Genomic DNA, 144,179 nt, shown 5'->3' on the forward strand with positions numbered 1-144,179 from the left:
CAGGAACTCTGAGGTGAATCTGGTCAGTGGAGGGGGCCTCTAGGCCTCAGCAGATCCTACCTGCCTGTAAAATTTGCACATTTCTGTAAATGGCCTCTTTAACAGGCTGGCATATGCGTTACCAAGTTACCTACAGTGTCCCAGCTGTTTCACAGCTTCTTTTTTATTTGTTGATATATTTTCCCCCTTTCTTCAAAGCGAGGAACGGTTGGACATCATTCCTGACGTTCAGGCCAATTTGCAGAACACAACAGAGCTATTTAGATCCCTGGAACAATGTCTCTCAGGTCCACACCCCCTCTCTTCCCTGCCTTACGTCTCGCTATATTTTAAAGATCCCATTCTACAGCAGATGAAGCTCCAGCATCCTGGGATCAGTGGACCTCCTTGGAGTGAAGAGACAATCAAAGATTGAAGACAATTCGCCCCTACTCCTCTCTGGGGAGACCTCACCTGCATCTCTGCATTCAGTTCTGGAGCCCTCAACACAGGGATCCGAGGGCTGGAGCCCTTCTGCTATGAGGCCAGGCTGAGAGAGTTGGGGTTGTTCAGCCTGGAGAAGAGAAGGCTCCATGGAGACCTTAGAGCAGCTTCCAGTGCTGAAAGGGGCTCTAGCAAAGCCAGGGAGGGGGTCTTGATCAGGGAGTGGAGGGATAGGATGAGGGGGAATGGATTGAAGCTGCAAAAGGGGAGACTGGGATGAGATCTGATGAAGAAATATTTTGCTGTTAGGATGGGGAGACCCTGCCCCACGTTTCCCAGAGCAGTGGTGGCTGCCCCATCCCTGGAGGGGTTCAAAGCCAGGTTGGATGGGGCTTGGAGCCCCTGATCCAGTGGGAGGTGTCCCTGTCTGTGGATCTGGCTGGGCTTTGAGGTCCCTTCCAACCCAAAACATTCAATGATTCTATGATTCACAGGAATGTGCCCAAAGAACCGAGGAGCAAAGAAGCAGCATTTCCTGGAGGCTCAGGGTATCCCGAAGATGCTGAGGAATTTAGCTGCTGTAGAAATACACAGCACCCCAAAATAGAAGCACATCTTAAGGCTTCTTGAGATGTCACCTTTCCAGCTGATGATCCTTGTCCCCATTGCCATCGGTGCCAATATGTCTTCACCACAGCACGGTGTCACCCAGGAGCGCGGAGCGCTCCGGAACTGAGGGTCGAGGAGAGCTTGGATCAACAACTACCGCTCCGTAAAACCAGCAATTATCGTGCTGACAAAGAAGGAACAAGGAGAAACTCCTGCCGCAGCAGAATAGCCCATAATTGCCTATAATTACCTACGTGTGCACATATGGGATGTTTAAGCCTGATGCAGCCCACTCAAAAGCAGCCCTGGTGCTCATCCAAGGTAGCGAATCTCTTTCCCTTAGGTCAACGAGCAAAACAGAAATGACTAATATAGGACTGCAAAAGCCTAATGTCCTATCTTGAGTGTATAATGTAGCTTCACTAATGGAACAGGGCTGGAGAGGAAAAGCTCTGTGCTTTCTGTAATGTGTCAAACGCCGCTGCTCGGGAACAGCTGATTACTACTTTTTGACTTCTTTGTGGTGGGGTGGCTCGGCAGAAGGGAAGTTGAGGAGCTGGGCTGCAGCTCTGCCAGCAACTCGTGTGTACTCAAATGCCCCAGATCCCCTGCAGAAAAGGACCAGTCCTGGTTTTACGGAACTAAATTAAGACCATGCTCAGAAACCTCTACCCAGCCTGTACATGGAATCATGGAATCATAGAATCATAGAAACATAGAATCACCAGGTTGGAAGAGACCCACCGGATCATTGAGTCCAACCGTTCCCATCAAACACTAAACCATGTCCCTCAGCACCTCGTCCACCTGTCCCTTAAACCCCTCCAGGGAAGGTGACTCAACTTGAGGACTTTTCCTCTCATCTGCTCTCCCTTGTAACCTCACAGAAGAGACCAACACCCACCTCCCCACAACCTGCTTTCACGCACTCGTAGAGAGCAATGTCACCCCTCAACCTCCTCTTCTCCAGGCTAAACACCCCCAGTTCCCTTAGCTGCTTCTTTTACTACTTATTCTCCAGCCCCTTTTCCAGCTCCGTTCCCCTTCTCTGGACACGCTCCAGGCCCTCAACGGATTTCTTGATGTGAGGAGCCCAAAACTGAATAGAGGATACGAGATGCAGCCTCACCAGCACTGAATATAGGGACACAATCCCTTCCCTCCTCCTGGTTTCTGACCCAAGCCAGGATGCTGCTGGCCTTCTTGGCCACCTGGGCCACTGCTGGCTCACGTTCAGTCGCTGTCAAGCAGCCCCTGTATCTTTCTGAGATACTTTTTCCGCGCATCCTCTGCCTCGCGGCTATTTTCCCTCTCGCTGTGCCTGAAAGAAGGAGAAACGGTTGACGAATCCACCGTTGGCATGTTGAGAAATTCGCTAGTCTATCTGTAACGGCAGGCATCAGAGGCGACCGGGGAGAGGCTGGCAGAGTGTCAGAGAGGGAGATCATGAGCGTGTACGAGTGGAAACAGCGTTCAAATCCAGATAGATTGATGCAGTCGCTGTTGCATAGAGAACAGACTGGGATCTCGCAACTCTAATTTAATTTAGTATCCTTCAAAACCGAGAAGATGCCAGCTTGTCAGCCAAGCAAGTATTTGACAGCGCTACCTAGTTATAAAGCAATACGTAGTCTCCTGGACCTACATGAATCAGCCCTGGAGAAATTCAGCTGCGAAGAGCAGATAAAGGTGGAAGAATTCCCGCCTGTCTCTGGCGCTTTCATACCTGGATCGTCTCTATCCGACACATACTGATTCCAGGCACTGGGAATCCTCTCTCCCTGCTTAGAAATGATAACGTGGGGAAGGATTTACATAAATGACAGCTTCTCGATAATAGAGAGCTGAACTCCCACAGAAAGGCGCCGCACGACAGGCGTGTTACCTGTCGGTGCCAGAAGGAAATCTGAATTAAGGACGAAGCTCCTCGAAGCCCCAGAAGATGCACCAACAAAGAGCAGCCCACAAAAGTGCGTTTTATTCTACTCATTTCGAAGGAGGTGACGATAAAATAACGATTCATTTAATTGCCTGACACCCAGTCACGAAATGAATCTGCTGCGTGAAACTGCGAAGGCCAAAGGGATGAACTCGGCTGCTGGAGACGTCGCGGAAGGCTGTCACTAAAGGGACAAGGCTGTATGTGTCTGCAAGGAAAATGGAGAAAGAAAGAGGCTTCCAGGTGCTCAACAATCTCCCTAAGGCCTGGTTAATCACAAAATCGTAGAATGGTTTGGGTTGGAAGGGACCTTAATTATCATCCAGTTAAACCCTCATGCCCTGGGCAGGGACACCTCCCACTGGATCCAAGCCCCATCCAAACTGGGCTTGAACCCCTCCAGCGATGAGGCAGCCACCACTGCTCTGGGCAACCTGGGCCACGGCCTCCCCACCATCATCATGAAGAATTTCTTCATAATGTCTGATCTAAATCTTCCTCCTTCCAATTTGAGGGCATTCCCTTTCATCCTGCCACTCTTGGCCCTTGGAAAAAGTCCCCATCCAGCTTTCCTGGAGCCCTTAAGCTGCTCTAAGGTCTCCTCAGAGCCTTCTCTTCTCCAGGCTGAACAACCCCGACTCTCCCAGCCTGTCCTCAGAGCAGAGGTGTTTCAGCCCTTGGATCATCTCCATGGCCTCCTCTGGACCCACTCCAACAGTACCTGGACCTGCTGTTTGTGAACAGAGAAGGCCTTGTGGGGGATGTGGCAGTAGGAGGACACCTAGGACAAAGTGACCATGAGATGATGGGGTTTTCTGTTCTAGGTGAAGTGAAGAGGGTGGTTAGCAGGACAGTAGCATTAAATTTCCAGAGGGCAGACTTTGAACTCTTCAGAAGGCTGGTTGGCAAAGTCTCATGGGAGACAGTACTCAAGGGCAAGGGAGCCCATGAGGGCTGGGAGCTCTTCAAAAAGGAAATCCTAGCAGCTCAGGAGAAAGCCATCCCCGTGTTCCGGAAAAGGAGCCAGCAGGGGAGAAAGCCAGCTTGGCTGAACAGAGAGATCTTGAGTGATATCAAGAAGAAGAGAAAGGTTTATGGGCTCTGGAAGAGGGGATGGGCCTCTTGGGGGGACTACAGGGACCTGGGGGTGTTGGTTGACAGCGACTGAACATGAGCCAGCAGGGGCCCAGGTGGCCAAGAAGGCCAGTGGCATCTTGGCTTGGATCAGAAACGGCGTGGCCAGCAGGGCCAGGGAGGTTCTTCTCCCTCTGGACTCGGCACTGGTGAGACCGCTCCTCGAATCCTGTGTTCAGTTCTGGGCCCCTCACCACAAGAAGGATGTTGAGGCTCTGGAGAGAGTCCAGAGAAGAGCAACAAAGCTGGTGAAGGGGCAGGAGAAGAAGAGGAGCGGCTGAGAGAGCTGGGGGTGTTTAGCCTGGAGAAGAGGAGGCTGAGGGGAGACCTCATTGCTCTCTACAACTACCTGAAAGGAGGTTGTGGAGAGGAGGGAGCTGGGCTCTTCTCCCAAGGGACAGGGGACAGGACGAGAGGGAACGGCCTCAAGCTCCACCAGGGGAGGGTCAGAAAGAAATTTTTCATGGAAAGGGTCATTGGGCACTGGCAGAGGCTGCCCAGGGAGGTGGTTGATCCACCATCCCTGGAGGTATTTAAAAGATGGGTAGACGAGGTGCTCAGGGACATGGTCCCTTAGCTTTCTCGTTCAACAGGCACTTACCATACCCTTTCTTAAGGGTTGTGGCCTCAAAAATCCTGAAAAAATGAACAAACTAACTCACCCATCAGATCGTGTATTCACCCAGTGTAGATCACCTGAGATTTAGCATTATATACACTAAATTGCTATATAAAAGAACTTGTCAAATATGATACTAAAGATATAGTGCATCTTATCTACAGACATTGATACAATTGAAAATTAAAGATTGTATATTGTATTTTTAATTTGCCTTAATTTGCCCTGTGTTTAATCCATTTGAAAATGGATTATGAACTCTAGGTAAAATAACTGCAGTTATTAGTAAAACCCTTGATACATGAACCTACAATTGAATGCAGTAATATTTTAAGATAAAAAAAGAATGAAAATGAAGAATCCAAATAATCTGAATTATATTTGGCATTATTACATTATTTAATGTCATAATGGAACACCAAAGAGCTAGTCAATACCTGAAGTTCCTTATAAATTAACAAAATGAGTAAGAAAACAATTGATATAAAATACATAATCTGACTCTGTACTTTATTTTTAAAGAGAACATGAAGAAGCAGCTGGAGGTGGAGCTGTTTTATATACCATATTGAAGATATGCCTTGAAAAATATATTTTCTTTACCGTCCTTGTTAAAAGAATTACACAAAGAATCTTGTTAGGTAAACAGGAATTTATATTACCAGTTGAGATAGGTTCCAAAAGATTATGAGCACTAGAAGAAGACATAAAAAGCTAGAGCTGTTTACTGCTGTGGTGGAGGACAGAAGATGGGGAAAGATGATGACAGAGTGAATTGTTAGGTAAATCCCTTTCAAGAGTCATTTAACTTTGCTAAGTACTATAAGGTTACACTGTAGGATTTCAACATCAGTAATACGTTCTAACCAAACAATCATACCTGAATACCTGCAGACATAAACCAGGAGTTTAATAATTCAATTGCTTATGACATACACATTGCCTTCATGACTAGAGAGTTATTGCAGCCTGTTTTTTCATGCAAAAGGTGTAATGAAATCCCATAGATAGAAGTAAAAGCTAAAAGAATTTGTTTTTCTAAAGTCTAGCAGTCAATACAGCTAATTTGAAATAATTTTGTCAAAGGGTTCTGGGAATTCAACACAATCTTAAGACAAGCTACACCCTTTTCTGACATGTACACAAATTGAAATTATGGGCTGATGTGAGTTCACTGGTGAGATGATGGCCTACATTTACTAGCAAGTTTTAACTGCATTGCTTTCAGCATCCCAGGAACAGATTGCATCGCATGTCTCACTGCATATTTCAATGGGCTCATCTACTGATCTAGTCACCAAGCTTGACTGCATCCCATTGTGGTGGGTTGACCCAGGCTGGCCACCAGGTGCCCAACCAGCTGTATTTTCACTCCCCCTCCTCAGCTGGACAAGGGGAGAGAAAAATCATAGAATCACAGGATCATTAAGGTTGAAAGAGACCTCTAAGCTCATCCAGTCCAAGTGTCAGCCCAACCCCCACCGTGCCTACTAAACCATATCCCCAAGTGTCACATCTACATGGTTTTTGAACACCTCCAGGGATGGAGATGCCACAACTGCCCTGGGCAGCCTCTGCCAGCGCTTCATCACTCTTCCAGTGAAGGAATTTTTCCTAATATCTAGTCTAAACCTCCCACAGCACAACTTGAGGCCATTTCCTCTCATATTGTCACTTGTTATTTGGCAGAAGAGACCAACAGCCACCTTGCTAAAACCTCCTTTCAGGGAGCTACAGAGAACAATGAGGTATTCCCTCAGACTCCTCTTCTTCAGGCTAAAAAAACCCAGGGCCCTCAGCTGCTCTCAGAACACCTGGGCTCCAGCCCCTTCCCCAGCTCTATTGTCCTCCTCTGGACACACTGCAGCCCCTGGTATTGAGGGGCCCAAAACTAAACCCAGGATTTGAGGTGCAGCCTCACCAGTGTTGAGTATAGGGGGAGAATCCCTTTCCTGCTCCTGCTGGCCACACTGTTTCTGATCCAAGCCAAGATGCTGGTGGCCTTCTTGGCCACCTGGGCCACTGCTGGCTCATGTTCACCCGTTGTCAACCAACACCCCCAGGTCCTTCTCTGCCAGGCACTTTCCAGCCACTCTTCCCCAGTCCTGGAGCTGCATGGGGTTGTTGTGGCCCAAGTGCAGGACTCTGCACATTGCCTCGTTAATCCCCATCCTGTTGCTCTCAGCCCATTGATCCGGCTTGTCCAGGTCCCTCTGTAGAGCCTCCCTACCCTCCAGCAGATCAACGCTTCCTCCCAGTTTAGTGTCATCTGCAAACTCACTGAGGGAGCACTCGATCCCCTCATCCAGGTCATTGATAAAGATATGGAACAGGACTGAACCCAGCACCGAGCCCTGGGGACACCACTTGTGACCAGCCTCCAGCTGGATTGAACTCCATTCCCCACTAGTCTCTGAGCCCGGCCATCCAGCCAGGTTTTCACCCAGCAGAGGTTAGGCCTGTCCAGGCCAGTGGCAGCCAGTTTCTCAAGCAGAATGCTGTGGGAAATGGTGTCAAAGGCTTCACTGAAGTCCAGGCCCACTACATCCACAGCCTTTCCCTCGTCCACTAAGCAGGTCACTTTGTCACAGAAAGAGATCAGTTTAGTTTGGCAGGACCTGCCTTTCCTAGACCCGTGCTGAGTGGGCCTGATCCCGTGGGTGTCCTGTGTGTGCTGTGTGATGGAGCTCAAGATGACCTGCTCCGTGCCCTTCCCTGGCACCGAGGTCAGACTGACAGGCCTGGAATTCCCCGGATCCTCTCTCCGACCCTTCTTGTAAATGGGTGTAACATTTTCCAACCTGCAGTCAAGTGGAACTGCCCCAGTAGGCTAGGGCTGCTGGGAGATGATGGAAAGGGAGCTCAAGATGACCTGCTCCATAACCTTCCCCAGCACCAAGGTTAGGCTGACAGGCCTATAGTTCCCTGGATCTTCCTTCTGGCCCTTCTTGTAGATGGGTGTCACACCAGCAAGCCTCCAGTCATTTGGGTCCTCCCCTGTTAACCAGGACTGCTGATAAATGATGGAGAATGGCTTGGCAAGCTCCTCTGCTACTCTTGGGTGGATCCCATCCAGACTCATAGACTTGTGGTTGTCCAGGTGGCACAGCAGATCATTGACTGCTTCCTCCTGGATTATGAGGGGGTTATGCTGCTCTCTGTCCCTGTCTTCCAGCTCAGGGGGCTGAAGACCCTGGGGATAACTGGTCTATTAAAGACTGAGGCAAAGAGGGCATTAAGTACCTCAGCCTTTTCTTCATCCTCAGTAGCAATTTTCCCCTCTGTATCCAGTAAAGGATGGAGATTCTCCTTGGGTCTCTTTTTGTTGTTGATGTATTGGTAAAAACATTTTTGTTGTCTCTTAGAGCAGTGGCCAAACTGAGTTTGAGATGGGCTTTTGCCTTTTGAATTGTCTCCCTGCATGACCTAACGAGATCCCTCTACTCTTTTTGAGTTGCCTGCCCTTTCTTCCCAAAGTGGTAAACTCTCTTTCTTCTTGAGTCCCAGCCAAAGCTCCCTGTTCAGCTGGGCCAGTCTCTTCCCCGCTGGTGATCTGAACAGGCCAAAGTCTGCCCTCCGGAAGCCCATGGCAGTGGTTTTGCTGACCCTCCTTTCTTACTTCTCCAAGAATAGAGAACTTGATCATCTCTTGGGCATTAAGCCCAAGGCAGCCTCCAACCACCACATCTCCCACCAGTCTGCTCTGTTTGCAAAGAGCAGGTCCAGTGGGCACCTCTCCTCCATCAAATGGCTCATGGGTCAAGATAATGACAGAGAGATCACTCAGCCGTTACTGTCATGGGCAAAACAGACTCAACTGCAGAAATGAATTTAATTTATTGCCAACCAAAACAAAGCAGGATAATGAGAGATAAAAACATCTCCCTTATTCCTGGGCTCAACTTCAGTCCTGAATACCTCTTTCCCCCTGAGCAGCACAGGGAGATGGGGAATGGAGAGTTGCAGTCAGTTCCTAATGCTTTATCTCTGCTACTCCTTCTTCCTCACATTCTGTCCCTGCTGCAGCATGGGTCCCCCATAGGGCCACAGGTCCTGTTGGTATCTGCTCCAGCACTGTCTCTCCACAGGGTCACAGCTTCCTTCAGGGTACGTCCACCTGCTCTGGCATGAGGTCCTCCCCAGGCTGCAGCTGGACATCTGCTCCACCACAGACCTCCATGGGCTGCAGGGGATCAACCTGCCTCACCATGGTCTTCCCCACAGGCTGCAAGGGAATCTCCGCTCCTCCCCTCCTTCTTCCCTGACCTTGGGGTCTGCAGGGCTGTTCTTGCACATTCTCACTCCTCTCTCCAGCTGCTGCTGCACAGCAGTTTCTACCCCTTCTTAAGCAGGTTGTCCCAGAGGCGCTACCATTGTCACCGATGGGCTCAGCTTTGGCCAGCAGCGGGTTGTCTTGGAGATGGCTGGCATTGGCTCAATTGGCATCTTCTCACAAAAGCTATCTCTGTAGCCCCACTCCACTCCTCCCTCCCAAACCCAATACAGCCATTCACTTCAGTTATGTAAATTATGAACCCATCAGCATTGTTTCAGAGTGAGTCACTTGGTACCAATATTCCAGTCACTTTCCAGTCACTTCAGCCCTGCTTAAAAATTCCTGTGTGATTTCTAATATACTCAGGGGATGTACATTAGTACAAATACAACATACTAAGCTTTGTCATTAATATTCTATCTGAGTTGGGGAAATAAATTATTATGCTGTAATAATGTCATCATGTTAAGTACCCGTGTGATTGTTCACTCAGCTCCTGGTCAGATTTTGGCTGACCCAGCTCATGGTAAGGCCTGATGCATACTGGGAGCAGCACCATTAGGACAAAGCGAGGGCACTGTAGATAGGACAAGCAAGGGTCATTATGCAGCCATTACCCACCTGCAGATTGTCATCTCCAGAACCCATCATCTTTTATCTGAATGTTTGCTGGGGAAATGGCATAGACCAAACCTCCAAGATGGAGGTAATAAAATATCAGTTTACCCAAAAAGATTCTGAAGTGGATACAACGGCAGCTGTACTGCACAAGCCTTCCTGCTTCCCAGTGTGATGAGGGGGTGCCGGCACCATAATGGAGGAGGAAGATGAGCACTCTCACTGTCAGCTAGGGAACTGATTTCGCTCACAGGTGCATGAGTTAAGAGTTATGGGTTATGAGTTGTGAGTTATGAATTAGAGAACTTGCAAGTGAGACACCTCATGACTTGAGTGGTGAATAACTTAATATATGTGATAGACTAATCTGGGCAAAGGGGACTGAGCCCTTGTTTGTGGTGTTTGTTATATCTTTTAATGAACTCATAAAATAAAGTTTAATTTACCAAGTATGTTGTCCTGTAAATTTGAAAAATTCAAACAGACCACAACAACCTGTTCAATGGCTTGCTTAACTTATATTTTTGAATGTATCAATTTATTTGACATTGCATACATATGTTTTGGGCACTTACCTTCAAATATGTAAATCAATGAACTTGAAGCTGCTTATTTGCAGTCAACTAATTAAAAAACTTTTTTTTAATTTAGTTTAAGAGTTTAAAGGATTTGAATTAAATGAGAAGCAAGCAAACCTGAAGCATTTAGAAGAGCAAGCTCTGATTGTATAACAGTACCCAAGTTAGACATGGCTCCAAATGCTTTTTTGAGCAAGTACATTTCAGAATGAAATATGTATAGGCAAGATCATGACCATCATTGTGATAAGGAGAAAAAAATTAATATGCAAGATGACAAAATTTCCTTTTGAGATATGACCAAGTTAAAGGAAGGCACTGAAAGATGTCTTGTGTCAAGATGCAGTTCTGGGAAGAAAAATACCACTTCAGAATGTAGTTGTAAAACAGTTTGCTTTTTGTTGTTATTGGTTTTAATGTCAAATCTCTCTTTCAGTTTTTTGAATGGTCTCATTTACTGTTTAAATTTTTGAACTAAGGAATCCTTCAGCGTCTATATTTTCAAGCCACAGAATCCCCTGAAGAAGTCAACATGAATGTAAATCTGAAAGATAACTTGAGAAAACAGCAAATTAAATATGTCCTACATGTCAAGCATTCCTTGACAATCATTTTAAGGTAAAAGGACTGGCAAATGACATAGTTTCTCATTGTATACAGTACTTTATCAGAAAAACAAAATTCTATTTAGCATTTGTATTAAGTGTTGTGGGAACAAAGAGAAATAAGGGACAAACAAAAAGTATTGATATCTGTGATAATACTGCAGTAGTTATGCATTCAAATTAACCTGTATGCTGTAAAATCAGGGGAAGACTAAATTCCCCTGTATGTTTAATAGAGGAAACTTATGACTATCCATTTTGCCAAGGGGCAATACAGAAAATTGAGTAAAACTGTCAGCATAACACAAGAGTTTTATTTTCATATTTTAAATATAAATTAAGATTTGAAAAAAAAATTATACCTGAATATACAAACCCCCTTAATTTTTACTTTTATGATCCAAATTAAAGTCTGGAAAAAAAAGAATTAGTGTCACAACCCGCCCCTGAAAAACTGATTCAAAAGTAATTCATTATATGCCATCATTTATTGATATGTGTCAATAGATGTACAGTGCAATTACATGTTTTCCTGACAAATAGGCTGATTATTGAAATAACACTTCATTTTAAGCTTGCCATTAATCAGATTAATATTTGGGTGTCTTTTGGGAAGTTTCAATAGAATATATTGCTCACTTTATGCAAAACAAGGGCAAATGCCTCTGAGAAGTGCATTTTACATACATATTAATACTTTATATCATAGAATCGTGGCATAGTTTGGGTTGGAAGGGACCTCAGAGCCCATCCAGTCCCACCCCTGCCATGGGCAGGGACACCTCCCACTGGATCAGGGGCTCCAAGCCCCATCCAACCTGGCCTTGAACCCCTCCAGGGATGGGGCAGCCACCCCTGCTCTGGGCAACCTGGGCCAGGGCCTCCCCACCCTCACAGCAAAACATTTCTGCCTAAAATCTCACCTCAATCTCCCCTCTTGCAGCTGAAAACCCTTTCCATCATCCTGTCCCTGCCCTCCCTGATCAAGAGCCCCTCCCCACCTTTCCTGGAGCCCCTTTCTGTACTGGAAGCTGCTTTAAGGTCTCCCTGGAGCCTTCTCTTCTCCAGGCTGAACAACCCCAACCCTCCCAGCCCGGCCTTGTGTGGGAGGATTATTATATAATCAGTATGTTTCATTATGAGTTTTTCCAGGATAAGAAAAGCTATCAACATCTATTCTGCAAGCATTTAGTATACATAAATGCACTTATGCACACAATATTACTATTGAAATGCTTTCTTTTTCATTCAAGTACATCTTTAGATGAGATGCAAAAGTTACTTTTTCTTAAAACAAAACAGAAACCCACCATGACTTGAAAGGACAATCCTTTGCACTGTTGCAATCTGACCACAAACTTAGTAATAACATTTCACTTAAGATGCTATTACTTACTCTACTCATTTCATTTGTATATACAAATAATAATTAACTTTAACTCAAAAGTCATAGCTTAAAATCAGGCTGAGTCAATAGCATCAGATGTTTTGTTCAAGTCTTCCACTGACAGTAATGTGCTGTATTATAAGCACTGCTCCATGGAATAGGAATGGGGAGGCCTATTTGAAAGAAGACAAAACCAAAACTATCCCCTCCCATCACTGTTGTACTTATGCCTTATAGCCAACAGAAACTGCTCTCTTTTCTAATCAACTTGATCTCTACACACCTACGCTGCTGGCAACAGCTATTCCATGTCCTTCTCTTTATGGAGGTAGAAATCTAAGTCCTTATTTAAGCAGACTTTCAGAGAAGTATGCAGCAATTAATTTCTACTACAAATTTTCTTAGTAGTTATATCATGACAATGCATTTTATTTAATCATTGCAATAGAGAAGCTACCTGTGCTAGACATATATAATTGTCTAGATTGTCTATATGTGGTTAATCAACTTTTAAATATTGGATGTGAACATAAAACATTAAAATCTACATGAGCACATTTTGCCCAGAGAGCCTACTACTGTTAGTTTCATACCTTCATTTTAGAGATTTCTGTATCAAGAAATTATATAAGTTAAAGAACAGACCTTTAAACAGTTTGTATTATCACTCCATAAAAGCCAGATAAAATTAGACTAAGACCACTGCAAGATTTGCTCAAGGTCTTGAATAATTTTCATTTATTTTTAATTTACTCCTTTTTTTATTCAGATTACTGATAAACACAAGCAATGAGAATGACATTCCCTCAGTTTGATCAGACTTAGCAAGTATTAGCTCTTTCAAACAAACATACAGTCAATGTTGCACTTCTGAGAAGTAGAGCAGTTACCAGTATCATCCAATAAACATTTATTTCAGTCTAATTAAACCTCCTATGTCTACATTTATCTGTCCCCAAGCATGAAACATCTAAACTGAATTGACCTTAACTTATCCAGAGATCATTTTTGTTCAGATAAAATGAAAATCTTCCTTATTCAAGAGACTCTAGAACTTACATGTGTGAACCAGAAGAGTGCCCTATTGAGTCAGGCAAAACACAAACTGAACATGAAGTTTTCATCTTTCATCAAAAATTAGAATGCTACATCTATATTGAAACAACTTTATTAACATAGTCAAGCATTGATTAACATTCACATCTATTATGTCACATCATACAAATGTAAATACAAAATTACTACAATACAATATATTTTCTCTGCATGATCCAAAATATTTGGTGGCCCAAAAACTCTTCAAAATTCAGCAGCTTATCAAAAATTAAAACCATATTCTATTAAAAATGAAGTTCTGTTAGCAAATAGGCAGACTTCAAGAAATATCACTCAATTTAGTACAGTTGGAGGTTGCAGGAGGATATGTTTGAAGGAAACATCAGTTTTAAAGCTTTCAAGCAAAACTCATACAACCTAAGTTGTCAGCAGAAAGATTAGTCATCTTTAATTTTAAACTGTTATATACTATATCAAATTAAAAATTTAGAATTGTTTAGTGTTAGTAAGTCAGATGTACATAGCTACCTGTCTCCGCTCATGAAAACAAAAGGTTTCTCATTTGAACTAATTATCTAAAACTGGCCAACTCCAACCATTAAGTGCAAAGAGCAAGTATCAGCAGCAGACAAAAAATAGTTTCTATTGGAGAAGAATACTAAGTAGACTGATGGATGCAAGTCATTCTGGCAAATGCATAGGTGAGTGGAATACACAGCTACTGATCAAGCCTTATTTACTTAAGATGAGATTACTGTAAATATATAATATGTCAGAAATATGTATACAAACTACATAATCATCTATCTGAAATAACTGCATGATGTTTTGCAATTTACAGCAGTCATTTCACTGTTGAGCTTAATCTTTATCTAAGAAAAAGTTACTCTTTAGACCCTATATAGAAGCTTTATGCATTTTTCCTCATGAATGAGATAGTATTGAAGCAATTATTGCCGAGTTGCAACTTCTTTCCTTGACAAAATCTGAAACAAAATATTTCAAATACAATGTTACATTTAAAGCACTTTTCAAGAAATATTTCACTTGTTTGAATATGTATGCATTCTCTTCAAGGGAAGAATATTTTTGCACCTTTATCTGTTAATACATTTGATACGAATAAAATAAGTGAAGTAAAAGTCATTATTGTCCAACAGTAGAAGGTTAATTTAGAATCAGTTTAAGACAGAGGAGCTGCCCTAATATGAAGTACAAACTGACATAATTAAGACACAGTTTTATAAGCATGTTTATAAGAACAAAAATGGTACATGAGTATTCACCTGCGATAAAGCTTGTATTTGAATATTTCTAGGTAGCAATAAGTTTCGCTTGCAGAAAGCCTCTTAAAGTCTTAAAATATACATTTTGCTAATGTACAATTTATGCAGTTTAAGTAATTGAAATTGTTGCTAACATAAGAGTCCTAAAAAAAATAAGTCACAATATATCAATATTGTTAGTTACAAAATTTATGCTACTTCATAACCTTTAAAAATTATGATGATTATAAATTTTAAGCCCATTCTTCCAAAACTGATCTTTTAGGTACAAGCTTTAAGGAGCAATAAACTAAAGCATAAAAATTAGCTTATTACAATTTAAATATATACATATTCACCAATTTTGAAAATAATCAAGCTTAGGAAAAAATTTACAAAACTGATTATTTTTGCTTGTGATGCTTAAAATAACAAAATATTCTAATCTTTTTTCCTAAATGAAAAGAGATGTTTCATGAATACATAATGAAAAAAAATAGTATTGGACTTGTAATTTAACAGCAATTTAGAACTGATAAAAAGATGCATTTTATAAGGATTTTAAATATCCTTTCTGTTACCAACTTAGGTTGATCAGCAACTTTTCTTCACTCTGAATCCTTCAAAAAGGGAAATTCAAACCAGGAAAAAGGTATATATAAAAACAGTAAACACTGACCTCCTGAGATTCCTACAACAAAAATATTCAAGTAGAAAATCTACACCATTACTTAGCAGCAGCTATTTCTGTAGTTTAGTAAACTAACAGCACTTAGTGTAACAGCACTCAGTGTGTAAGGAGCAAAAGAAGCCATGCTTTTAGCGTGCCAAGAGGCAGAAATACTGGAATGTAACAAATAATTCTACCAGTCAACATTCAAGAACCGTCAAGACTACACTACAAGAATTAAAATACTTTTTATATATGTAATAACTGAATTACAACTATTAATGCCAATTCAGAACTTTTCTTACCTCAGATTAAACCCTAAATGGCTTCTATAAATCTCTGCACTATATTATGCATTAGGAATATGGTTTACTTGCTTTAAAATATGCCATGAGAGAACTTGCTGATACAAAACCCCATTTTGTCAGTACTGCTTATTTCTGCCTTAATTATTTTCCTTGCTGTTATACCAGATCAGTTCACATATGTGCAAACAGCTATTAAAATACTATGTACATAAGTGACATCCTAAGCTAATCTGAGGTGGAGCGGTTTTACTTGGTTAAAGGGGCTTTCTAAAATTTAAAGTTTAAATAAACTCAGATTCTCGCAATAATGCTACAGTATTATTTGGATAGGTTTTCTATTCTACTATTTTTTTAATGTCATTTCTCTGAAACTCTTCCCTAATGTTCGAACACACTCAAAATTAAAGGAAGTTTGTGCCTAAAATAATATTCTACTTTGTTCAATGTTAATGTTTTCTTTCTTTGTCCTCCAGAATTTGGTTGTGAAGTGTTTTTAGTGACTAAAATTATTACTAATTTACATCAGTGTTATTAGTTAAGAAGGATTTTTGTATTTGTTACCAAAGCAATGTAATTTGAAAGTAAGTTATGACATGCTATTTTGATCAATCTGAATAAATACTAGCATTAGTACTAGCATTACTGAATGTACTACATACAGTACATGCCCAAACTATTCTTCAGGTATTATCCATTCAAGATTTGCAAAGCCAAATAAGGGGGGGGGGGAACAGGACACATTTTAAATGTGCATGCTATTGTGCATAAAAAAAAATCAAACCTCTCCAAACAGCATTTATAAATCCACACTTGTATAGCTTAAACTTCAGTACAATGGCTAAATCATTTAACACTCAAAGAACAGAACCCATGCAAAGAGCAGCAAGTTCTTAAAAAAATCCCCAAACACAAACACCCCCCCCCCCAAACTGTTATCCAATATCCAATTCTGCACTGCAAAAGTGAGAAACTAAATCTATAAAAAGGCCATTATGGCTTAGTTTGGTTTTGCAGGTTAATTATGCAGCACTTGAAAAATGGAAAGGTGCAGCTTCACCTCTGACCAGCAGAGTTGAAAATCTCTCCATTTTCTTTAGCATCATGGGATACCCTTTAGGCAATCTAAATTATTAAAGACTTGCCACTTTCAGATGAACACAAGATCAAGTATACCAGTTAGGATTTCACATTCACAGTACATAAGAAAATACACATGGAAAGAAAAGTAAAGGGTTAACTTAACAAGGATTTATTCACAAAAATACATGTAAGTAGAAAGAGAAAAAAACCAACCCATGAACAGAAAAGCTAAACAAATGAAATTAAGAGGATCCAAACTACCTTTCACTCCGTAGCTTTAAACTTGCACCCCTGTGGATTTAACCACATCACAAAGGGCCATCAACATGCGCCAATATATTGTAGATACCCTGCACTACATCCATTAACTTAAACATCACTAAGATTATGCTGTGAACAAAAAGAAAGGATAAAAGGTAATATGTTGAGTGGGAATAAACACAAATATAGAAATATGTCATCAACTTCTACAGTTGTCTTTATGTGTCAACTAACATTTACAGTCTTTAACAGTTCTTACCACGTAACTCATTTTTAGAGATTCTGCCAAAAATCACTAGTATATAACCATGCATAAAGCACATCACACTGACAGCACAGAGGCAAATATTTTGCACAGTTATATCAGCTTTCCACATTGTGCAGGTTACACACAATACAATATCAAACTTAATCTTAACAGATCCTAAAAGGTATTTCAAGGCCTAATCGTTAACTACAGTACTTGATATCTATAGTCATAATAAAAATAAGATCCACAGAATCTTAGAAAAGAAATTTTAAATGCAGGGCTATACTGAATTGGTAAACTGCAACATGACTGGCGCAACATAGGTAAATATATACCAATTTCACTCTATGTGATGAAAGCATGCTACGTTCCCACTAATTTAAATTATTTCTGATTACTGTGAGCCAGAATGTATGCCTGAACCTTAAAATGCACATTAAGAATAATGCCTTACTCTAGAAATTAAATCTAACAAAGTACAATAACCAAATCATATCTGCTACTTTATTTTTTTTAAAATGTAAAAATTAAAATGTCAGTCTTTCCTTTGAAGCATCCCTCATTTGGCAGCTTGCAGATTGCTTCATTTTGTCCAAGTTAACATTTATTAATTTATGATGGAGTTTCTATCTTGTACACTGCAAGTGTACAGATAATAATACAGATACAAGTTGCATTTTAACTGTAGCAACTTAATTCTTTAGTTATGCATTAACATGCAAATTACCTAGAAATCCCATCAAGCAGGATGAAATAATGTAGAAAATCCTTATTGAAAAGAAAACCAAACCATAAAAGAAAAAAGAAAGCCTTTAACTGTTTGTGACCCCCATTCTTAGGTTTCCTTTATTGTGCGCAAAATAGTTTTCTTCTTTATGTACCCCTATGGTTCAATTATATAGTTCTTATTTTGGTAAAATTCCCCACAATAGTCCAGAATGTGCTGTTTTGTTAATAGATTTTTTTTCCTTCTTCACATCCAGTGCAGAGTTGTAATAGGAGACATTTCCACCCACAAAGGCTCCAGATGTTAAAACATTTCCCAACATCAACTTAATACAGTGATGGCAACACCTCCCTCCCACCCCTCCCAGTAGGGTTGGGATTGTACTGTATTCCCTACTGGTTTGCCCTTCCCCCCAGTAAAGGGTAACATTTTCCCTGGGTACAGAGGCTCCCTCACAGTCTCCCAGACTGAAAGACCTGTAAAAGAAAAGATAGAGGTATAGTTAAATCTTACTTTCAACCTTAAGTGACAGATCATTGCATTTTTTAGTGGTAGGTCTCAATCTTTAACTTGAAAATGAATTTATGCCTAGATTTTTCCCTTTTAAGTCTGTTTAAGAAAAGAGTCCATTTATACCAGATAAATTATTATTCATGAAACAACATTGTCTATTTTAGAGCTATACTGACAGTCCAACTATTGTGGCTAAGCTTAGATTAAAGATAAAAGCAGTCCTATATATTCTAACAAGCTTTTGCCTTTTTAGTACAAGATTATGAGTTAGTTATGACATTAAGAAAGAATATTAAATATACCTTCTATTGACCTAACAATTTCACTTTTAGGTGGATTAAACAAGATAGCCACAGTGTCATAGAATCATAGTGTCATAGAATCGCCAGGTTGGAAAAGACCCATCAGATCATCGAGTCCAACCTCAGTACAAACTGAGAACAATTGACAATTTTACCACTTTGGATTCTTATTCATCAGGATGAAAAAGCCCCACTTATTTTGGAACTAAAATACCCTTATTTACAAATATGCAAATATTTGAAATTATTTTTAAACCATTGTACAGATTAAACATGTAATTCAAAATTTCTTATGTCACTGACAAATCTTAGGCTGACTTTTAAATAGATTTTCATTCAAAAATAAAACAGAATCACATGATTCATTTCGATAATTTCAGTACAAAACTTACAGAGCAAGTATCAAATTTATATAAAGATTGAATGAATAAATTTAGCTTGCCCTCATTTTTGGGTTGTATAATAATCTCTTCACAGTATCCAACTACTTTACACACAGGAACTTTGCTTTATACAGTGTGCACAAGCAGCATACAAAACAAGGTGGAATAATAGTACAAGTATTCTAGAATGCACAGTCACTGTTCTTTGCTGAAGTTAAATCATTCCCCACACAGAACTATACTGATTCTGAATTGGTGCATAAAGTGGAATGTGGCAATAAGCAGCACATCAGCCTCTTCAAAACATGAAGTTCTACAGTTATCCATTATAGATTAGCATAACATCCTTTATTCAGTGCAAAGATTATCTAGTATGTGGTTAGGAACACACTGGACTTCTAATGGCTGAAGTATCTCAACAAGCTTGCTCTCCTATCCTAGGGAAATATTCCTGCTTAGACCACATCCACCATCGACTAATTCATAAGACATAAGTGAGTCTGTGACTTTAGTATGATGTCTTGAGGATTATAATCACCATTTTGCTTATTAAATCTGAACAGGCACTTTGTTACATCTACACTTCCAATGTTACCTTGATACACTACTGTGCATATCATACACTCACACACTCTCTCTCTAAAAATAAAAGAACATAGTCAGACAACTGCTTTTGTTACAGCTACCACCATTTAGGTACACTACAATCTTTTTTTTTTTTTTTTAATTCTTATAGTAAGGAAAGATATCTGTTCCAGTGTATCTGAAAAAAAATAGCCTAGTGAATTAATTGTGTTTCATATAATGTAAACAGGGGGGAAGTCTGTTATACAGCTCTGTTTAGCGAGGAAGATTTATGTGCTCACCTCTAATTATGGGACTGCAGCTACAGTGCATGAGGTTAAACTCCATAGTAAGCTGCAAGGCGCTCCTTTAAGGGAAGAGGAAACTGGTCAGAGAAATGCCTCCAATTCTCATCCCCAACTTGATTTTTAAATCCATGAAGAATCTACAAATGAGTGAGGGGGAAGTCAAGATAATAATTAAAGAGCATATACACAATCATTATTTACTAGCAACACATTCAGTAAGCCAAACACTGCTGGATTGTGCAAATGTCCATTTGAATTCCCTGGTTTAATATTTCAACAAAAAGCCCCACATTTCAGTTAAGGGTAACATACAGAATATCACTACTCATGCAAATTAGTATAAAATATATAAATATATATTCTATTCTATATAAATATACACATATGTATGTATATATGTATGTGTTTTTAATGACTATAGTGACTTGCAACCTAGAGTTCATCCGTTTCAGAATGTTAAAAATTTTGTCAATTTACATGATTTATATGTTAAGATTACTGTATTCATGGTTTTTTAAAACACATGATATGTTCTGGGAGGAAAGCTCAGCCAGAACCACCACCAGCATTTGACAGAATTAATGTCTGTCAATTTCTATTACAAATACAAAAGCATCCTGAGAGAGTTGTGGTTTTTCCATGGAAACTGTAGACAACTATTACTAAACTGTAGACAACTATTACTAAAAAGGAAGCTATTAAAATCTTTTGTGTTTTGAAAGAACAAGGTTCCACAGCAGTCAAAAGCTAGCATAAGAGGGGAATAGGAAAAAAAAATCTACAGGTTTCAGTCTGGAACCTCCAATGTAATAAATTAACTGAAAACTATGAAAATTGAATGATACTGTCAAAAAGGTCTTAGTATTTTAGGTTGAAATCAGTGGGTTAAAAGGCAAACATTTGAAAGAACAACAGCAGACAAAAAGACAACTCCTATCAGAAAATAATGCAGAGAGTGTCTAAAGTTTTGGGTTGTTTTTCTTTTTTAAAATCAAGGATATTCAGTTGTGGAACAGTCTATCATGAAAACATTCTCACAAAAATAGCAATGTCAAAGTTCATGGTATTGAGTTCACCCTCAACACAACTTGCTCAATCAGAGCTGTTCTTAAACAGCATGTAGCAATAATAACATCACACCATCACCAGGTAATTTACTACTTTTTTCCCTGAAATAGACCTTCCACAAGCAGATTCATTTCTCTTTCCTAGCCCAAAGAGTCTGATTAGTCAGCTACCAGGAAACCACCAAAAAAATCTAAGAATGTTCATGTACAATAAAAGGAACACTTTTTAAAAATCATCTTCCAGTACAGCAAGTGAGCTTCAACTACAGTCTTCAGATATCTTGCTTCTATAAAACACAATACAATTCTTCAAGTATGTATTGGATCTCAACACTGGCAGCTCATCTAACCATGCTTTCAGAAGGGGTATTTTCTCTCTCAGCTCTCATGCTCCAAACAAACCAACCAACCAACACACCCACCCCAAAGAAACAAACACTGGACAATCCACTAGCAAGAGAAAAATCTCATGGGACTACAAAAAGTTTTTTCTATTGTTCCTAAAAGGCACAATTATTGTTGGAAAAGGATGTAACTGGACTACAGTAATCACATATTCAGCTAGCATAAAAACTCACTCCAATGAGAAAGCAATCTAAAAAATTTGCATGCAATTACTTGAAGAAAGCCTTGTTTCCTTTCTTGCATGACAAAAAGCAAAAAAGAATACACTTCAAAAACCAAGGATGTTCTTATGCCAAGTGACCAAGAGACATTGTGTCTGATTTGAATGCATTAGATCCCACATGGATATCCTGGACAGAATCTCAAAAAGAGAAGTGTAGCTTATTGAAGCAAATAATGAAAGCTGAAGGACTAGGACAAAAACATGTACTGAAACTGCTGTGGACAATCACCACAGACAGAATCCTGAACTTTATTTTAATCATAGAATAGTTTGGGTTGGAAGGGACCTTAAAGCCCATCTAGTTCCAACGTCCTACCATGGGCAGGGACACCTCCCACTGGATCAGGGGCTCCCAGCCCCATCCAACCTGGCCTTGAACCCCTCCAGGGATGGGGCAGCCACCCCTGCTCTGGGCAACCTGGGCCAGGGGCTCCCCACTCTCATGGTGAAGAAATTCTTCCTTATGTCTAGTCTAAATCTGCCCCTCTCCAGTTTATACCTGTTCCCACTCATCTCATCACCACAAGCCTTTATGAATAGTCCCTCCCCAGCTTTCTTGTAGCCCCTTTCAGGATCTGGAAGGTCGCTATAAGATCTCCTCGGAGCCTTCTCTTCTCCAGGCTGAACAAGCCCAACTCTCTCAGCCTGAGCTCATACAGGACGTGCTCCAGCCCTCAGATCATCTTTGTAGCCTCCTCTGGACTCATTCCCACAGCTCCATTTCCTTCTTACATTGAGGATTCCAGAACTGGACACAGTGCTCCACATGAGGTCTCATGAGAGAGGAATAGAGGGGCAGAATCCCCTCCCTCGCCCTGCTGGCCACGCTTCTTTTGATGCAGCCCAGGACACAGTTGGCTTTCTGGGCTGCGAGCACACACTGTCAGCTCATGTTGAGTTTCTCAACAACCAGCACCCCAAGTCCTTCTCTGCTGGGTAGCTCTCAATCACATCACCCCTCATCATGTACTGAAATCAGGAATTGCCCTGACCCAGGTGCAGGACCTTGCACTTGGCCCTCTTGAACCTCATGAGGTTCTCACAGGCCCACTTCTCCAGCCTCTCCAGGTCCCTCTGGATGACATCCCATTCTTCTGGCATGGCAACTGCACCACTCAGCTTGGTGTCATCTGCAAACTTGCTGAGGGTGCACTTGACCTCACTGTCTCTATCATTGATGAAGATATTAAACAAGCACCGGACCCAGTATGGACCCGTGAGCAAAACCACTTGCCACAGATCTCCATCTGGACCTCGAGCCATTGACCACTACTCTCTGGATACGACCATCTACCAGTTTCTTTTCCACCGTACCGTCCACCCATCAAATCCATATCTCTCCCATTTAGAGAGGAGGATGTTGTGGGGGACCGTGTCAAAGGCTTTACAGAAGCCTAGATAGATCACATCTGTTGGTTTACCCGTGTCCACTGCTGCGGTCACCCCATCATAGAAAGCCACTAAGTTGGTCATACAGGATTTGCCCTTGGTGAAGTCACGTTGGCTGCCATTAATCACCTCCCTGTACCCCATGTGCTTTAGCAGATCTTCTAGGAGGCTCTGTTCCATGATCTCCCCAGGCACAGAGGTGAGGCTGACAGGTTGGTAGTTCCCAGGGTCGTCTTTTCTACCCTTTTTAAAAATGGGCACAATGTTACCCTTCTTCCAGTCATCAGGGACTTCTCATTGCCATGACTTTTCAAATATCATGCAGAGTGGCTTGGCAACCACATCAGCCAATTCCCTCAGGACACCAGGATGCATCTCATCAGGCCCCATAGACTTATAAATGTTCAGGTTCCTCAGGTGGTCACAAACCTGATCCTCCTCTACTGTGGGAGGGGGTTTATCCACCTGGTCACCATCTTGCTGTCCCATGACCCAGGAGGGGTGAGGAGAGCGGTTATCGGTGAAGACTGAGGGAAAATAGATTTTAAGTACCTCAGCCTTCTCTTCGTCTGTTGATACAAGTTCACCATTCCCAACCATCAGCTTGTATTTGCTGTTTCCCTCTGTTGATGATAGAATACTCACAGCCATGCATTTCCTGACCCTGATGGTCTTTGGAAGTGATACCAAAAATGCTGGCAAATAAAAGTCTTTAAGACTCGTTTGGGAGTTTTAGAGAAGCCTCACAGATAACTGGTCTCCTAACTAGGACAGCAGGATTTTTGTCTTTGCCCCTCAAAGTGCACCCTTAGCAAGTTTAGAAACATAGAATCATAGAATCACCAGGTTGGAAGAGACACACCAGATCATCGAGTCCAACCATTCCTATCAATTCCTGGCCTGATCACCCAGTTATCTTGCATGTGCTTCATGATAGCACTCAGGCCTGTAGTTCCCTGGGTCCTCCCTGCGACCCTTTTTGTAGATGGGCACAACATCAGCCAGCCTCCAGTCCAGTGGGACTTCCCCAGTCTTCCAGGACTGTTGGAAGATGATGGAAAGGGGTTTGGCCAGCACATCCGCCAGCTCCTTCAGTACCCTAGGGTGAATCCCGTCCGGCCCCATAGACTGGTGGCTGTCCAGTCGGGCTAGCAAGGCTCTGACCACCTCCTCTTGGATCACGGGAGCCTCATTATGCTCCTCTAACTCCTGGGTTTGTACACAGACAGAACAACTTTCTTTACAATTAAAGACTGAGGCAAAGAAGGCATTAAGTACCTCAGCCTTGTCGTCATCCCCTGTCACTGTTGTTCCTTCTGCATCCAATAGGGACTGAATATTCTCCCTAGTCCTCCTTTTATTGTTAATGTATTTATAGAAAGATTTTTTATTATCTTTCACAGACTTGGCCAATCTGATTTCTAGTTGGGCCTTAGCCCTCCTGATTTTTTCCCTGCACGATCTCACTTCCCTCCTGTAGTCCACCCAAGAGGCCTGTCCCTTCTACCAAAGTTCATAGACATTCCTCTTCTTTTTGATGTCTCTCAAGATCTCCCTACTCAACCAAGCTGGTTTTTCCCCCGTCAGCTCCTTTTCTGGAACATGGGGACAGCTTGCTCCTGAGCTGCTAGGATTTCCTTTTTGAGGAGCATCCAGCCCTCGTGGGCTCCCTTGCCCTTAAGGACTGTCTCCCATGGGACTTTGCCAACCAGCCTTCTGAACAGTCCAAAGTCTGCCCTCTGCAAGTTTCATGTGACTGTTCTGCTAACCCCCCTCTTCATCTCACCTAGAACTGAAAACCCTATCATTTCGTGATCGCTTTGTCCCAGGCATCCTCCAACCGTCACATCCCCCAAAAGGTCTTCTTTGTTCACAAACTGCAGGCCCAGGAGGGCATCTTCCCTTGTCAGCCCACTCACCTGGAACCTCCTATACTGCTTTGGATGACACTAAGCTGGGTGGAAGTGTGGATCTGCTGGAGGGTCGGGAGGCTCCAAAGGGATCTGAACAGGCTGGATCCATGGGCTGAGACCAATAGCAGGAAGTTTAACAAGGCCAAATGCCGGGTCCTGCACTTGGGGCACAACAACCCTATGCAGTGCTACAGACTAGGAGAAGTCTGGCTGGAAAGCTGCCTGCAGGAGAGGGACCTGGGGGTGTTGGTTGACAGCGACTGAACATGAGCCAGCAGTGGCCCAGGTGGCCAAGAAGGCCAATGGCATCTTGGCTTGGATCAGAAACGGCGTGACCAGCAGGGCCAGGGAGGTTCTTCTCCCTCTGGACTCGGCGCTGGTGAGACCGCTCCTCGAATCCCGTGTTCAGTTCTGGGCCCCTCACCACAAGAAGGATGTTGAGGCTCTGGAGCGAGTCCAGAGAAGAGCAATGAAGCTGGTGAGGGGGCTGGAGAACAGGCCTTATGAGGAGCGGCTGAGAGAGCTGGGGGTGTTTAGCCTGGAGAAGAGGAGGCTGAGGGGAGACCTCATTGCTCTCTCCAACTCCCTGAAAGGAGGTTGTGGAGACGAGGGAGCTGGGCTCTTCTCCCAAGTGACAGGGGACAGGACAAGAGGGAATGGCCTCAAGCTCTCCCAGGGGAGGTTCAGGCTGGACATTAGGAAAAAATTTTTCACAGAAAGGGTCATTGGTCCCTGTCCGAGGCTGCCCAGGGAGGGGGTTGAGTCACCTTCCCTGGAGGGGTTTAAGGTGCAGGTGGACGAGGTGCTGAGGGACATGGGTTAGTGATTGATAGGAATGGTTGGACTCGATAATCCGGTGGGTCTTTTCCAACCTGGTTGTTCTATGATTCTATGATTCAAGATGAGATTCAAAACTTCTAGATTCTGTTCCAATGTTCACATTTGGCATTACTTGAAAAGAAAGTGCCAATACTGACCCATGATCCAAGTACATACTTGGAAATACTCTGTATTTTAGCTTTAAGAGTACTATTAACTTTTGACATACATCCTTCCTAAAACCATATATTTCACTTTACGAAGGGAGCCACACTACTGAACACTAACAGCATCTGTTCATGAAAATGAAATCATTTAATTTTGTTCTGGACAAAATTAAGACACTAGTGCCAAAACACAGTTATATTACTTTCTGGGTGGGGTTTGTTTTTTTTTTTATTTTACACAAGGCAAATGGTCCTTTTGCTTAAATTCTATTGACAGTTTACCCAGAGATGCATTCTTGGCTATCACTGTACATTAGTTTTTTGAAGATTTTCTTATCCAATAGGGATTCTGAGGAGGACTAACCAATCCCAAAACCTTATTTTCAGCTGAAACAAGTTAAACAGTACAGGATACCACTGGAAGATTTTTTAATTTGCAATTTTCTAAATATTTCTCAAAAAAAAAGACATGGGGGGAAGTCTTGAACCACACAGATCTCATTTTCTAGAAAAGAAAATAAAAACAAACCCAAAACAAACACAACACCCTCCCCAAAAGAAGTCTTCTATGTGGTATAAAAAGCCCCTGTCCTTCTAAATGCAGTCAAAATGTAGTAGGTTGGATATTATGAAAAGCTCTTTGAGGATGATTATCCTTTCAAATAAGATCTCAAGTAGGCTTTTCAACACTGTTAAAAAGAATTTTGAAATAACATGAAAGCATATAAGAATATACAGGTAAAATAACTTCAGATTTTTATGATGTTTTACCTGAAAGTCTATGACTTTGAAAGAAAGCTTTCAGGACCACAAATACAGTAAGTGCTAATAGCAGAAAGAGAGAGCAAAAAAGAAACAGAGGATCCAAAGCAACCACAGTTCAGATATACTGTCATACTAGAAACATTACCTTACAGAACGTGTCTCGGAGATCATCTTTTGGGCTAATCCATGATGCAACAGCATCACAAAAAAAAATAAAGTCCTATAAGATTAAACAATCACATAGGTTAGAAGCCTCAATTTATACATCTAAAAATCATGCTAGATGTTCATTCTATGAATTATGCAGGGTATTTGATCCTAATTCGCAACTGCTTTTGGATTTATGTCTTTGTTTTGCAGTTAATTCAGACAATAATGGTAACTTATTGCATGCTTAAGTGTATGGAAATAGCTGAGTGTAGGAATAGCTTTGTTTAATCAGGTTTTTTATTAAATAAAACCATAGTTAAAAAAAACCCAAACAAACCAAACACCTCCATCCCTTCCACATCACACTTGTCTAACTAATTCTTTCAGTACACATACCAAGTTTGAGAACTAATCATCTTAATAACAAGCAACAAACTCAAGACCACATTCACAACTCAGTCTCGTATATTTCCAGTTGGGTAAAAAGATGACATATTTCTTTAAGCAGAACCAGAAGTTGTTTCTGGGATACACAAAATGTTTATCATACAGGTTCAAAACTAAAGCCACCCCAAATCCCTATGCTTAGTTCATCTGCTGTCATTAATTCCTCCTACACCATTAAAACATCAGTCTTCAACATAAGTTGATAATGCACATGTTTTTGGATAGGAACTGAGGATAACAACTACATAGGAGAAGAGCTGGGATAATGAAGAGTCCTTATTTACTTGCCCTCTTTAAGTTGTGTGAAAGAACAAATGGACAGCAGAAGAGGGATCTGCTAAGTACAGAACAAGGGATAAATGAAATGAACGGAAAAATTCAAAACAAGACAGAGCCTCAATTCTTGTGTTTCAGGGAGACATATTCCAGGCAGAGGACAGGGAAGTTCTTGATAAAAGCCTGCGGATGCTCTCTACCCGGACTTCACTAAAGCCTTTGACAGTGTTTCCCACAGCATTCTCCTTGAGAAGCTGGCAGCCCATGGATTGGGTGGGCATACTCTTTGCAGGGTAAAACACTGGCTGGATGGCCAGGCCCAAAGAGTGGTAGTAAATGGAGTTCAATCCAGTTGGCAGCCAGTCACAAGTGGTGTCCCCAGGGCTCAGTGTTGGCTCCAGTTCTTTTCAATGTCTTCATCCATGATCTGGATGAGGGCATCGAGTGCTCCCTCAGTGAGTTTGCAGATGACACCAAGTTGGGTGGAAGTGTTGATTGGCTTGAGGGTAGGGAGGCTCTGCAGAGGGATATGGGCAGGCTGGATACATGGGACCATGTAAATTGTATGAGGATAACAAGGCCAAGTGGCGGGTCCTGCACTTGGGCCACAACAACCCTGTGCAGCTCCAGGCTTGGGGAAGAGTGGCTGGAAAGCTGCCTGGAGGAGAAGGACCTGGGGGTGCTGCTCTACAGTGGCTGAACATGAGCCAGCAGTGGCCCAGGTGGCCAAGAAGGCCAATAGCATCCTGGCTTGGATCAGCCATGGTGTAGCCAGCAGAACCAGAGAAGGGATCGTCCCCCTAGACTCAGTGCTGGTGAGGCCGCACCTCAAATCCTGGGTTCAGTTCTGAGCCCCTCAGTACCAGAAAGACCTTGAGAGGCTGCAGTGTGTCCAGGAGGACAACGGAGCTGGGGAAGGGGCTGGAGAACAAGGGTTCCAAGAGTGACTGAGGGCCCTGGGTTATTTTAGCCTGAAGAAGATGAGGTTGAGGGGAGACCTCATCACTCTCAGCAGCTCCCTGAAAAGGGGTTGTAGCGAGGTGGGTCTTGGTCTCTTCTCCCAAGTAACAAGTGATAGGATGAGAGAAAATGGCATCAAGTTGTGCCAGGTGAGGTTTAGATTAGGCATCAGGAAAAAATTCTTTACTGAAAGAGTGGTGAAGCCCTGTCAGAGGCTGCCCAGGGCAGTGATGGAGTCTCCACCCATAGAGGGGTTTAAAATCTGTGTAGACATGATACTTCAGGACATGGTTCAGTAGGCACGGTGGTGTTGGGCTGACAGTTGAACTTAATGATCTTAGAGGTCTTTTTCAACCTCAATGATTCTGTGAATCTCTTATTAATTTTCCTCTTAGAAAATATTACATTGGTACAGCTTTACATTGGAGCTGCAGAGACTAATTAGCAAGTCATATTCTATTCTTGAGATGTACTATTTATTTTAGAGATGCATTCCTTGTCATACTGACTAACCAATATATCTAAAGTTGAAACAGAATCTCCACTAGCCAAGTTTTAAGAATGAAGGGGTGAATATTGGTTTTGTTCTGTTTGTTTTTTAAAAGCCTAGATCGCATATAAATAATAGGTTTTAGTATGTCAGCTTTTGCCTTTTATTTTCATATATATCCTCGACATAAAAGACTGACAAAAGTATCAAAATGCAGTTAATTTCATTATTTACATATTCTTTGTAAGTAAAGAACAAAAAAAGAATTTAAGAACACTGTCCTTTTCCCATACGCGATAACTGCTGAAGCAGAAATCCTGATTTATCATGATATGCATCATTTGAAATATAAACATTTTGTCCTCCTTGATGTCAAAAAAAAGGAGATACAGTATGTACTAGAGGGGGTCAACATCAGGCTAATCTTTTTCATAATCCATATACAGCTTTCACTAAAATTCACATGAATAAACAAAAAAAAAAAAGATCTATTTATGTATCTTACTTGGACTACTCCACTGGGGTTGACTGAGATCATGGTACATATCCCACGGAATGCTGAATCCTTTTCCTCATTGTCTCTTATGTTTCGCAGAGAGGTGCACCTAGTAAATTGAAGAGCAAAACTTAGCTACTTCTATTACTTATTCATTCAAATAAGTCAGAACTAGATGTCAGTATTTGATGGAATAAGTCACACTGATAAGATTGTCTGAAACACTATTTTGAACACTTAGAAAGATACTTGTTGCACAGTCTTTACAAGTATATTCCCATTAGGCATCATGTCCAGAATCTTGCTTTTCTGTTGCACTATATACAGTTGGAAAGTGTGACCTGTATTCCATTAAATACAAGAAAAACATGTATATGAAATATTTATAGAAACTATCATTATTAGAAGCAGAGCATATAATATTATTGCAATATGAATTATATCAGATAACACTTACAGAACAGTTATTTAACTTTTACAGCAGCAAGCAAGCTATTTTATGCATAAGTCTAGAAACATATTCCATACAGCAATTCAAGCCTCAGACTGAATTTTAAGTAAAGTAATGCACAGTTTAAATTTTACAGTATTTGCATGCATTGCATTATCATTCTGGTGGATTTTAAAATGCTCTTTCGTAGTCAAGTTTTAACACGCAAGCATGTGACAGTCTTATCCCATGCATAAATTAGTTGTTAGTCACAACACAAAGAATACATAAAAGTGCTACTAAAAACTCATAAACCTGATAGGACAAGATTAGTCACATGGTTTGCAACGATTAAGGATTGAGATTTTGTAACCAACTGAAAATATATCTAAAAGTGAAATAGAAGACTGAAAGAAAGGCAGACAGAAAGAAAGGCAAGAAAGAGTGAAGAAAAATGAATTAAAAAAAAAGATTGAATAATACACACCAGGGTCTTATAAACTGCTGTAGCATGGGGGCCACCTCTTGAGGACAAACGTAACCAAGACGACCAATTGTTATTGCTAAGGTAATGCAATCACGGTTATACACCACCAAACGTCACCCAAGACATGAGCAAATGAGGGGGAAGGAGAAAAAATAAAGAAAAAACAACAAATAACTCAGAAACAGAAGCCAACAGAATCTATGTATGATAGTAAACATAAGCTTTCACCAGTGCTGTTTATTACTACCCCCTAAATAAGAGGCAGCAACATATATGGTATAGTCTCCAGGGTAAAAGAAAAATTAAAGAAAATGAGAGAACACCCAAAAACCCCCAATTTAAAATCCAAAGGCTTTCTGATGTGAGTAGTCATTCTGTCCTCTTCTGAATCATCTCTTAGACTAAATTTACCTATCATAAACTTCAAAGTTTTTAATAAAAACTATTATGGATACTCTTGACAGAAAGGAATTAACAGCTTTCAGTTTTAGTATCAAGTAGTCCTAAACATTTTATTTTTAAATTATTTTAAATTAAAGATTTTATTAGGCCTTCTATTTATCAGTAAAAATACATTTATAAATACTTTTACACTGAATATATTATGGTCTATCCAATAAATGCTAAATAGATTATACGCTTCTCAAAGAGCACTAAATATTTGTTTTCGTCATAATCTTGTAGAGAATTTAAAGTGGTTGCTAACTCACAGCAACTGACTGCAGAAAATTAATTCTTTAGTCCCAATATTTCTTCTGTTCAGAAAAGGCTTCCTCATAAAAGTTGTATAAGAATCTGACTTCCAATAGAAAAGCATAAGGACACATGAAAAGCAAACCCACTACTTTTGATGGTTAGGTAGTATGGAAGTTTGTTCTGAGGGACAGACTGAAGAAAATGTCATCATGTAAACATGTTTTAATGGCATTTGCTCAACTCCCAAAAGATTAATTTTTAGAAAAAGGAGGTGAGGAATAACATATTAACGTATTTTGCTTCAAATAATCCTGATAATACTAAAATCCAGCAGATTTATATGAAGCAGAGAAAGGAAGCCTATGTTCAAGGGACATACTATGGAACACTAATTAACAGGCATTTGTGAACACTTTCATGAAACATGCAATAAAGCAGATGACGCTTTCTCCAATAAAAGTTTAGTGTAGGATATACTAGTAGTTTGGAACATACTCATTCCATGAAAGCTGTTGCTCACTGGTAATGTACTATTTTGCTCAGATGTTATTCAATTTCAATATGCAGTGTCTCAAATTTTCAGCAGATCTAACTTATAAAACTGCATTTGAAGTTCTACTTTCAAATGAAAATACACTTTTAAGGTTTATCTAATTTCTCAGAGCTACAGTTTGTACAAGGAATAGCAATTTCTGTCAAAATTTAACTTTTTTTGCATGCACTCATTATTTTCTATGCAACTACTTTTACTTAAGGTGGTCTCATATGTTGCCATAGAATTGTTTTTGTGGCTCATTACATAACAACCTAAAGTAGAAAACGGTAATACTCTTGCACATACCAAGGGCATGCAGCACAATATCCCACAGAAAACTTATTATAAGTACACTACACAACATTTATTTGCAGTTATGCATCCACATTTAAAGTAACTATTAAGATAATAAGAAAAAAAAGGCAATGTTTGGATGCTTCAAAAAATTCTCTAGCAGTGATGACAATAAATGTTTAAGTATTGGATGCTTCTCAATTACAGGTATTGCATACAGACAAAGGAGGCTGGGGGAAAGAAAATTTATATTGCTATACTATTCCATGGTGTGTTTCATAACAAGTAGTTATTTGGTCTGAGATTATCTTTTCAAATAGTACCTACAATACATCAGACAAATAGGCAATTTTTCCTTCAGGTTCACCTTCCATACTAAACAAAGGAGTGAGATGTAAAGAATACTGGAGGAAAAATATGCATTAAAAAAATCTGTCCAATTTATCCCATGTATAGCTCAAAAAAAGAAAAGTAACTGCAGCACTGAATTTGCATAATATTCAGTTATGCCAGATATAATGACTAAACTATCTTTTTCCTTACAAGACAGTTTTCAAACAGAAAAAAGTCAAAAGGTTCTCAATTAGTAAAACAGTAAACCAGATCCCTGTTAAGTTATTAATAAAGTTTTGCTGAAGTATGGAAGGTGCTCTTCATATTAGAACATGCTGTCTTATAAATGCAAAAGAAACAAGCCTCAGAAATTCTGATTCAACAGGCATTTTGGGACTGCTCCCAATTTGGAAGGCAAATCTGCTGGCCAGAACATATAAACATGCGTGCCACTGTTAGACTTCAGAAATTTGTGTGACCAGGTAATAGAAGTTAGATGTATATTTCAGTTATGTTGTGGTAAAGCTGCCATCAGAGATCTAGATTTTTGAGTATATTACTATAAATTAACCTTTAAAAAAAGCACATTTTTTGTAAATTCAAAGAGTTCATGATTTGTTTTATATATGCCAATTACATTTGTTTCAAACACTAGACATAGATATACGGTACACATGTAAGGATATGCATATATTAAAATCAGTGTAAAGCCAATAAGTCTTTAAGTGTTACTGCATACATTTGACATATTGTATACATAAATAAAACTGGAAGAGTACTTAAATAGATGATAAATAAATATAAATTGTTATAAAGGTGAGAAAACAATAACTTTAATAATCTAGATATATGATACATGTTTTGCTGCTAGGTTGAGACTTGTAAGAGCTTCTGCAAAACAGAGTTCTTTTTGCTTATAAAAGGCAAATATATAGCAATAAAATAAGTTATATATAATTTTTAAATCACTATAAAAAAAAATCTCTAATTTCCTTCACCATGAATGGTTCAGTTTGTGGGTACCTGTGTTCTCTAACAATGTCTTTGGTGTGTTGGGTCTGTTAATGATTTCTACAAGCTGGTGCAACACCATTGGAATATAAGGCTGCATCTCTATACCTGAAACATCCAAAAAGAAACATTCAGAAGAAAATGACCATTAATATACATAAACTATTAAGATCTGGTATATTGAACTTACTGTCAAGGACAATTTAAAGTTAAAATTTAAATTCTATTTGAAAGTAGTACTAAAAATAAAAATCAGACAAACCACTCTAAATGTGCAAAAATTCATAGAAAAAAAAATTAAAAATCTTACCCATCTGGATGGAGATTTCTCCAATTGCCCAGGTGGCATTGTTACACACAGAAATGAATTCAGGGTTTAGGTTGGTTCCCAAAATAGGCATGAAATCAGCTAGAAAGAACAACATTTTAAAATCTCATCACACAATACAACCATCTTGTCCCCCTACTGTAAGATCACAAGGAGGGGGGAAAAGTTTATAAAAAAATCATGTAAGCATATTTAAATTATTGTAAAGCATTACACAGGGATTAACAAGAGCTATATTGCTATATTTCTGCTATATATCAGATTAACCTGGATTTTACAACCCAAGTAGATAAATGTAAATATTTTCAAACTATGATTTAAAAATATTTCTAATAGGCTTTACCTTTATGTAACTCTACAAACCTTGCTCCCCTTCCTGGGGAGAAAAAAACCCACAAGCACCTCTCACCCCACCCCAAAAAACCCAAACACACACACACTCCTCCAAAAAACTCAACAGTCAACAACAATGAAGCCTAGAAGGCAAATCACAGCTTTGATTACATTTTAATAAAATATTAGTCACAAAGATAAATTATAACATCTCCCAAATAGATTTTAAATTCCAAACCTCTCCAAGCATTTATTTGTTAAGATAAAGATATCTCAAGAGCATCTGAGGGAAGATACTATGAATATTGTGGAAGCGTATAACTGATGCTACTTCCCTACTGAAATTAAGAACAAAAAAAAAAAAAAACCCCAAATCTACCCTCTAGCCAAGTTTTCTAATTTCAATATATATAAATTGTATGGAACAGTAGATTCTAGTAGAACAAAAAAACACAAAATCAAGAATTTATCAAAGAAAGCAACTGATCTAACTGAATTCTAAATACATCTGTTTTGCTGTACTCCAGCACAACAGGAAGCATGTTACATTATAAAAATCAAACAGCAGAATGAGGTTTTGCACTGTCTACAAAAAGAATAGGTCTTAAACACACAGTTCAAAGGAGAAAACACTACAGACCTTTACTGATAAAGGAAAATGAAAATTTACAGCACTGTGACAAGGGAGCTCACAGAATAGGGAACTTAACAATGGCTAAATCAGTCTCTTACGTTTTACAAACTGATATTAATTATTTAATATGTAAAAGAAACATACCAATGCAAGGCTTAACATGCTGAAAACACGCCTTTGTCAGATCACCTAACAATGCAAAAGAACTCTGCCGTACCTCAGGCATTTTATCCTAAAGAGAAGAAGAAAAAAACCCTGACAATTCCAGAAGAATTCTCTTGAGAAAGAAAATCTTTGGATTTGTGGTGGGTTGACCTTGGCTGGTTGCCAGGTACCAACCAAGCTGCTCCCTCACTCCCCCCCTCAGCAGGACAAGGGGAGAAAATAAGATTAAAAACTCATGGGTTGAGATAAAGGCAGTTTAGTAAAGAAAAACAAAGGACATGCATGGACACAAAGGAACCAAAAAGGTTTATTCTCTACTTCCCATCTGCAGGCAATGTCCAGCCACTCTCCAGGAAGTAGAGCCTCAGTACATGTAGAAGTTGCTCCAGAAGACAAGCACCTTAATAACGAATGCCTCCCTCCACCTCCTTTGTCCTAGCTTTTATTGCTAAGCAGATATCATATGGTATGGAATATCCCTTTGGTCAGTTGTGGTCAGCTGTCCTGACTGTGTCCCCTCCCAAGATCTTGCCCACCCCCAGCTTGCTGGTGAGGAGGGAATGTTGGAGAGGCAGCCTGGATGCTGCGGGAGCGCTGCTCAGCAGTAGCCAAAACACTGGTGTGTTACCAACACCTTTCTGGCTACCAATACACAGCACAGCACTGAGGGCTGCTATGGGGCAAGTTACCTCCATCCCAGCCAGACCCAATGTAGGACTGAACAGGTTACTCATCTCACCTGCATGCATTGGTACATTAGTGTCAGGACATTGCTGCGAGCCACTAGCTGTTCAATGTTGCCTCCCAGTCCTTCAGCTAAACCACTGAGTAAATCAAGAGCGACAATCATGAAATCTTTATCTGGAGCCTCATTTTGGTCTGGCTGAGCATTGTGCAACTGCAACAAATAAGTATGCATTTTTAAAACAAGTATTACATTTTCTTAGGTACACACAAACATAAAATCAAATCCACAAAGTTAGTTTCAGAACTACAGCTTCATTTAAATGTTCAGTGATTAATACTACAAATCTCCCTGCAAACCTGTAACTTTATATGGTTAATACATTGGTTTAAGGAGATATTCTGAAACATTAGAAATAGCAACAGAAAAATACCATGGCTTGTGCAAGAGTCTTCTGCACCAGATTTACACAACGCTGGTACACAGGTTCACAGTATGGAAGAAAGCCAGACTGCAAGGCAGTAGCAACTGATGACAGGCACTGGAATAAAATAAAGAAAAAAATTAATAAAAAAGAAGAGTAGGAGAGGCACACTAACTTTCCTCACCTCCCCAACATACCAATTACTTGGGAGTGGTAAATTAAAAGCATTTTAATAAGTTACTTGTGGATATACTTAAGTAAAAGCAACCCAGAAAGGCAGTACCTATTAGCTGAGCCAAGGCATCTGTCAGCTAATTGTTAAGAAAATTTCGCAGAAGCAGCATTGTCTTAGAGGTGGCCAAGACAGTTCATATGAAAACAGTTGTTATAATTCAGCTAGCATTTGCACTAAACTTCAGTATCTTGACCATGTACAAGCCCTAACATTACCCAAAAGTTATGAAATTGATTTCTCTAGAAGTGTTTTACTGCTTCACACATGGAAAGTATAGAAAATTGATTACATGGTCAGGTTCATATCTTCAGCCTATCTGATAATGGTTTTAATGGAGGGATGAAGGGAGAGCAAGGAGAGAGAAGACAAGAACAACATGGGGATGGAACAAGGTTTTTTTTAAAAAAGAATCTCAAAGAAACACTCAAGAATGGCAGAAAAAAAATAATCTAAAAGATTTCTGCTAAACCTAATGACATTTCCTCATATAATAGAATCATAGAATCATAGAATCACCAGGTTGGAAGAGACCCACTGGATCATCGAGTCCAACCATTCCTATCAAACACTAACCCATGTCCCTCAGCACCTCATCCACCCGTCCCTTAAACCCCTCCAGGGAAGGTGACTCAACCCCCTCCCTGGGCAGCCTCTGCCAGTGCCCAATGACCCTTCCTGTGAAAAATTTTTTCCTAATGTCCAGCCTAAACCTCCCCTGGCGGAGCTTGAGGCCATTCCCTCTTGTCCTGTCCCCTGTCACTTGGGAGAAGAGCCCAGCTCCCTCCTCTCCACAACCTCCTTTCAGGTAGTTGTAGAGAGCAATGAGGTCTCCCCTCAGCCTCCTCTTCTCCAGGCTAAACACCCCCAGCTCTCTCGGCCGCTCCTCATAAGGCCTGTTCTCCAGCCCCCTCACCAGCTTCATTGCTCTTCTCTGGACTCGCTCCAGAGCCTCAACATCCTTCTTGTGGTGAGGGGCCCAGAACTGAACACAGGATTCGAGGAGCGGTCTCACCAGTGCCGAGTCCAGAGGGAGAAGAACCTCCCTGGACCTGCTGGTCACGCCGTTTCTGATCCAGGCCAAGATGCCATTGGCCTTCTTGGCCACCTGGGCCACTACTGGCTCGTGTTTGGTCGCTGTCAACCAACACCCCCAGGTCCCTCTCCTCCAGGCAGCTTTCCAGCCAGACTTCTCCCAGTCTGTAGCACTGCATAGGGTTGTTGTGCCCCAAGCGCAGGACCTGGCATTTGGCCTTGTTAAACCTCATGCCATTGGACTCTGCCCAGCGGTCCAGCCTGTTCAGATCCCTTTGCAGAGCCTCCCGACCCTCCAGCAGATCGACACTTCCACCCAGCTTAGTGTCGTCCGCAAACTTGCTAAGGGTGCACTCGATGCCTTCATCCAGGTCATTGGTAAAGACATTGAACAGGGCTGGACCCAGCACTGAGCCCTGGGGAACCCCACTTGTCACTGGCCTCCAGCTGGAGTTAACTCCATTTCCCACCACTCTCTGGGCCCTCCAGCCAACCAGTTTTCCACCCAGGAGAGTGTGCGCCTGTCCAGGCCAGAGGCTGACAGTTTCCGAAGCAGAATGCTGGGAGAAACTGTGTCAAAGGCTTTACTGAAGTCCAGGAAGATCCATCCACAGCCTTTCCCTCATCCAGCAGCCGAGTCACTTTGTCATAGAAGGCGATCAGGTTAGTCTGGCAAGACCTGCCTTTTGTGAACCCGTGTTGACTGGGCCTGATCACCCGGTTCTCTTGCATGTGCTTCATGAGAGCACTCAAGATCACCTGCTCCATGACTTTCCCTGGCACTGAGGTCAGACTGACAGGCCTGGAGTTCCCTGGATCCTCCCTGCGACCCTTCTTGTAGATGGGCACAACATCAGCCTCCAGTCCAGTGGGACTTCCCCAGTCAGCCAGGGCTGCTGGAAGATGATGGAAAGGGGTTTGGCCAGCACATCCGCCAGCTCCTTCAGTACCCTAGGGTGAATCCCGTCCGGCCCCATAGACTTGTGACTGTCCAGTCGGGCTAGCAAGGCTCTGACCACCTCCTCTTGGATCATGGGAGCCTCATTATGCTCCTCTAGCTCCTGGGTTTGTGCACGGACGGAACGACCCTCCTTACGACTAAAGACTGAGGCAAAGAAGGCATTAAGTACCTCAGCCTTTTCCTCATCCCCTGTCACTGTTGTTCCTTCTGTGTCCAATAGGGACTGTATGGTCTCCCTATTTTCTCTATTTTCTCCAAATGGGAAATACCTAACACTATCAGTTTTTATAGTCACACTTCCTAGTAGGATCATCTTTACTAAAAGAGGAAATTCCTAGAATTTCTTTATAAAACATATTCAAATTTTAACATTTACCTCCAATAAAGGGAAGAGATCTTTATCTTCATCCTTCAATGTGTTCCACTTCTGGATTAATGGAGGCATTAGCATCTGAATATATTCCTGTTTGGGATGAAAATGTGCCAGCTGCTGAAACAATTTATTGCATACTAGTTTATTTCAAAGCTAGAAAACTGATATAATAAGAATTGATATATTCTACATTTTCAGCAAAAGAAATTTGATATATTCAATCATTGCTGCAATATGTAGAAGTAGTTAATTATTAGAATATACAAGTTATGTCTTAAGATTTTTTTGCTGAAGCACATAAGTAACTTTGCAGAATGATTTCTTTCTTCCAGGTTTGGCTTCAGTCTAGCAACTTTTAATAGCTGATGGGGTTGTTACAAATCTATAGGGCCTACAGAAAACATTTTTACCAGCAACACAATCTGGATGTGCACCTGCCATCTGCTTTTCTCAACCATCTCTCATTGCCCTGATACTACAATCCTGTAGTACCGTTGTTCCCAAAAAGTATCTAAAGAGCTAACAGATGCTGCCAGCGAATACTATGTCCAAAGATACAATATTCTAAGTGACTGAACAAAGTCCCACCATTACTAGGAGCTCCCATTTAGCTTCCTCCTGGTGCTGTCAAATGTCAAACTGGTTAGGGCCAGAGAGAGATTGATGTCCTTTGATAGTGTGGAGTCTTGGATGGCAATTAAAATGTCATAGCAACAACCCAAATTGTTTCATTATAGTGTGTCTATGTCATGTGAAGCACTATAGAGAAATAAAGCTAATTTCAATAGCCATCATAAGATGAATGATGTGTGCATATCCTATTAATGAACACATGTACACTACAAAAAACCTGTATTTTATCTGTGTTTTGTCCAAAGGATTCTGTGCTTTTATATATAAAATGCATGTCTCCCACACTGATAAAGCAATTTTAATGATGATGTGCTCCAATGTATTGGAAAGACTAACAGAGCGGCTTAGCTATACTGAAAGTGGTTACAACCTCCCCCAGGCATTAGAAATTGTCACACACATTCTACCAATTTCTTTAAAGTCCCATTTCATATCTATATTGATATATGCATCTCCTCAAATCTGGAAAATTCTGAGGAGACTAGAGAGTCAGGATAATGAGAAACACATTTCACAAGCCACCACACACGCACAAAATTGTTTAGTCAAAATGGGGAATATTTGTATAGTGGGAAAATTACATGCAGTCTATGTATTTTACATGTAAATATCTATTTTTATTGAAGCCTACACAGAAAGGTCAGCATTTGTTTTAGAACATGTAACACTGTAAAATCCACCAGACCAGTGTTTTGATATATGACAAGTGCTTCTACAGAACATAAGGTATACTCACTGGTTTATTTAGATGATGTCCTACAGAATCTGCTAGAGTTCCTATAGCATCATAAAGAATGAGCAGGTTTTTATGCTGGTATTTACTAAATGCGAAGACCAAAGTGTCAAGTATATACGCAAGATAAGGAACAAGCTCTGTACAAGCCTCCTCTTCTAGAGTAGCAAAGGCACTGAATGACAAAAAACCCACCCCAAACAGGTCAGTCAGTATCTTTGAAAAAAAAACCCAAAAAAACAACAAACCCAAACCCAAAAAAACAAACTCAAACAAAAAAACCCAAGACCATCTCAAAATGCCTCACACTATCCATTTCTGTTTAAACACAGAACTATATTTAATCCTCAAATTAATACAAAGTATGTTTCCAAAATGGTATTACTGAGATGAACTCAATCTATTTTGATTAAACACAAAGATTCAAATCTTGCATTGTGATAAGCAAAATTTAAAAATATTCCTGGAAAACTTGTTATGTATACATGTTACAGATCTATTTCTGTCTTATGAAGAAACTTTCTTGTCAGTCTGCTGTGTACACTCCTGACCTGCACAAAGTGACACATAAGAGCTTTTTTTTTTTGTTGAGCTTCCTGCACAAGAGGCATACCCATTCCATTTTTTTTTCCTAAATATCAGCAGGGGAGAAGGAAATCGTACCTCCAAGGATCTCCTTTCAAGAGAAAGGGAATATCCCTTGAAATAACTTCAACCCAAATGTTTTGGTAATCCTGAGCTAAATATAAAAACATCACTAATGCAAAGACAGGATAGCTTTACTTTGTTATCAGCATTGACCTTGTTCATAAGCATATAAAAGCCAGATTTCTGGTCACTGAAACTTAAAATATTGAAAATAAACAAGTGTCACATACAGATCATTCTTTTTACTGCAATAGATTGCTTAGTTTGGTGATTCATATACGCTGAAAACAAACTGGACAAGAGATATACAAATTAACTTTTTTCATTTTATTACAACTTGGAGTAATTTTTGACTACTTCAGAAGAAGCTGAACCTACTCTAATTTAAAAGGAAAAAAAAAACATTAAGAGCCAGAAATGGATTCACATATTCATTGATAAAGGCATTACAATAGTTTCCCATGAAAACACGGTGTCATGGACAATGCTTTTTGTTTAAGCTTTGGATTACCTGCAGGCAGCTTCTTGTACTCTCTTGTTGCTATCCAGAATACGCTTTAGCAACTCAGTCATTAATGGCTTCAAGAATGTGTCTGGGGGTTGACTAACTACCCAGTGTGCATAGCGACTAAGAGTCCAGCATGTAATGGAGCGCACAAGAGACTTTTTGTTAGAGAGGCACTGAATAAGGTGAGGAATTAGCTCAGGAAGATATGGAATCATACCCTGCATGCAGCCTAGAAGGAAAAATACAGCAATTACAGTAAACAATTAGAAAATATAATAGAACTTTGTTATTTCCTAGAAGGGAAATATTTTCATCTTCCATCACGTAGTAATACAGAACATAAATTAGGTTGACTTGCTAAGTCCTTAAAAGAAAGCCTCACCATAAACAATAATTAAAATCCACAAATTTACATTACTTTCAACTGCATTTCTACTTCAGTGCTTCCCCATCCCTCAAAAATACTGCTTTATTAAACAAAGTATAACAAGAACATCCAAATAAAAATTAGTTTATAAAGCTTGGAAGTCTTATGCCAATCTACTCAGATTGACCAAGACAACAAGTAGAGAAAGATTAGGCCTTTATAACAAATCATTGTATCATTAAAAAGAATTCCTTAAGAAATTTAATTTTCTTCTTGTTTTCTCCTAATATCACACAAATACTGACCAGCAATAAAAGATACACATTTCAAGTCAGCAAGGGCAGTAATACACTTGAGATTTGCCAGAAATACTAACTTTTACCTTGCTTGACTTGAAATCCAAGCCAACAAAATGTTTTGTAGCAACAAAGAAAAAGTATGTTCACTGTAGGAAGAGATAGATAATCCAGGCATGGACCTAAACATATTCCTGCAATTTGCAAAGTGGACAGAGATGCTGGAAATGCAGGCAAAAAGGCAAGCCTATGAGTAAATATGAAGAAATGGAAGTTATCACATTTAAACCAGAGAATTGTCCACAAAAAAGCAGTTCAGGGCACCAAAGTCACATGACCAGTCTTCTCCATTTCTGAAAACACCAAATGAAATGTAAGACTCAAATTTAATATTCCTCTTGTATCAAATCAAGGTAGTACTTATTGAGAGACCAATAAATATACGCTGCCGAGTTAAAAAGGATAATTTCTTTTATTCCTCCCTAAGTTATTTAGTCTCCAGAACATGCATAGATTTGAAAATGAAAAATTAGACAAATAACTGCAGTCACCAAATAGTAGATGTACAGATTAATCACTAAAACTAAATCAGCTAAGGATGTATACTTGGCTGCACAAGTAAATTCACCTAGAAGAAATCACAGAGCTGCTTTAGAACCAATAAAAAATTCAGCAACTTGATATAAACTGTTGCCTTACCTTCAGCAATTGCTCCAAGAACAAGGATACCAGATTCTTTAACTACCCACTCATGATGGAAGAGTAATTCCTTCAAAAGGGGCAAGATGTGTGGCAGAAGTTCATCACGAAATACATTAGCCAGGACATCTAGAGCAGCAGCAGAACATTTCCCTGAGGGGAATTAAGAGTGTTAATTGCTGCTTATTATACAAGCAGTTATAGTTAAACAGTATAATCTCCATTTTTACTTTGAGCTGTCAGGGCATTAGGAGGAAAGATACTTCCATTTCATCACAATACACAGGTCTCCACTGTGCTCTGGTACAAAGCCATAGCTCTTGGAAAGCAAATTTTGTGGCACATTTTGTGTCACTAAAAGGACTTATACACTGTGGATATTTTAGCATCCACTGACAGGAACCACACCATTATATTGCAACATTATATGTACTACATAATTTCAAGATGGTATAACACTACAGAAGAGAGGAGGTCTGTGACATAAGTGTAACATACTGGAGAAACTAAGGAGAAATAGCCTAAAAATATTAGCAACTGATTACAAAGGAAATGTTCAAACATGATCCATGTCTCAAAGCAAAAAGGCAAAATCAACAACCTCCAGACACATAAATAAATTTGCTGGTCTTTGCTCTGAGATTTTATATCTTAGCCCTAATTCAGTGATACACCAATACAAAGAACACCACCACAAAATTTGAAAGTTTTTAATCTCATATTTTTAGCACACGAAAGCTCATAAAAGAAAAACTTCAAAGCATGATTCAGAAATCCTAATCCTTTCTGCTGTGATGTTGTCATGTCTAGAAAAGTAATGCTAAGGTGGCTTTATAAAGAATGTTCATATTACAGAATTTATACTGAGCTATTTTTTTGCTTATGATCTCAGTTCCTTCTTAATCTGTCAGAAATTATTTAACTGGGACAAAAGTAAAAACAAAAGACAACTAATCAGAAAAAATGTATATAGCAAGCATAACATGCAAAAAATCCTAAACTGGACCTAAACTGCTAGCAGGCCCAAACAGGACAGACACATTTTCAGCTGGGAGGTAGGAACTACTAGAATAGATGATAAATACAAAGATTTTTCTGCTCTGCCTTAGATAATGTCCAACAGGTTTGAATAAAACAAAACATGAGCCCCCAACTCAGAGCAGATCTCCACTGCAAAGCAATAATAAAGAGCACAGACTCTCCAAGACCAGTACCTGCTGCTTTCTGCTAAGACTGCTTCAGCTTTCTACTAGAGGAAAAAAAGGCAGGCTCCTATATTTAGTTACCAGGTCTCATTAATAAGCAATGCTGCTAATTGTCAGACTGCTGATGTTTCCTCTTTGTTCAAATTGAAAGTTAAATATAGAAGACTGGATAAGAAACAGCGCACAGAAGTCTAAATTTCAGATAATCCAAATTCTCTCAAATTCAGATGACATAAAGAAAAATGGATTTCTTAACTGTTCTGTTCTCTTTCTTTCCTAATCAGCTTTAGCTTCCTCACCATCTTAACCAAAAACTGTGGAACATAGGGCGCCCCTCTGTCTTTTCAGATATATTTTTCAGAAAACATTTATTTAATTCTGTCATCTCTATACACAACAACTACAAGACCAGCATTATGAATTTGAAACTATAAAAAAATATACTTTAAAAAAGCTAGCATATTTGTGCTTATTTTCTTCTAAAATAAAAATAATAATAATAAAATCCCCAGGTGATTAATGATTTGTATTATCTTGTAGAATTAAAATTCAAAATCTCTTTTGAATTACATCCAGTAGATGTTTGCAGCTCTACTGACTGTATTCAAAATAAGAAATAAGCTTACAGGTGGCTAGTTTTTGTCTATAGTTACAGAGTCATATCACCTGAAAGACTCCCCCTCTGACCCCAACTACCAATTATATCAACAGACAGTTCTTTTTCCAAAAGAAAAGCCTTAGCATTCCTATACACAAACTCCTCTTTGCACTGTGGTTCTTGTATTATGCAAGTAGCTGTATTTTAAAACATTTTATATATTACTTTGACATACTTAAATTCCAGTCAGAAAAAGTATCATCATCATCATCATCATCATCTACAATATCATCTTCTTCATGCTGCTGAGCTACTGTCCGTGAACGATGAAAACGAGGTCTTATGTCCTGTTCGCTATCTGGAATAGCTTCATCTTCTTCAACATCCCCCTGTCATCAAAATGTTTTATCAGATAAACTAGTGCAACTATATTGCTCAAGGAAGTTAAGAACGTAGTATAAAATCTTGAACTAAATAGACAAGCATATGAAAGATTTACATCCCACTTGTGCTGCCCAGCTAACTAAAAATGCAATTGTTCCTGCATTCTGCTATAGTATTTACCATAAAAATGACAGGAAAATAGAAGCAAGAGAGGTAAGCTCACACAAAAGCACAAAGTACCCTTCTTGTTAAGAAATTACTCTTGATAGGAATGAATTATTAATAGAAGGAAGAAGTGATACAAAAATTCTAGTACACAGACACATTCTAAACTGTTGTGATGAAAAAAAGCTGGGTAGTTCAATCTAGAAGAGCATAAGAATTAATTCTGAACATTTTTGTAGGTTGCATTACTGCAGTAATTAATGGATAAAAGTATCCCATTTCTGCCAAAATTGGGTGGGAGGGGACAGAGGCAAAGCAGGAAAGATCACAGATTATTTTCCAACAAACAGGGCAGCAGTCCCATTTAGTTTTTGGAACAGCACATCTTGCCCCATAAACCTAAATCACTATTAGACAGATGGCATACCAGATCAGGCCTATCAGCACAATCATTCTGATTTACAAGTTAGAAGCTAACCAGACATTCTTACTGAATATAAAATAAATCAATGCTTACCTTCAACAGTATAATATCGATCTCTGAATATTTCATACCATTTACCAGCACAGGTATCAGTCTACAAAAAAATATTGATACATGTCATAGAATCATAGAATCATAGAATCACCAGGTTGGAAGAGACCCACCGGATCATCGAGTCCAACCATTCCTATCAAACACTAACCCATGTCCCTCAGCACCTCATCCACCCGGACCTTAAACCCCTCCAGGGAAGGGGACTCAACCCCCTCCCTGGGCAGCCTCTGCCACTGCCCAATGACCCTTTCTGTGAAGAATTTTTTCCTAATGTCGAGAAGGGAAGACCCTGGTGATTACAGGACTGTCAGTCTCACTTTAGTGCCTGGTAAAATTATGGAGAAGGTCATTCAGGGAGTTACTGAAAAACATTTGAGAGACAATGCAGTCATTGGTCCAAGCCAGCATGGGTTCACAAGGTGAAAGTCCTGCTTAACCAACTTTATTTCTTTTTATCACAAGGTCACCCATCTAGTCGACCAAGGGAAGCCAGTAGATATGGAGGTTTTTGATTTTAGCAAAGCTTTCCATACTGTCTCTCACAGTATCCTTCTGGATAGACTGTCCAGCACACAGCTAGACAAGGCCATAATACATTGGGTGAGCAACTGGCTGATGGGTTATAATAAAAGAGGTTCCATCAGGCTGATGGCCAGTCACTAGTAGGGTTCCCCAGGGCTAAATTTTAGAGCCAATGGTCTTTAATGTTTCTATAAATGATCTGGATGCAAGAGTGGAATGTACATTAAGTAAGCGTGCCAATGATACTAAACTAGGAGGAGCCGTGGACTCCCTCGAGGGTAGAGAGGCCTTACAGAGAGATCTGGATAGACCAGAGAGCTGGGCAATCACCAACGGTATGAAATTCAACAAGAGCAAGTGCCAAATTCTCCACATGGGATGGGGTAATCCTGGGTATATGTACAAACTAGAGCGACCAGAGCACTGCAAACAGGAGTGGGCAAACAGGTATGTGGCATGGCAGAGAAGCGTGGCACGGCAGTTTGTGCGGCAGTTTGTGCAGGCAGGGAAAGCGAGGAGGGCACTGGAGCTTGACCAGAAGGAGCAGAGAACCATGCAGGCCACTTGGCAGAAAATTAGGGCTGCTCCAAGCTCCGTACCGGCCATGACTAATGCATCCTCGCAGACCAGTAGGTGCACGCTGCCACCCAGACTGCAGGCTGCAGGGCATGCTCCCCTCCTGCTTCAGTATCAGACACTAGCGGGGAATTCACCTGTGGGAGTTGCACTTGGGTGGAGGAACTCCTTCAACTGGTGACAGAGCTCAGGGAGGAGGTGAGCAGGCTGAGGACCATCAGAGAGCGCAAGAGGGAGATTGACCACTGGAACAACAGCCTATGCCCCCTGTCTCAGGCCCAACATGTGGGCTGTATGACAGAGGACGCCCCATCCTCTCTCCATTCAGCCAAGGAGAAAAATTTAGGAGATGGAGGGGAGTGGCAGCAGGTTCCTGCCCAGCGCACAGGCATGTCTGCCCTGTGACAACCTCAACCTCCCAGGTTCTTCTGCGCAATAGATACAAAGCTCTGCAAGTGGAACAAAACCTCAATGAGGATGGTGGGTCTCGCAGCCTAGAAACATTGCCAAGGTTAAGACACAAGATGACTTCCATTAAAACAGCCACTGATAAGAAGCAGAGGTGGGTTATTGTCATAGGAGACTCCCTTCTGAAGGGAACGGAAGGCCCGATCTGCAGACTGGACCCATTTCATAGGGAAGCCTGCTGCCTACCTGCAGCCCCAGTTAGAGATGTGCAAAGAAAGCTTCCAACTCTGGTCAGGCACATGGATTATTATCCTCTATTGAGTTTCCAAGTAGGCAGCAATGAAACCCCAACAAGAAATCTGAAGGCAATTAAAAGGGACTGCAGGGCCTTGGGATGAATGCTGGAGGGATCAGGGGCACAGGCACTCTTCTCCTCTGTCATTCCTATTGCAGGGAATGACAAGGGAAGGAATAGGAAGAGCCAGGAAATAAATACCTGGCTCCAAATCTCGTATGAGGATCATAGCTTTGGGTTCTTCAATCATGGGTTGGCTTACTGTGCTATAATAGATTTATTAGGCCCTGTGATTGGCAAAATAAGCTTGATTTTTTGCAAAAGAAAGCAAAAGGAGCAGCCAGCAATAGGAAACTGCATCTAGTAAAACAGATTGTGTGGTGGTCTATCAACTTAAGCGGCACTTGGGGTGAGTCGGAGGCCTCACAGCCTAGTGTTGCTTCAGAAAAACCAAAGACATCCCCAAGGAGCCTACTGAGCTCCCTTCCTCAAAAGTGTGGGGAATGGTGGAGTCTCCACTTCTGACAACACAAGTGGCCTTGCCAAGGTCCAATTAAGACATACTAATTGAATCAGTCCCTGCCCTGCTAAGAGGTGCCAAAAAGTTTTCAAAAGGTATAAAATTGATACCTGAAAACCCTTTTTTGGGGGAAGAAAAGAATAAATGACCAACTTATGTGATGGACAGGTCAAGGGGCCTGGACCTCTCTTCCTCCACCAAGAAGAAATGTCTGGAAAAGAATCCCATGGCTCTGACTCTGTCAGATGTTTCCCCAGGAAAATAACTACTGACTCGTGTTTTTCTTGTTACTTGTTTTATATGTTTTTATGCTCATCGCTCTCTAGTTATAAGAGTTTAAGCACTAATGCAGCAGTGAATTTATCAAGGCAATCCCAAACTTGTTTAATCTGTCACTTGAATTAAACTACTTACTGCCTCCAGCATTGGGAAACTGTCTCTCTGACAGGCACAGCTGCAAGTGGCTGCTGGGACCCATTTGGGGACCACATGCATTAACCCTGCAAGTACCAGTCTCTAAAGAGACTCTCACAGGTAACCGGATTCTGACTTGTGGCAAACACACATATAAACACATAAACATAAGCCTTTAGTCATAAACTGTCAACCAAGTCTGAGATTTTTAATCTCGTGAGGGTCTCCTTAGCCACCTGTCAGAATCTCACCTGTTTAATGTGACACATACACAGCACCAGGCTTGCTGTCTAAGGATGGGGCACACTTGTCCCCAAGGGGAAAAAGGATGCTTACCAAGAAGCTAGCAGGACTCATCCATAGAGCATTAAACTAGACCTGAAGGGGGAGGGAACAAAACCAGGCTTGATAGAAAAAAGCCTGGGGATGGCACTCCAGTGTTTGAGGGACAGGGTGCTGGTGAGGCCCTTTGGTCTGCCACCTCACAGGAAATGGGGGAGAGCACTTCAAATGGCACCACAGGTGTAAAGATTACTGATGGGTTAGAAACGACAGCAAGGAGTCACTTTGAATTAAGACTATTCCCCTCAGGAGCATAGTGGGATCAACAGCCCAGCTGAAGTGCATCTACACCAGTGCATGCAGCACGGGCAACAAACAGGAGGAGCTGGAAGCTATTGGACGGCAAGAACGCTTCCCTTGAGGTTTTCTTCAATGGTGAGCGAACCGGCCAGGGAAGATGTCCTGCTGGACCTGCTGTTTGTGAGCAGAGAAGGCCTTGCAGGAGATGTGACAGTTGGGGGATGCCTGGGGCACAGTGATCACAAGATGATAGAATTCTCAGTTATAGGAGAAGTAAGGAGGGGGGTCAGCAGAATGGCCACCTTGGACTGCCAGAGGGCAGATTTTGGGCTGTTCAGAAGGCTGGTTGATAAAGTTCCTTGAGAGGCAGTCCTGAAGGGCAGAGGAGCCCAAGTGGGCTGGACGCCCTTCAAGAAGGAAATCCTGGCACTGCAAGAGCAGGCTGCCCCTGTGTGTCGGAAAATGAGTCAGCAGGGGAAAGAACCGGCCTGGCTAAGCAAAGAGATCTGGGTGGATCTCAGAAAAAAGAGGAAACTCTATGAGATTTGGAAGAAGAGGCAGACGTCTCAGGAGGACTACCGGGATGAAGCGAGGTTGTGCAGAGAGAAAATCAGAAGGGCTAAAGCCCAACTAGAACTGAAATCAGCCAATTCTGTGAAAGAAAATAAAAATGTTTCCACAAACATATCAACAACAAAAGGAGGGCCAAGGAGAATCTCCATTCTCTACTTGAGGCGAGGGGGAACAATAGTGCAAAGGCTGAGGATAAGGCCGAGGTACTTCATGCCTTCTTTGCCTCAGTCTTTAATAGTAAGGTGAGATGTTCCCTGGGTACTCAGCCTCACAAGCCAGTAGACAGAGAGGAAGAGCAGAACAAAGCTCCCCGGATCCAAGAGGAAACGGTTAGAGACCTGCTAGGCAAATTAGATATTCATAAGTCTATGGGGCCAGATGAGATTCACCCAAGGGTATTGAGGGAGCTGGCAGAGGTGCTCACCAAAACCCTTTCCATCATCTCTTTCCAGTGACAAGTGGGGTTCCCCAGGGCTCAGTGCTGGGTCCAGCCCTGTTCAATGTCTTCATCAATGATCTGGATGAAGGCATCGAGTGCACCCTTAGCAAGTTTGCGGACGACACTAAGCTGGGTGGAAGTGTCGATCTGCTGGAGGGTCGGGAGGCTCTGCAAAGGGATCTGAACAGGCTGGACCGCTGGGCAGAGTCCAATGGCATGAGGTTTAACAAGGCCAAATGCCGGGTCCTGCGCTTGGGGCACAACAACCCTATGCAGTGCTACAGACTAGGAGAAGTCTGTCTAGAAAGCTGCCTGGAGGAGAGGGACCTGGGGGTGTTGGTCGACAGCCGACTGAATATGAGCCAGCAGTGTGCCCAGGTGGCCAAGAAGGCCAATGGCATCTTGGCTTGGATCAGAAACGGCGTGACCAGCAGGTCCAGGGAGGTTATCCTCCCTCTGTACTCGGCACTGGTGAGACTGCTCCTCGAATCCTGTGTTCAGTTCTGGGCCCCTCACCACAAGAAGGATGTTGAGGCTCTGGAGAGAGTCCAGAGAAGAGCAACAAAGCTGGTGAAAGGGCTGGAGAACAGGCCTTATGAGGAGCGGCTGAGAGAGCTGGGGGTGTTTAGCCTGGAGAAGAGGAGGCTGAGGGGTGACCTCATTGCTCTCTACAACTACCTGAAAGGACGTTGTAGAGAGGAGGGTGCTGGCCTCTTCTCCAAAGTGACAGGGGACAGGACAAGAGGGAATGGCCTCAAGCTCTCCCAGGGGAGGTTTAGGCTAGACGTTAGGAAAAAATTCTTTACAGAAAGGGTCATTGGGCACTGGAACAGGCTGCCCAGGGAGGTGGTTGAGTCACCTTCCCTGGAGGTGTTTAAGGCACGGGTGGATGAGGTGCTGAGGGTTATGGTTTAGTGTTTGGTAGGAACGGTTGGACTCGGTGATCCGGTGGGTCTCTTCCAACCTGGTTATTCTGTGATTCTGTGATTCTGTGATCTCCCAGCAGCCCTAGCCTACTGGGGCAGTTCCACTTGACTGCAGGTTGGAAAATGTTACACCCATTTACAAGAAGGGTCGGAGAGAGGATCCGGGGAATTCCAGGCCTGTCAGTCTGACCTCGGTGCCAGGGAAGGGCACGGAGCAGGTCATCTTGAGCTCCATCACACAGCACACACAGGACACCCACGGGATCAGGCCCACTCAGCACGGGTCTAGGAAAGGCAGGTCCTGCCAAACTAAACTGATCTCTTTCTGTGACAAAGTGACCTGCTTAGTGGACGAGGGAAAGGCTGTGGATGTAGTGGGCCTGGACTTCAGTGAAGCCTTTGACACCATTTCCCACAGCATTCTGCTTGAGAAACTGGCTGCCACTGGCCTGGACAGGCCTAACCTCTGCTGGGTGAAAACCTGGCTGGATGGCCGGGCTCAGAGACTAGTGGGGAATGGAGTTCAATCCAGCTGGAGGCTGGTCACAAGTGGTGTCCCCAGGGCTCGGTGCTGGGTTCAGTCCTGTTCCATATCTTTATCAATGACCTGGATGAGGGGATCGAGTGCTCCCTCAGTGAGTTTGCAGATGACACTAAACTGGGAGGAAGCGTTGATCTGCTGGAGGGTAGGGAGGCTCTACAGAGGGACCTGGACAAGCCGGATCAATGGGCTGAGAGCAACAGGATGGGGATTAACGAGGCAATGTGCAGAGTCCTGCACTTGGGCCACAACAACCCCATGCAGCTCCAGGACTGGGGAAGAGTGGCTGGAAAGTGCCTGGCAGAGAAGGACCTGGGGGTGTTGGTTGACAACGGGTGAACATGAGCCAGCAGTGGCCCAGGTGGCCAAGAAGGCCACCAGCATCTTGGCTTGGATCAGAAACAGTGTGGCCAGCAGGAGCAGGAAAGGGATTCTCCCCCTATACTCAACACTGGTGAGGCTGCACCTCAAATCCTGGGTTTAGTTTTGGGCCCCTCACTATAAGAAAGACATTGATGTCCTGGAGCGAGTCCAGAGAAGAGCAACGAAACTTGTGAAGGGTCTGGAGAACAAGTGTTATAAGAAGTGGCTGAGAGAGCTGGGGTTGTTTAGCCTGGAGAAGAGGGGCCTGAGAAAGTGATTGGGAAAGTGATTTAGTACTAGACAGGTACAGTTGGAGTTGATGATCTCTAAGGTATTTTCCAACTTAATGATTCTATGAAATGTGCAGGTTTTGGCACTTCAGGAGAAAAAGGACAACAAAAACTATGTGAGTGTGTCCAGAGGAGGGCGACCAAGATGGTGAAAGGCATTGAGGGCAAGACTTAGGAGGAGCATCTGAGGTCAGTTGGCTTGTTCAGCTTAGAGAAGAGAAGGCTGAGGGGTGACCTCATGGCAGCGTACACCTTCCTTGAGGTGGGCAGTGAAAGGGGAAGTGCTGATCTCCTTTCTCTGGTGACCAGCAACAGAACACAAGGAAATGGAATGGAGCTTTGTTAGGGGAAGTGCAGACTGGCCATCTGGAAAAGGTTCTTCTCCAAGAGGGTGGTCAGTCACCGGAACAGGCTCCCCATGGAAGTGGTCACAGCACAAACTTGTCATACTTCAAAAACAGTCTGGATGATGCTCTTGGTCTTATGATTTAGTGTTAGGTAGCCCTGCAAGGAGCAGAGAGCTGGACTTGATGATCCTTATGTGTCCCTTCCAACTCAAGATATTCTATGATTATAACACATAAATAAAGCAAGCTGGTTTTCAGTTACCTGGACCATAATTTTGGTTGTAAAGCCCCTCCCCCAACAAAAACAAACAAAAAAACCCAAACAAAAACCCTAGCCTGATAAAAGCTACTACCTTAACTATACTCCATTTCATGAGATTCATCAATACTTTGTCCTGCACTTGGGCCACAACAACCGTGTACAGCGCTCCAGGCTTGGGGAAGAGCAGCTGGAAAGTAGGCTAACAGTGTCCTGGCTTGGAACAGCCGTGATGTGGCCAGCAGGAGCAGGGAAGGGATCATCTCCCTGGACTTGGCACTGGTGAAGCCACACCTCAAATCCTGGGTTCAGTTTTGGGCCCCTCACTGCAAGAAAGACCTTGAGGAGCTGCAGCGTGTCCAGAGGAGGACCACGGAGCTCGGGAAGGGGCTGGAGAACAAGGGTTCTGAGGAGTGGCTGAGGGAACTTTAGTCTGGAGAAGATGAGGTTGAGGGGAGACCTCATCGCGCTCTGCAGCTCCCTGAAAGGATGTCGAGGTGAGGCGGATGTTGGTCTCTTCTGCCAATAACAAGGGATGAGATGAGAGGAAATGGCCTCAAGTTGTGCCGGGGGGGTCAGACTGGATATCAGGAAATATTCCTTCATGGAAATGGTTGTCAAGCATTGGACCAGGCTGCCCAGGATAGTGGTGGAGTCACCATCCCCAGAGGGATTTAAGAGACATGTGGATGTAGTGCTTAGGGACATGGTTTAGTGATGGAGTTGGCAGTGTGAGGTCATCAGTTGGACTCAATCTGAAAGGTCTTTTCCAACCTAAATGTTTGTGTGATTCTGTGGATTAACATCCCTTCACTGGCATTTCTGCAGCATACTTGAAGTATGAAGTACATGAAGTACGCAGGAGCTATGTATTTTATAAGAAAGACTGCAGGAGCAAAATGGAACAAGATATTAAACAAACAGGTTTTTAGAAGATATTGTCCTACTTAATCTAATAAAAAAAAATCTAAGATTATCGTCAGGTATTGGCAAATTTATATAGCTCCCTAGTAAAAAAGGGTTTGCCAACAATTAAGTTGCTTTCAACAAATATGACATTGGAAGATGAGAGACATGTTACTCTTATCTGCTTATATAGAAATTTCAAAGCTGCTTAAAAAACTCACAACCAAGGACGAAGCTGTTGCAATGTCAATGTTCATGCAGACCAGAAAAGATTTAAGTGTTATACTGAGAAGGTGACTAGTATTAATGTGTATTGGAAAGGAGGTAGGTAGAATGAAGAACTGTGCTATCATTTATTTTCTTTTGAGCTATGAAAGTAGGAGTTAAGTAAAAGCATTTTAAAAATTAAAAATAATTTCTCAGAACATTGGTTCTCCTGTTTTTTTGTATTTTTTTTTAATTGCTTTACATCTAAAATGGTCATATCTGTTGAAAATAACACATCGCTTCTCTGACGATCTTGACTGGAAGAACAGAATCACAGATAGAACCACTCTAGTATTTTCAAACACCTTCCATGCATATGTCAAAAACAGCCTCCATTTACTAGGAAGACTGAAGAATTTGTCTCCTATTGCAAAAGTCTTCAGATTAGTCTGGAAAAAATTACAAGCACTGCTGCAGACACACAGATGTTTAAATCTCAAATATGGATATTCATTCCCATTCAAACAAGGATCTGTTTTAAGGCTTACTATATAACTTTTTGAAACTTACAAGATTTTTTTTTAAACTTAAAATACTATTGTCAGTCTGAAGAAGTATGGAGAAACACATTATACATGCTTTCTTCAAGTTTAAAATACAGTGACAACTGATATGAAATTGATTCCTAAATCTAAGTGATTTTGTCATTTTGTCACTTTCTTCATAAAGATGCAGAAACCCTTGGCATGACTATGCACATCAAGGCATTACACAGAGATGCTCAAAATAACAGTTATCAAGACAATGTGTTCATGGTACACCAGATATTACAGGTAAATGCCACATGTAGATGTTTGTTTAAGGTTACGTGCACATTAGTATACTTTTGCATGCATCTGATGCTTAACAGGCTGTTAAGCTCGAGGTAAAGCACCAGTGACATTTTAGTTTGCTTCCAGAGCTGAGTCCAAAATCTTCAGCAGTCTGTTTAGTGACCTCTGTGCTACAGCCATTTTTAAAATGCACAAGAACTAGCTACAGGAAATTCCTTCTAAGCATAAGGCAAGCTAGATACAGTCTCTTTAAGAGTAATCAGAAACAAGTCAACTGAAGTTTAAAGATGACTATTTCAAAATAACTAGGAGTTGTAATTCTTAATACTTACTTAGTAAGATGCCGACATAATACATCTTTACAAATTGGCTGTTCAGCCAAAGTCAGCCAAAACTCGCAAGCCTCCAAAGCCACATTTTCATCTTGGTCCTGGGTCCTTTGAAGCATGTACTATACAATATAAAAAAAAACACTTGTAGAAAATACACATTTTAAATGCCCAGAAGAAGCTATGGACATTGCAAAGTATGTTTGCAAAAACATGTTATACTACCAAAGTAATTTTGTTTATTTGGGTTGAGGGGAAGAAACAGATATGAGACTCCTTAAGGCTACAGTGAGAATAAATGAAGACTTATTTGTTAATGCTATATGATTCAGATTCTAAGTTTCTTCACTGCTTAAGTGAGAACAATGTCTATAGTTTCTTGGTAATAGAGACCGAGAAAATAAACAGCAGTTTCCCAATTTTTTTTTTAAATTATTATTTTACCACCACCCCCTTTGCCCTTTTGAATAAAAGGATACAACTATACACTTAGTAAGATGGAAATTCTTTTTATATCCAGTACCATAAAAAAAATCTTCCCTTTCAGATCTTGATTACCTGACAGGATGTAATTAAGTAGAACCCATAACAGAGAAAAAAAGTCTCACTTTTTTCTATCATGAATGGTAATTCAGAGATTCAAGCATCAAAACTTTAAACTTGCTGTTAAAATTTAATTCCCCTTAAACAAAAAATACTCAGGTACCTGCATAAACAGGAAGCCTAAGTATACCATGGCTACACCAGTTTCTTATACACGACTGACAAAAGAACTTGGGGAAGATGCTTGCAACTTCCAAAATAGTAATTTCTGCATTCTTCCATGCCAGCTCTTATTTCTGAAACAGTTGGTTATTCCATTAATTCCAGAAGCCTGATGGAAGTCTATGTAGCTAACTTTCTTCACACATGGATTTGAAATGAGCAAAAGAAATTCTTCTCCAGAATACCATTTTATTCTCAAAATTAAATAGAATGCAGTGACCTATGGTACCCTTATGAATTTCAGGTATGCCACAAACGCAACCCATCCTACAGAACTGCACTAAATTATAAGTGTTTCTTAAAGGGTCACTACTATGATTAAGAACTCACAGTAACAGAAATACTACTCTATTCTGAGTTGTCAACAGATTACAGCTTAGAAAAGTTGAAAAACATCCTACTCATTGCAAACAAGGCTTCATTAATACACCTGAAGCAATTTGACATTTTTCCCCAGAGGGTTTGAAAATCCACTATTCTATTGTATCCAGTTATTTGTCACAAAGACAAAAACAGAATGACAAAAAGTAATCTTTGTTTGAAGGTGCTCCTTGCACTGTCATTTCCTCATTAATTATGTATTTTAGTATATGCTCCATTAAGTTAAAGATCAATAGATTGAAAAGGCTACTGTACTCAGTGGTATAAGATACACATATACACAGCCTAGAAATCCTGGAATGCTTTGGGTTGGAAGGGACCTCAAAGCCCACCATGGGCAGGGACACCTCCCACTGGATCAGGGGCTCCAAGCCCCATCCAACCTGGCCTTGAACCCCTCCAGGGATGGGGCAGCCACCACTGCTCTGGGCAACCTGGGCCAGGGCCTCCCCACCCACACAGCAAAACATTTCTTCCTAAGATCTCATCTCAATCTCCCCTCTTTGAGCAGAAAACCATTCCCCTCATCCTATCCCTGCACTCCCTGATCAAGAGCCCCTCCCCAGCTTCCCTGTAGGCCCCCATAGTAAGAACAATGATACTAGTAACAAAGTGTGGGAAGTGCATTTGAAGACTATTTTTAAAATTTTAATATTATCATACCAAATTTTAATAAGTACTTTTAAGCTATAAAGTCCTACTGACTTTAGGCTATGGAAATAGTTGCTCTACAACAATAAATCACAAAACAGCATAGGAAGATTATTCAAAACTGGTTTGCATACTCTAACAGTTTTGTGTTGGTCTTATGTCAAGCCATCAGGAAAAGCAAAGCATTAAGAACACATCCTTTGAGCAGTAAGACATCTTTATCTGATGAAAGCAACAGGATGCACACAGTCTTATGACTTCAGCAACAAGCTGAGTTTCTGTGTTATAAATCCATAACATCAATACACTATTCATTCATTACAAGTACTCTCATTATGCATTGTATAATAAAAAGTAAGAACTTCTACTGAGAAAGTTTGGCTAAATATGCTCTATGAACATACAAGTACAATCTAATAACTGAAATTTGTTATGTCAGTCTACTCCTGACATACCTTGTTGTCATGTCATCAGAAAAAGGAAGAAAAAAGCAAAAAAAATCCACTACCTAAAACATATCACACCACAAAAAAATACACATCTGCTTCTGCTCACCTGGAAGTACACACTCAAAAAATGACCATTCCTGTGTGCTCCAGGAACTTGGCAAGAAAATTAATATTAAATTTGTCTGCTTCCAAAAGCAAAATGCTGGCCAAGATCACCTTAGAATCACTACTGGTTCATTAATATTCTTAACTAACTACTTTAAAAGTTATTCTCCATAAACATAAAAAAACCCCCATCATGTAGATACAAGGTTTTCTGTTTTTAAGATGTCCTTCAGTTAGAGCAGCCTCCATCAGCAGCACTCAGCTTGGAGGTATTCAAGCTTCAAAGGGGAAAACCAGACTCAGTTGAATGTTGAACAATAGTCAGTTCTAGGATATTATATTTGCATACACCAATATGAACTGGACAAGTCAGTAACAGTACACAGTAGTCCCAAAATTGATGAGGAAAAAAAAAAGTCTAAATTTTGTTATAGAACAAAAATTCACTACTACTGTCTTTTGTAGATACGAAGCCTAGTAAAAGTTCTCCCAACAACAAAATACCGGATACAATGTGAATACAATCTTGGATCTTGGATCTTCTTCAGGTTGGTGACATCATTTCTACCTGCAAAGTCCAGAAGTTCCTTACTAATCTTAGGAGAGTGAAGAGTCAGAGAAGTTTACTTGTTGACAATGTAATTCCCAAAGCTTTATTCTCTCTCTCTCAAAAAAAAAAACCACAAACCCAAACAAAAGAAAAAAAACCACTTCAAGTACCAGCAATCCCTACTTGTCCTGTGTTGCATGAGAACGTGTCTGCCAGGATTAGTATTGTGGAGTTCCAGACAATGCATAGGAAGAACAGACAACAGGCCAAGGCTGTCATGGGTCACATCAATTTTATACCTCTCTAATGCCTTTGTCCAGGAGCAAAACAAATTTAATATCATCTTCATATTGTCTGGAACTAACCCTTATGGAATTTGACACTGGGTTAAACCCACTTGTTTCACATGAAATCTGCATAAGAAACATACAGATCTTAGCTATATTTCCAGTCTAGCAATCAGCGTATGTAAAGGCTACCTAGAATCTGCCAGTATTGCCCAGAACCATGGAAATTAAAACTTAGTTGAATAGACAAAAACCAGCTGATTAGTCCTATGGTAGGCAAGCCTGCACTATTCTAGAATGATAAAGGAATTATCAAAATGACATTAACCTCTATAACTGAATGCAACAGCAGGCAGCTTAGTTAGTAGGTCAGCTATATAAGATAACATTCCTTATCCTTGTGGTCAAAAGATCCAAAAAAGGTGACAGCTTCAATGTGTAAACTAGCTCTAGAACTAAGATTTTTAACATGATCTTCTCACTTGTGGTCAGGCTGCTCAATGGCATAGCTGATCCTGGTCATTTCAGGATCAACTAACTTAATGAAGAATGAATCATGTGTTGTCTGTCAAATATAATGTCAAGCTAACAATTATCTAAAAAGAAACTTTTGCAACCTCAATCTTGAAGGAAAATGAAGAGTAGGCAAGCACAAGAGTAACATAACTGTTCTGATGAATGCTTTTAATTTCATATTATTTCTGCAATCTCAAACATGTTTCAGCATGCAACCTGGGAAACAAGACTCACCTCAACTATACTAATGATATGAGGAAGCAGGCGATCCATTCGAACTTCCAGCAACATTACCAAAGCACGGCAAACATTTTTGCGTACTTCAGGCTCCTCATCACCAGCCAGCGCAAAAAGATTCTGTTGGAGAGTAATACCAGTTGAAAAGTCTCAATTCATCTAGTTCAACTTGTATTTAAATTGACATTACTGGCAAACTAAAGTATGCAATCGTGTACTTCTGTATCCTCCCACTCCATACCTCAGAATACCATATTATTTCATAAATTCATACAGTTTAGCAAATAAACTCTTCAGACTGTCAATGTGTATTGTTACCCAGTGTTTTGGTCATGTGTATATTACACATGAACATTATTTCCCGAATTATTTTTTCCCCTTAAGCATTAATGAAGTTCTGAAGCTAGAAAACTCCTTCAGTACTTAACAGCAAATAAAATAATCTAGATAAGAAAAAAAAATTACCCTTCTAATTTACATTTAGTAGCAATATTCAGAAAGATACATCATTCAGACTCAGTGACATGATGATACCTGTACTGAACTCTCCATCACAGGTAAGTGACAGACTGCTGTCAGTACCTGAAGTGTCAAGGGCCTGATCAACAAGCCTAAAACAATATAGGTGACCCATGGATGATTTGCATTGTATTGTTGTGTGTGCTGTTCAGTCTGTAACATCTCATACTGCGATGATCAGTAGAATTGTGCTGTGCTATTCTTGGTGCAGAGAATGTGAGAAAATGTATCATGGTCAGCATTATCAGTAGAATTGTGCTGTGCCACCTTAATTGTAGTTTCTCCAGCATACACAGGATGAGAAAAAGAACATCAACACCCTGGCTGACCAATCAGCACAAACATGAACTCTGGGTGAAAGGAGAGGAACTGCACAGAAATGTTGCACCTCAACAGCCCCCTTTAGTTTAAAGATAAGAGATATCCAGTTGCCTCCTTATCTCCTCTCATGGGGCCTTGGCCATGCTCCAAGAGAGAGGGGGCAATGAGCAACTGGGACCAGAAACTCCACATTTTTAGAATGATGCAAGTTGTTTATTTAACTATATAAAAGCTGGACCCTCTTGCAGCAACTTTGGAGACCTCACCTACAAGTGGATGCACTGCATAGGACCCCCCAATTGTCCAGACAGGCTCTCTGAATCCTCTCTGCAACAGGGGCTCCCCAGCAACTGCGGATCTGGATGATGATGATAGGGCAGTTGGTGATGCATCTTTCTTAATTACCAAACTTATTCTCTTGTAGCAATGATGAGATGCATTGCCTTTAAAGCTGTTGCTGTTAACTTGTTGTTAATCGCTACTGATAATTTGTTACCTTTCTTGCTGTAATAAGTGAAGCAAAACTTGATTTCACAGAGTATTAGAGAGTTTGGGCTTTTTATGCTGATTGCACTCTGTGCTTTGCACTTGGTAGTAAAACAGTACCTTTATGCAACAAGAGTTTCCTCTATTTATGAAAGGGAAGTATCTTTCAAAATACTATTTCTTGGGCTGGGAGAGTGCTTAGACTAATCTGAGCGTAAGCATACAGAATGAACTTCAGTCCATAGGGACTGAAGCTAAAAATGGGAAGCCAGCAATGTGGAGTTTGGGGGTAATGGTAGTTGCAAAACATTATTCAAAGTTCTTGATAAATCACATGTGTAATTTGACTTAACCCTCCCCAACCAAGAATGCACACTCACCTCAATAAAAGCATCTATGTGCAACATAAGAGCTTGAGTTCTGATGATGATAAATTGATTGACACATGCAACAGCATGAGACCTACAAATGGAACAGTTATTATATAATTTTTTCATGACTTGAACATTTTTTAAAGTGTACATAGGCATCAAAGACGTTAGGAAGCAAATCATATTGTCCAAGCATCTTCTAGAGGCCAGAGGGAACAAATCTGCACATCTATATTGTTACCAAGAAAAATTACTAAACCACATTTTTCAGTACTACCTTATACTCCACTATATTAACTGAATACGTTATTTATTAGATAAAAAACAGAGCAGGATGACTATGCCTGGCACATGTATTACGAACAGTACGTAAGGATATTCTTCTTCTTCACTATATTATGATTACTGATCTTCTCTGATATTAACAATTCTATACAAGTCAATATGGTGAAATTTTAGTATATCCAACTGCCTTTGCAGTATTTTTAGTATTTAATGAGACCAATATACATCAGCAATACAGTTGTAGCTTAGAACAAATAAACACTTGCATTAAGATACATACTTAAACGCTTGTGGTAAAAACATACTAGAAGCAAAGAATTGATTCTTCTATTCCACTTCATGCAAAACCATTACTTACAAGTCTTTTCATTCTGAGATACAAAAGCCAAATTACATAAGTTAAAGGTACAAAGCAAAGCTATGTTTAAAAGCCTTTGCAGATCCACTCAAGTATTTTACTAACGTAACTCCAAATATTTAGTTTGTTCAGGCATTTCTTGGAAAACAGTCTCATAAAATAGTGTTCAAAAATTGTCTCTTGACAGATTTAAATATAAAGTATTTTACTGATGCTACTAATATTTATTCTTTATACTTCAGCACTATGACCTGCACCCTGGTTTCAGTACAGCAGGTGATCTGCTTTAAAGTTGAAGTGGGCTTAGCTATCTCAAAGCCACAAACATCACGCCATACAAAAAGTGAAAGGCTCAGTTTAACGTGATATGGAAAAAAGGACAGTTTTCTCCATCTTTCCCAGCTCAAATGAAGCATTAGGCTTGTCTTTCCACAAGTGCAAGTTCATCCTTTGTTATATATTTTTCTTAGTACACACCTATGTTAGGCAAGTTTCTAAATCTTATTTAAATCCTATCAGAAGTATACGCAGTCTGACACAACCCCCCTGAGACTAACCCTGTAGCTGGGGAACAAAGAGTGGGAGAGGAGAAACAGAGATGGGTATAGAACATGCTCTAACCTGTCACAGTGAGACAAGGCTCAGCTCGACCCCTTCACTCAGTGCGAGTGGACGCGGGTTCAGATAGACGTTTTCTTACCCTCGGTTGGAAAATGTCGCTGTGAGCCAGCCCGCAGCGCTTTGTCTGTGGAACAGTTTTTAGCTTGTAACAACATCCCTGTGCTTCAGCCCCCACCCTGTTCACCAGACCTGTCTCCCTCTTCCCAAAGATCCAGTTGGTGCTCAAAGGAACCCATTTTTGTTGGTAGAAGTGAAAGCCAAACCAGCAGAGATGCTCAATAGCCTTTCAGAGAAAGATCTGTGGAATGGTTTTGGACATGGGCAGTGTCAGATGCAGCTGTGTGTCAACTCAGAAGGGAACTGTTGTGAAGGTGAGCATAGTTGATTTGCTTAATTTGGTAAATAAAGAGTTACAGGCACAGTCTTGGGGTATTTGCGTCAGACCTCGTATTCCTAGTTATACTCTTCCTTTTAGTCTTCACCATCTACTACTGTTGTCAATAATTGCCACCTCCAAGTTGTAGAATCTTTCAATATAATTTTCAAAGAGGAATTCAAAAACACATTTCACAGAATCACACAGCATGGTTGAGGTTGGAAGGGCCCTCTGGAGGTCATCAGATCCAACCCCCCACTCAGGTAGGGTCACCTAGAGCAGCCTGCCCTGGACCATGTCCAGATGGCTTTTGAATATCTCCAATGATGGAGACTCCACCACCTTTCTGGACAACCTGTTCCAGTCCTTGGTCACCCTCACAGTAAAAAAGTATTCCTTGATGTTAAGGCAGAACCTCCTGTGTTTCAGTTTGTGCCCATTGCCTCTGGTCCTGTCATTGGGCACCACAAAAAAGAGCCCAGCTCAGTCTTCTTTTCACCCTCTCTTCAGGTATTTATATACACTGATCAGACAGACAGACAGACACAAATCCTCTCCCTGAGCCTTCCCTTCTCCAGGCTGAACAGTCCCAGATCAGAGATGCTCCAGTCCCCTCATCATCTTGATGCCCTCCATTGGACTCTCTCCACTACGTCTCTCTCTCTTGTGCTGGGGAGCCCAGAACTGGACACAGGACTCCAGGTGTGGCCTCACATGGAGGGTGAGGGGAAGGATCACCTCCCATGCTGGCAACACTCCAGCCCAGGATACTATTCACCTTCCTTGTGGCAAGGGTACATTGCTGGCTCATTTCTGAGTAAAAGATTGAGAAATATTAGCAATAACAAGTTAATTTTGTAATTTTTCTTCTATCCTATAGTTCTGTTACTTTGGAGAGATTATTACTGTATTAAATTAAGAAGATGTTGATGCCATTTAATTTGATCCAGCTGAAAGATAAAGAGCTTTCTAAGCTGCCGTTAAAGCAGAAAAATATTTTTCTTCAAGAACTGGACCATGTTCTCACCAACAAGGAAGAGCTGGTGGGAAATGTGAAGCTCAAGGGAAGCCTTGGCTGCAGTGACCATGAAATGGTGGAGTTCAAGATCCTTAGGGCAGCAAGGAGGGTGCACATCAAGCTCACTGCCCTGGACTTCAGGAGAGCAGACTTTGCCTCTTCAGGGATCTTCTTGGTAGGGTGCTATGGGATAAAACCCTGGAGGGGAGAGAGGCCCAAGGAAGCTGGTCAATATTCCAGGATCACCTCCTCCAATCTCAGGAGCGATGCATCCCAACAAAGAGGAAGGCAGGCAAAACAACCAGGAGTTCTGCATGGATGAACAGGGAACACCTGGGCAAACTTAAACACAATGAGGAAGCCTGCAGAGAGTGGAAGCAAGGGCAGGTAGCCTGGAAGGAATACAGAGAGATTGTCTGAGCAGCTGGGGATCAGGTCAGAAAAGCCAAAATCCAGATAGATTTAAATCTGGTCAGGGATGTCAAAGACAACAAAATAAGCTTCTATAGGTACATCAGTGACAAAAGGAAGGCTAGGGAGAATGTGGGTCCTCTCCAGAAGGAAATGGGAGACCTGGTTGCCCAGGATATAGAGAAGACTGAGGTACTTGACAACTTTTTTGCCTCAGCCTTCACCGGCAAGGGTTCAAGCCACACCACCCAAGTTGCAGAAGGCAAAGGCAGGGACTGGGAGAGCGAAGAACCGCCCACTGTAGGAGAGTGTCAGCTGCAAGACCATCTAAAGAACCTGAAGATACACAAGTCCATGGGACCTGATGAGATGCATCCACGGGTCCTGAGGGAACTGGCAGATGAAGTTGCTAAGCCACCATCCATCATATTTGAGAAGTTGTGGCAGTGCAGTGAAGTCCCCGCTGACTGGAAAAGGGGAAACATAACCCCCATTTTTGAAAAAGGAAAAGAGGAAGACCCAGGGAACTCTAGGCTGGTCAGTCTCACTTCTGTGCTGGCAAGATGACAGAGCAGATCCTCCTGGAAACTCTGCTGAGGTGCATGGAAAATAAGGAGGTGACTGGTGACAGCCAACATCGCTTCACTGAGGGCAAATTGTGCCTGACAAATTTGGTGTCTTTCTGTGATGGGGCTACAGCATTGGTGGATAAGGGAAGAGTAACCGACATCATCTACCTGGACTTGTGCAAAGCATTCGACACTCTCGCACCACATTCTTTTCTCCAAATTGGAGAGACATGGATTTGATGGATGGATCACTTAGAGCATAAGGTATTGGCTGGAAAGTCACACTCAAAGATTTGTGGCCATTGGCTCAATGTCCAAATGGAGACCAGTGATGAGTGGCGTTCCTCAGGGGTCAGTACTAGCACCAGTGTTGGTCAACATCTTTGTCGCAGACATGGACAGTGGGATTGAGGGCACCCTCGGCAAGTTTGCCAATGACACCAAGCTGTGTGGTGCGGTCAACATGCTGGAGGGAAGGGATGCCATCCAGAGGGACCTGGATAGGCTGGAGAGGTGAGGCTGTGCGAATTGCATGGAGTTCAACAAGGCCAAATGCAAGGTCCTGCACCAGGGTTGGGGTGATCCCAAGCACAAATACAGGCTGGGTGGAAAATGGATGGGAGCAGTCCTGAGGAGAAGGACTTGGGGGTGCTAGTGGATGAGAAACTCAATAGGAGCCAGCAACATGCACTTACAGCCCTGCAAGTGAACCATGTCCTGGGCTGCATCAGAAGCATGATCAGCAGGGAGGGAGGGGATTCTGACCCTCTACTATTGGGAGACCTCACCTGGAACCCCGCATTCAGTTCTGGAGTCCTCAGCACAGGAAGGACATGGAGCTGCTTGAGTGAGTCCAGAGAAGGCCACGAAGATGATCACCTCCCCCATAAGGACAGGCTGAGAGAAGGCCCTGGGGAGACCTTAAAGCAGCTTCCAGGACTGAAAGGGGCTCCAGGAGAGCTGGGGAGGGGCTCTTGATCAGGGAGGGCAGGGACAGGATGAGGAGAATGGTTTTCAGCTGCAAGAGGGGAGATTGAGATGAGATCTTAGGAAGAAATGTTCTCCTGTGAGGGTGGGGAGGCCCTGGCCCAGGTTGCCCAGAGCAGTGGTGGCTGCCCCATCCCTGGAGGGGTTCAAGGCCAGGTTGGATGGGGCTTGGAGCCCTTGATCCAGTGGGAGGTGTCCCTGCCCAGGGCAGGGGTTGGAACTGCATGGGCTTTAGGTCCCTTCCAACTCAAACCATTCCAAGATTCTAACTCAGAAACTATTATCAGGAAACAATTTTTTTACTCTCCCATTTATGCAATCCTTAGGAAATAAATGCAAGATAATTCCTTCTAATTGGAAGATGAAATTGTAAGCACAGCACTGAAATTTTCATAATAATACACAAAATCTTAAAAGAAACAGTTTGATTTTCAAAGTCAGACAGCTTCTAGATTTGGAATATGTATAAGAAGTGAGACTGGATAAGCATGGAAATTCCTGATGCATGAAATCTCCGTGTCATCACAGAATCACCAGGTTGGAAAAGACCCATTGGATCATCGAGTCCAACCATTCCTATAAAACACTAAACCATGCCCCTCAGCACTTCATCCACCTTTGTCTTTTAAACCCCTCCAGGGAAGGTGACTCAACCCCCTCCCTGGGCAGCCTCTGCCAGTGCCCAATGACCCTTTCTGTGAAAATTTTTTTCCTGCTGTCCAGCCTGAACCTCCCCTGGTGGAGCTTGAGGCCATTCCCTCTTGTCCTGTCCCCTGTCACTTGGGAGAAGAGGCCAGCACCCTCCTCTCTACAACCTCCTTTCAGGGAGTTGTAGAGAGCAATAAGGTCTCCCCTCAGCTTCCTCTTCTCTAGGCTAAACACCCCCAGGTCCCTCAACCGCTCCTCATAAGACTTGTAACAGGTCTTCTCACATTTGCAAATGCAGGATCATTTTAAAAAAATAAACATGTTTTATTTTGTATATGAGTTTATCAACCTTGCTGCTTACATAAATAATTTTTTAAGAGGTAACTTAAGTACAACTCCTAAACCTACCTTATTTTTGGACTGCTGTGCTTGAAGAATTGCAAGAATTTAGGTATCATGATATTGAGTGGTCGATCCAATACATCACTATCTAAAATTTCGGCAGAATCTTCACATATTTTCTGAAGAGCACCAAATGCACCCTGTTTAAAAATAATAATTAAACGAAACCCAAACCCGTCCTTTTACATTTTGAAGAAAGCAATGTTTCAGGTGTTGTACAGAACAGGTAATTTTAGCAGGCCACCATAGTAAATGTATATAATTAACAAAGTAAATGCAGTTAACTAAATATGGAGTTAAATTAAAATATCTTTAAAAATTTTTATGTAAGCACTTTATACTGTCATCTGTAAGCTCTCAAGCTGGATGAGTCTATAATAAAGAAGTGGTAATTTCAATTTAACATTCAATGCTCATTTATTCAACTGCATTTTTATAAATCCTTAAAAGCAAGATAAATGACAAAGTTGCAGAAGCATTCAGTTTAATTTCATATATGATTTTATTTCCTTTAATGGTTTGTTATGGTTAATAATTTAAGTTTCATTTTGAAGTGTTTTTTTTTCTTTTTCTTAACATAGCAGCACTAAAACACTACATAACTGTGACATCTTGGACCAGTCATATCTCTACTGATTGTTACATACAAAATGTTTTGACACAATTATGAAGACAGCATTAAGTAATTACAATTGTGTCATCACAGGTGTTTTTTTTAAAAAAAAAAATCAGACAAGACTTTTTCCTCATACCTTAAAACAGTTGAGCTGCTACTTATTTTCCTTCATAAACACTGAACAAAAAAGTTCATTTTACAGTAGCCTGATATAGCAGTAACAGATCACATTTCCAGATTAAGTTATAGGAAGAATGAACAATGTTACTTTTAAGTAAGAGAAAATCAAGGGTCAACTTGATCATGCCTAAGATTGGGCATCACAAATTGGTAACTTTAAGACACTTCTCAGCTGAGATGCTATGACTACTCATCTACAGTCTTATTCTGCTTTTATGCAAAGAAAATGAATTAATTTGAACGAACACTAAGAACATGGAATGCAGGTAGAATAAAAAGTATCAAATTTGTGCCACTGTTCTCCGAAAAGATTCTATATGTGCATATACACATTATACATATGTATAGTAGCCATGAAGAGACAAAATAAAAATAAAATTTAGATGATAATCCATTTCAAAAAAAGTCTCCTTACCTCACAGGTATTGTAATCTTCAGAATCCAACAGGCTGCAAAGCTTTGGTAAGAGTTCAGGCCAATTCTGTAATTCCCCTTTCGAAGCAATAGTTGTTATCAGAATGCCTAAGTGAATCAGAGGAATAAAAGAAATGAGATCTCATTTCTTCACACCAATTTTTCTCATTTTACTCCTCTCAAAGATCTAAGGAGTTAAGAAATTTCTTGTTTTATTAAGAGCTGGTAAGCATAAAAAGAGGAAGCACATTTAATTACAAATAGTACTTGAAGGGCTTTGAAATGCAAAAGCAGGTTGTTCCTTCCTGCCACCATGAAGGGCAGATGTGGTAAATCAAGCACAAAAGAAATTCCAGTTAAGGAAATTGTGGGCATAAAGATTCCAGCATTGCGTGTGTGCTGGGGCCAGCAGCCGATGCCTTGGTGTACCTGCAATATTAGCAGCAAGCACAGAACAAATGGCCGATGTTCTCATGCTTGCTAGCTTGGTGACACCTTGCAATCTTTATTAAGACCCATGGTTTAATAGGAAAGGAATGCACTAGGCAGAAAACATGAAGATAAGGGGCACATCTGTGGAAAACAGGGGATTGAGCTCTGTCGCTGTACTGCGGGATTCTCACGGGAGGAAATTCACTGGGATAGCTGTTACTGGATACAGAGGCACTATATAAGGTCTGCATCCTCTCAATAAAGTTGATCTCGATTGTCACCCCCATCAACAAGGTCCGTGCCTTAATCGCTACAGGAAATAATCATGTCCAAACACTGCAGGGCAGGTTCTGCTCTAAGTTTACTAAAAACTGTACAAATCTTGACCTCCAGTAAAAACAGAGTATCCACCTCAAGTCACCTCTTCTTTATTATGATACAAAAGCATGAACATGGGAAGTTGTCAATCAATAAACTTATAAACCAATGGTAAATTATGCATTCACTACTTTACTATGCTTACACAAAACATTAAGGACACATTATAAGACTGAGATACCTACTAAGAGCTTACATACTATTGGTTGGCTGATTCAGATCTAGCAAACAGATAGGATGACCCAAAGAGTCACTAATACTATTTCCAGCACATACAGAAATCCCAGGAAAAAACAATTAGGTGACAGGAATGGGGAAGGCTACTTCTAGGACTGACTATGAGTCCATTTTGCCTCAGCTATTAACCTCCCAAGTGACAAGTGATGAAAAAAAGCTTTTGAAAGCTTTTTCATTGAGCTAAACACCATATAACATTTCACTCCAGATAAAAAGGAAAAAATTCTTATTAAATATACAAGAATACAGGACACTACGGAGCAAGGACATTCTGTGCAAGACACAAGGATATTTTGCATTGTGTTTCCTTTGATACAATAAGGCTGGAGGACCCAAGAAGACAAAGGGCAAAAATGAAGACAGAGGTAAAACAATTTTACAGCTCCAGAAGTAGTTTGTATCCAGTTGTCTTCATAATTGCAACTGAACAGAAAAGATTCCCAAAAGCCTATGGAGATCTATGGAGTCTTAAAGACTATTTCTTCTTAATATCATGGTCCTGCAAAGGATATCAGATGCATTAAAAGAAAATACATTTTTTTATTGTTGCTGGATCTTAATGATCTGTATTTAAAAAAATTAAACTGAATTTCATAAACAGAACAAAATAAATGGATGTTCTTGCCTCCTAGACAAAGCACATAAATTGCAAAATTATCTCCCTGACTGAGATTTGACACAGGTTTGTAGAATTAACACAACTTGAGAAAAAAAATTAAAGAGTGAAATTCCTGGAACTACTCTGGACCAACATGTGAGAGAAGTCATAAGTCTTAAACAGGTTGGTAGTTCTGGAAAACAGCTGATTTAAAAATCTTTCCAAGATCCTAGAAATTTTCAGAAGATGACAAATGGTCTGTCTGTACTTGTAATATGTGCAAGATTTCACAGCTAAAGGAAAGACTATTGGAAAACTACTTTAGCATTCTTCAAAAAGGCTTATCCTAGACAGCAACACGATAACCTAGAAGACACTTCCAAATGTGTAGGCAAGAAGCAACTTGCTTTGCAACATGTTTTAAGAATGATGTAGAAACAGCCATATGAAATTAGGTTTTAGGCACTGCATCAGGGATGATAAATAATGGTCCATTGTTGGACATGGCATATATATACACACACAAATGATATACATATATATTGTTAAAGTATTGTACACTCAAATTTTCAAGTAGTGATTAGCTTAAGTAACAATTTTTAGCCAGCTTGCAGTGAGAAAGTATGTGATTGTTTGTACTTAACTCGGCAGATAACAGGCAAGGAATTGGATAAAAAAAATGAGAAAAGCGGTTGGAAGTGCCTGGTATTTACAAGACCTTGAAGCAGAGCCCAAGGAGCAGACAGAAAAGCAACATTATCTAGAAATAAGTGAAAATAACACAAATATGCATGTTGTAGAAGAAGTGTACTAAAACACAGTATTTAAGAAATCAGAAATCCGTGCATCAAAGACACTTCTAGCTGATGTTTGATCATCCCACTTAATCTACTGTTTTCTGACAGAAGGTATTTAAAAAAGAGAAACTCATTATGTTAATGTGTGTCACATGGTACAATAATTCCCTGAAGGGGTGTGAATATGGGGGACAAAGGAATTTAACTAACAGAAGCAGACCTTTCCCTTGTTCTTGGTTTTAGGTATAAAAATTGGCAGCAAGCTGAATTTCAGTAGAGTCAAGTAAACTTATGTTCAGTCACATTTCAAGCAATATGAACTGAATTGCTATAAATCAGTTTTAAGAGAATAGGAAGCAAAAATAAGTATGACTTTCATATATTCCCAGTGAAGATTAATATCAGCATCAAAACATGGTGTAGTTGTGACAATTATTAGAAGCAAACAGTTTTAGGAGTTTAAAGTCTCACTAGTGCAGCTGTCACTTATATCAGTAACATTTTTATGTGCAGAAGACAACAATAAAGTTAACTTACCTACAGTAGCTCTAATTAAGGGGGAAGAATCACCAATGTTGTTCAGACATTCACTTTTAATGAAGTCCGTTACCCCATTTGGAAAGTTGTGAAAATGTGCTTTTACATTATTCTTTAAGATAAGACCACTCAAGGAACGCGTTGGTTCATCTGCAACAGAAAATAATTACATTCAAACTTCACAGAATCACAGAATCACAGAATCACCAGGTTGGAAAAGACCCACCAGATCATCAAGTCCAACCATTCCCATCAATCACTAAACTATGTCCTTCAGCACCTCGTCCACCCGTCCCTTAAACCCCTCCTGAATGTCCTGAGGTGGAAGGGACCCACTAGGATCATCAAGTCCAGCCCCTGTCCCTGCACAGGACACCCCAACATTCACACTGTGGAGCTGAGGGTGTTGGCCAAACCCTTCTGGAATATTGTCAGGCTGTGACTGCTTCCCTGGGAGCTGTTCCAGGGCTCCACCACCCTCTGGGGGAAGAACCTTTTCCTGATGTCCAACCTAACCCTCCCCTGGCACTTCCATCAGATTATAGGATAAAGCAGATTTCCAGAACAACACAACAAGATCAAAGCTTAAAGTGAGAGATATTACACTCTTTCCTTATCTCTCCTTCCAAATACACCTGTCAATTCACGTAAAAAAGTTTTTTAGTTTCAGAGTTCACTATTTCTATCTATGAGTGGGGAGGTTGGCGCTCCAGAGCTACCCTCCGGGAAGACCTGGACAGGCTGGAAGAGTGGGACAACAAGAACATTATAAAGTTCAACAAGGACAAGTGCAAGGTCTTGCACCTGGGAAAACATAACCCTGGAGTGCAGCACGGGCTGGGATCTACTCAGTTGGGGAGCAACTCTGTGGAAAGGGACCTGGGTGTCCTGGTAGACAACAAGCTCAACATGAGTGAACAGTGTGCTGCTGCTGCAGCACAGAAAGTCAATGGGATGCTGGGGTGCATCAACAAGGGCATCATCAGCAGAGATAAATAAGTCACCATCCCACTCTACTCAGAGCTTGTCAGGCCACACTTGGAATACTGTGTTCAGTTTTGGTCCCTGCTATACAAAAAAGATGTAGCCAGGCTGGAGAGGGTGCAGAGAAGGGCCACTGAGATGATCAAAGGACTAGGAAACCTTCCATATGAGGTAAGGCTGAGAGAACTGGGTTTGTTCAGCCTTGAGAGGAGGAGGCTTAGGGGAGACCTTATCACCATGTGCTAGTACATAAAGGGTGTCTGCCAAGAGGATGGAGACGCCCTTTTTACAAGGAGTCACATGGAGAAGACAAAGGGTAATGGGTAGAAGTTGCTCCTGGGGAGATTCTGATTGGATTCCAGAAGAAAATGTTTCCCCATGAGAACCATTAAACATTGGAGTAATCTCCCAGGGAAGTGGTGGATTGCTCTGCACTGGGCACTTTTAAGGCTCAGCTCAACAAGGGGCTGGGCCATCTCATTCAAACTATAGATCACCTAAAAGGTTGGACCAGATAACGCTTGTGGTCCCTTCCAACCTATCATTCTATGATTCTATCTATTCAAAGTAAGAATATCAGTATTGCAAATTCTACATTTTAAGAAAGTTTTGTAGAGATAAAAGCAAGGAATAGAATTGAACTCCTGGGACTCGTGAAAGACTCGTGAAAGAGATAGTCAAAGACATTAAGACATTCTAATTATACTGACAAGTTGATGTAGCGCTATTACTGTATGAAATAGAAGACAACCCAGCTTTCACCATAGTAAGACTTAGAAATTAGGTAGGGACTACACAGTAAGTCCACTGCCCCCTACTCCCACAAAAAGAGTGTTCAATTTTTCTACAAAATAAAGTACTGTACTCCCTTCAGATACCAGCTTTCTATTAATCTATTAAATTAATAATTAGAGAAGAAAAAAAGGCTTTAAACAATGTTAACAGTTAAAGTGTTATATAGCATGAACCGTAAAAAAAAAGCCACCAGAACTGACCTAAACAGAGTAATAATTTAAGTTTAGGCAACAGTTTGAGTTCTCTTCAATGAGCTCTTCTTGCCTACAAATTCCTCTAAATTATCGGGACAAGGAGAGAAGCAGAAAAAGAACAGCCTAGATTTTTCGGTTATACTGAAGCAAGCTCACATTTAGTTCTTCAACCAAGGGCATGAGTAACTTTGTATTACTTCTGAAACATGCTGAAAGTGAAATCTGGATGTTTGACATAGAAAAGTTTAGACTATAGCATAAGAAAATTTAAATTTACAGTTTATGGTGATCCTAATCAGCACATGAAGCTAATTTTAATTAGCATTTTAGGCACTTGTTTGTTTTTTTTATGAAGCTGATGTGGTTTAACCCTGGCTGGCAGCTCAGCCCCATAGCCACTCGCTCACTCCCCCCACAGTGAGATGGGGAAGAGAATTGGAAGGGCAAAAGTGAGAAAACTCTGGGTTAAGATAAAGACAGTTTAATAGGGAAAGCAAAAGCTGTGCACACGAGCAAAACAAGGAATTAATTCACTGCTTCCCATCAGCAGTCAGGTGTTCAGTCATTCCCAGGAAAGCAGGGCTCTATCACACCTAACGGTGACTTGGGAAGACAAACACCATCACTCCGAATATCCCCCTTCCTTCTCCTTCCCAAGCTTTTATTGCTGAGTGCGACATCCTATGGTGTGGAATATCCCTTTGGTCAGCTGGGGTCAGCTGTCCTGGCTGTGTCCCCTCCCATCTCCTTGTGCACCCCAGCCTGCTCCCTGGTGGGGTGAGGAGCAGGAAAGGGCTTGGCTCTGGGTGAGCACTGCTCTGCAAGAGCTGAAACATCCCTGTTATCAACACTGTTCCCAGTACAAATCCAAACCAGCCCCACTTGAACTCTGGATCAGTCTCAGGTTTGCCTGAAATACTCTCTGAATGCAAAGAAAAATCTCTGCATCTACTATTAGTCCAGTGTAATATGTCTAACTACGTTTTCTTTACATAACTATAATCCACTGATAGGTATGCACATCTTCAAGAAATCCACTTCTCCATAGGCAACTATTAAGATTTAATGTTGTATCTGGCCAGGAAGGAAGCCAAAGGAGTTTTCCTTTAATTTCAACATTATTTAAATCCCTTAGAAGCCACAATGATTGCTTTATCTTTAGCAGCCACAGTTAGAGACAGAACAGAATCCTGGAATGGTTTGGGTTGGAAGGGACTTTAAAGCCCATCCAGTTCCATCCCCTGCCATGGGCAGGGACACCTTCCACTAGAACAGGCTGCCCAAGGAACATCCCTTCCCAAGGTCTCATCTCAATCTCCCCTCTTGCAGCTTCAAATCCTTCCCCTCATCCTATCCCTGCACTCCCTGATTAAGAGTCCCTCCCCAGCTTTCCTGGAGCCCCTTCAGGACTGGAAGCTGCTTTTAAGGTCTCCCCAGAGCCTTCTCTTCTCCAGGCTGAACAGCCCCAACTCTCTCAGCCTGGCCTCAGAGCAAAGGTGTTCCAGCACTCACATCATCTCCATGGCCTCCTCTGGACTCACTCCAACAGTTCCATGTCCTTCTTCTGTTGGGGATTCCAGCACTGGGCACAGGACTCCAGGCGGGGTCTCACCAGAGTGGAGCAGAGGGGCAGAATCCCCTCCCTCACCCTGCTGGCCACTCTGCTTTGGATGCAGCCCAGGGCACGGGTGGTTTCTGGGCTGCGAGCACATGTTGCTGGCTCCTGTTGAGCTTCTCATCCACCAGCACCCCCAAGTTCTTCTCCTCAGGGCTGCTCTCAATCCATTCTCCAGAAGGGAAGATACACTATGTTTTAGCTGGACTAGAAATTGTATCAGGTATAACCCAGGTGGAAGCAGTTACCAAGGCAACTGGAGACAACACTGTAAAGGCACTGAAATTTTTGTTTAGTTACTTACTGAAACCCCAATGCAAACAGATAATGACACCCACTTCACTGCTGGAGTGGTGCAGAAATGGGCTAAGGGAAAAGGGATAACATGGGGTATTCCACATCCCATATTATCCTCAGGCAAATGGGATAGTAGAGAGAACCAATGGCCTGTTAAAGCGAATTTTAAAACTGCAGTCACCCTTTCTTAATAACAGTTACAGTAATGATTTGCATTGCCTTTACAAGCAGTTAACTTGTGGTTGATCACTACTGATAATTTTTACCATTCTTGCTGTAATAATTTGAGTAAAACTTGATTTTACAGAGTATTTAGAATCTGGGCTTTTATGACGACTTTTGCTAAAGACCCTCCTTTGAGGTAAAACAGGGTGGGGAGTTAAGGAATTCAGAATTCCAACCAAGGTCTGGTGAGAATATGGTACCATTAGGCACTATTAGTATAAACTCCAGTGTAAAAAATATTAAACAGTGTGCAAGGAAAAAAACATCAATCTTTTATCATAGAATCATAGAATCACCAGGTTGGAAAAGACCCACCGGATCATCGAGTCCAACCATTCCCATCAAACACTAAACCATGTCCCTCAGCACCTCGTCCACCTCGTCCCTTAAACCCCTCCAGGGAAGGGGACTCAACCCCCTCCCTGGGCAGCCTCTGCCAGTGCCCAATCACCCTTTCTGTGAAAATTTTTTTCCTAATGTCCAGCCTGAACCTCCCCTGGTGGAGCTTGAGGCCATTCCCTCTTGTCCTGGCCCCTGTCACTTGGGAGAAGAGGCCAGCACCCTCCTCTCCACAACCTCCTTTCAGGTAGTTGTAGAGAGCAATGAGGTCTCCCCTCAGCCTCCTCTTCTCCAGGCTAAACACCCCCAGCTCTCTCAGCCGCTCCTCTTCTTCTCCAGCCCCCTCACCAGCTTCGTTGCTCTTCTCTGGACTCGCTCCAGAGCCTCAACATCCTTCTTGTGGGGAGGGGCCCAGAACTGAACACAGGATTCGAGGAGCGGTCTCCCCAGTGCCGAGTCCAGGGGGAGAAGAACCTCCCTGGACCTGCTGGTCACGCCGTTTCTGATCCAAGCCAAGATGCCATTGGCCTTCTTGGCCACCTGGGCCCCTGCTGGCTCATGTTCAGTCGCTGTCAACCAACACCCCCAGGTCCCTCTCCTCCAGGCAGTTTCCAGCCAGACTTCTCCTAGTCTGGAGCTGCTCAGGGTTGTTGTGCCCCAAGCGCAGGACCCGGCATTTGGCCTTGTTAAACCTCATGCCATTGGTCTCAGCCCAGCGGTCCAGCCTGTTCAGATCCCTTTGGAGCCTCCCGACCCTCCAGCAGATCCACACTCCCACCCAGCTTAGTGTCGTCCGCAAACTTGCTCAGGGTGCACTCGATGCCTTCATCCAGGTCATTGATGAAGACATTGAACAGGGCTGGACCCAGCACTGAGCCCTGGGGAACCCCACTTGTAACTGGCCTCCAGCTGGGGTTAACTCCATTTCCCACCACTCTCTGGGCCCTCCATCCAACCAGTTTTCCACCCAGGAGAGTGTGCGCCTGTCCAGCCCAGAGGTGACAGTTTCTGAAGCAGAATGCTGGGAGAAACTGTGTCAAAGGCTTTACTGAAGTCCAGGAAGATCCATCCACAGCCTTTCCCTCATCCAGCAGCCGAGTCACTTTGTCATAGAAGGCAATCAGTTTAGTTTGGCAAGACATTTTAGAATATGATCACAAGAGACAGCTTCAATTGAACCAGGCAGAGATACAGAGATACTATGAGGCTTGTGTCAGAAAAAGCTGGTTTAGATAAAAGTCAAGGACACATGGTGAAACTTCAGCATTGGTTTTCCTTTACAGAATCACTGAATCCCTAGGTTTGAAAAGACCTTTGAGATCATCAAGCCCAACCATACCTGTCCACTACTAAACCAAATCCCCAAACACCTCATTTATCCATCTTTTAAACCCCTCCAGGGATGGGGACTCCACCACCTCCCTGTGCAGCCTCTGCCAGGGCCTGAGAACCCTTTTAGGGAAGTTTTTCCCAATGCCCAATCTGGTGCAACTGGAGGTCATTCCCTCTCATCCTATCACCTATCACTTGGGAGAAGAAACCAACACCCAGCTCTCCACAACCTTCTTTCAGGCAGTTGGACAGTGATGAGGTCTCCCCTCAGCCCCCTCTTCTCCAGGCTAAACAACCCCAGGTCCCTCAGACACTCCTCATAACCCTTGTTCTCCAGCCCCTTCCCCAGCTCAGTACCCTTCTCTGGACACACTGCAGCCCCTCAATGTCCTTCTTGTAATGAGGGGCCCAAAACTGAACCCAGGATTAGAGGTGTGGCCTCATCAATGCCAAGTCCAGAAGCACAATCCCTTCCCTGCTCCTGCTGGCCACACTGTTTCTGATCCAAGCCAAGGTGATTAATGGCAGCCAGCACGGCTTCACCAGGGGCAAATCCTGTATGACCAATCTAGTGCCTTTCTATGATGGGGTGACCGCAGCAGTGGACACGGGAAAACCAACAGATGTGATCTATGTAGCCGTCCAGAGGAGGCTAAAAGGATGATCCGAGGGCTGGAGCACCTCCTGTATGAGGACAGGCTGAGAGAGTTGGGGTTGTTCAGCCTGGAGAAGAGAAGGCTCTGAGGAGACCTTATAGCGACCTTCCAGTACCTGAAGGGGCTGCAAGAAAGCTGGGGAGGGATTGTTCACAAAGGCTTGTGGTGATGGGACAAGGGGCAATGGGGATAAACTGGAGAGGGGCAGGTTTAGACTAGACATTAGGAAGAATTTCTTCACCGTGACAGTGGTGAGGCACTGGCACAGGTTGCCCAGGGAAGTTGTGGCTGCCCCATCCCTGGAGGTGTTCAAGGCCAGGTTGGATGGGCCCTTGGGCAGCCTGATCCAGTGGGATGTCCCTGCCCATGGCAGGGGGGTTGGAACTGGATGATCTTTAAGGTCCCTTCCAACCCAAACTATTCTATGATTCTATGATATCTTAGAGGCAGGCCTCAGTGAAACAGCCAGCTTTGCTTGCCAAGTTATTTGTCTTTGGTCATAACAGAAGTGTGAACTTCTAACAGTATGGGTATCTCTACCTTGGTGTGCAGTGTAAAGCATGCCATCTCTTTCTCCTAGCCAACAACCTTGGCAAGGCTGTATGATAGACTGCCAACAGAACCCTCCTCAGGAGGGGAGGGGGAAGAATACTTTCCCAGCTGTACTGAAGACAGTTATTTACCCTATGAGTCCATCACATTTTCCCCTACTGGTCCAACAGAGGATGCAAAATATTGAAACTACTGAATAGCAGTTCTAAAGGTCTCTTTACCTTGCTCAGGTAGGACTAATGAGGGACAACAGAGGGCTGTTGGTTGGATTCAAAGCAAGGTAGTAGAATATTTAGAATTTAACAAGTACTATGAAAAGCACCAACACTGGACTCAATTATGACACCTTCAAGTCTGCAAGTTTCCTGAACTAGAAATATAAAGTTAAAAACAGCTGCCTTGGACAAAAGATTATGACTAAAAATGTCACTGATGCAGGATGAGAGTTTCTCTGAAGCAACAGCTGCTTCACAGCAGTCTCACAGAAAACCTACCTGATGTGTCTATGAGAGATCAGTGCAGATTGATCCCAAACACCTCTTCTTAAGAGGTTAACGTGCTACTTCTCCCCAGCTTGCTTGCCTCCCTCAACCTACCAGATCCCAATTCCTCCTCCCAAGACTTAATACTTTAAAACAACCATTTGGCAATAAGTTAGCCTGTCCTTCCTTTTATTCCACCAAACAGATGGATACCTGTAATTATTAAGGAGGGAAAAAAATTACTATCAGATAATCTAAGGAGATCTGTTGGAAAGATTCTGAAACATCACTAAACACACATCAGTATCTAGAACCTCAAGCTCAAGTGGTGAACAGAATGAAGACAGAGAAACTGGCAAGTAAGGCAGTGTTAGATAATGTGGGGGGGGCAGGAAGAGATATGGAGCAACCCTCTTACCATATCCTTTGTACAAACTCCCAATCCTACTATCAGACTTAGTCAATTTCTCATTTTTCTGTTCATGTGCTTTATACCATTAACAATTAAAGAATGATAGCATACTCATTAATAAGTAAGTATTGAATACTTCGCCTACGCTAGTAACTTACTCAAAAATTTTATGTCCTGGCCAATTCAGTCCTTGAAAGTGTGTGTGCTTTCAAACTCTTGAGGTATTCCCCTAAGGCCTTAAAGAGTATCAGATTTCCTACATAGAACACAGAAAAACCTTTGGATATACTCCAGTCTTCAAATATGAAAATATACTTTCCTCTTCCTCTCTCTTTCCTTCCTCCTGAAGTAAGTTGATAGCACAACCAAAACACTAGTTAAAATGTAATATAGATGTTCTTGCAGCTGCTTTGAATGATACAGGGCCCCATGTAAGTAAAATCTAATTCAAAGTGGGGGAGGGGGCGGAAAAAAAACCCCAAGAATTCAAAAAATCAGAGGTGGAGCATGAGAAGGCAGAAAAAGCACTGGTGACAGATGATGTGCCAAAACAAATCTTGAAATAAGTCTGTCTCAGTGGCAAAGACTGCACAAATCAGTAACTGTAGTGCAATGGAAAGAAAGGCTTTCAAACACCCTGATTGTTACTAAGGAACTGCCTGAATTTACCAACTGGAAAAGGCTATACAGTCTGCCATAAACACTGTGTACTAATGTCCATAAAGATAAGCCAACAGTAAGCAATTACATTTTATTATAATTAAGGCTTCAGAATGAAGATTCTGACAGACAATCTTTGGACTACTCTAGTATGTGATCTTGAAAATATTTAACTGGTTGATTACTATGGAGATCATGATCACAACTGGACTTAGCAGCACGTTTTACAACATGTAGAGTCATGATTCATCATTATGAAGCACGAAGTTATTCCACAATTTTGCTACAGTCTGATAGAAGTATGATGCTCCCACATTTCTGGGAAGTTTTCATACGACATCTAGAATGGAATCTATTCAAAGACTGAAACTATAAGCACCAACACATTATCAGATCCTTTTCCACAAAGACTCCTGAGAGGATAGAGTTATAAATGACTATGAAGATCAGCCAACCAGAAAACTGACTATAGAAATGAGCTTCCTATTTCTTTCAAACTAAATTAAGAAAAAAAAAACAGAATAAATCAGTCAATAGCTCAAGAACTTACCTTCAGACTTCAACTTCGTAAGAACAAAAATCAGGTAGTTGTTGAAATCTGGATACTGATTCAGTTGTTCTAGTTTCTGAAGAGAGAAACTGTTAAGGAAAATTGAATCATCATGCACAGCATTTATAGCCTTCTAGATACTACAATTATTGAGTTATATACTACTGCCTCATTTCAAAAAGCTATGACTATATGCTCACAGCATACAGAGAATGAACAATCTGAAAACAGTTTCTGTAATTTTCATACTGAAGCAGTAGCTTTTAGTTACATTGAAATCTGAAAAACAAAAATCCAGGGACAGGCACAGAAATTAACAAAACCTTAAAATATTTTTAAAGAAACACACGCACCCCAACCCCAGTACCTTTCTCTGTACAGTTTTAGATTTTAATATTTACACTTAGAAGCCAGCAAAACCCAAGGAATCTACTGAGACACAATCCCATAATACATCATTTTTATGTAATATCATTACATATCATTAAATAAAAGCATTTTATATAAAACCATTTCAGCATTAAAGGTGCTCCAGAGTGGATGATTTTGCTGGGGGACCTGTTCTGAAAGCACCAAAACTGCAGCCACAACCACAAAGGTGTTTTAAAAGCATAGCAAGAAAGCAAGTGCGCCAGTCTCCCCCCCCCCCCCACCTCCGCCCTCCAGTGTCGGTGAAATGTGAGCTCCTGCAGAAGTCTCACACCACATTGACTCATCAGGGGCAGAGTGAAGGGTGACGGCACCAAACCCGCTGCCCAACAACAGCCACCCTTTGAGACCAGGAGCAAGCAAACAGGGCCAGGGCTTGTTGGAAGGGCAGGGCACATCACTTGGCATGGCAGTTTGCGCAGGCAGGGCACACAGGGAGGGCACAGTCTCCGCGCTCAAGAGGTAAGCTTGGTCGGTGAGAGGGAGCCCAGCCACAGTGTTCACCCAGCGGGAGGCTGCATCCTCTGCACCTGCCAGAAGGGACGCGTCAGCCCAGACTGAGCTCCCAGGAAAACACGCATCCATCCAGGTCTCCGGACACAGGGAGTGCCCCCAGCTTGCACTGGAAACAGGGGGCAGCAGGGGTACAGCTGTGTGAGGTGCGAGCAGGTGGACGATCTCCTCTGCCTGGTGGCAGAGCTGCGAGAGGAAGTAGAGAGGCTAAGGAGCATCAGGGAGTCTGAGCAAGAGATCGACTGGTGGAACCACACCCTGAGCTCCCTGAAACAATAACAGAGACAGCCACCGGAGAAAAACCCTGATCAAAGGGATCCGGTATCCTCCCACCACCAGGATGGAGGCAGGGACTTAAAGGAAAGCAGTGAGTAGAAGTGAGTCCACGAGTCAACCATCCACCAACAGGGCAGAAAATGAACCCCTTCCTTGCCCATGCCTCCCCAGGTGCCTCTGCACAACAGATACAAGCTCTAGTTGTGGAGGACCAATCAGTGGATGTCGATTCATCTACACCAGAGAAGGGGCCAAGACCAGAACAACACACACCTTGCATTACTACAACTGCCATGAGTTGCAGGAAAAGGCAAGTCATGGTTGTAGGAGACTCCCTGCTGAGGGGACCAGAGGCTCCCATATGTTGAGCAGACTTGACTCACAGGGAAGACTGCTGCCTCCCAGAAGCCTGGGTTAGGGATATTGCTTAGGAAACTCTGTAGTCTGGTAAGGCCCTCAGACTATTACTTGTTACTGCTCTTCCATGTGGGAGGTGACAAAGCTGCAGTATGGAGCCCAAGGGTGATCAAAAGAGACTTCAGGGCCTTGGGATGGATAGTGAGGGAATCTGGGGCTGAGGTGATTTTCTTCTCCCTCCTTCCAGTTGTGGGCGGTGACACTGGAAGGATCAGACGGGCCCAGTCTATTAATACATGGCTTCATGGCTGGTGTCACTGGAACAACTTGGGGGTTTTGACAATGGGATGGCCTACACGGCACCAGGTTTACAGGTATTGGATTGAAGCCACCTTTCTCAGAGGGGGAGGAGGGTCATAGAATCATAGAATAGTTTAGGTTGGAAGAGACCTTAAAGATCATCTAGTTCCAACCCCCTGCCATGGGCAGGGACACTAGATCAGGCTGTACCCCATGCCACACTGACAACTCAGCCCGGCAGGCAGTGGCCCCCCATCTCAGCCTTCTCAGCAGGATCCACCACGTCGAGGGCTGTGCTCCCACCGCAGCTGAGGGCTGGGCCCTGGCAGCAGCCCAGCGTGTGGTAATCCGGGAAAGCAGCAGAAACAGAAACAGCCACGCCAGAGCTTAATAAAGAAAAAAAACTAATGTTGGCTCTGGGCTCACAACAGGTGCTCGGGCTACTGGCGGGGGAAGGCGGTCCTGCGGCCCAGAGGTCGCGTTGGCGGTTCAAACGCCGCGCCACGGACACCCGCTCCGGCGAAGGCTCAGCCCACAGCGCTCATTGTGGCTGCTCCCCAGGTAGGCCTAGCCGGCGCCACCGCCTGCCGCAGTGCCGACCTGTGGCCGCGCTGCCCCCACCCAGCGCCCCTGGCCTCTTCAGCGCCCGCCCGGGCCGCCGCGGCCCTGCTCTGCCTCAGCCACTCGCCCGCCTGCCTGCCTTGACCAAGGATACTTGTTGCACGGCTCTCTGCATGGTGGTGTCCGGGGACTGGGACTCCTTGAGCAGCTGCAGGATCTGCTGAAGCCCCTGTTCGTCGGGCTTCCACGCATACTCCATCTTGGCTTGCTGAAAAACACTAAACAGACAGCCACAATGTCAACTTGTTAGCGGCACAGCAGGCCCGGGGGGAGGGAGGGGAGGGCGGGAGGGAGAGGGGACTGGGGGGAGGGGAGAGGGGAGGGCGGGAGCGGGAGGTCAAGCTGCGCGGCACTAGGCCCACTTTCACCCACGCGGCCCACCAAGCCCAGCCCCACAGATGGACAGCACTGACCTGGTCCTGCCACCACTCGCTGTACTCCGCACCGAGCGTACTGAGTCACAGCGAATTTGCAATCTGGCCCTAGGAGCTGCCTCGCGTTCTCCGGGGTCCTAGCGCCGGGCACGCCTCCGCCCGCCCAAACGGCCTCGGGCCCGCCGGCGCCGTCGTCAGCCTTTCCCCAGTGCGTCCCACGCCATCAGGAGCCTAGGGGGCACAAAACACGAGCCTCTCAATCCAGGGCGGCGGTAAACGGGGCGCCTCCTCCACAGCCCCTCTCCACCACCACCCGAAAACAGAGAGAAAGCTCCAGCAGCCCCGACAGGTGAGGGATGAAGCAGAGCTCCGGCCTCCTCGGGACAGCTGCAGCCACACACCCGCAGCCCCTGGCAGTGAGCTAAGGAGGCTGCCGCCCACAGAGAAGCAGGAATACAAATGCAGACCCAGGAGTAAGGAACGCAGTACCTGCTTTCCTGTCAGCTTTACTTCTACATGACTTGTTTTAGTGCTGGGTAGATGCCATAAGTTCTCAATTTCACATGTAAAGAGGGAATAGGACCAGCTACACAAAAAGGGGGGAAAGAAACTCAAAATAAACTACTTTGAATACCTAGTGTATCTTATACTCAGCCTCAAAATATACCAGAGGAAATCTCAGGTAAAAATTAGCAATTTTTCTGTATGTAGAATAGAACAGGATAGTTCAGTTGAAGGGACCTACAAGAATCATCTGGTCCGACTGCCTGACCACTTCAGGGCTGACCAAAAGTTAAAGCACATTCATCATCAAAGCCATTGTCCAAATGCCTCTTAAATACTGACAGGCACAGGGCATCCACCACCTCCCCAGGAAGCCTGTTCCTGGGTTTGACCACCCCCTTGGTAAAGAAATGCTCCCTCATGTCCAGTTTGAACCTCCCTGGCACAGCTTTGAACCCTTCCCACGTGTCCCGTCCCTGGATCCCATGGAGAAGGGGTCAGCACCTCCCTCTCCACTTCCCCTCCTCAGGAAGCAGCAGAGAGCAATGGGGTCGCCCCTCAACCTCCTTTTCTCCAGATGAGACAAACCCAGAGTCCTCAGCCGCTCCTCCCAGGACATGCCTTCCAGCCCTTTCACCAGCTCTGTTGCCCTCCTCTGGACACATTCAAGGACCTTAACACCCCCCTTAAATTGTGGGGCCCAGAACTGCCCACGGCACTCAAGGTGAGGCTGCACCGAGGCTGAATACAGTGAGATTATCGCCTCTCTTAACCAGCTGGTTATGCTGTGTTTGGTGTTGCCAGGCTGCGGTTTGCCCTCTGGGCTGCCAGGGCACTGCTGGCTCATGTGGAGCTGCTGCCCACCAGCACCCCAGATCCCTTTCTGCAGGGCTGCTCTCCAGCCACTCCTCTCCCAGTCTATGCTTGTGTCCAGTGTTACTCCATTCCAGGTGCAGAATCCAGCCCTTGGACTCATTACATTTCACGCCATTCATGATTGCCCGATGCTTTTATATATATAAATACATATGCATTACATACATATTATATATTATATCCAATATATAATATCTATAATATATATTATATAGAATATCTATATTATATTTTGTATATTATATATATTTTATACATATGCTACTGGGCAAAATAAGAACATATACTGCTTAAACCTGGTCTAAAATATGATAATGAAAACCAGTAATTCCTTAGCTTTTTACAGTCTTGTTTTCAGTCGTTGCATTTGTATTCATCCTGTTTACATCTCACTAACTAAAAACTAGTTTCACTTTCTCCTTCCTCTGCAGCAGCACAGTACTCAATGAGTGCCACACATGTGCTGCACATCACAGCCTTACCAACTGTTCAGAGGCATCAAGGGAACATTAGAGGTTCCTAACAGTGCAGCCCAGGCAATTTGCTATGTGGCTCTTCATCTCACCTCCCCAATGCTTTCAATTAAATCAGTATTTAAGTTACAGTCAGCTGTCCGGTCTCAGGTGCTAAGAAGCATCCTGAGCCAACTATCTTCCTGTTACTGTGAGCTACCACTCTTGCAAGGAGCCAAAACTAGTACCCACAGCATAGTCTCCAGCAAAGCAGCAAAATCATAGAATCACTAGGTTGGAAGAGACCTTTGAGGTCATCAAGCCCAACCTTACCTGTCCACTACTACACCAGATCCCTAAGCACCTCATCTACCCGGCTTTTAAACATCTGCAGGTCAGTAAGGTAGGACAACAAAGCCTTGCCACCAGTTAGTAGGAAAGGACAGGCACAAAGGTTTATATGAGTTGTTTTGTGAGCAGTGGGATTCTCCACTAGTTTCCCTCTAGTATGGAAAAGTGTCAAGCTAAGGATCTGGGTTAGCCAAACCCAGGCCATTAAAGGCAATGTTCATGGCTCATAACCATATGACCATGAGAACTCTCCATAATGATGCTTGCAGAGATGGAGCAGATGAAAGGTGAGGTCCAACAAATCAATGAAGTGCTAATTTGGGTCTCATTATCCTAACTGTTGCCTTGCCAGGAAGGTTGTGGAAATCTGATTATCTTTGAGACTTTTGGCCCACTGTCTGTTACTATTCAGAAATTAAGAGACAAGGATTACATCTGTTTAATTTTATCAGGAAACCAAGTGCTCTAGACAAATATAAGATTTAATATGGAAAACAAGAAAAGAGACCAGAAAGGAATTTTGAGAGACAGAATGGGAAAGAGAAGGAAGAGAAGCAGACCATGGATATGTAACTTAAAAAAACTGACATAGGTTTCCTTTCCATGAATTCTAGAATCCCAGAATGGTGGGGGTTGGAAGAGCCCTCTGGAGCTCATGCAGTCCACCTCCCCTGCTAAAGCAGGGTCACCTTGAGCAGGTTGCACAGGAATGCATCCAGATGGGTTTGGATCTCCCTAGAGAAGGAGACTCCACATCCTCCCTGGGCAGCCTGGTCCAGCACTCCGTCACCCTCACAGGAATAGAAGCTTTTCTCATGTTCAGGTGGCTCGATTGGTGGCAGACACGGTAAGCTCTGCAGCCAGGTGCTAGATCGAGGCAAAAAGACAGTCCCCACAGTGAGGGCAGCCAAGGAAACTAAGGAAGGAGCAAGGGGCGGGCGATTCCTGACTCCCGGAAATGGCAGCTGCCACGTGGTGGCTGACGCGGGGAGGGGGGCAGTCACAGAAGCAGCCGCGGGAAACTTAAACAGCCCCATGGGAGTAAGAGAGACTGGAGCGCAGTGAACAGGAGCGGGCAAACAGAGCACTGCACGGCAGTTTGTGCGGCAGTTTGTGCAGGCAGGGAAAGCGAGGAGGGCACTGGAGCTTGACCAGAAGGAGCAGAGAACCATGCAGGCCACTTGGCAGAAAATTAGGGCTGCTCCAAGCTCCGTACCGGCCATGACTAATGCATCCTCGCAGACCAGTAGGTGCACGCTGCCACCCAGACTGCAGGCTGCAGGGCATGCTCCCCTCCTGCTTCAGTATCAGACACTAGCGGGGAATTCACCTGTGGGAGTTGCACTTGGGTGGAGGAACTCCTTCAACTGGTGACAGAGCTCAGGGAGGAGGTGAGCAGGCTGAGGACCATCAGAGAGCGCAAGAGGGAGATTGACCACTGGAACAACAGCCTATGCCCCCTGTCTCAGGCCCAACATGTGGGCTGTATGACAGAGGACGCCCCATCCTCTCTCCATTCAGCCAAGGAGAAAAATTTAGGAGATGGAGGGGAGTGGCAGCAGGTTCCTGCCCAGCGCACAGGCATGTCTGCCCTGTGACAACCTCAACCTCCCAGGTTCTTCTGCGCAATAGATACAAAGCTCTGCAAGTGGAACAAAACCTCAATGAGGATGGTGGGTCTCGCAGCCTAGAAACATTGCCAAGGTTAAGACACAAGATGACTTCCATTAAAACAGCCACTGATAAGAAGCAGAGGTGGGTTATTGTCATAGGAGACTCCCTTCTGAAGGGAACGGAAGGCCCGATCTGCAGACTGGACCCATTTCATAGGGAAGCCTGCTGCCTACCTGCAGCCCCAGTTAGAGATGTGCAAAGAAAGCTTCCAACTCTGGTCAGGCACATGGATTATTATCCTCTATTGAGTTTCCAAGTAGGCAGCAATGAAACCCCAACAAGAAATCTGAAGGCAATTAAAAGGGACTGCAGGGCCTTGGGATGAATGCTGGAGGGATCAGGGGCACAGGCACTCTTCTCCTCTGTCATTCCTATTGCAGGGAATGACAAGGGAAGGAATAGGAAGAGCCAGGAAATAAATACCTGGCTCCAAATCTCGTATGAGGATCATAGCTTTGGGTTCTTCAATCATGGGTTGGCTTACTGTGCTATAATAGATTTATTAGGCCCTGTGATTGGCAAAATAAGCTTGATTTTTTGCAAAAGAAAGCAAAAGGAGCAGCCAGCAATAGGAAACTGCATCTAGTAAAACAGATTGTGTGGTGGTCTATCAACTTAAGCGGCACTTGGGGTGAGTCGGAGGCCTCACAGCCTAGTGTTGCTTCAGAAAAACCAAAGACATCCCCAAGGAGCCTACTGAGCTCCCTTCCTCAAAAGTGTGGGGAATGGTGGAGTCTCCACTTCTGACAACACAAGTGGCCTTGCCAAGGTCCAATTAAGACATACTAATTGAATCAGTCCCTGCCCTGCTAAGAGGTGCCAAAAAGTTTTCAAAAGGTATAAAATTGATACCTGAAAACCCTTTTTTGGGGGAAGAAAAGAATAAATGACCAACTTATGTGATGGACAGGTCAAGGGGCCTGGACCTCTCTTCCTCCACCAAGAAGAAATGTCTGGAAAAGAATCCCATGGCTCTGACTCTGTCAGATGTTTCCCCAGGAAAATAACTACTGACTCGTGTTTTTCTTGTTACTTGTTTTATATGTTTTTATGCTCATCGCTCTCTAGTTATAAGAGTTTAAGCACTAATGCAGCAGTGAATTTATCAAGGCAATCCCAAACTTGTTTAATCTGTCACTTGAATTAAACTACTTACTGCCTCCAGCATTGGGAAACTGTCTCTCTGACAGGCACAGCTGCAAGTGGCTGCTGGGACCCATTTGGGGACCACATGCATTAACCCTGCAAGTACCAGTCTCTAAAGAGACTCTCACAGGTAACCGGATTCTGACTTGTGGCAAACACACATATAAACACATAAACATAAGCCTTTAGTCATAAACTGTCAACCAAGTCTGAGATTTTTAATCTCGTGAGGGTCTCCTTAGCCACCTGTCAGAATCTCACCTGTTTAATGTGACACATACACAGCACCAGGCTTGCTGTCTAAGGATGGGGCACACTTGTCCCCAAGGGGAAAAAGGATGCTTACCAAGAAGCTAGCAGGACTCATCCATAGAGCATTAAACTAGACCTGAAGGGGGAGGGAACAAAACCAGGCTTGATAGAAAAAAGCCTGGGGATGGCACTCCAGTGTTTGAGGGACAGGGTGCTGGTGAGGCCCTTTGGTCTGCCACCTCACAGGAAATGGGGGAGAGCACTTCAAATGGCACCACAGGTGTAAAGATTACTGATGGGTTAGAAACGACAGCAAGGAGTCACTTTGAATTAAGACTATTCCCCTCAGGAGCATAGTGGGATCAACAGCCCAGCTGAAGTGCATCTACACCAGTGCATGCAGCACGGGCAACAAACAGGAGGAGCTGGAAGCTATTGGACGGCAAGAACGCTTCCCTTGAGGTTTTCTTCAATGGTGAGCGAACCGGCCAGGGAAGATGTCCTGCTGGACCTGCTGTTTGTGAGCAGAGAAGGCCTTGCAGGAGATGTGACAGTTGGGGGATGCCTGGGGCACAGTGATCACAAGATGATAGAATTCTCAGTTATAGGAGAAGTAAGGAGGGGGGTCAGCAGAATGGCCACCTTGGACTGCCAGAGGGCAGATTTTGGGCTGTTCAGAAGGCTGGTTGATAAAGTTCCTTGAGAGGCAGTCCTGAAGGGCAGAGGAGCCCAAGTGGGCTGGACGCCCTTCAAGAAGGAAATCCTGGCACTGCAAGAGCAGGCTGCCCCTGTGTGTCGGAAAATGAGTCAGCAGGGGAAAGAACCGGCCTGGCTAAGCAAAGAGATCTGGGTGGATCTCAGAAAAAAGAGGAAACTCTATGAGATTTGGAAGAAGAGGCAGACGTCTCAGGAGGACTACCGGGATGAAGCGAGGTTGTGCAGAGAGAAAATCAGAAGGGCTAAAGCCCAACTAGAACTGAAATCAGCCAATTCTGTGAAAGAAAATAAAAATGTTTCCACAAACATATCAACAACAAAAGGAGGGCCAAGGAGAATCTCCATTCTCTACTTGAGGCGAGGGGGAACAATAGTGCAAAGGCTGAGGATAAGGCCGAGGTACTTCATGCCTTCTTTGCCTCAGTCTTTAATAGTAAGGTGAGATGTTCCCTGGGTACTCAGCCTCACAAGCCAGTAGACAGAGAGGAAGAGCAGAACAAAGCTCCCCGGATCCAAGAGGAAACGGTTAGAGACCTGCTAGGCAAATTAGATATTCATAAGTCTATGGGGCCAGATGAGATTCACCCAAGGGTATTGAGGGAGCTGGCAGAGGTGCTCACCAAAACCCTTTCCATCATCTCTTTCCAGTGACAAGTGGGGTTCCCCAGGGCTCAGTGCTGGGTCCAGCCCTGTTCAATGTCTTCATCAATGATCTGGATGAAGGCATCGAGTGCACCCTTAGCAAGTTTGCGGACGACACTAAGCTGGGTGGAAGTGTCGATCTGCTGGAGGGTCGGGAGGCTCTGCAAAGGGATCTGAACAGGCTGGACCGCTGGGCAGAGTCCAATGGCATGAGGTTTAACAAGGCCAAATGCCGGGTCCTGCGCTTGGGGCACAACAACCCTATGCAGTGCTACAGACTAGGAGAAGTCTGTCTAGAAAGCTGCCTGGAGGAGAGGGACCTGGGGGTGTTGGTCGACAGCCGACTGAATATGAGCCAGCAGTGTGCCCAGGTGGCCAAGAAGGCCAATGGCATCTTGGCTTGGATCAGAAACGGCGTGACCAGCAGGTCCAGGGAGGTTATCCTCCCTCTGTACTCGGCACTGGTGAGACTGCTCCTCGAATCCTGTGTTCAGTTCTGGGCCCCTCACCACAAGAAGGATGTTGAGGCTCTGGAGAGAGTCCAGAGAAGAGCAACAAAGCTGGTGAAAGGGCTGGAGAACAGGCCTTATGAGGAGCGGCTGAGAGAGCTGGGGGTGTTTAGCCTGGAGAAGAGGAGGCTGAGGGGTGACCTCATTGCTCTCTACAACTACCTGAAAGGACGTTGTAGAGAGGAGGGTGCTGGCCTCTTCTCCAAAGTGACAGGGGACAGGACAAGAGGGAATGGCCTCAAGCTCTCCCAGGGGAGGTTTAGGCTAGACGTTAGGAAAAAATTCTTTACAGAAAGGGTCATTGGGCACTGGAACAGGCTGCCCAGGGAGGTGGTTGAGTCACCTTCCCTGGAGGTGTTTAAGGCACGGGTGGATGAGGTGCTGAGGGTTATGGTTTAGTGTTTGGTAGGAACGGTTGGACTCGGTGATCCGGTGGGTCTCTTCCAACCTGGTTATTCTGTGATTCTGTGATTCTGTGATCTCCCAGCAGCCCTAGCCTACTGGGGCAGTTCCACTTGACTGCAGGTTGGAAAATGTTACACCCATTTACAAGAAGGGTCGGAGAGAGGATCCGGGGAATTCCAGGCCTGTCAGTCTGACCTCGGTGCCAGGGAAGGGCACGGAGCAGGTCATCTTGAGCTCCATCACACAGCACACACAGGACACCCACGGGATCAGGCCCACTCAGCACGGGTCTAGGAAAGGCAGGTCCTGCCAAACTAAACTGATCTCTTTCTGTGACAAAGTGACCTGCTTAGTGGACGAGGGAAAGGCTGTGGATGTAGTGGGCCTGGACTTCAGTGAAGCCTTTGACACCATTTCCCACAGCATTCTGCTTGAGAAACTGGCTGCCACTGGCCTGGACAGGCCTAACCTCTGCTGGGTGAAAACCTGGCTGGATGGCCGGGCTCAGAGACTAGTGGGGAATGGAGTTCAATCCAGCTGGAGGCTGGTCACAAGTGGTGTCCCCAGGGCTCGGTGCTGGGTTCAGTCCTGTTCCATATCTTTATCAATGACCTGGATGAGGGGATCGAGTGCTCCCTCAGTGAGTTTGCAGATGACACTAAACTGGGAGGAAGCGTTGATCTGCTGGAGGGTAGGGAGGCTCTACAGAGGGACCTGGACAAGCCGGATCAATGGGCTGAGAGCAACAGGATGGGGATTAATGAGGCAATGTGCAGAGTCCTGCACTTGGGCCACAACAACCCCATGCAGCTCCAGGACTGGGGAAGAGTGGCTGGAAAGTGCCTGGCAGAGAAGGACCTGGGGGTGTTGGTTGACAACGGGTGAACATGAGCCAGCAGTGGCCCAGGTGGCCAAGAAGGCCACCAGCATCTTGGCTTGGATCAGAAACAGTGTGGCCAGCAGGAGCAGGAAAGGGATTCTCCCCCTATACTCAACACTGGTGAGGCTGCACCTCAAATCCTGGGTTTAGTTTTGGGCCCCTCACTATAAGAAAGACATTGATGTCCTGGAGCGAGTCCAGAGAAGAGCAACGAAACTTGTGAAGGGTCTGGAGAACAAGTGTTATAAGAAGTGGCTGAGAGAGCTGGGGTTGTTTAGTGTGGGGAAAAGGAGGCTGAGGGGAGACCTCATCACTGTCTAAAGCTCCCTGAAAGGAGATTGTAGCGAGGTGAATGTTGGTTTCTTCTGCCAAGCTGCACCAGGGCAGGTTCAGATTGGACATCAGGAACAATTTCTTCACCAATAGGGTTCTCGGGCCCTGGCAGAGGCTGCCCAGGGAGGTGGTGGGGTCCCCATCCCTGGAGGTATTTAAAAGCCGGGTAGACAAGGTGTTCAGGGTTCTGGTTTAGTAGTGGACAGGTATGGTTGGTCTTTTCCAACCTAGTTATTCTATGAACTTCCCGTACTCCAGTTTGGGCCCATTGGCACCTTATCCTATTGCTGGGCACCATTCAGAAGAGTCTGGCCCCATCCTCCTGACCCCTGCCCTTCAGATATTGATCAGCATTGATGGGATCCCCTCTCAGTCCTCTCTTCTCCAGGCTGAACAGACTCAGGTCCCTCAACCTTTCCTCCTAAGAGAGATGCTCCAGTCCCCTCATTGTCTGCATGGCCTCCACTGGACTCTCTCCAGTTGTTCCTTGTCTTTCTTGAGCTGGGGAGCCCTGAACTAGACAAAGGGCCTCCCTAGGGCAGAGTAGAGGGAGAGGAGAACCTCCCTTGTCCTGCTGCCCATATTCTTCAAACGCCCCAGGATACCATTGGCCTTCTTGGCTGGCTTATGGTTAACTTGTGGTCCACCAGGACTCCCAGGTCCTTCTCTGCAGAGCTGCTTTCCAGCCAGTCAACCCCTAACCTGTACTGGGAGAGGGGGTTGTTTCTCCCCAAGTGCAGAATCCTACATTTGACTTTGTTGAACTTCATTAGGTTCCTCTCTGTCCAGCTCTCCAGCCTGTCCAGGTCTTGCTGAATGGCAGCACAGCCTTCTGGTGTATCAGCCACTCCTCCCAGTTTTGTGTCATCAGCAGCAAACTTGCTGAAGATGCACTCTGTCCCCTCATCCAGGTCACTGATGAAGATGCTGAACAAGACTGGGCCAAGTACTGCCCCCTGGAGAACGCTGCTGGCCACAGGCTTCCAATGAGACTCTGCACCACTGATCGCAACCCTCTGAGCTCTGCCATCCAGCCCGTTCTCAATCCACCTAACCGTCCACTCATCTAACCCACACTTCCTAAGTCTGCGTCCTCCGTCACCAGGGCATCCACCTCATCAGCAGTGGGCCCACATTTTCCCTAGTCTTCCTTTTGCTGCTGATGTATTTGAAGAAACCCTTCTTCTTGTCCTTGACGTCCCTTGCCAGATTTAATTCCAAGTGGGCCTTAGCCTTCCTCATTCCATTCCTGCATTCTCTGACAGCGTTCCTATATTCCTCTTAAGTGGCCAGTCCCTTTTTCCACATTCTGCAAAGTTCCTTCTTCCAGTTGTTTTTCCAGAAGCTTCTTGCTCATCCATGCAAGCCTCCTGCCTCCTTTGCTTGATTTCTTACTCCTAGGGATGCACCAATCTTGAGCTTGGAGGAAGAAGTACTTGAAAACTGCCTGGCTCTCTTGCCCCACATACCCTCTAGAGCCCTTACCCATAGGATTCCTCTAAGTAGGTCTTTGAAGGGTCTAAAGTTAGCTCTCCTGAAGTCCAGTTTTGTAATACTACTTATTGCTCTGCTTCTTCCATGCAGGATCCTGAACTCCACCATCTCTTGGGTGCTGCAGCCAAGGCTGCTCCCAACTTTCACATCACCACCCAGATCTTCTTTCTTTGTTAGCACAAGGTCCAGCAGCACTCCACTCCTTGTCAGCTCCTCCACCACTTATCTCAGGAAGTTATATCATCAGTGCTCTGTAGGAATCTCTTGGACTGTGTGTGCCTGGCTGTGCTGGCTTTCCAGCAAATATCCATCTGGTTGAAGTCCCTAATGAGAACTAGGGCCTGTGATCATGAGGCTACTTCCATCAACAACCTCTTCCTGATCAGGTGGCCTGTAGTTGACGCCCACAACAGTGTCCCCCACATTAGCCTTCCCCTTAATTCTTACCCATAAGCTCTTGACTCATTCCTCAGCCACCTCTAGGTTGAGCACAATACATTCCATTTGTTCCCTCACATTAAGAACAACTTCACCCCATCGCCTTGCTGGCCTGTCTTTTCTAAAAAGCACATGGCCATCCATGACTGCAATCCAGTCATGCGAGCTATCCCACCATGTCACTGTGATCACAATGAGTTTGTAGCCCTGCAAGTGCACATAAATCTCTGGTTCCTCCTGTTTCTTCTCCATGCTGTGTGTGTTGGTGTAAAAACATTTCAGAGAAGTAATTGAGCATGCAGGTTTCCCTGGAGGGTTGGAGGAGGATCCACTATAGCCATACACGCCCTTGAGATGGTTTGCATTCTGGTTCTTGTTGTGGGAGGTAGATAAGGGATCTTTGTCACTTCCCTGGTTGGCCTGTCTCATTTCCCAGTTGGATGTGATGGCATGAGCATTGCTATTTTGGACCCTACCTCTTAAGTCCTTCATCTTAAAGCCTGCCTCACCAAATTGACCAGCCTACTGCCAAAGATTCCCTTGCCCTTTCTAGACAAGTGAATTCCATCCCTCCCTAACAGGCTATAGCCATTGAAGAATGTCTCATTGTCATAAAAGCCAAAACCCTCCTGACAGCACCAGCCACGTAACCAAGAGTTAATATGCATTAAATAAGAGGTAATTGTGCATGCAGGTTTCCCTGGAAGGGAGCAAAATGATCCACCATAGTGATAAACACCCTTGAGAGGGTTTGCATTCTAGTTCTTGTTATGGGAGGCAGCTAAAGAACATTTCTTGCTGCTCTGGTTGGTCCTTCAATTTAAAACTCTCCTCATCAAGCTGGCCAGCCTGCTGCCAAAGATTCCCTTGCCTCTTCTAGACAGGTGGATCCCATCCCTCCCTAACAAGCTATAGTCATTGAAGAATGTCCCATTGTCAAAACATGACCAGAATTAAATCCCACTAAGATCTTTCTGCAGTGGAAAACAGAGAAAAAAGCCTACAAATCAGAGTATGAATGGGAGCATCTACAGTTAGTGGGGACATCTAAAAGCTTTAGATGATCATCCTCCAGGGTAGGTTCCTCCTTAGGTTCCATACAGGATCCTTTGTCACTGGGAGCTACTCAGTATATATAGAAATCAAAGCAGGTACCTCATCTTAGAATCATATAATCATAGAATAGTTTGGGTTGGAAGGGACCTCAAAGCCCATCTAGTTCCACCCCCTGGCATGGCCAGGGACACCTCCCACTGGATCAGGCTGCCCAAGGCCCCATCCAACCTGGCCTTGAACACCTCCAGGGATGGGGCAGCCACCTCTGCTCTGGGCAACCTGGGCTAGGGCCTCACCACTCTCATCATGAAGAAATTCCTACTTATATCTTGTCTAAATCTGCCCCTCTCCAATTTAAATCCATTCCCACCTTGTCCTATCACTCCATGCCCTTGGAAAAAGTCCCTCTTCAGCTTTCCTAGAGCCCCTTCAGGTGCTAGAAGGCCACTATAAGGTCTCCTTGGAGCCTTCTCTTCTCCAGGCTGAACAACCCCAACTCTCTCAGCCTGTCCCCATAGCAGAGGTGCTACAGCCCTCACATCATCTTCGTGGTCTCCTTTGGACCTGTTCCAACAGTTCCATGTCCTTCTTCTGTGGGGATTCCAGAGATGGACACAGGACTCCAGGTGGGATCTCACGAGAGAGGAGCAGAGGGGCAGAATCCCCTCCCTCGCCCTGCTGGCCACGTTGCTTTGGATGCAGCCCAGGACATGGTTGGCCTTCTGGGCTGCGGGTGCACATTGCCAGCTCAGGTCAAGATTCTCATCAATGAGCACTTCAAGTCCTTCTCCTCAGGGCAGTTCTCAATCACATCATCCCCCAGCAGGTACTGAAATCAGGGATTGCCTCGACCCAGGTGTAGGACCTTGCACTTGGCCCTGTTGAACCTCATGAGGTTCTCACAGGCCCACTTCTCCAGCTTGTCCAGGTCCCTCTGGATGCCATCCTGTCCTTCCGATGTGGCAACTGCACCACTCAGCTTGGTGTCATCTGCAAACATGCTGAGGGTGCACTTGACCTCACTGTCTCTATCATTGATGAAGGTATTAAACAGCACTGGTCCAAGTACGGACCCCTGAAGGACACCACTTGTCTCAGATCTCCATCTGGCCATCAAACAATTGACCACTACTCTCTGAACGCAACCATCTACCAGTTTCTTTTCCACTGTACCATCCACCCATCAAATCCATATTTCTCCAATTTAGAGAGAAGGATGTTGTAGGGGACCGTGTCAAAGGCTTTACAGAAGTCTAGATAGATCACATCCATTGCTTTTCCTGTGTCCCTGGATGTGGTCACTCATCATAGAAGGCCACTAGTTTGGTCATACAGGACTTGCCCTTGGTGAAGCCATGCTGGCTGTCTCAAATCACCTCCATGTCCTCCATGTGCTTTAGCGGACCATCTAGGATCTGTTCCATGATCTTCCCAGGCACAGAGGTGAGGTATATTGCTGGATACCCTCTGTTCTTGCACATTACTTTGAAGCTATTCTTACCCATCTCTAATCCTTTAAATTCTGTGAGGAAGCAGAAGATGGGAAAATAACTTAAGTGAGTGAATCAGGAAAAAAATTCAGATCAAAAGCAAAGAACATTATAGAAAAAAATGAGAGAGTTGTTTCTTTCTGTATCCTTTGTCTTTGTTTCTTAGCACCTGTTTCCCTTAAGCAAGAATCCTCTTGTGTAAAAAGGAATTAGGAATCATTGTTAAACTAAGTACCAGGCAGAAGTAGGAAAGCTACTCATCAAAACATATGATGGTCTAGTTTGTCCCACTCAATCAGTAGAATGCACCAGAAATAAATTTGAAACGCTGCACCTTTATATGTTAAGATGTCAAATGTTCACTTTAGACAGGAGTCTTGCACAAATGCTGAGGCTAATCTTTGATTTCTCTATTACCCAAGCTTCAAATGTCACACACTATCCAGAATCCACTGGTACCACAACAGTGCATAATGTTAAAAGGTTATTTAAAAAAACAGCAAACAAATTAATCTATATCTTTATTATTTATCTTTCCATAAACCTTGCCTTGTTCTACTCAAGTGTCCACAAAGAGCCCACAAGTAAATTTTTTATCTTTAAGTTTTGTTGCCAATACTCTCTTCCTTTTCTCTCTCAGACTGTCCCATTGCATCAGGCTGAAATGATCCATTTCTGGCATTTTTCATACAGGGAACCAAAAGGAATGGCTAAAATATATAGCATTGCTGACATTTGAAATCCAGTAGTTAGAGTAGTAGCTCTGAATGCATGAGACAGGCTTCAATTCTTCCTAGGGTGATGAACCCAATTTTTTTCTGGAAAGTATCCTTACCATCATGTTACATTGTATTTGGTGCTAGGTCTTTTAATCTCTCCTGTTGTTTTCCCTTATATTATAAAATGATATTAGTAGGAACTTGGATTAGAAGCAGTTTCCTAATCAGCATCCTGTATAATAATTGTCAGTTAATACTTAAAAGACAAATATAGACAGCACAAATAGTTAGGAGACTTATAATACCCTCCCCACTCCCCCAGTAGTCTCAGTGCACTGGAAAGAGAAATAGGAGGCTGGTGCAAATCCCTGCCAAAACCCAGCCAGAAAAGAGATTTGAACTAGTAGAAAGATGTCCCATCCCTCAAATGCCATAGCCTCCAAGTTGTACCTTTGGGAAGTAAAACTTCTTGCTGCTAGTAGTTTCAAAAATAGTTTAAAATAATTATTCTCAAATCAAGATTAATTCTCTAATTTTTCCTAATTTCAGAATGATTAGACAGTTTCAGCCACTCTACCATTTAGGGAACTTGAACACAGGACTTTATTGTACAATTTGTACAAATAGTATTAAGTTCCCATATGCAGGAGCAGGTTCTCTTCTGGTAACTGAGGACACAAAAAACATTTTTAGGAGTTCATCAATGACAGAGGCTGACTAAGTCAGAGAAAAGGCTGACTAAGTACAAACAGGAAAGGTTGACTAAGAGAGTACCAATGGGAAATCTGCCTAATGGAATGTAAGACAAATTCAACATGATCCAATGTACAACAGTAAGCCAAGTAAAAAGTTTTGTGGAATGTACCAAACTAAGAATCTGCTTCACTGGTATGGTTAAGGTTATCTTAAAAAAGAACTTCATTTTACAGAAGAATTTATTCTTTCCGTAAGGAGCAATTTGTTAGCAACATTAAAAGCAGAAAATGTATGGGATATAATGTAATGTAATGTAATGTAATGTAATATAATATAATATAATATAATATAATATAATATAATATAATATAATATAATATAATATAATATATCAACATGGTTTGGCGGCAGACACAGTAAGTGCTGCAGCCGGGCACTAGATCAAGGCAGAGGGGCACTTGACAGAGCGGGGGACGCCCAGGAACCCCGGAGGGAGCCCGATGGCCCGGTCTGTACTGCTGGAAGCCCAGGCTCATACGTGGTGGCTGACGCGGGGGGAGTGGTCCCAGAAGCGGCCGTGGGAGATTTAAACGGTCTTCAGGGAGCGCCACAAATAGGAGAGGGCAAAGGGGGTGGGCTCGAACACTTTGTGAGATCACTTTGCGCAGGCAGGGCACACAGGGAGGGCACAGTCTCCGCGCTCAAGAGGTAAGCTTGGTCGGTGAGAGGGAGCCCAGCCACAGTGTTCACCCAGCGGGAGGCTGCATCCTCTGCACCTGCCAGAAGGGACGCGTCAGCCCAGACTGAGCTCCCAGGAAAACACGCATCCATCCAGGTCTCCGGACACAGGGAGTGCCCCCAGCTTGCACTGGAAACAGGGGGCAGCAGGGGTACAGCTGTGTGAGGTGCGAGCAGGTGGACGATCTCCTCTGCCTGGTGGCAGAGCTGCGAGAGGAAGTAGAGAGGCTAAGGAGCATCAGGGAGTCTGAGCAAGAGATCGACTGGTGGAACCACACCCTGAGCTCCCTGAAACAATAACAGAGACAGCCACCGGAGAAAAACCCTGATCAAAGGGATCCGGTATCCTCCCACCACCAAGGTTGTAGGCAAGAGCTCAAAAAGAAGCAGTGAGTGGAAGAGAGTCCACCAACAGGGCAGAAAATCAACCCCCTCCTTGCTCACACCACCACAGGTGTTGCTCCACAACAGATTTGAGACTCTCAATGTGGAGGATGGACTGGAGGAAAACATGGAGGAACATGCACCTACATCAGAGCAGGGTCAGAGGCATACACGCTGTATTGCCACAGCTGCCACAAGGACTGATAGAAGAGTCATAGTTGTAGGAGACTCACTATTGAAGGGGACAGAGAGTCCAACCTTTCAAGCAGACCCCACTCACAGGGAAGTCTGCTGCTTCCCAGGAGCCCGGGGATGGGATGTGGCCAGGAAACTTCCCAACCTTGTGAGGCCTACAGACTATAACCCATTATTACTGCTCCATGTGGGAGGGGATGAAGCAGCAGTACAAAGCCAAAGGGAGATTAAAAGAGATTTTAGGGTCTTTGGGTGGCTGGTGAGGGAATCTGGGGCCCAGGTGATTTTTTCTTCCCTCCTTCCAGTTATGGGTGACATAGCACAGCTCAGACAGGTCCAGTCAATTAATACATGGCTCCATGGCTGGTGACACCACAACAACTTTGGGTTTTCTGATAATGGGATGGTCTACACAGCACCAGGACTACAGGCTTCAGATGGGAGCCACCTTTCTCAGAGGAGGAGGAGGGTCTTTGCCCAGGAGCTTGCAGGGCTCCTAGATAGGGCTTTAAACTAGATGTGAAGGGAGAGGGGGACAACATCAGGCTAACCTGTGACAAACGGTGGAAGGACAGGGGTCAGGGGTCAGGTATCAGGGAGTAAACTTCTCCAAAATACCTTATAGGTAATAAAGGGTCCACTGGGAAGGTGATGCAACCGGCAGCCCAGCTGAAGTGCCTCTACACAAACACACAAAGCTTGGGCAACAAGCAGGAGAAGCTGGTAGCTACTGTGCTACTAGAAAGCTATGATTGAGTTGCCATCACGGAAACATGGTGGGACAAATCCCATGACTGGAGCGTGGCTATTGAGGGCTACAGGCTCTTCAGAAGGGACAGACTGGGAAGGAGGGGTGGAGGCGTTGATAGCTTGTGGGTCAGAATAAAAGACCGAGGAACCAATGGGAACCTTGTGGTTGGTGTCCACTACAGGCCACCCGATCAAGGAGAGCCAACCGATAAAGCCTCCTTCCTCCAGCTACAGGAAGCTTCACGCTTGCAAGCTCTCATCCTATTGGGGGCCTTCAACCACTCTGACATATGCTGGAAAAGTAGCACAGCAGCTGTAGGCAAACCAGGAGACTCCTGGAGTGCATTGAAGATAACTTCTTAGTCCAGCTGACAGAGACCCCCATCCAAGGAGATGCAATACTGGGCCTGATGGTCACTAATACAAGTGAGCTCATCAGTGGCATTTGGATTGGAGGCAGCCTGGGTTGCAGTGATCAGGCACTGGTGGAGTTCAAGATCCAGAGGGATACAGGGTGAGTGAGGAGTATAGTCAGGACCCTAAATTTCAGGAAAGCAGACTTCCAGCTCTTCAAGGAGTTACTCAGTAGGATCCCCTGGGACATGGTCCTTGGGGACAAGGGAGCGGAACAGAGCTGGCAGATCTTTAAGGATGCTTTCCATAAAGCGCAAGAGCGCTCAGTCCCCAGAAGTAGAAAATCAGGCAGGGAAGGGAAGAGACCGGCGTGGCTGAGTTGAGGCAGATGAGGAGAAAGCTGAGGTACTCAACAACTTTTTTCCCTCAGTCTTCACCGATAACCGCTCTCCTCACCCCTCCTGGGTCATGGGACAGCAAGATGGTGACCAGGTGGATAAACCCCCTCCCACAGTAGAGGAGGATCAGGTTTGTGACCACCTGAGGAACCTGAACATTTATAAGTCTATGGGGCCTGATGAGATGCATCCCGGTGTCCTGAGGGAATTGGCTGATGTGGTTGCCAAGCCACTCTGCATGATATTTGAAAAGTCATGGCAATGAGAAGTCCCTGATGACTGGAAGAAGGGTGACATTGTGCCTATCTTTAAAAAGGGTAGAAAAGACGACCCTGGGAACTACCAACCTGTCAGCCTCACCTCTGTGCCTGGGGAGATCATGGAACAGAGCCTCCTAGAAGATCTGCTAAAGCACATGGGGTACAGGGAGGTGATTAATGGCAGCCAACGTGACTTCACCAGGGGCAAATCCTGTATGACCAACTTAGTGGCTTTCTATGATGGGGTGACCGCAGCAGTGGACACGGGTAAACCAACAGATGTGATCTATCTAGGCTTCTGTAAAGCCTTTGACACGGTCCCCCACAACATCCTCCTCTCTAAATGGGAGAGATATGGATTTGATGGGTGGACGGTACGGTGGAAAAGAAACTGGTAGATGGTCGTATCCAGAGAGTAGTGGTCAATGGCTCGAGGTCCAGATGGAGATCTGTGGCAAGTGGTTTTGCTCACGGGTCCATACTGGGTCCGGTGCTTGTTTAATATCTTCATCAATGATAGAGACAGTGAGGTCAAGTGCACCCTCAGCAAGTTTGCAGATGACACCAAGCCGAGTGGTGTAGTTACCACACTGGATGCATCCAGAGGGACCTGGAGAGGCTGGAGAAGTGGGCCTGTGAGAACCTCATGAGGTTCAACAGGGCCAAGTGCAAAGTCCTGCACCTGGGTCGAGGCAATCCCTGATTTCAGTACCTGCTGGGGGATGATGTGATTGAGAGCGGCTCTGCAGGAAAGGACTTGGGGTGCTGGTCGATGAGAAGCTCGACATGAGTTGGCAACTGACAATACTCCTCAGCTGTCCCACATCCCTCAGGACCTTGAACTCCACCAGTGCAGGACCACTGCAGCCCAGACTGCCTCCAATCTTAACTAATTTTATGAAGGAGCAAAACCAACAAACCATTGCAGTTAAAATGGATGGGCCATAGCATGTACAACTATTTGATGCTCTGTAGAATAATTAATTCTTAATGCACATTAGGTTTATAAACATCAACACTGTCCTGGTTTTGGGGTGGGATACTTAATTCTCTTTTAAGTAGCTGCAGCATTTTGAGTTCAATGTGAGAATACTCTTGATAACAATTATTTATAGTTGTTACCTAGTTAGTGTTTATGCTCAGCCGAGATAGAATTAATTATCTTCCCAACAACTACTGTTTCTCTAGATTTTGGTATGAGAAGAATGCTGGAAAATAACTGATGTTTTGGATTATGACTAAGGAAACCAAAGACTTTTCTCAATTTCCATGTTTTACAAGTGTAAAAAGCTGGAAGGAGCAGAGCCAGGACAGCTGACCAACAGAAGTATTCCATACCATAAACATCACACTCCATATAAAGTGGGGAGTTTGCCAGGGATGGGTTCTTTTCCTGATGGCTTCCATCCGTGGGGGATCCTGTCCATCCTTCTGCTCCTGTTTCCCGTTTGCTGTGTTTGTTGTTTCCTCAGAACAGCTACGCTCACAGTGTTCGCCTTCTGGCATTCACTGGTGGGAGCTCACATTCTATAATGATTATGGACTGAGTATAGCTTTGTGTATTTTATTAGTAGCAGTAGTATTAGCATTAATACCAAATTTTTTTATTTTATTAAAGTTGTTCCTATTTCGAAGGACAGGTCTTTCTTTCCTTTTGTTATTCTTCCCCCAGTTGGGGTAGCTGAGGGAACAACTGCATATAGTTTATAACCTGGATACAGGCTAAACATAGATAAACACAGGCTTACATACAAGTCAGAACTGAAAACCAAATCTATTGCAGTTGTCAGGTTCAATTATATATATAATACTGTCAGCTGCAGAAACAGAAACCTGTTAAGCTTTCACCAATTTGGAAATCATTAGGAATGCTTTGAATTGTGTTTTGAAGAAGGGTCGCAGGGAGGATCCAGGGAACTACAGGCCCATCAGTCTGACCTCAGTGCCAGGGAAAGTCATGGAGCAGGTGATCTTGAGTGCTATCATGAAGCACATGCAAGAGAACCGGGTGATCAGGCCCAGTCAACATGGGTTCACAAAAGGCAGGTCTTGCCAGACTAACCTGATCGCCTTCTATGACAAAGTGACTCGGCTGCTGGATGAGGGAAAGGCTGTGGATGGATCTTCCTGGACTTCAGCAAAGCCTTTGACACAGTTTCTCCCAGCATTGTGCTTGAGAAACTGTCACCTCTGGGCTGGACAGGTGCACACTCTCCTGGGTGGAAAACTGGTTGGATGGCCGGGCCCAGAGAGTGGTGGGAAATGGTGTGAAATCCAGCTGGAGGCCAGTGACAAGTGGGGTTCCCCAGGGCTCAGTGCTGGGTCCAGCCCTGTTCAGTGTCTTTATCAATGACCTGGATGAAGGCATCGAGTGCACCCTTAGCAAGTTTGCGGACGACACTAAGCTGGGTGGAAGTGTCGATCTGCTGGAGGGTCGGGAGGCTCTGCAAAGGGATCTGAACAGGCTGGACCGCTGGGCAGAGTCCAATGGCATGAGGTTTAACAAGGCCAAATGCCGGGTCCTGCACTTGGGGCACAACAACCCTGAGCAGCTCCAGACTAGTAGTCTGTCTAGAAAGCTGCCTGGAGGAGAGGGACCTGAGGGTGTTGGTTGACAGCGACTGAACATGAGCCAGCAGTGGCCCAGGTGGCCAAGAAGGCCAATGGCATCTTGGCTTGGATCAGAAACAGCGTGACCAGCAGGTCCAGGGAGGTTCTTCTCCCTCTGTACTCGGCACTGGTGAGACCGCTCCTCGAATCCTGTGTTCAGTTCTGGGCCCCTCACCACAAGAAGGATGTTGAGGCTCTGGAACGAGTCCAGAGAAGAGCAACGAAGCTGGTGAGGGGGCTGGAGAACAGGCCTTATGAGGAGCGGCTGAGAGAGCTGTGGTTGTTTAGCCTGGAGAAGAGGAGGCTGAGGGGTGACCTCATTGCTCTCTACAACTACCTGAAAGGAGGTTGTGGAGAGGAGGGAGCTGGCCTCTTCTCCCAAGGGACAGGGGCCAGGACAAGAGGGAATGGCCTCAAGCTCCACCAGGGGAGGTTTAGGCTGGCCATTAGGAAAAAATTTTTCACAGAAAGGGTCATTGGGCACTGGCAGAGGCTGCCCAGGGAGGGGGTTGAGTCACCTTCCCTGAGGGGTTTAAGGCACGGGTGGACGAGGTGCTGAGGGACATGGTTTAGTGTTTGATAGGAACGGTTGGACTCGATGATCCGGTGGGTCTCTTCCAGCCTGGTTATTCTATGATTCTATGATGGGATGAAACACTATTCCTGTAATTCATTAAAAAGTCCAGCAGAGTGGAAAGATCTCTTGATTTAAAATGCCACTGATCACCTAATCTTCTGGACAAGGATACATTAGGACACACCATCTCTTCAAATGTGCCGTTATTTAATTTCCACTGATAGAGATAGCAAATGGGAAGTTCTGTGTTGCTAGTACTTTGTCCCACTATAGTTGCATACTAGTTGTTGAAATGAGAGTACCATATTCTTAATGCTGACAGTCATAAAATATTCCAAAAGTGAATGGAGGGCTGTTTGAGAAAATTATCACCTCCTGAATTTGTGACAAAAGATATCGCATCTATCAGCTGAAGTCTGAAAGCAAAACCTTCCCTTCACTCCCCCCAGGATGTAAGCTTTTTTCTCCAAATTCTAGAGTACTTAGATAAAAGCATATGAACCTCTTTAATTGCCTAACACAAAAGGGATTTTGGAAGACATGGAAAATAAAGGATAACTATGGATCAAGAGGTCAAAATGGAATGTGTTGCCCTAGGTAACAAACCCCACTCATTGTAACAGGCCAAATCTACTCCACAGGGATAAATGGGTATTGAAAGGCAGGAGTGATTCTTGAGTCACTATCAAAAAGCCCATGCTGAATTACAGTTTAAAAGTCTTTCAAGCACAGCAAGATTAGCATCAGGTGCACATGAACAGAATTCAACTCCCTATTTGTTCCCCAGGGCTCAGTGCTGAGTCCAGTTCTGTTCGATATCTTTATCAATGATCTGGATGAGGGGATCGGGAGCTCCCTCAGTCAGGGAATGGCCTCAAGTTGTGCCAGGGGAGGGTTAGATTGGATACTGGGAAATATTCCTTCACAGAAAGGGTTGTCAAGCATTGGAACAGGCTGCCCAGGACAGTGGTGGATAATATGCTTATCCTGCAAGGCAGATGAAACAGATTGTTGTCCAATACCTAATTAACTCAGTGACACATGGGGTGAGGTGAAGGGTTCACAGTCAGATGTTGCTGCAATGCAGTCAGAAATACAATCACACACAGACACTGCCTCATACCTTTGTACCAAACTTCCCATCCCAAGTGGCATGCTGAGCCACTGGGTTCTGCTAGTGAGAACACAACAAACTTTGCCAAGGGCCACTTGGAATTCAATAACTGACTTAGTCTCACCTCATTCAGAATCACCAAGAGCATAAATCTGGCAGCTAGAATCATTTAGGTTAGAAAAGACCTTTCAGATCATCAAATCCAACCACTGACCTCACTGCCAAATCCACCACTAAACCATGTCCCTAAGCACCACATCTATTCTGCAATTCTTTCTTTTGGCTGTAGGAGGCAAAGTAGCCAGTGTTCACAAGATTATAGTTGAACTTCAGATTCTGTAAATGATGATTCAGCCTGTCCCAAGACTGAGATAAAACCAAAAATTATACATAGCTTTTGAACCTGTACCTCCTTAATAAATCAAAGCCAAGACTTTTGAAAATAACTAAGAAAAGTAGCAGAAATAACTTAAAAATGAAGTTATGGCCAAAAAAAAAAAAAAGCCACATCCATGGATGAGAATGATAGAAGACTGAGAAAAAGATATGTGGCTTCTTAAGTTGCTTTCATTCTGTTATCTTCTCATCTTTGTTGACTAAAAGGGATTAGTAAAAAACTTGCTTCTTTAATTTAAAGTTATTCGGAATTATTAAAAAAAAATCTGTTTTTAACCTAACTTTGAAAAATATCCACCATTATGAACCAAAAATACATCATAAGTTCTGCAACTGTAATGCATACTTTAATAAACTGAATCAATTTTAATGCAAAATATGTATAAATCACATATCCACCATAAGACAGTTTAACCAAAATAGTTTAAATGCTATTTTGTAAAGCACCACCTTAATAATCATAAACAAAAACAATCCAATAGAAACATTTTTAGTGGTATTTTTAACATAAAAATGTAAAAATCCAGAATCTAATAAAATACTGAACAGAGACGTAAAGGTACAGAGGACCTTGCTAGTAGAAAGAAATAACAAATATAAGACTAGTGAAATCTTTATTTGCAAGTATGTTTTGATCATAGAATCACAGAATAGTTTGGGTTGGAAGGGACCTTAAAGGTCATCTAGTTCCATGTCCCCTGCCATGGGCAGGGACACCTCCCACTAGCTCAGGTTGCCCAAGGCCCATCCAACACCTCCAGGGATGGGGCATCCACAACTTCCCTGGGCAACCTGGGCCAGGGCCTCTCCACCCTCATGGTGAAGAAATTCTTCCCTATGTCTAGCCTATATCTGCCCCTCTCCAGTTTATCACTGTTGCCCCTCATCCCATCACCACAAGCCTTTGTGAACAGTCCCTCCCCAGCTTTCCTGTAGGCCCCTTTCAGGTACTGGAAGGTCACTATATGATCTCCTCAGAGCCTTCTCTTCTCCAGGCTGAACAAGCCCAACTCTCTCAGCCTGTCCTCATACGGGAGGTGCTCCAGCCTTCAAATCATCTTTGTAGCCTCCTCAGGACCCACTGGAACAGCTCCATCTCCTTCTTATGTTGAGGACTCCAGAAGTGGACACAGGACCCCCAGATGGTTTGCAACGGTTTGTTGGTTTTGCTCCTTCATAAAATTAACTAATTGGAGTTAAGATTGGAGGCAGTCTGGGCTGCAGTGGTCCTGCACTGGTGGAGTTCAAGGTCCTGAGGGATGTGGGACAGCTGAGGAGTATTGTCAGTTGCCAACTCATGTCGAGCTTCTCATCGACCAGCACCCCAAGTCCTTTCCTGCAGAGCCGCTCTCAATCACATCATCCCCCAGCAGGTACTGAAATCAGGGATTGCCTCGACCCAGGTGCAGGACTTTGCACTTGGCCCTGTTGAACCTCATGAGGTTCTCACAGGCCCACTTCTCCAGCCTCTCCAGGTCCCTCTGGATGCATCCAGTGTGGTAACTACACCACTCGGCTTGGTGTCATCTGCAAACTTGCTGAGGGTGCACTTGACCTCACTGTCTCTATCATTGATGAAGATATTAAACAAGCACCGGACCCAGTATGGACCCGTGAGCAAAACCACTTGCCACAGATCTCCATCTGGACCTCGAGCCATTGACCACTACTCTCTGGATACGACCATCTACCAGTTTCTTTTCCACCGTACCGTCCACCCATCAAATCCATATCTCTCCCATTTAGAGAGGAGGATGTTGTGGGGGACTGTGTCAAAGGTTTTACAGAAGCCTAGATAGATCACATCCATTGGTCTATCCATTATTTTGATGCATAAATGAGATAAGAATTAATTATTGAGGAAAAGCTACAATATAAAGCAAGATTAAAACTAAATACATGAAGTTGAGCTTTTTTAGCTACCTGATTTAAATTACTAAAATTAGTTATTTTATTTAAATCAAACCACTCTTGTTTTCACAGTATGCACTAGTACCAATGGTGAAGGAATGAGTGCAAAGAATGTCTCCAGAAACTGAGGAGTCTCTTCCCAGTCAAAACCCATTCAGCGTTATTAGGAATTAAATATAGTGGTCAAGGCAAATTTGTTATTAGGCACACAAAGATCTGATTAGTCAGGATTTAGTTTTATTTTTGCTTCTTGACAAAATATCTTGCATTCAGGATGTAAAGAATTCATAATCATATGCTCACCTACTTCCCCCCCTTGGTTTTTTGTGAATATTCAATATGTATTAAAAGTCATACACAGAACATGCATTAAGACATGCAGCTGTAAGTGATACTACCACTGTCAGGTCTGTCATTGACTGTAATGTTGGTGCTTTGGTGATACCTGCAATACTGAGACCAGTACTGTACGATAAACCAACATCAATGGTTATTTTAATAGAAGGCTAGTGCATTGGGTTTATGTGGCAAGATCTTTGCTAGCAGGAGGGCTGCAGAGGTGGTTTCTGTGAGAACACACCAGAAGGTGCCCCCATGTGGGACAGAGATTGTTCCAGGCTGCTCCAAGACGTGAGAACACACCAGAAGGTGCCCCCATGTGGGACAGAGATTGTTCCAGGCTGCTCCAAGACGGACCCGCTGCTGGCCAAAGCTGAGCCCATCGGTGACAATGGTAGCGCCTCTGGGACAACCTGCTTAAGAAGGGGTAGAAACTGCTGTGCAGCAGCAGCTGGAGAGAGGAGTGAGAATGTGCAAGAACAGCCCTGCAGACCCCAAGGTCAGGGAAGAAGGAGGGGAGGAGCGGAGATTCCCTTGCAGCCTGTGGGGAAGACCATGGTGAGGCAGGTTGATCCCCTGCAGCCCATGGAGGTCTGTGGTGGAGCAGATGTCCAGCTGCAGCCTGGGGAGGACCTCATGCCAGAGCAGGTGGATGCATCTGAAGGAGGCCATGACCCCATGGGTAGCCAGTCTTAGAGCAGGACCTGTGACCGCATGGGGGACCCACACTGGAGCACTCTGTCCCTGAAGGACTGCATCCCATGGAAGGGACCCATGCTGGAGCAATTCAAGAAGAACTGCAGCACCTGGGAAGGGCTCACATTGGAGCAGTTTGTGGAGGACTGCCTCCTACGGGAGTGACCTCACACTGGAACAGGGGAAGAGGTTGAGGAGGAAGGAGCAGCTGAGACAGTGTGTGATGAACTGACTGCAACCCCCCATTCCCTGTCCCCCTGCGCTGCCTGATAGAAGAGTCTGGAGTGAAGTTGAGCCTGTGAAGAAGGGAGGGCTGGGGGGGAGATATTTTAAGTTGGTTGTTTTGTTTTGTTTCTTCCTTATCCTGCTCTGATTTGATTGGTAGAAAAATGAATTTTCCCCAGTCAAGTCTGTTTTGCCTATGAGGGTAACTGGTGAATGATCTCCCTGTCCTTATCTCAACCCATGAACCTTTTTGTTATATTTTCTTTCCCCTGTCCAGTTCAGGAGGAAGAGTGATAGAGAAGCTTGGTGGGCACCTAACATCCATCCAAGGTCAACCCAGCACAGACTTCCCTTCTAAACTGCATACTTGCCATGATAAATAGACAGTTTTGTAGAGGTCTAATCAGCTAACATCTGGTGTCTGAATGTTTTACGTTTAAAAACTCTTAATGCAATTTTTATTCAGGAAGAATATATTCAGTGATCCTATTTTGCACGTACAACATTTATTGCTATTAGGTGCTGCAGAAGAAAGTTAAAATTAATTACTTCAGTGACTTAAACGGTATTGGTAGTTGCCTGGCCCAGAAAGATTTGTAATGTACTTAATTGTCGTGGTTGGGGTGGCCAACAACACGTAGAAGTTATGAGCAAAAGGACATCTTTATTGGTTTTACAAGAATTTTTATACCCTTTCTGGGAGCATGTGTTCATATATGATTGGTTTAGCCAAAGACCAACAGTTCAAAATTGGATGAGACTCTGTTGTAACTTCATAACTGGATGATTCCTCCTGCAGCCTGGCAGCTTCTTAACCATGTTTACTCAGCTCCTCTTGGCACTTTCCAGCTTCATCAAGGATACACGGGTATCTGTTCAAGGCCAACATTAAGCTCACATTCCGATCCCTTGGAGCAGCCGAGGTTTCCCATGCTTACTGACAATGCAAGACTGAGGATGAATGTTGCATAGTTAAAGCTGTAGACTACTTTGTAGAAAGTTGCACTGTAAATCTTCACATGCCTATACAGAAGAGTAATGGTAAAACCCTTGTTACTAATGCCTTATTGTAGATACTTTACAGGAATTTCATCATTCTCAACTTATTTTAAATAATTTAAGGAAACTGAGTATTCAAACAAAGAGTTCTTCAGACTACGAGTGAGATGCTTAGCCATTGCCTCTCCTATAATAACAGAAAGGTGCTGATAAAAGATACACAAAAGACATGAAAGAATCACCCCTGCCCAAAAAAGAGGAAAACAGGCAAGGACAGAAAAAGAAATTGAAGGCAGCTGTAGTGAGTATCTGACTTCAGCAGTGCTTATTTGGAATTTGTTCTAAAATTTTAAAGTGGAGAATCTATTCATGATTTCTGGAAGTAAATCCATGGATGTTCTTGTATCTGGCCACCCTTTAGTGATTTGGTTGAAGGTGAAAAATATTAAATAAATGTGAAAACAAAACATTATCTTACAATAAGTATGAATTTTAGTGTTGTGAGCACTGAATGACAAATAGCTACACAGCATGATGCTTCAGCTTATGCCATGTAATCATAAAGCTTGAGGAAACCTAGGAATTACAGGAGGGAGTGAGGAAGAGAAAAGACCACTGTCATTTAGACCGCTTCAGATATCTAATGTCTCGGAGACAACAGACTGTAACTGTACTCAACAACTGAAGGAAACAAAAATCCCCAACAAAACAGACCTCATCTGAAGTATTGTGTCCAGTTCTGAATCCTCAACATAAGAAGGAGATGGAGCTGTTGGAACGGGTCCAGAGGAGGCTACAAAGATGATCTGAGGGCTGGAGCACCTCCCGTACGAGGCCGGGCTGAGAGAGTTGGGGTTGTTGAGCCTGGAGAAGAGAAGGCAGTGGGGAGACCTTAGAGCAGCTTCCAGTGCTGAAAGGGGCTTCAGGAAAGCTGGGGAGGGACTGTTCACAAAGGCTTGGAGTGACAGGATGAGGGAAAATGGGGATAAACAAGAGGGGCAGATTTAGACTGGACAGAAGGAGGAATTTCTTCATCGTGAGGGTGGGGAGGCACTGGAACAGGTTGCCCAGAGCAGTGGTGGCTGCTCCATCCCTGGAGGTGTTCAAGGCCAGGTCGGATGGGGCCTTGGGCAGCCTGATGCAGTGGGCTGTCCCTGCCCATGGCAGGGGGTTCAAACTGGATGGACTTTAAGGTCCCTTCCAACCCAAACTATCCTATGAAAACCAAACCAAAAAGCACACCTGCGAGGAGGACATATTTCACCTGAACACTTTGGGCACAAAAAGCAAGAGCACACAAAAAATGAGCTCTTTTAAAGATGAATAGGGTTCAGTTATTTAAACTGTATTAAAGTAAAATAAGAATAGTTACTTTACTGAGACTGCAAAGGTCAGTTTAGAGATTCAGAAAAATGAATGCTTATTCAGAAGTTCCTCATACACATTCCCAAGTGGCACATGCAACACTTATTTAGGCTAATAAGAGTGAAAGGTAAATGTATATTGGAATACGTACCTTGGACCCAAGACATTTTCAAGTAAGTTATATCTCTAACAGTTAAAAGTGAAAAAAGCATGCATAGCTTCACACTGATATGTGATACCTTCAAAGAAAAAAAAGAAATCCTAATGAATTGTGCTGGTTTTGGCTGGGAGAGAGTGAATTTTCTCCATGGTAGCTGGTATGGGGCTGGTTTGGATTTGTACTGGGAACAGTGTTGATAACAGGGATGTTTCAGCTCTTGCAGAGCAGTGCTCACCCAGAGCCAAGCCCTTTCCTGCTCCTCACCCCACCAGGGAGCAGGCTGGGGTGCACAAGGAGATGGGAGGGGACACAGCCAGGACAGCCGACCCAAGGGATATTATTGCTGACTGTCCAGAGAACAGAAAAGAATAGGATTATTTAGGTTGGAAAAGACCTTTCAGATTGAGTCCAACTGATGACCTCACACTGCCAACTCCATCACTGAGGAGAACTATTAAACATTCTGAGGGCCTGAAAGGGTCAAAAACAGAATAGTGAAAGCCAAAAGCCTGGAGAGCAATATTCTGTCTGGCCTGAAAGGGTCAGGAACAGAATATCATGCCAACAACAAAAGCTGCTCCTCCTGAAAGGGAGGACGTGGACTATCAGGGCTCTTGGCAACATGCTTAGTTTCTCATCATTCCAGGGCCCAAGTTAAATATATTTCAAGAACACCTGCACGTCTAAGATAAGACCAGCACAAACAGAAGAATGTGTGAATCCTTGGACAGACACGTAGTCCCTCACTTGTAGAACTTGCAGAACTTGTATTCTCACGGTAAGAATAGCGGTAATGTAAACAGCGCACTCAAGCTTGGTAGGAACTGACAAGCTCTCCCAGGAGAGTATAAAAACTCTGGTTGAGGAATAAAGAATTGCTACTTGCCACCAGAGCAGTAGTCCGTCTGTCTCTCTAAGACGTCCCTGTGAGCTGGTCTCTGTCATTTGGTGCCGAAACCCGGGATACTCGGTTGCTAAAGGACAGGACGTCGCTCGCCTTCACGAGCCGCGGTTGGTGAGTTGAAAACGAGGGCGAGGACAAGGGATTTTGAGGCAGACGACAAAAATGGGAATTGCTTTGAGTAATGAACGTAATATTTTTGCAAGTATGTTAAAGTCCCTACTTTGTGCTAGGGGGGTAAAAGTTACAAGAAAACAAGTTGATCATTTTTTAGATTTCGTACAAGAAGTTTGTCCATGGTTTCCTAAAGACAGTACAATTAATATTGAAACTTGGAATAAGGTAGGAGATAAGATTCAAAGCTATTATACTATTCATGGGCCTGAAAAGGTCCCTATTGACGCCTTCACCTTGTGGTCTCTGGTTAAAGAATGTTTAAGAGGAGACACAGGTGATGAAAAGTGGGTAAGAGAAACGCGCTCCTCCATTAAACGACTGTATCCTTCGCTTCCCCGTTCTAAGTCTCTGGATGCTTTTCCTTCTTCGGCCCCCGCCGCCCCCCCCCCACCCCCCCGGGGTCCCGGAGCTCTGCTCCGGCCGCTCGCCACCACCACTGCCGCCACGAAACCAAGCAGTTTCAGCGTTACAGAAGGGCCTGTTAACAGATACGATAAGAAGTGGCTCAATTACCTACAACAGCAGCTGGGATCATTTACCTGTCAAGCACAGCTGGTAGCTGCTGCCCTGACTGTAATCTGGGACAGAAATACGTTCTGTCAGAGACGCGGCAAAGAGACATTTTAAAAGAGACTGCCACACGCAACGCCAGGAGAGAGGGCCTAAAATCTGCCCTCGGTGTAGAAAGGGCAAACATTTTACCAGTTGGTGTAAATCAAAATGGGATAAGAACAGGACAGTATTGTCAGAAAACCAGGAGCAAAGCATGGTTCGGAGGAGCGTACCGACACAAATGCCTCCGCAGCAAGCAGCAGCTCTCACCTCAGAGCAAGAACCAGAGGCAGCACCGAGATAGACGTGATCACCACCCTCGCAGTGGTGCTGCAATCGTCTGCACTTCACACAATACCACGGAACGTAAAAGGACCATTGGAGGGTGGCTTTACTAACTTGTAATTAGAATGATTGTCAATAATTCGATTGGGAATCTTTGTTTTACCTGGGGTCATTGATGCAGGCTGTACTGGAATGATTTAAGCAAGAGTATGGATGCTGTCTCCACTAGTGTTATGAACACCATTTCCACTAGTATTAATACCAAAGGATAGCTGGATAGTGTATTTAATTTTATTCAAAGCAGCTGTGTTCCAAGCTGACTCTGTAGAGCATGGCTCACAAGGATTTGAGTCCATTAGAATCCCTGAAATACATTTGGCTTAGTCCCTATAAACTCAGCCTCTTATGTTGAAATGTAGTGTAACCCTTAGTTGTGCACGTTCCACTAATCTTGTGGGGGAGAGATGTGTTAAATGCAATGGGAATAGACATTGGAATCATGAACGAGTGAAAAATTGGGTACATTTCAAAATTTAGTGGAAGAGCAAATAGATCACGGGCATACAGTCCCATTTAATAGTCCTTGGAACATACCCGTATTTGTGATAAAAAAGAAATCTAGAAAATGGCATTTATTACATGACTTTTCTAGACAAACTACAAGAGACCCTAGATAAGCAAGCAGACAATATCACCGCTAGATAAGTGTTGCTTAAACGATCAGCCTAAAAGAATGCAAAGATGGACTTAGTGCATTGTTAATTGCATGATCACCTGTTACAAAGATTGCTTGTTTTACCAGAATTGACTGATGCCGACTTTATGAGAGCGATGCAAGTAATAGCTTGAATGCCTACGCCTCCTGACTTTATATCAAAGGGCACTAGAATCATTCAACTGATTTGTTTTTCAGCAGTTGTACCCCATGAAGAGACAGAGGCTGTGGTTCAACTGACCACTCCGTGATTCTATCAATACAGAAACTACAAAAGACTACCATAAGTGAAATATTTGTTAGACAATCGATATAAGCCTTATTAGATAATGCATCTACGTATTTTAAGTGTTGTATGTTCCCGGTACCGTGTGTAATTTAAATATCCGTAACATGGAAAAATTTTGGATCCAATAGTAATAACCAACATCGTATGACTGTATTCGGCTAGCTGAGAAATGAGTGGTCGTGTGTGTGTTTGAAGCGCTTCAAACATTTGTAAGACTTAAAAATTGGTTTTGATTAACCTTGAAAATATATCTCTGGGACCTTTCAATCTCAAATGTCCACTAAGCCGGCAAACAGGTAAATTTACCTGGAGATCTTTGGAATGAAAGGCTTCAGAAGGAAAAGTTTTAAAATACCTAGTAAAAGGAAAAGTTTTAAAATACCTAGCAAAACATGCAGCTGTATGTGTGTGAGTGCCCCCCCCACCCCCCGCCCTCCCACCCTTCTCCTTCCTTTCTAAATTTTTTTTTCTTTCTTTCAGCTTTGCAGCAGTCTAAAGGAGTTAACGGTGTTATCTTTCTAGGAAAATGTTGTGAGAACGCTCTGCATTCCAATGTTGCTTGTCAGCAATTGCTGGGTCCTAGTGCAGACAACATTTAGGGATAATTGAGGCAATAATAGACGAAAATTCAAAAGCTTCATTACAAATTATTGAGTGGATAGTTTACCACATTAACCCCAAAAACCATACTCACTAAATTTGAAATGATTACAATGATAATCACCGAGGGAAGAAAAAGAAGTGTTCAGTTATTAGGCTAAGGCTCAACAATCATTTATATCCCAATGACAAATGAATATGCTAAGTGCTGCATAGCAAATATTTTGAATTTATAAGTAGATCTAATAGATTATCCAGAAAGTATTGACATCCATTTACCAAGTCATGGCATTATTGAACCATCTACTTCTCCATGGAATTCTCCTATATTTGTAGTGAAAAAGAAAATAGGGAAATGGAAATTGTTACAGGATCTTCGGGCAGTAAATAAGACTATGCACCCTATGGGAGCTTTGCAACCTGGACTACCTAGCCCTGTGGCAATACCAGCAGATTATCAAAAAATAATAATTGACTTGAAGGACTGTTTTTATACCATATTGCTAGATCCTGATGACTGCCAAAGAATTGCTTTTAGTGTTCCTTCTATTAATTACAGTGAACCTATGGACCGCTATCAATGCAAAGTTTTACCTCAAGGTATGGCTAATAGTCCCACTTTATGTCAGAAATTTGTAAACAAAAGCCTTGAACAAACTAGATTGTGTTTTCCAACATTAATTTGCATTATGGATGATATTTTGCTGGCTGCTGAATCTGTGGAATTACTGACAGCAGCCTATTCTCACATGGAACAACAATTAGAGCGAAATGGGCTGAAGATAGCCCAAGATAAAATACAGCGAACCTTTCCCTTCAAATACCTAGGATTTCAATTGTATCCTAAGTATTTTGCACCACAGAAAATTGCTCTTTCAGTACGACATCTAACAACCTTGAATGATTTCCAAAAACTTTTAGGTGACATTAATTGGATACGGCCGTTTCTGAAACTCACCACTTCAGACCTCAGCCCTTTATTTAAGTTATTGGAAGGAAACCCTGACCCTAATTCCCCTCGTGGCTTGACTGAGGAAGCCTCTCAAGCCTTGACAAAAGTAGAAAAGGCCATGACAGATGCGAGATTAAATTATGCTGACATAAATAAGCCTTGGGAATTAATTATTCTTCCCACTAAATTATCTCCTACAGGAGTATTGTATCAGGATGAAATCCTCTGTTGGATTCATGGCCGTCATGGTCAGAATGTTGTCTTAAAATCGTACCCCCATAAAGTTGCAGAGTGTGTGCAACAAGGTCGAAAACTAAGTATAACTTATCTTGGAAAAGAGCCAGTAAAAATAATCTTGCCTTATAAACCTGATCAAATTACATGGTTGCTCAATATGATGGATGACTTCGCCTTATCCCTTGCAAATTTTCCAGGAGAAATATCTAACAAGTACCCATTAAACAAATTACTCAGTTTTGCAACATATCACTCTATTGTTTTTCCCAAAATTGTAAAACAGGCACCTTTACAGGATGCTTTGACTGTATATACCGACGGATCTTCAAATGGTCGTGCTGTACTATTAGCACCGCCTGATCATTTTGTTTGGATTTTACAGGATGTTTCTGCACAAATGGCTGAACTATATGCTGTTTACCAGGCATTACTAAAATATGCGCAACCTTTGAACATTATTACTGATAGTTTGTATATTGTACAGGCTCTGTGTATGCTTGAAACAGTACCAATGATACATTCTAAGGTAACTTTCATTCAACAGCATTTAAGTCTTATACAGTCCCTGTTGCTGCAAAGGGACTGCCCGGTTTTTGTGGGGCACATTCGTAGTCATTCTAACCTGCCTGGTCCTATGGCACAAGGCAATCAATTAGCTGATGATCTGACAAAACCGCAAGTATATAATATATGTAAGGCTAAACAACTCCATGAATTACATCACTTATCTGCCCGTACCTTAAGAAAAATGTGTAATATTACACGAGAACAAGCACGATTGATCGTTAAAGATTGCTCCTCTTGTGCTCCATTACTGCCTGCCCCTCACTACGGCGTTAACCCTAGAGGCTTGTTGCCTAATGATTTATGGCAAATGGACGTTACTCATATTCCAGCTTTTGGGAAACTTTCGTATGTTCATGTCACCATAGATACTTTTTCACATTTTTCCGTTGCATCTGCTCTGTCAGGGGAGAAATTATCGCACGTATGTACACATTTACTTCATTGCTTTAGTGTTATGGGGATTCCGAAAACGATAAAAACTGACAACGGCCCTGCCTACATTAGTCAAGGATTCAAAACCTTTTGTCAACAATTTTCTATTCAACACAAGACAGGCATTCCGTATAACCCGCAAGGACAAGGCATAGTTGAGAAATACAATCACCTTTTAAAAACTCAAATTAATAAACTAAAAAGGGGGACATGGGGAATAAAGGATACCCCATTTTCCTTATTATCACATGCCTCATTTGTTCTGAATTTTTTAACATTGGATGAAGATGGTCAGTCTGCTGCTGACAGACATTGGGATTATAAAAATAACAATAAGCCTGAGATATATTGGAAAGATCCAATGGATGGAAAAATACGTGGTCCTGATCCGGTACTAATCTGGGGCAGAGGGTATGTTTGTGTTTTTCCAACAGATGAAACCTCACCCCGGTGGATTCCGGAACGGTGCGTCCGACATGCCAAAAACAAAAATGGGAAAACTGCGGAGACAAATGAAAAGACTGTCGTTGAGCAGAGACTGGGAGACGGGGATCCGGCTGTTAGCAATGTTGCTGAGTACCCTATGGCTGATACAACACGGATGTAAGGCAGAAACCTATTGGGCTTTTGTCCCCAATCCTCCTGTTATCCATCCAGTCACAGGGGAAGAACCAGTGGACATACCTGTATACAATAATCAGACTATATTTATGGGACAATATTCTGATAAACATATTATGGCCTTTTCAGCAAACTTTAACTTTTCTGGAAAAATAGATGGAAATCCAATGTGTTTTCAGACTAATTGTACTGAATTACTGTGTGAAGAAGTGATTGTTCAGGAAGACTGGGACAGTAATGTGTCGGCAGGGATTCATTGGGCTTTAGATTTTTATTATCCAAATCTTACGAATGGAAGTAAAGGTTCTGGAGTACCCCCGCCGCATATTCCCCCATGTCGAAATTTATCTCCTCCACAGATGGATTTTGCACCATCTTGGAGAGTGTGTCACGCTAATGAAACAACATGTTCAAATACATCTCTATGTGACTGGAATATAATTAATAAACAATTGCGGCCAATAAATTTAGTTTCTGGAATATGGACAAAAAATAATCGTACATTCTATTCTAATTTATGGAAGGCTGTTGCCGCCATGGGAAAAGTTAAGGCAAAAACCCTAAATATTACATGGACTCAAATAGGATTGGTATGGGCAATGGGAGAGACACAAAATGTCACTGAGTTTTATATGCGGGCTTGTGTTCCAGAACCTTATGCGTTCCTAAGTGGAATGTTGACCATTATTAATAATACAGTTAATTGTACTAACTGTCAAATTTCCAATTGCATAAACAGCACTAGTGATTCTTTCTTATTGGTAAAACAGCCTGATTATGTATATTTACCTGTCGATCTATCGCAAAACTGGTATGCGGATAGAGGATCAGAAATATTAGAAAAGGCAACGCAGCAACTCGTACACGGGCATAAAAGAATGATTGGACTAATAATAGCAGGAATTGCAGCCTTAATTACTGCTATTACTGTAACAACAGTAGCCTCCATTTCTTTGGCCACAAGTATTCAAACAGCCACATATGTCAATGAGCTATCAATAAACATATCAAAGGCATTCCAAAATCAAGTCAATTGGGATGAGAAAATTGAACTACGTTTGAATTCGCTTAAAGATACTGTTGATATTATGGGGAGACAATTGCAGATCTTAGCAACTCGAGAATCCCTTTTGTGCCATGCAGAGTATCGTACTATTTGTGTAACTCCAGTGGAATATAATTGCACTGTATTCTCATGGCAGAAAATCCAAAATCACTTACAAGGCATTTGGGATAATGCCAATACTTCTTTGGACCTGGACGAATTGAGGCAACATATTCAAGATATGTTAAATTCTCATAAGATAGATCTATCTGTAGCTGAACAGACAGAAACTTTTGTCAATGCTTTAAAATCTGCTTTTCCGTCTTTTGAATCTTTCAAACAAGGAATTTTCGGCCTGATAATAATTGCTGTTGTAATCTTGTTGGGACTACTTGTCTGTCCATATGTACTAAGACTTATCATAAAACAATTCCGACAAGTAATAGTAGATTTGAGAAAAATTAAATTGGAACATATTAAGGACAAGCCAATACCACTTTCAATTTAACAAATAAAAAAGGGTGGAATGAGGAGAACTATTAAACATTCTGAGGGCCTGAAAGGGTCAAAAACAGAATAATGAAAGCCAAAAGCCTGGAGAGCAATATTCTGTCTGGCCTGAAAGGGTCAGGAACAGAATATCATGCCAACATCAAAAGCTGCTCCTCCTGAAAGGGAGGACGTGGACTATAAGGGCTCTTGGCAACACGCTTAGTTTCTCATCATTCCAGGGCCCAAGTTAAATATATTTCAAGAACACCTGCAGGTCTAAGATAAGACCAGCACAAACAGAATAATGTGTGAATCCTTGGACAGACACGTAGTCCCTCACTTGTAGAACTTGCAGAACTTGTATTCTCACGGTAAGAATAGCGGTAATGTAAACAGTGCACTCAAGCTTGGTAGAAACTGACAAGCTCTCCCAGGAGAGTATAAAAACTCTGGTTGAGGAATAAAGAATTGCTACTTGCCACCAGAGCAGTAGTCCGTCTAGTCTCTCTAAGACGTCCCTGTGAGCTGGTCTCCGTCACATCACTAAACCATGTCCCTAAGCACTACATCCACATGTCTCTTAAATCCCTCTGGGGATGGTGACTCCACCACTATCCTGGGCAGCCTGGTCCAATGCTTGACAACCATTTCCATGAAGGAATATTTCCTGATATCCAGTCTGAACCCCCCCTGGCACAACTTGAGGCCATTTCCTCTCATCTCATCCCTTGTTATTGGCAGAAGAGACCAACATCCGCCTCACCTCGACATCCTTTCAGGGAGCTGCAGAGCGCGATGAGGTCTCCCCTCAACCTCATCTTCTCCAGACTAAAGTTCCCTCAGCCACTCCTCAGAACCCTTGTTCTCCAGCCCCTTCCCGAGCTCCGTTGTCCTCCTCTGGACACGCTGCAGCTCCTCAAGGTCTTTCTTGCAGTGAGGGGCCCAAAACTGAACCCAGGATTTGAGGTGTGGCTTCAACAGCGCTGAGTACAGTGGCACATGTGGTGAGATCACCCCAACATGTGCTGATGGGGGTCAGGTGGGCCGTATAAAAGAGCTCGCAAGGAACCAAGCAGGCTGGCTCTCACTCCCATGCTCTCTCTCTCTCTCGCCCATCACTTTGATCAGACCAGCCTGGACCACGTGACCTGGAAGAAGCTGCTGCTGCGACCACATGTTCCCAAGGAACTGCCGCTGCCATCAATGTGGTGACTTATTTCCTTTTCCATTCTCTCTCTTTCTCTCTGTTTCCCTCCCGTTACCTTACGGTGCGTGTGTCGGATCAGATCCAAGTGACCTTGGCTGCGTTCAGGGATCAGATATTTATGTTTGCTGAAGCCAGAATAAATATTGCTTTTGATTTTCACCCTGGGAGTGACCTTGTTGGCCTCTGGATCACCGCATGGATAAACAAACTCCCCCCCCGCAGTCAGGCCTGGATGCGAGCGTGTGGCTCGGGGGTCCGGGGTGGGACATTTCTGGCACAGCGAGAAGGATTAATCTGTTTGCAATGGCAACAGGCTGAAAGAAAATTGTGATTTCTGGCATGGTTATGATGGCTCCCTGGGAACCCTCTTTCTATTGCTGCCACTTGTCTTTAGCATTGTTGGTGATACTTAGAGCCCTGGCAGCAGCCACATGGGTGGCTGCTGAGAAAGGGAAGCTGGAGAGACTTAAAATTGAAAGAGAAGTGGAAGCACTGAATGTTAGGGTCCAGAATCTAAGAACGAGACGGCACGGCAAGCTGGTACAAAAATAAAGTACAGAATTTATTCTCTTGCGCAAGAGGTTAAAAACCAGACTGGCTGCCAGGGATGCTCTTCAAGGGGAGCGACCCCGGCTGTACCTGTGGAGTTACATTTATAGTAAAAGCAGGCACATACAAAATTGTTAGTTGCAATCTTATTGGCTGGTCTAGGGGTACATTCGGTGTATTCGTGTTACATTCTGATGGATTCCAGCAATCTCTTATTGTCTGTGTATTCTTATTCCAGGGGCGTGTATGCAGCACCCTCCCATCCGAGCATCATCTCAGGGGGCGGAGATGTGCCAGCAGCTTCCAGCCCAGCCGCCCCCTGCCAGAATGGCTTTCACATTCCTTCCTTTTCTTTGCTTAAGGACCCTTACAGTCCCCCCTTTTCTTTGGGACTGAGTCAATTCTTTGACTCTTCGTCCTCGGTATAGAGGGGGCTGTCTCCGATTCGATCCTGCACGAACCTCATGAGGGCGTTTATCAGGCATGGTCCTATTAGCAATAGTAATAGAAGCAATATGAGGGGTCTTGCTAGCGCTGTTATGAGTGACGTTAGCCAGGGAGACCAATTAAACATATGCTCGTACCAAATTCCACATTCTTGTCTTTCTTTTCCATGTCTAATAACCTTTTACTGTTCACTGACAACACCAAAATGCACATTGGAACACTATACAGGTTAACAAAACTGATAGTCCCAATGCTACAACGCTGAGAAAAGATTGTTTCAACCAGGGCAAGTTTAGGAGCTAGACTGATTGGTCAAATTGGAACAACTCATGCCCTCAAAGTCAGAAAATTACTTATGGTATCTTAGTAACAGATAATCAATTTCAGTTTTATTTTCTAAAACTGATGCTAGTTTCAACATTTGAGGCCTCCAAGGCTCGGGGTATAATTGAGGCTCCTTGCATACTTACAAATACATCTCTTTCAATTATTATAATTCATGGGCACGGCTACTCCTGGTGTTAAAAGGAAGCCAGTGTAGTTTCAGATTTATATGACAGTTTTGACAACCACGTGTAGTTTCCAAAGGTTTGAATGCTTGCGGGGATTCCCAAAATACATGGAACACTGGAAAAATGGCGTTTAAACAAAAGGCCACACTACTGTATGTTATACGAGCAAGTTTCCCCAAATGTTTACAGAGGCATCCGACCTATGGGAAAATAAGGCTCCTCTTAATGGACACATTAACAATAATATTACAGCTCACTTTAGTTAGCCTTAATTTTTAAAGGTGTTAAGCGTTCTGTTGCCTACTGACTGGTAGGTGATTTTCTTCACTTGATCCAAGTTCTTCCATCCCGATTGCTGCCAAGGCTGTTAGCAATACTTCATATGGCCCGTTCCACTGTTCTCCCGGTGGTTTTCCTGTAGGATCTTTAACAGAAAACTCATCCCCGGGTGTAAAGGGACGTACAGATTGATCTTAAACCTCTACGCCATGCAGCTTGGTTTTTTTTTATTTTGTTTGTTTCTCAAACAAGTTCAGCTAGTTTTGTTAGCTGATTAGACAAATTCTCACCTAATTCTGTGAGATCTTCTCCTGTACACTGCAACTGGTATACAGGGCTAATACTTTACTTCCATTATTTCAGAACCCAAGCAAGGCCAAAGGAAGTGCTCGATGCCAACATAGATTGGCTTCTTGTCAAATTTTTAGCTGAGCTGATTGCTGTTTTATCAGCAACAATCTGATGATTCACTTTCTCCACCTGGCCTCTGGCCTGTGGTCAGTACAGAGAATGTAACTGCCAATCAGTTCTTAAAATTTCACTAATCTTTTTACCATTTTAGCACAAATGTGTACCTCTACCTGGCAATATTGCTGCAGGCACTCCAAACGAGGTATAATCTCAACCAACAATACTCTTGTGACTTCTGCTTTACTTGTCCTGCAAGGGAAAGCTTCTGGCCAACCTGAGAAAGCATCTGTTAATGCTAATGAATACCAGTGCGCCCCCCGCTTTATTGGGAGTTCAGAGAGATCTATTTGCATTCCTATTATTCATACCCCAAAGGGTTTGTTTTCTTTTCCTGCCATATTGATAATCAATTTTCTATCTTCCCTTGAATATTTATCCAATTTTAAATCAGAATCAGGGATTTGAAGTCTGGAATCAAAGCAGATATTACTTCTGCCTTTTTCTGCGGCCATCCTGGCCTCAAAATCTCCTGCCAATTTGTTACCAATTTTCCGGCCAGTATTACCTCTCTGGTGACCTTTGTAGTGTGTGATAGCCACTTCTCCTGGAAGATATACAGCTTCCAGCAGCTTTAGGATTTCTGCTGCATGTTTAATGTGTTTTCCTTGGGCAGTAAGGAGTCCTTGCTCTTTCCACATAGCACCATATAGCATCGTGAGCATGCACCACTCCAAAGACGTCCTTTTGCTAATTCCAGTGCTTGAGTTAAGGCGATTATTTTGGCTTTCTGGGCTGATGTTCCTGGGGTAATGGTCTGGCTTCTATCACTTCTCTGGTGGTAGCCACTGCATATCCAGCCTTGCGATGTCCTTGCTTCACGAAGCTGCTTCTGTCAGTGTACCAGGAATCTTCCACATATCACTGGTTCTGAAGCAGCTCCCCTAAGGAAAGATGCTGGATTCACAGTGTTAGTGGTGATTATATCCACATCTTGATCTAGAGGGGGAAAGCCAGTGACCTTTCTGCCCCAACACCGCTGAGACTGTGTGTGACACCATGGCAGTGGTTTTTGGCCCATAGTGAATTCTCGGGCTTCTTGTGTATTCAGAACTACAGCTGCATCTGCCCGTAGGCATCCAGGCCATCCAACTGTCTGGAGAAGTAGGCTGCAGCCCTTTTTGCAGGGGCCTGGCTGCTGTGTCAGCACCTCTAGGGCCATCCCCTGTCTTTCGTGAGCTTGAATTGTTCAAATGCCCTTTTTGCCTCCCAGTCCAACCAATTTTGATGACCCCATTGGATATTCTTTCAATGGTTCATACAATGGTTTCACTAAGAGTCCATCCATAAACACCAACCTGTCATTCCCAGAAAGGTTCCGAGTTCCTTTACCATTCCTGGCATGAGTGTACAGCAAATAGCTTCCTTTTGGGCTGTCTGTGTCCTCTGGAGATCTCGAATCCAAGGTAAGTAAGTTGTCACTGCATAGGCTGGGCCTTCTGCTGAAACACCCGATACCTGCTCAGTCCAAAAGTTCAATAGACTTACGGTCCGTTGCTCGCAGTCTTTTTCTGTTTGTGTAACTCTCAGGAGGTCACATACTGCAGCAGGGTTCCAGTCCCACGTTTCCAGGTCTCGTGCCAGCTGGTTCTCAAAAATAGTTCAGCTGTTCTCAATACTTTGAGGCAATACTGTTCAGGTTAGTTGTGTTTCACTAACAGTTTCAGGGTTTTCCTATTCAAAGGCAAATCACCTTTTGGCTTTCTTCAGCCAATATCAAGCAGAAGAAGGCATCCTTCAAATCCAGTACGGTAAACCACAATTGATCTTTTAATTGGTTGGCAAGGTACAGGGATTTGCTACCACTAGATGTAGCTTTTATCTAGTTTCTTTACAGGAAATATTGGAGCATTATATTCTGTTTTTCTTTCTTTTAATAACCCATATTGTCAATAATCATTTTTATCCCCTTGCAATCCTCGAATTGCAGTGGGTGTTACCTGACACGGGCCAAATTTACCTCCGCATGCTCCACATTTCTAGCCTTCCAGATATCTCAGAAGCCAACATGCCTGGATAAACCTGTTCCAAAATCTCTGCTGTTACCGGTGTTTTTTCCACCTGTTTTAAAGACAAACTCAATACTTTGATTAGTTGATGATCTCTCGCTTTAAATTTTGTACCTCCTGCCCTAAGTCTCTAAGTGCTTTAGTAAATCTCCTCTCATTAAGGTCTAGGGGCTCCTAAGCAAACAAATTCACGTGTGCCCACTTGTTTTCCAATTCATATTTAGCAGACTGCACAAAGAATGCTTTTTCGGTTTGGCCAGTAGCTCCTATTACAATCATAATATTTTATTTTCATCTACAGGAATCAGTTGCTGGTTTACACAGAGGCTCCCGTATCTATCAAGAACATAACCCTTTCATTCGTATTCCCCAGTCATTCAAGCTCAGCTACAGCACCCGATTCTGATTCCTCTACAGAACGCATGTCGATTTCTTAATTCCAGACCCCATTCTCATGCCACGTTCTCTTGCCACTCCAGGTGATTTTGCAAACTGGAAAACATATCTGCACACATTACTTCTCCCAGTTCTCCTCACACTTCAAGAACAACATTAATTACAACAAGGTGTTATGGCCACTCTTCCCATAATCGAGCTCATACACCAGCCACCACTGATTATCAAAAAGCTTTTATCAGGGTTTACCTGTTTGTCCACCACTCGGTGGACCACTGATCCCCTTATGATTTAAGATCTTAATGATCTAAAATATATCCCAGCTGGCTCTTCTTTAAAGCACAGCCACTCTGCCAGCCTCCCAGCTTATGGGTTCTGTGTTCTGGCTCCCCAACCACAAATCACTTGCACTGCATAGGTGGATCTTTCCTTGTTGTCCTGGATCTTACATTCAGGACAACTCAGATCCCAACCATTTGTTACCCACAGTAATCCATGTACAATCTGGACAGGATTCATCATTATTTTACAACAAAACAAATACAATTCTGCACAAATATCTCATTTCACTGAAAGAAGGAACAAACCATGTTAACGAAGGGAATTAGATAGTTTAGCTTGTTCACCAATTGAAAACAAGGGCAGTTCCACAGCAGAGACAGAAGACAGGCCTGAAGACCCAGAAAGGGGCGGGGTGGGGGGGGTGGGTGGGAAATAAGATAATGCCATCAGAGGCAAACAGGAGACACAAAGAAACCGTGATGTAACCGTGATGTGGGTATCCGGACAACCAAAGGACATTTAACTGTTTACCCAGTATTTCCTGGAACCCACACAAACAAGCCTGCTCAGCCTGCATAGAAGCCAATGAGCCAGTGCGGGCCCATCAGTGGGACACATTAGGTGGGCTTAACCCATGTGTGCCCCAGCATTGTTTATTAAAACCATTCTTGCTTAATAATCGAGTTGGTATTGACAATTGGGGTTGGCTTTTCACACTATCACCACAAAAATAACACACACACACAACAACATTAACTTATTCACATCAAAACATACAGAGACCACACATTCACTTCAAAGCGACATATAGTGCCATAGTTCCAATTTCTGTGATTAATGTCACTCCACAAGGGGAAGAAATTTAAAATGTACCTTTTTATCTGAGGGTTCCCGTCTGTCCCCGCAGAGATCCAGTTGAGGAAGGGAGTGTCTCCGAAGAAATCCCCGGGGGTACCCAAGAGAGTCCCGCCCCCAATGGGTCCCGCAGGCGGGCAGAGAGGGTCCCACCTGGGTCACCAAATCTGAAACAAAGAACTTACACGTAACAGTTTAATTTAACCATTAAGGCAGGTGCACTCTATTCAGAGCTGGAGAAGACTCGGGATTTGTCCTCAGAGTGCCTCTGTCAATCAGTGATTTCAGAACTTTATATACACAAAACTATTTCCATATCCATATTTTCCCTGAAGTAGCAAGCAGACTCTCCGCAGATAAACTTTACTATTTCACGTTTTCAAATTGTCCTTTTTACTGCGTCAATGCCAATACTGTCTCTTTAACTCTTTTTTTTCCTCCACACATCAACTACAAGACTGTAACCCCCCCCTCCCCCTTCTCTCTATCCCAGTCCCCAATCCTTATCTCGGGCAAACACTTGCTCAAAGCTTTTTAACTCTTGACGCCTGCGGACCGAAAAGGGGAAAATTTCACAATCAGGGAGGAGAAGCAAGCTTGGGCTTTTTCCCGTTTGGGGGGGCAGAACGGACTTTGATTCTGCATCAAATACTCTCTAGGGTCAGATAAATTTGGGCGAGGGCGAACGTTCCTTCAGGTGGCCAGCCTGTCTGGAACATCGGCCACTCGAGTTGGCAAAATATTTTCAATTTTCCTACATAAACTGTATCCCCTGATGACGCAGCTCGTGCCTGATAATCTTTGAAATGGTGCGCGACCAATTCTAATGGCGTTGCTGCCTTTTTGATTTTACTTTGACCCATTTAAAAAACTATGAGGCAGCACAGGAAACAAAATAAAGCAACCGATAAGCAAACTATATCCGAAAATCCGACGATCCTGACGCATTAACGACTGAGGACAGAAATATATATATTAAATAAAATAGAGCCCGAACAGAGCCGGCTAGAGCACGAACAGAGCCGGCTAGAGGCCGAACAGAGCCCGAACAGAGCCCGAACAGAGCCCAAACAGAGGCGGACAGAGCCCGGACAGAGGCGGAAAGAGACGGACCGAGACGGACAGAGCTGGACAGAGGTGGACAGAGGCGGACAGAGCCCGGACAGAGCCCAGACAGAGGTGGACAGAGCCGAACAGAGGCGGACAGAGCTGGACAGAGCCCAGACAGAGACCGAACAGACCTCGAACAGAGCCCAAACAGAGCCCACACAGAGGCGGACAGAGCTGGACAGAGCCCGGACAGAGCCCAGACAGAGGCGGACAGAGCCGGACAGAGCGCGAACTGAGCCGGACAGAGCCCAGACAGAGCCAGCTAAAGCCCGGACAGAGCCCGGACAGAGCCCAAACTGAGCCCGGACAGAGCCCAAACTGAGCCCGGACAGAGCCCAAACTGAGCCCGGACAGAGCCCGGACAGAGGAGGACAGAACCCAGACAGAGCCCAAACTGAGCCCGGACAGAGGCGGACCGAGCCGGACAGAGCCCGGAAAGTTCCCGGACAGAGCCAGAACAGAGCCCGGACAGAGCCAGAACAGAGCCCAGACAGAGCCCGGACCGAGCCGGACAGAGGCGGACAGAGCCTGGACAGAGCCAGAGAGAGCCCAGACAGAGCTGGACAGACCCGGACAGAGCCCAGACAGAGGCGGACAGAGCCCGGACAGAGCCCAAACAGAGCCCGGACAGAGCCGGCAAGGACCCGGACAGAGCCAGACAGAGCCCGGACAGAGCCGAACAGAGCCGGACAGAGCCGGAGAGTGCCCAGACAGAGGCGGACAGAGCCAGAACAGAGCCCGGACAGAGCCCGGACCGAGCCCGCACATTGGCGGACAGAGGCAGACAGAGCCTGGACACAGTCTGGACAGAGCCGGACAGAGGCGGACAGAGCCCGGACAGAGGCGGACAGAGGCGGACAGAGCCAGACAGAGCCAGACAGAGGCGGACAGAGCCAGACAGAGCCGAACAGAGGCGGACAGAGCCAGACATAGCCCAGACAGGGCCGGACAGAGCCTGAACAGAGCCTGGACAGAGCCAGACAGAGGCGTACAGAGACCGGACAGAGCCTGGACAAAGCCGAACAGTGGCAGACAGAGGCGGACAGAGGCGGACAGAGCCCAGACAGAGCCCAGACAGGGCCGGACAGAGGCGGACAGAGCCCGAACAGAGCTCGGGCAGAGCCGGACAGAGTCCAGACAGAGCCCGGACAGAGGAGGACAGAGCTGGACAGAGTCCGGACAGAGCCTGGACAGAGGCAGACAGAGCTGGACTGAGCCGGACAGAGCCCGGACAGAGTCTGGACAGAGCCCGGACAGAGCCCGGACAGAGCCGGACAGAGGCGGACAGAGCCCGGACAGAGCCCGCACATTGGCGGACAGAGGCAGACAGAGCCCGGACACAGTCTGGACAGAGCCGGACAGAGCCCGGACAGAGCCAGACAGAGCCCGAACAGAGCCGGACAGAGGTGGAGAGTGCCCGGACAGAGGCAGACAGAGGCGGAAAGAGATGGACCGAGACGGACAGAGCTGGACAGAGGTGGACAGAGGCCGGACAGAGGCAGAAAGAGACGCACCGAGACAGACAGAGCTGGACAGAGGTGGACAGAGCCCAGACAGAGCCCAGACAGAGGCGGGCAGAGCCTGGACAGAGCCCAGACAGAGCCCAGACAGAGGCGGGCAGAGCCCAGACATAGGCGGACAGAGCCTGGAGAGAGCCCAGAGGCGGACAGAGCCGGACAGACTCCGGACAGAGGCCGGACAGAGCCCGGACAGATGCGGACAGAGGCGGACAGAGGTGGACAGAGCCCGAACAGAGCCGGACAGAGCCCGGACACAGCCCGAATGGAGCCGGACAGAGGCGGACAGAGCCGTGAAGGGCATGTGAATAATTAAAGAAGGAATTGATGAAGGTCTTTAGGTCTCCCTGATGTTTCAAAGCCAAACATTCTGGTTATTTTCACCACTAGCATTGTGAATCCTGTATCTTTCCTTAGCTGAGTCACTTTGGAACTGTTAGCAGAATGACAAACATATAACCACACTAGGAGGTTATATGTGGTGCTTTATTTCGAGGCCCCGGGAACCAGGGGTACGCACCCAGATCTGGTTCCAAAGACCGTCACATCGCGTCCGCTTTTTATTCTCTAAAAGTTTCGCAATCTATTGTATATTCAACAGGTTACTTCATTATCTAATACATATGCATAGGTAGGTTACTTCATCGCCTTATTGCGACATCAGTCTCTATTGCGCCTGCGTAGCCCCCTCTGGGGGTCGTCCTGATGAAGTAAGTAGTCTTCCTCAGATGAAGTAAGTAGTCTTCCTCGCATTGTCTTTATTACTTCTTGTTCTTTTGGCAAACCCGTCGATTTTTCTTGGCTGGGCCCGCACTTATCTCCACTTGACCGCTCAGGTATATCTTTCTTGCCTCCTGAAACCTATTCTTCTGTCTTTCACAAGATTTATGATGGTCTTTTGGCTGTTGCAGGTGTATGTTCTACTTGGGTAGGGTAGCTAGTATGTACTTTTCCTAAGCACACCTGGATCCTATTTGTCACATGAGGTCCTTTGAGCAAGTACCTTGGGGTCTGTTGCTAGGATACGTTAAGAATCAACAGAATCATGCAATTCTTACATTCTGTCTTAGTTCTTGATTAGTCGATGATCAGTGTTTATCCTACTTTAAGTGTAACTTTCCTAGCATTTCCCCCCTTTGAAAATACTTCACCTTAGCAAGTATTTTCATTTTATGTAACTGTTTCCTGGTAAGTTGATGAGGGTATTGGGTGCTGTGGATATTCTCGTGTCACTGCTCCAATAATTTTGTGTGTCCAGTTTTGTTTGCGAGTAATTTCTCTTCAGATACACAGATACACCAGATACTTATGGATGCGGAAGATTCCTGGTACACCGATAGAAGCAGCTTTGTGAAGCAAGGACATCACAAGACTGGGTATGCTGTGACCACCACTAGGGAAGTGATTGGGCAAAGCCATTACCCCCAGGAACACCAGCCCAGAAAGCAGTGATCATCACCCTAACTGGAGCATTGGAATGGACTCCTTACCACCCAAGGAAGACACGTTAGACATGCAGCAGGAATCTTAAGATTGCTGGAAACTGTAAATGTTCCAGAAGAGGTGGCTATCATGCACTACAAAGGTCTCCAGAGAGGTAATACTAGCCGGAAAATTGGTAACAAATTGGCAGGAGATTGGCAGAGCCCAGACAGAGGCGGACAGAGCCCGAACAGAGCCCAGTCAGAGCCCAGACAGAGGCAGACAGAGCCCGGACAGAGCCGGACAGAGGCGGACAGAGCCCGGACAGAGCCCGGACAGAGCCCGGACAAAGCCGAACAGTGGCAGACAGAGCTGGACAGAGGCGGACAGAGGCGGACAGAGCCCGGACAGAGCCCAGACAGGGCCGGACAGAGGCGGACAGAGCCCAAACAGAGCTCGGGCAGAGTTGGACAGAGCCGGACAGAGTCCGGACAGAGCCCGGACAGAGGCGGACAGAGCTGGACAGAGTCCAGACAGAGCCCGGACAGAGCCCGGACATAGGCAGAAAGAGCCCGGACAGAGCCCAGACAGAGGCAGACATAGCCCGGACAGAGCCGGACTGAGCCGGACAGAGCCCGGACATAGGCGGAAAGAGCCTGGACAGAGCCCGGACAGAGCCCGCACATTGGCGGACAGAGCCGGACAGAGCCCGAACAGAGCCGGACAGAGGCGGACAGAGCCCGGAGAAAGCCCGGACAGAGGCGGACAGAGCCCGGACAGTGGCCGGACATAGGCGGACAGAGCCCGGACAGAGCCCAGACAGAGGCAGACATAGCCCGGACAGAGCCGGACTGAGCCGGACAGAGCCCGGACAGTGGCCGGACATAGGCGGACAGAGCCCAGACAGAGCCGGACAGACTCCGGACAGAGGCCGGACAGAGCCCGGACAGATGCGGACAGAGGCGGACAGAGCCCGAACAGAGCCGGACAGAGCCCGGACACAGCCCGAACGGAGCCGGACAGAGGCGGACAGAGCCGTGAAGGGCATGTGAATAATTAAAGAAGGAATTGATGAAGGTCTTTAGGTCTCCCTGATGTTTCAAAGCCAAACATTCTGGTTATTTTCACCACTAGCATTGTGAATCCTGTATCTTTCCTTAGCTGAGTCACTTTGGAACCAGTAACACACGACTGACTGAAGACAATGGAGACAGTATACTCCAGCTGTCCAGATCTGAAAGAAGACCTACTTATGGATGCGGAAGATTCCTGGTACACCGATAGAAGCAGCTTTGTGAAGCAAGGACATCACAAGACTGGGTATGCTGTGACCACCACTAGGGAAGTGATTGGGCAAAGCCATTACCCCCAGGAACACCAGCCCAGAAAGCAGTGATCATCACCCTAACTGGAGCATTGGAATGGACTCCTTACCACCCAAGGAAGACACGTTAGACATGCAGCAGGAATCTTAAGATTGCTGGAAACTGTAAATGTTCCAGAAGAGGTGGCTATCATGCACTACAAAGGTCTCCAGAGAGGTAATACTGGCCGGAAAATTGGTAACAAATTGGCAGGAGATTTTGAGGCCAGGATGGCCGCAGAAAAAGGCAGAAGTAATATCTGCTTTGATTCCAGACGGTAAACTTCAAATCCCTGATTCTGATTTAAAATTGGATAAATATTCAAGGGAAGATAGAAACTTGATTATCACTATGGCCGGAAGAGAAGTAGATAATGGGTGATTTTATGTTCCAGATGGACAAATAATAAAGCCATCAGGAGTGCTATGGAAATTGGTCTTAGAGGAGTTACAAATAAAACAACAAAAACCCAAAGAAAACCAAAACAAACAAACCAAAGCCTTTGGGGCACAGATATTCTGTATAAATAATAGGAATGCAAATAGATCTCTCTGAACTCCCAATAAAAATGGGGGGGGGGGGGGCGCACTGGTATTCATTAGCATTAACAGATACTTTCTCAGGTTGGCCAGAAGCTTTCCCTTGCAGGACAAATAAAGCAGAAGTCACAAGAGCATTGTTGAATGCAATTATACCTCGTTTGGAGTGCCTGCAGCAATATTGTCAGGTAGAGGTACACATTTGTGATAAAGTGGTAAAAAGATTAGTGAAATTTTAAGAATGGATTGGCAGTTACATTCTCTGTACTGACCACAGGCCAGAGGCCAGGTGGAGAAAGTGAATCATCAGATTGTTGCTGATAAAACAGCAATCAGCTAAAATTTGTCAAGAAGCCAATCTATATTGGCATCAAGCACTTCCTTTAGCCTTGCTTAGGTTTTGAAATAACAAAAGAAAAGTATTAGCCCTGTATACCAGTTGCAGTGTACAGGAGAAGATCTCACAGAATTAGGTGAGAATTTGTCTAATCAGCTAACAAAACCAGCTGAACTTGCTTGAGAAACAAACAAAAACCCAACAAAAAGCAAAACTAAAAAAAAAACCCCAACAACCAAACAACAAACAAAAAACCCAAGCTGCACGGCCTAGAGGTTTAAGATCAACCTGTGCATCCTTTTCCACCTGGGGATGAGTTTTCTGTTAAAGATTTTACAGGAAAACCACTGGGAGAACAGTGGAACGGACCGTACCAAGTATTGTTAACAGCCTTTGCAGGGATCAAGATGAAAGAACTTGGATCAAGTGAAGAAATCACCTACCAGCCAGTGGACAACAGAACGTTTAACACCTTTAAAAATTAAGGCTAAGTAAAATGAACTGTAAAGATGGAAAATTGTTAATATTATTGTTAATGTGTCCATTAGGAGAAGCCTTATTTTCCCATATGTCGGATGCCTCTATAAACATTTGAACTGGCTTGTATAATATACAATAGTACGGCCTTTTGTTTAAATGCTGCTTTTTCAGTACAACATATATTTATTCCATGTATTTTGGGAATCCCCGCAAGCATTCAAACCTTTGGAAACTACACGTGGTTGTCAAAACTGTCATGTAAAGCTGAAACTATGCTGGCTTCCTTTTAACACCAGGAGTAGCTGTCCCCATGAATTATAATACTTTAAAGAGATTTATTTGTAGGTATGCAAGGAACCTAAATTATACCCCGAGCCTTGGAGGCCTCAAATCTTGAAACTAGACAACTTCAGCATCAGTTTTAAAAAATAAAAAATAATAATAATTTTTATAATAATAATATATAATAATATATTAAATAAATATATATAAAATATAAATATATATAAATATATAAAAATATAAATATAAATAAAATAATAATAATAAATAAAATTTTTAAAAAATAAAACTGCAATTGATTATCTGTTATTAAGATATCATAAAGGATGCTCTGATTTTGAGGGCATGAGTTGTTCCAATTCGACCAATCAGTCTCAGACTGTAGGAACTTCTATTAAAAAAATTAGCATGGCCTTCTTAACTCCATACAGGAGTGGGAGGGTATAGATATTTCTTAGTTAAATTCCTAGCTCCTAAACTTGCCCTGGTTGAAACAATCTTTTCTCAGTGTTGTAGCATTGGGACTATCAGTTTTGTTAACCCGTATAGTGTTCCAATGTGCATTTTGGTGTTGTCAGTGAACAGTAGAAGGTTATTAGACATGGAAAAGAAATCAGATCAGACAAGCAGTAGAGTCAGGAAAATATTTTAAGAGAACTTTAAACAATAGGACCTGTTGTGACTCTTTTGCAAAAGAATTTGCAAAGGCCTTGAAAAGGGGGGGGGATACTGAAGTAGTGATTTGTAAATGGTCAACTGTAATGTGTTAGAAACAAGATTAACAACTAAGATAATTACAATGACCCTTATCTTCTTGTCCCCAGAGTCGTTGAGATTGACCACTCAGATATGGCCACACCTTAACAACTCTGAGCTGAGCTGATTTCTTTCCTCCTGGATATGCAATGAGGTTTGGGGAACAAAGTACACTTGTCATTTGGGGGAAAAAATATGAATTTGAAAACAATTCTGTGTATAAATTTTCTGTGAAATCCCTGCTTGGCAGAAGCACTCTGAGGACAAATCCCGAGTCTTCTCCAGCGCTGAATAAAGTGTACCTGCCTTAATGGTTAAATTAAACTGTTAAGCGTAAGTTTCTTTGTTTCAGTTCTCTGACTCATCCTGCACCCAAGCTGCGACCCCTGATTAAAACAGAGGTTACTTACGAGGAAAAGGATAGGATTAGACTTTCTGAACAAGAAACACCATTCACCTGGAACCCTTTCACTTTGTCCCTTCACCAGCCAGTCTCCTCGCGGAGATGTGGAACCGTGGTCAGAAGGACTCCACAATCGCTTCGCAGGAACCCCTGTGTCTCTCTCACACACACTTTCAGTCCCGCTCTCCCAGCCGCCCAGATAATACTTAACAGTCACTTTTCTTACCTGGATCCCATGTAAAGGATTACTCGGCTGCCGCGCGCAATTCAGATCCATTAATTCATTAAATGACCTTCTCCCCTTCTTTGCTTCTAGAGTCCTCCGCCCAGACAAGGTTCGCTGCTCCTCTCGGGGCAGGACAGTAGATTGGAGACTGCTAAAAGCAGCAGGGCGCGCCTCTCCGCTCCCACTGTCCCGTCCCACAGAGACAGGATCACTTATCCCGGACGAGCCCCCAAATTGTGAGAAACACTCATTCACTGCTAAAATATTAAAAAGGACAAAGTCTTCGAAGCAAAGATAATAATATTTTTATTTTACAATTCAGCGCTGAATTGGATGCCCTTCTAAAAGAGGCATAATGCAAAGGCTGGTTACAGGAGTTTTATACTGGTTAAACATGTATATTCATGCAGATTTTGAGAAACACTGGTTACATATTTGAGGAATATTGGTTAACCATACACAGAACTCATATCACCCACTCTCAAATGTATGTCACAGTTCCTTTGTGTCTTCAGAATCCTCTGATGCTCTTTATCTTATCTCCTTCCTCATTGTCTCCCCTTGGTGAGCTCAGGTCTGCTCTTTGTTCCTGCTGGGGAACTGTCCTTGTTTTGACTAGTAAACAAGCTAAACTCCTGTTACAATCACATCCTTCGTTACTGCAAGCTGGCCAGGATTTGCCTTCAGTATACATACTGGTTTTAGACAAAGAATGGTGTAAGTCCTCAAAGAATATTTATTTAGGTTGTCCAATTATGTCTGAAGATTGTCCGCACACCATCTCCTAACATGAGACAGATCCACATCACAAAAGCATACAAACCAGCTGCAGCAAAACCCATCAACCAATTCTCACAATAAGGGGAAGAAGTCTGAAACCTCTGCTGTAGGGAAAGCAAATGCATGTGCCCTAATGGAGCTGGCTGGATTGCAGGGGCTTGAGGGACTGCTATGCTTTGTGATTCAAACAGCACTGATTCAAAGGACGGAGTTTCCAAGCCCCCTTGCTTTCTAGCGGTCCTCACCGGAGTGGGAGGCTAGGTGCGGCTGGGCAACGATTCCGATATAATAACTCAATAACAACTAGATAGTCGTTATTAAGCAGCTATTCTTTATTAGCAGCGCTGGGTGTGTGGGGGAATCAATCCTCCAAAAACACGCATACCAAGCAAGAAACTGTGCGTCTTTTATAGTACAGATCTATGCATTTTTCATCACCCCACCTCCAAAAAAAGATATTCATTCCTTTCCGAAGAGTCATTAACATCTCTCCACACCATGTTTATATGCGCAGACAGTCCGTTGGGTGGTCTGAGGACCCCCTCCTGAGGCCCAAAGATGAAGACTAGAAGTAAGGGGGGGGTGCAGCCCAAATTTTGGGAAAAACAGTCCTTTTCTGCTGGTGTGGTAGTGTGGATTTCAGGCTTCCTTATCTTATCTTATCTTGCAGGATGCCTGGGATGCCTGTTCCTTTCCCAGCTGGCCCACCTTTAGATAAACATCCTTCCAGACACATATCACTATGGGATATACAAGCTTAGGCAATTTTTATAGATCAAGACACAAATTCAAACATTTGTCATTCATCGGTCCCCCTTTAGGAAAGAAAACATTTTTCAAGACGCATATCGCTATGAGACATACTAACTTAAAATTTGCCACTTATCAGTCCCCCCTTTTTCTATTACTTAGCGAATTCTTTCGCTTCTTATGAGATACCATTTGAGATCTTCTGAAAGTATTTTCTAGTCTCTTTCTAGTATTTGATTTTATTAGATTTCTGTGCATTATAGTAATCGATACTCTTTCTACAATACTTAGAAGCACACTGGATTCACAGACAAATAGAAACTATAAAAACTATTAATAACAATAAAGCTATAAACAATTGGTTTGGCCATGCAAAACTGGGTAACCAAGAAGTCAAATTTTTCCATAATTCCTGGAAACCCCAAGAAGTATTATCTAGTGTTACTTTATGCAATAATTTTGTCTGATGCCAAATTTTCTCCAAATCTTTGGATATTCTGTTACTTTGGTCTATATAGGTGCAACAGCTGCTGTTTATTATCATACATACTCCTCCCTCTTTAGTATATAAGAGGTCTAGAACAAGTCTGTTTTGTCTTAATTTTCCTGTTTCTTGTTGTAAAGCTTGAATCGCATCTGCTGTGGCATTTAATGCTGTTTCAATTGAGGCAGATATGTTTACTAGGGCCTTTTCTATTTCACTTACTCCTAGATGAGGGAAAAAAAATACATCTTACAAAGCTGTGAAATGCAGTGGGCCGTTCAATAATAGGATTCTTAGTTCTTTATGGACAAGTGCCTGTCCAGTTTTTGTGGTATTTCTGGCAGGTTTTCAGAAGACCACACAGCTAGATAAACCTGTTCCAAAAATCTCTGCTGGTACCAGTGTTTCTTTTTCCACCTATATTAAAGACAAATTCAATACTTTGATTAGTTGATGATCTCTCACTTTAAATTTTATTTCCCTTGATCCAAATATTATTTCTGCCTCTGACTGCTTTAATAAATCTCCTCCCATTGATGGTCTATGGGCTCCTAGCAAACAAACTCATGTGTACCCACTTGTCTTCCCAATTCATATTTAGCAGACTACATAAAAGTGGATTTTTTTCAGTTTGGCCAGTAGCTCCTATTACAGTCACAAAATTTTATTTTTGTCTGCGGGAATCAGTTGCTGGTTTACACAGTGGCTCCCATGTCTATCAAAAATATAACCTCGTCACCCCTATTCCCTAGCTTTATTTTGACTAGTGGATCCTCTAGGGTAAATTCCTCAGGTCATTCTACAACACCCATGCCTGGGGTACCATGCCCTGATTCCTATCCCGGACCACATTCTTTTGCTACTTTCTTTTGCCACAATTTTTTTTTCACTCAGGGTGATTTGCAAAGTGACTTCATCCACTTCTCTTCATACCTCAAGAACTGCATTAATTGCAACAAGGTGTTATGGCCACTTTTCACCATAATCAAGTTTCTACACCAGCCACCAGTGATTAAAGTTTTTCTAGTGTTATCTATCTCCACAGAGCCACCAGTACCCGTATGGTAATTTACGATTGGTTCAACAAGGATATTCCTGTGCCTACAATATGAAGTCGATTAGGCTTTGATGAACGGCAGTTTTCTCCCTGTACCCACGCAGTAATGTTGCTAGTTATATTTAGATATACATTTTCTCTCCAAGCACAAACACTTATCACATTGAAAACAATCATATAAAGCATAAACATTATTAGGTTCGTTTTAAACGCAGCTTCAGCGATCCTTTTGAAATCACTTTCCACTGTAAAGGTCCTTTCCACTTTTCTGCCAGTGGCTCATCTTAAAAAAATTTAACACATATCCAATCTCCAGGTTTAAATGGGTTGATGAGATAATCCAAGCCCCTTGCCCTGGTACCCAAAATGTTGATTTGTTTCAGCTGTTCTCCTAATGATGTTATATATTGTTGTTTTATCAGCAACAATCAGATGATTCATTTTCTCCACCTGATCACCAGCCTGTGGTCAGTATGGAGTGTGCAATTGCCAATCAGTCCCTAATGCTCTACTAACCCGTTGTACTAATTGTGCACAAAAATGAGTGCCTCTATCTTCACGGGTACCCCAAATCAGGGTATTTCATTAAACAAAACCTTTGTCACTTCCCCTGTCTTATTTGTCCTGCAAGGAAAGGCCTCTGGCCATCCAGAAAAGGTATCTGTGAATACTAACGAGTATCTGTACCCCCCCTTTTCTTGGGAGTTCAGAAAAATAAATTTGTCAACACTTTATGGGCACGTTTCCTTTCTTAATTATTCCTAATTGTATTTGATTTAACATATTTCACACTTTTGAATTCTAATTTAGGAATTTATATAAAGGGTCTGGTTCTCAATGGGTTTTATCATGTTACAAGTTCCCAGAACAGGCTAGTAGGTAGAATAGTTCTGCCGTCTTTTAAGGGACCTGTCCTCCAAATTCTTGTATTAATTCCCCATCGGATTTGGGAGTATCTAATATCTTCCTGATTTTGTAAGTTTTCATTTCTGTTATCTACGATTAGAGCTAAAATCTGCCCTTCTTGCATTCTTTCTGCTGCCCGTTTAGCCTCATAATCAGCCAATCTGTTACCTGTTTCCTGGTCGGTGTTACCTCTCAGGTGCCCTCAACAGTTCATGATGGTGACTCTGGTTGGTAATTGTACTGCCTCCAACAGGCGAAGTATTTCTTCAGCATGTTTAATCTGTTTTCCTTGTGCTGTCAATAGCCTTCGTTCCTTTCCAAATCACTCCCTGAGCATGAATGACTCCAAAGGCATATTTAGAATCTGTCCGTATATTTCTTTTAAAGCTGTTTCCATCTGAAAACCAGGAATCTTGTGCATCCTCCAGAGGTTCTTCCTTCAGATCTGGTCTGCTGGAATACACAGCTTCTAATGTTTCGAGACAGTCGTGCGTCGGCATTTCGGTTGTCGTTCCACTGAGAAAAGAAGCTGGGTTTACAATGTTAGTTACTTCAATTTTGATATCATCTGACTTGACCAGGATGGCTTGGTGTTTCAAAAACCTGGATGAGGCATCTTCTGGTTCAAAGTGCCTTTTTAAATCCATAAGCAGCACCAACCTGTCATTCCCAAGAAGGTTCTGAGTTTTACCGCCTGCAGCAGTGGAGTCTGACAGACGGCTTCCTTTCATTCGGTTCCCAGTTCTTCTTGTTCCCTGGACAGTCCATATCCCAAATTTGTCACTTGTTCGTGCACCATTTGGGCTTTCTGTTGAAAGACTCAATATCCATTTAATCCAAGAAAATTAGACAAACTCACAGTCCACTGATTGCACTCAGGTCTTGTTTCAGTTCCTATTAGAAGGACATTATCTCTAGAGGGAAAATTCCATACTTCAATCTCTTGCGCTAATTAATTTCTGAGTTTTGTTGGGCTATTCTTAAAACTTTGGGGTAACACCATCCAAGTAAGCTGGGCTTTCCTACCAGAGGTAGGACTCTCTTCTTCAAATGCTTTGGACTTTCTTTGGCTAGTGGCAAACATAAAAATGCATCTTTTAAATCTAACATGTAAGCCATATCTGGTTATTTATTATTCTTAATTTAGTCCACTACAAGATGCAAATCTTTGTCAAAAACTTTTTATTTTTCTCAGGTCCTGTACTACTTGGTAAATTCCATCCAGCTTTTTCATTAGTCAGATTCACATTCCACTAATAGTTCCATGCTGTAAAAAGTTATTAATTGGGCTTTCTATTCCTTCCCAGTCTTTTAATCTCAGAGGGTATTGTCTCTGGCATAGTCCTTTGGGCCCTTAAACTCTGCTTTCATTAGTATCTGCTAAAATCCCATTCACTATTGTCTGTGCCAGAGCCCAGCATTTACTGATCTGATAAGGGACACTGGAATGCAGAGTGTTACTAAATCAAACCAAACCCTTCTTTTGTAAGATCACATATCTACTTTAAAACAACTTCCTCAAAAATATTCAGATATTTTCCCCCAGGTTAGGGTCGACCAAACAGTCCATCACATACACATACAAACTGTTGAACAATGAACAATCTTCCCTGAATCTCTTGAAAAATTGGATGGCCGCTGCTGGGCGGTGGTGTGTGTGTGGGGGGGGGTGTTGTGAAACTGTTTTTTCCAGTTTGGAGCATGAGGTTAATTGTTTTTGGGATGCGAGGGTGGTGAAATCGGGTCCTATTCCCGATTCTGATCCCGAACTCTAACCCTTGATTGTTATTAATGACGGGGTGGCAGAACCTGATCTTGCTCTTGATGCAGATCCTGATTTCAAACTCCAACCCTAATTATTATTGATAAGGGGAAGAAGTCTGAAACCTCTGCTGTAGGGAAAGCAAATGCATGTGCCGTAATGGAGCTGGCTGGATTGCAGGGGCTTGAGGGATTGCTATGCTTTGTGATTCAAACAGCACTTTGCTGGGGTGGAGGAAATGGATTTTGGGAGCAGGATGATGTGATTGCAATCCCTACTCCTGGGATAGGAGAGGGGTTTCCCCGATATTTAATGCCTGGCCTGCCCCTACCTGACCTGCATCGGTTGGCAAAAACCGGCAGCCCCCGGACAAAAGCTGCCCCCCTTGACTGGAGAAAAGAAAATGCCTGCAGCCCCTTTGACAAAGGGACACAGTGGATTGTAAGGAGGCTGCTGAGGAGATGATTTCTTGATCTCGAAGGAGGAGCATGGAGCAAGAATGAGAGGTTAAAGCTTGCTCCATGGGGCAGTCCAACATGGGAGCAGACCGAGAGGGGCTGTGAAGTCTTTGTTCTGTGAAGTTCTCGGGATTCAACACGGCAAACCCCCAGGCTTGGTTTGAATTACTAGAGCCCCCATGAGGGTACCTCCACCCTTTATTTTGAGGTTAGATTGCAGTGGCAGAGTAGGTTTTGTAGAACTAGACCTTGGAGCCCTGTGTGTTGCCCCACAGCATTCCCGTGCTCCCTATGGGGAGGAGAGGTGGTTCGTGTTGTCTAGTGCAGGATCTCCAGGCGTTTGGCCGGGGTGGGGACACGGACCTGATACCCTGTAGTCCCTAACCTGTATACTTTGAATCGGGGGACCCAGACACAGGGCGAGAGTGGCGGTTGAGATGGACCAGGTTGCCTTGGGGGTTTGCCAAGTCTCCTAACTTATTCAGCCGGGCTCTGGAGGAACTGTTGCAACACTGCATTTTTGCCAAGGCAAATAGCAAAGTCAAGTCACTAAGCAGGCAGTATGTGACTGTGGGTTGTCCATTCATGCCAGGTGTCATCATTGAAAATAGCCCTGGGAAGCAGGTTTGTTGTTTACAAGGGTGGTTAAGGGAAGAAAGCATTTGAGTTACTTTTTTTCATGGAAGATTTGGAGACATCAGAAAAAGGAAAAGTCTTTGCACCTCGACTTACACTCACATGCACTGCCAAAGCACAGTGTGTTACTGTGGATTCGAGGAGCAGTCTCACCAGTGCCGAGTCCAGAGGGAGAAGAACCTCCCTGGACCTGCTAGTCATGCCGTTTCTGATACAAGCCAAGATGACAAAGGATAGTCGGATTGTAAAATTAATTTTGTTCAAAGCAGCTGTGTTCCAACCTGATTCTATAGAGCGTGGCTCACAAGGGTTTGCATCCACAAGAATCCCTGAAATACATTTGTTTTAGCCCCTACAAACTCAGCATCTTATGTTGAAGTGCACATTAAGTTTTTTTTAAAAAAAGGGGGTGGAAAGGCAGAACATCTTTAAATGGCTGTAGTGCAACCTTTTGTTGTGCACGTTCCACTAATCTTGTGGGGGAGAGATGTGCTAAGTGCAGTGGGAATAGGCAATGGAACCATGAACAAGTGAAAAATTGGGTGCGTTGCACAAGTTAGCAGAAGAGCAAATAGATCAAGGACATATAGGCCCAAGTAATAGCCCTTGGAACTCACCTGTATTTGTGATAAAAAAGAAATCTGGAAAATGGCGTTTATTACATGACTTTTCTAGACAAACTACAAGAGGCCTTAAATAGGCAGGCAGGCAGGCAATATCACCACTAGAGAAGTGTTGCTTAAACAATTAGCCTTGGAGAATGCATAAATGGACTTAGTGCACAGCTAATTGCATGAGGGGGCTGGAGAACAGGCCTTATGAGGAACAGCTGAGAAAGCTGGGGGTGTTTAGCCTGGAGAAGAGGAGGCTGAGGGGAGACCTCATTGCTCTCTCCAACTACCTGAAAGGAGGTTGTGGAGAGCAGGGAGCTGGGCTCTTCTCCCAAGTGACAGGGGACAGGATGAGAGGGAATGGCCCCAAGCTCCGCCGGGGAGGGTCAGGCTGGACATCAGGATGAAATTTTTCATGGAAAGGGTCATTGGGCACTGGCAGAGGCTGCCCAGGGAGGGGGTTGAGTCACCTTCCCTGGAGGGGTTTAAGGGATGGGTTGACGAGGTGCTGAGGGGCATGGTTTCGTGTTTGATAGGAATGGTTGGACTCCATGATCCGGTGGGTCTCTTCCAACCTGGTGATTCTATGATTCTACGATTCCCTGATCTTCCCGCACATTTAAGTAATTCAACGCATACAGTGCGTTCCCTTATCTGTTCTGCGGTGTTTCACCATTCATTCCCCCTTTTGGTTTTAATAACATAGTTTTTAGTGTCTGAGGGGCTCGTTCTACTATCACCAGTCCTTCTATTATACCTTCACCAGTCCTTCTATACACCTTATTTGCCCTCTGTCCATTTTCTTTCCACGTTAGTACTGCTCTTCCTGTTTTTCCTGAGCCATCAGTAAATATTGTAGGGCCGTCAACCAGTTGCTTTCTACATAAGGGCTTCTGTTCTATTTGTAATGTTTGCAGAGAGGAAAACAATTTATGACGCAGTAAGTGGATATCAATACTTCCTGGATAATCTGTTAGAGCTACCTGTAAATTCAAACTATTTGCCATGCACCACTTAACATATTCCTTTGTCATTGGAATATATAAATGATAATCGGGCCTTGGCCTAATAACTGAACACTTCTTTTTCTTCCCTTGGTGATTTTCATTGTCATCATTTCGAGTCTAGTTACCATTGGGTTTTGGGGTTAGTGTGGCAAAATATCACTCAATAATTCATAATGAATGTTTTGAATTTTCCTCTATCATTGGCTCAATATTCCTAAAGGTTGTCTGTGCTAGGGCCCAGCGGTTCCTGATGAGGGACACTGGAATGCAGAGTGTTCTCGCAAATTGGCATTCCCCTAGAGAGATAACACAGTTGACTCCTCTGGACTTTGACAAAGCTAAAAAGGAAAAAAAATTAGAAAGGACGGAGAAAGAGAAGGCTCAGCCTCCTCTTCTCCAGGCGTGGAGCAATCTCCTATAGTAAGGCATTTTTCGTATTTGCAAACAGAGAGCCAGCAGCTCAAAAAGGAAGAAGCCAAGATGCTATTAAAATCTTTGGAGTCAGGCTGATGGGAAGGACCATATCAGTTCATAACATGGGGTCGAGGATATGCTTGTGTTTCCACAGGTCAAGGACCCAAGTGGATGCCAGTGCATTGTGTCCATCTGTATTTAAGCAGAGATAGCAATTATGATGAAGATGATTGATACTAATACGGACAGCAATAATGCTGGGGTATATCAGCACTCATGGACAGGGCAAAGAAGCTTGAAGATGAATTATGATTGAAAAAACTTGTTATAAACGATTCTTAAGTCAGAAAGCTAGCTAAAGGCCTTAATCAAAATCACTTTTCTTGCATTAGTATAAGTAAGATGTTTCTATGTTTAAGCATGTGTCAATCATGTCTTCCGTGAAAGGTACAACAAACAATTGATAGTTTATATAGTTTATAATGTTTATAATCAAAAGAAGGGGGAAATTGTGGGCATAAAGATTCCAGCATTGCGTGTGTGCTGGGGCAAGTGGCCGATGCCTTGGTGTACCTGCGATATTAGCAGCAAGCACAGAACAAACGGCCGATGTTCTCATGCCTGCTAGCTTGGTGACACCTTGGAATCTTTCTTAAGACCCGTGGGTTAATAGGAAAGGAATGCACTAGGCGGAAAACATGAAGATAAGGGGCACATCTGTGGGAAACGGGGGTTGCGCTCTGTCGCTGTACTGTGGGATTCTCACAGGTGGAAATTCACTGGGATAGCTGTTAGTGGAAACAGAGGTACTATATAAGGTTTGCATTCTCTCAATAAAGTTGATCTCGATTGTCGTCCCCCATCGACGAGGTTCGTGCCTTAATCGATAGCATACACCAACCCAAAACGAAGAGTTATCAATTCTAGTAGTATTTTTGCCACAAATTGGGCTGTTGCTTGGGTGGCTGGAAAGGCTTTAACCCAATGAGTTAGTTGATCCACTATAATACATATTTCCATTTACTTACCTTGGGTAATTCATATAGTCAATTTGAATCCTATCGAATGGTGTATAAGCCAGGTCCCTACTGCCCAAGGGTGTTTTCCTCATTGCACTTTTATTTACTTTTTGGCAGATAGGGCACCCTTGGGTTATTTGTTTTGCTATTTCAAAAATCCCTATGCGTCCAAAAGATTTTAAATATTGATCGCACAATGCCCTCGTTCCCCAATGGGTTTGCTCATGCAATCTATTTAATGATTTTTATCTGGTTTACCTTTATAAGGCCCTCACTCGGTATTACCCCGATCCCTAAGGCTACCATAAGGTCTCTTCCCAATAGATTATAGCCTGCTTCAAAGACAACTAATAAATCACTAACCACATATTTAGCTCCTGTCTCAATAAAAACATCTTTTATTATCAGTACTTTAAATCCTTCCCCTTTCACTCCAATTACTTCTAATGTTTTATTCCTAATTTTGCATCCCTCAGGGACCTTCATAATTGTGGAGTTTTGGCCCCTGAGTCTACTAAAAATTCCCATATTTCCCACTGGGGTCCTATTTTCAATTTTATCAAGGTCTCTCCATTTGGTTTTGACCCCAGGAGGTAGAGCCTCTGACCCCCCTATTCTTGTGCTTGAAATACTTTTTCCGACTCTCTTTCCCTCTAAACAATCCGCTATCGTCCCATTTTCTCACAATAAAAACAAGGACCAACAGGGACAGGGGGCCTCCTCCCCTTTTGATGCGGTTGACCACGAAGGCGATAACTATTATTGCCCTCTGGTGGTGGTCCTGATCCTGTCCCCATCGGATCTGGAGCTTTATTACAATTTCTTGGAGGTCACTAACACTTCCTCCTTTGCCTTCGCCTTTTCCTCATCCCTCCAGACATTGACTTTCTGCGCCTCCTGCAGCAGTTCCTGTAATCC

General features: G+C 43.5%; 1 protein-coding gene across 3 annotated transcripts; it reads right to left on the reverse strand.

Annotated features, from left to right (window-relative positions):
- Window positions 1–16,713: 16,713 nt before the first annotated feature.
- LOC138732931 (transportin-1-like) lies at window positions 16,714–82,105 on the reverse strand. 3 transcript variants are annotated; one of them, XM_069879716.1, is made up of 25 exons: window positions 82,007–82,105; window positions 81,688–81,811; window positions 79,098–79,173; window positions 70,005–70,154; window positions 67,027–67,133; window positions 65,822–65,955; window positions 60,150–60,231; window positions 58,441–58,563; window positions 54,506–54,624; window positions 45,152–45,212; window positions 44,321–44,474; window positions 42,283–42,435; window positions 40,924–41,149; window positions 39,768–39,939; window positions 38,402–38,488; window positions 35,807–35,914; window positions 35,428–35,586; window positions 34,668–34,755; window positions 33,539–33,637; window positions 33,241–33,336; window positions 30,360–30,435; window positions 29,452–29,551; window positions 26,769–26,843; window positions 19,870–20,012; window positions 16,714–18,281 (listed from the first exon to the last, which is right to left on the reverse strand). In XM_069879716.1, the coding sequence occupies exons 2-24, from the start codon at window positions 81,790–81,792 to the stop codon at window positions 19,905–19,907; spliced, it is 2,658 nt and encodes an 885-aa protein (XP_069735817.1). In that variant the 5' UTR covers window positions 81,793–81,811; window positions 82,007–82,105; the 3' UTR covers window positions 16,714–18,281; window positions 19,870–19,904. The 3 variants fall into 3 exon arrangements, with proteins under 3 accessions (XP_069735817.1, XP_069735816.1, XP_069735814.1); XM_069879715.1 differs by lacking the exon at window positions 82,007–82,105 and adding an exon at window positions 79,608–80,225 and having other exon boundaries at window positions 79,098–79,186; window positions 81,688–81,747; XM_069879713.1 differs by lacking the exons at window positions 81,688–81,811; window positions 82,007–82,105 and adding an exon at window positions 79,608–80,320 and having other exon boundaries at window positions 79,098–79,186.
- Window positions 82,106–144,179: the final 62,074 nt, after the last annotated feature.

This window comes from Phaenicophaeus curvirostris, chromosome W (genome assembly GCF_032191515.1).
Source record: "Phaenicophaeus curvirostris isolate KB17595 chromosome W, BPBGC_Pcur_1.0, whole genome shotgun sequence".
NCBI classification, from domain to species: domain Eukaryota; kingdom Metazoa; phylum Chordata; class Aves; order Cuculiformes; family Cuculidae; genus Phaenicophaeus; species Phaenicophaeus curvirostris.

Bases quoted from the DNA above. Each gene is read 5' to 3' on its own strand.
- LOC138732931 (XM_069879715.1), bottom strand. From the start codon at position 79,924: ATGTGCCCTGCCCTTCCAACAAGCCCTGGCCCTGTTTGCTTGCTCCTG. The intron at 60,232-65,821 runs GTAGGTTTAGGA...TTCCATTTGTAG, and splicing joins CACAGCAGTCCAAAAATAAG to GTCTCATGCTGTTGCATGTG. The intron at 42,436-44,320 runs GTATGTCAAAGT...AATTCCCCTCAG, and splicing joins TTTTTCTGACTGGAATTTAA to GGAAATGTTCTGCTGCTGCT.